At 39.1% G+C, this 144179-nt stretch overlaps 1 protein-coding gene across 1 annotated transcript; it reads left to right on the top strand.

The window, feature by feature from the left end:
- The first annotated feature begins 41805 nt into the window (after positions 1 to 41805).
- COL4A1 (collagen type IV alpha 1 chain) lies at positions 41806 to 126823 on the top strand. Its single transcript, XM_018083943.1, has 52 exons — positions 41806 to 41811; positions 50458 to 50508; positions 66985 to 67074; positions 67164 to 67208; positions 68748 to 68792; positions 68913 to 68975; positions 69076 to 69129; positions 69276 to 69302; positions 70574 to 70657; positions 70770 to 70832; positions 71440 to 71475; positions 72008 to 72049; positions 73589 to 73678; positions 74333 to 74368; positions 74515 to 74574; positions 76729 to 76773; positions 76998 to 77051; positions 77499 to 77540; positions 78726 to 78819; positions 79473 to 79508; positions 81008 to 81172; positions 83082 to 83177; positions 84110 to 84193; positions 84928 to 84998; positions 89319 to 89510; positions 90368 to 90536; positions 90883 to 90975; positions 91073 to 91177; positions 92674 to 92771; positions 93075 to 93225; positions 93551 to 93664; positions 94077 to 94244; positions 94793 to 94882; positions 95453 to 95605; positions 97949 to 98047; positions 98139 to 98228; positions 99055 to 99194; positions 100072 to 100198; positions 100303 to 100383; positions 101073 to 101171; positions 101693 to 101743; positions 103586 to 103771; positions 103957 to 104090; positions 107449 to 107521; positions 108224 to 108295; positions 110802 to 110930; positions 112343 to 112441; positions 112590 to 112802; positions 114590 to 114767; positions 121327 to 121441; positions 122082 to 122254; positions 123843 to 126823. The coding sequence occupies exons 1-52, from the start codon at positions 41806 to 41808 to the stop codon at positions 123922 to 123924; spliced, it is 4953 nt and encodes a 1650-aa protein (XP_017939432.1). The 3' UTR covers positions 123925 to 126823.
- The last annotated feature ends 17356 nt before the right edge of the window (positions 126824 to 144179 follow it).

Raw genomic sequence — 144179 nt, 5'->3', positions numbered from 1 at the left:
TTTTGCTAAGGGAGCTAATTTTATCACTGAGATAATAGCTATTTGCTGTCCTTAAATTTTAAGGACTCTCTTTCCTGGCGCTCCTGAAGTATTTTGGCAGTTTCTTCTATACCTCTAGGTAAAGGGCAGTTGACATAATAATTTGAAATAGGTCATCTTTTTCTGTCTCCTTGTTTTCTTGCATATGGTTAAGTTGATACTGTATCAGTGAAATTCAGGGGTGCAGAAAACTTGTTATTAGGCATAGGCACGTGGATTTTTGTCATGCTTCCTTCTATAAATGTAAGATCTTATATTAATATTTTAATAATTTTAATGGTTATGTTGCAACCTGCCCCTAAAGGCAAGGTAATTGAGGTTCTTGTTAATAATAGATCCTTTGGGACAGATTAGAGTGAAATGACACTAAATGAGCATTGATAATATATACGTGGCAGGCTTATTTCAGAACAATTTGGTTGCAATGGAAAGGAAGTATTTAGCCATTTTGGTTATGTGGTTATTATTATCTATAGTAGTATAACAATATAAAAGTATAAAGATATCGCTTACCAAAATATATAAGAACAAGAAATAAAGAAAGAGGGAGAAAGGATAAGAGTAGACAGTGGAGAGGAATGATATCACCACCCATGGATCTAGCAGTGAGACTCGATTGTTGCAGTTTTGATGTCTCTTGGTTGGAGTGATAGTTGCAGTCGTGGTCCTTTGGCTATGGGGAAAGCTGACAAAACGTAGAGTTCAATGGGTTCAATATGTTCAGGTTTACATGGGAATGCCCAGGTACACCCACGCCCAGGGTGTACTGGGGGTGTACTGTCTGATACAACACTGTAGATCATATGCAGTCCTCTGGTGGAAGACCTGAGAAATGAGTCTGGGGGCACTCTAGGGGTCTTTGATGGTTTATGACACCTAAGACATGGCAGCTGCCTCTCAGTTAAGTGTAGTTGAGCCAGTTATGCCCCATGAAAAAGGATAAATACCTTCAGGCCTACATGTGAATGTCCCAGTACTTCTGTGGAGGGGAGTTTTCACACCTGAGCCAGTTGTATGAGGAAGGACATTGGCATGATAAAAAGCATTATCCCACCTCACAGGATTCTGCTGCTTATTTGCCTGGTCCTTTACCTGGCTCAAAACCCAACTTGTAGCTCTGGTGGTGGGTGTGCCCTCTGCATCTGGATGGTTACATGGTGCATCATGAGCAAAGCACCCTCCTGTTTTTGCAAATGGCTGATTGTGTGAGTCATTAACCATGAACATTTCAATTTCTCACAGGTTATTTTAAGCTTTTCTGCAGTTTCAGATGAAATTTAAGTTCTATGATGAGTTTTCGTACCTTTTTGTGGCTATGGGGATGGTATGTATGCCTTGAATCAGCTGAAGTGAGTGATACACTGAACTTTTGATGTCTTATCTGTTGCTCCTAGGCTGATAATATCAAGCTTACTGTTGTTGCAGTAAATCACTCAGTGGTGAACCTCTTAGGAGATTCACCCGTCATCACTTGGCATTAAGCTGATTAAACTGTATTCCTTTCAGGTTATAATTAATTTCAATTAATTAGAATATTTTGAAGTAAGTGATTCACATTTGAGTTCTGAATTTGGTACTTCTAGAGGTATAAATACCTATTTATGAGATACGTTCCCATCTTATGCTGTAAAGTGAAATCATTGGGTAAACCGTGGTGTCAATCAAAGACAGAAAACTATAGGTAGGTAAGAGGTGCTTATTAAAAGAAGATACAAACTTTAATATGAATTATACAGTTTCAAGTCTTATGGAGCAACTCTGATTAGGCTCTGTTCTAGAAGTGTCCTGTATATGCTGGATAAATTATTTTATTAAAATCAAGTTTCCTTAAAATGTAACCTGGAACTGTTAATTATATTATGAAGCTATTCCCATAGTTGACTGTTCTTTATGTGTTGAGCTGACTGTGGATTTACAGTTCCTTAGCAGTGCCACTAGGAAACACAAGTATGCTGTGGAAGCTGACCTCCTTGCAGTTTTGTTGCCTTAGGTAAACTTTCAACTGTACAGGGGTGGCCCTTCAGTCAAAGTTATGGCATTTTCCCCAACTCCACATTGTTGCCTGTCACTAGCAACCACTCAAAAGGTGATGATGGAGGCTGCTGTTGGCCTGCACTATACCACATGTGGGTGGTGGTCAAGGGGCTTATCTTTGGAGATTCTTGAGCCGGGCTGATGCCTCTGCATGATTGTGGCTGGGTGGTGTGAAGCACTGTACACCTGGGCAGGACCTCTTCTGCTTTTGGAGAGCTCGCAGAGCTGACTGAGTGCTCACATTGTCCTCAGATGAACGTGTTCCCACTGTTTACGTTTAAAGAGTAGTTGTGTTAGCAGAGGACTGTGTGATAGGCAAGGTTGTATGCAGTACTCTTTGCAATAGGCTGAATAGAGCAACCACTTTTCCCCAGAAAAAAAGAATGGTGCTTGATTCTTCCTTCCTTCCTTCTTTCTCTAAAATAGCTTATATTAGCTAGATCTTTTTTTAATGGCACTTGTGCAGCCACAGTCTTCCAAATTTCCCTGTGACCTTCATCACAGAATTGCTGAGGCTGGTGGGTACCTTGAAGATCATCAAGTCGAACTCCCTGCTCAGAGCAGGGCCAGCTACAGCAGAATGCTCAAGGCTGTGTCCCACTGAGTTTTCAATATCTCCAAGGATGGAGACTGCTCAACCTCCCTAGGCACCTGTGCAGGGCTCAGTCACCCTCATAGTAAATGTTTCTTCATATGTGCACTATGATTGGGCAGGGTAACTAACTGAGACTTGAGACCATGCCTGTGAACGCAAGCAGACGTAGCAGAAGCAGCTCATGCGCTGTTGTTGGTGGTGATTCTGCAGTCTGTCAAGGCTGACAGAGTGAAAAATTGCTTTTATCTCTGACATATCTGTGATTAAATACATACAAGGAGATTTGGAAGGACTGCTCTCACAGAGGCATTTGACGTAGCAAAGCCAGCCTTGAGCCAGTTGCTCTCAGGATCACGTGCCTCAGTACAGAAAGAGGGAGCTTCTCTGTTGCAGCTCCCATTGGTTTTAATGGGACACTATAAAATGTATCCAGATGTGACAATGGAAGTTTAGTAATTTTTTTATGTTCACCAATTATAATTAAAATATTAGTTATAGCTAATCTGTTCTACATTATTCTCGGGAGATTTGTTTTCAAATTACAGTGAGGGCAGAGTGGAAGACAGGGCAATAGATTAAGATGTTTCCAGGTCAGGCTGAGAGACTGCTCCCACGAGACACTTACAGGAGAAGCTTGTTTTGATGGATCTCTGCAGGGGCTCTCATTTCTGACACTCTTCAGCCTGCTATTTCCTTTGGAGAACGTCTGTTTCCTAACATTAGTACTGCTTGGTTGAGAGATGACAATGCCATTGAAATCCTGGTATCAGGCTTCGGCACCTTGTTGATGCTGCTGCAGCGCCAGTCCCTGTGCTTTCTGCAGTGGAGAAAGATCTTCCAGCTGCGCTTGAGTTGCCTTCCACACAAGTGGGCTGGTGCCACGTAACACTAGTGGAATGGAGATGTCTTGGCCACCACTGCAGTGGGCTTAGCATTCTCTCCAAGTTCCCAGTCCATCTCCCTTTCCACTTTTAGTCTTGCCAAAATGCATGCTGGGACAGAGCTGAGAACAAGCTCTGTTGAGCTAATAGGGAGAGGTGCTTCATAACAGCGATAAAAGCATGCACAATTTTTTCCACAAGGGCAGTGCTGATTCCACCAGTGCTACTTGAGCTGAGTATGTGGTGGCAGCTGGGGATACACTGGTGGGAGGCCAGAAGGTTCCTATCCCTGGATAAACCCTGTCTGGGGAGCGGTGCCCTGTACACGACCAGGCAGAGGTAGCTCTGTTGTATTGTCCTCATGCCTTCCTTGTGTCACCTCTCCTGTTTTTACATCATATTTGGGGATTTACTCTGACATATGCAATTCTAGGTCAAAAGCAGAAAGAATATAATTGCTTCCAACTAATCTGAACAATTTTCAATTCTCTTTTCATTAAAAACATGATTTACTGAGATGAAGATGTACAGGGCACATAAACCAAGAACAAATAAAAAGAATGACCTGGGCTTTTAGCATGTGGCTGAAGAGAAGTAATAAGAATGAGTCTAAATAATTGGCAGCCCTTCATTAGTAAAAACACACTCAAGTGAAGTAAGGCAGAGTGGGGCAACTGCCTTCTGCAGCCGTTCATGTCTAGGGCTGCCACTGTCTTTGGTGCTGAGACATCTGTACCCTGAGGCCATTTGGCATCCTTGTCCCTGAATGTCCTCAAGGGTTTGTCAATACCAAGAGCACGTTTAACAAACCCTGGCAAGTCTTAATTCAGGAGAGACATGATCATTTCAATTCCATAAACATGGCCAGAAGGGGAGACCCAAATGATTGCCAGTAAGTCAAGCACCTGTCAGGCTAGAAGGGTTCAGAGAAAAATGAGAAATGGGTTTGGTGAAGAAGAGAAGTGCAGCACTCCCCTTTTCTCCAGTTAGAGCAACAGTAGTGGGTCATTCTGTTAGAGCACGTCAGTAAGGGGTATGAGATCTAGGGTAGCTGAGGGTGCACTAGAGAGAGTCATGAGAGCTTGGGCAGGAGTGTGGCCTTCCAGCCTGTGGTGAGGAGTGCTTGCTGGGGAAGTGGTGATCATGGGTTCACCTCTCCAATCCCAGCAGTGGGAGTCATTTACTCAATATATATACACAGCAAAATGCATGGGTGCTTCTGGGGATGAGGGGTCAGACCTGGTGACTCCTTGCTCTCAGAGGAACGTCTTTATCCCTGCTGTCCTTCCTAACATCTTCCTCTCTCCCTCTGGCCACCTTTTCTACAGCATCATGGCACAGGGTGCTGAAGACAGGAGAGAAGGACAGGCTGTTTTCTGTGTTCATGGACCATCACCCCAAGTAGCACAGTTTCTGCTTCTGTTTGTATCAAATGCCTGCAGGACTACTGCAGCGTTTCATTGCAGCTTGTCTGCTTGGTGTATTAATCCTGGGATATCCTTAGGTTACACAATGCCTGAGGTTATGCTGGATGTATATTCTGTCAGTTGCCTTGATTATATAGAGCAATGTAGGACGGCTCCTGCAGGCAACTAAGACGATTGTTCTAAAATGTCAGAAACCATCTTTAGGATAGGCTTATGAATATTGTTCTTTTTATAGAACTAGACTAAACAAAGGAAGATTCAACAACCTTAACAGGAGAATAAATTGACTTGCTTCATTCAGTGTTTAAAAGTTACATGGTGTGCCCTTCCCAGTATTTCCGTTGACATTCCCAGCACAAAGGCCCTTAACACCTTACAAGATTTGATCAAAGGGAAGAATTTGAGTATGGGCTATGACCTGAATGGAAGAGCAACCTGTGACTTTACAGAGTAGTTGAAGGTGTGAAGTACTGCTGCAATTTCATGATGCTTGTGGGAAGATAAATTTTTGACTTCTCTGGGTTGTGACTGGCTGTAATTACTCTTGTTGATTTAATACATCAGAAAAATATGTGGCATTAGCCCTCCAAGGGCCTTTATATAGCAGTGTCTTGGACAATGTGAAAGTAAGATATAGAACAAGTTAAAACATTGTCAGTATGTCAATTAATACCATAATGCCATTGTAATCTGAAGTGAGTTGCAGTAAAGAAAAAGACAGATATATTCTTCATAAAATATATAAGTAGACAGTGCAAAAAACCAGTCTGTTTGTACTCTCTGACATGTATAAACAGGTAAAGGATCAAGAAACTGTTTGTTAAATCTTCCTTTATCTCTGACATGTTCTCTTACAGAAGGAGGAGTTTGGATAAACTTTCTAAATTGAAAAAGAAAAGTATAGTGTATATATTTAAAAGCACTTCCGCTTCCAGTCCCTTGTACTTCTGCTATATTCTGTTCAGCTCAAGGTTCACTTATTACCATTTTGATTGGTTCAATATCTCAAATATGAATTTTTTTTGGAAACCTCTTACATTCCGCCTGTTTTCATTGTATTTCCGACACGGGCAAAAACATTGTAAGCCTTAATGTTATGTTAGCTCTTCTTATCTTAGGTGGTTGTGTGGTGGTGGTAGGAAATATCCCTTTTCACCTCTGATTTGCCGAGTTATCAAGCATTTGAAAACTTGTACTTATGAGTTTCAATAAGAATTGTAGTCCTGCTTTTATACCTGTGCTGGGGTGTTTCAGTAACATCACTGCAATTCTGGTGCAGGATGCTGAGGAATGGTTGCAGACAGCAGGTGCTGTGGGAGCTGGCAGCTTGCGAATCTGCTCAGGTGGAGATGAGTCAGCCTAGCCTCACAGCCCACAAAAAAGCTCCTTCTTTTTTTACTTGGCTTGCCTTACAGTCACAAAATTTAAAAAAAAAAAAATGAAATGAGGGAAGCCAGAGAAGACTGGAAAAGAATGGGTGTCCTTTTTTTTTCCGTTACCTTCATGTCAAAGGGGTGCTGTTCTCACAGGTGTTCTGAAATAAATGGCAGAAGATTTTTCATCAATGTGCCAACTTAATTCATACAAACTGTTACTGTGTTTTTAGCAAAGTTATTCAGCTACTTTTATGGAATTTCATGTAGGCTGAAGGGTTTCTTTGGGTGGATCCAAGAGAATTACTAAACATCCTCTGTTCCCTTCCTTTCCTCTGCCTTTTCTCTCTGTGTGCTCCTGCTGCCTTCACCTTTACTGCTGCTGGCAGACAGCCTCTTGCAGGGTCTGAGGAAGGGTGTGCTTCTTCAACAGAACAATGTGAAGGACAAAATACAAAGTGCTGTCAAGTGCATAGAGTAAACAAATTGCAAAGTAATAATTAATTTTCTTTCATCTTTTTGTTTCTTTCATCTGCTAGTAGCAGTGACAAAGACAGCATTTTGATATGAAAGTTTTCAAGACAGCTGAGAGAGAACCAGTGGAAGAAATTATCAAAGTTATAAAATAAATATAAGAATTAGTGTAATACACTGGGTTTGGTAGGAAATACTAGACTGTTTTAATTAAAAATCTGTTGAGTTAGGCCACAATGCTTTTTTGCATTCAAAAGAGATGTAGTCTTTATAGATTAAGTGTGGTACATAGTATCCATTGTCCTGTCTGTAGATAACAATGTATACCTTAAAGAACATTTCAAATGCTACAACTGGGAAGCAGAAATAAATTTTTAGATAAAGTCTGTTACCCCAGGGGAGAACCCTGCTCAGCTGTTCAAGTGGGAGCAGAAGAGATGTGCTGAACAGCTTGAGTTTGCAAACTGTGCTTCAGCTCCGAATTGAGATAAGATGAAAGCCACAGATCAGGTCTAGATGTTGAACTTTCTTGAAAGGTGCTAGAAGCCTGGTAGTGTTCCCTAGCATTTGCTAGAGGAAAATTATTTGAGGCAACTAACATTTTTCTCCTCTACCACCTTTAAACACCAGTGTCCAGCCTTTTCTCTGCCTATGTTTGTCTCAGCTGCTGTCAGATTTATAATCTCTCTGGCTACATGTGGTTTCACCAAAATGGTCAACCTTTCTTCTAGTCATGGTGCCCTCTCATACATTTTCTGTTCATGAGGATGTTTTCTTAACACTAGGGCATGAACCTGGTAGAGCATTTCTAATTGGTTTAGTGGATGAAATTGTTCTAATTCATCAAAATAATCAATGCCATTTTTACATGAGGATTATTGCTATAGATATTCTTGTCGGGAATTCACAGTGAAGTATGTCATCTTTCATACAAATAATCACTAACTTAGGGGAAAATATATTGTTTTATTAGCTGGTTCTATTTTAATAGGTGATTTATAGGCTACTTAGTCTAGTATACAGAAATCAGAATGAGAAAGTTGTTGCTTTTTTCCTTTATCGTGACAAATGTTTCAATTGTAGTTAAGGGATAAAATAAATTAGCCCATTTTCACTGGATAGCTATGTGTTGACTGGATATTGTAAGTCTTTTGGTCTCATTAGTCTAGTTGTTTATCTAGTTGAAGAAAACGTTTTCTAGTCTGCTGAAGACTTCTGTTGAAATATTTCTTAATCTAAAAGCATTGAAACAAATCCTAAGATTGTAATGAAAGCCAAATAAGGCTGAAAAATTATGCTGGTATGAACTTATGGGGCTGTAAAGAATTAGAACAAAAGTTTGAAGAAAAATTAGTACATTAATTGTTTGTATTCTTAGTGCACATATTAAGAGAAAAATCAGCTAAGTGAGGGTAGATTCAAGCATTCCAGGAATTTTCGTATTGTACTTGAAGCTCTGTCCCTTTTATGGCAATGGTAAGTCAGTTATCTACTAGCAGAATAAAAAAGGATAAATCCTGGCTGCTGTAAAACCAAGATACATGTGAAAGCACTAATTGTGGCCAAAACTCAAAAGATTTTTTAACTGTAAATACATATGTTTTCACAGTTTGTAAGAATAGGCAAGGAAGACTAAAACTACATAAATGCTTGTAATATAACAGCTTCACTTGAGAAAAGTATGAGTAATTTTTTTTTTAAACTCTTTTTTTTTTTTTTATTTAGCTGAAGTGTATTGACTGGGGCTGTATCTTTGTTAAGAACAGCTGCAGTTTTTGGAATCAATGTGGAAATATTTAGAGAAAAGCAGGGAACAGCAAGCAGTGTAAATGAAAGTGAGAAGCAAGGAGAAAGTTTAACATTATCCTAGGAAGTCTGTGTTCTCATCCTTCTTTTTTCAAATGGCACAGTGATTCTGAGGATTCAAGGCTGCATGACACATCCCAAGGGGTCAGAGTAGAAACCAGGGTAAGAAACCAGGGCAAGAAGCATCCCAGAAGCCGGGGGTTATAAGAGATTGTAAAAATCTGATATTACAAACAGAAAAAGTTGGGAAAGGACTTAGTGCTAGAGCCCTACACTTACAGTTATGCTTAGCTGGACAACAACTGTGGGAGCTGGCTCTGGCCCCTGCCACCAGTTGCGAGGACCCTCCAGCTGGCAGTCTCAGCCTGGAAGGGGTTGTTCCTGTGATCATTGCTGGTAAATCCCAGCTGGGAGAAGACTTGGACATGGCTTCTGGTGCCGTTAATTCTTATGCAATGTAATCCTACTGTCTGTGACTTTCTATTGCTATTTTAAAACTTACTTCCCAGTTTGGACTGTGGTGATCCAGCAAATGTTGCACCAGTGCCTAAAGTCATTGGGTTAAATAATGTCTCGGCTCATGTCCTTGTGAATGCCAAAATAATAGCTCAAATCATGCAGAAAAATAGATCCATCTTGCTGGGGACATGCCTTTGAAAATGTGCTCTGATTCACACGGGTCAGACAAACAGTGGATGCTGATTTCTGATGCATTTTCCAGGAATTATGTGCTTGGTTGGGACAGAGCTTGTAATCATAAATGGACTGGATGCGTCATGAGTATAGAAAAGCTTTGAATGGTAGCCCCTGAGATGTGCAGGCAGGCAACTGCTGACCTAGCAGTGATTCTAGCTCAGTGCTCTCTGTCCTGTCAGGTGCAGAGTCATTTCCTCAAAGTTGCTAATAATTTAAGCTTACATTTAATTGAGTTTTAGAGTAGTCAAAGGTGCTAGGGATGTGGAAGACTTTTTTCCAGTGTATCATGAAATGGAGACCCAAGAAGATAATGGTGACAGGGCAAAGCCAGAAAACTGCATGGGTCAAAAATGAGGAAGATTGTTTTGTGAGGATCCTTCTGTGTGCCATCATTATAAGAATCACGCTTTCTTCTTAGTGTCTTCAAATAAAATCTTTTAAGGAACAAGCCTAGGAAGCAATTGCCTTATACCCATTTGTGTTGCCACAACCTTTGGGAAGGTAACATACAGACCTACTAAAAGGTGTTTGTTCTAAATGCCTTCCTTGCATTCAAAAGCACTTTCTCACTGTTACCACAAGAGCTGCTGGTACTGGAATGGACTTGGCAGTGTGAAAGCCAGAGGAGAAGGTCTCTTCAATCTTCTAGTCACACTACTCCTGGATGCTGCCAGGTCTGCAGAAAGTACAACTGTGCAAAATGCTTGTAGGATATTATCAAGACTAACTGACCCTATGTTAAGACCTGAGATGGCATATGCATGGTCCTGGTGTAGCTGGCATATTATGGTTTTGGTCTAGAGTTCGCAAATTACAAATTCTGTGCACAACTTTAGTCACTCATACAGTATAAGACACATCTGTGCATTGACAGACATATAAGTCTGAACTCTATTTCAGCAGAAGACTTTTTATATTTGTTCAATGTCAATACATCAATATCCTTTATTTTAATAAATAGTGTCCTCTTGATTATAATTAAATGGAATCAATTTAACTTGCAAAAGAGAACCACATGCAGAACTTAATGCAATGCCAAAACAGTCTGTGTACTGAGTATCTTTTGTTGAGCTCAGATTTATTTTAGCTGGGCTGTTACCCTGTACCACAGGGCCCATAAGCAATTCTTTGTTTTTTGTAAATCCCCATTCATCATCATAGAATAAAGTCTGAACTTTTCATGACCAAAATGTGGAAAGTTCCGCATTTCCCACTCTGGACTCGCTCAGATGCGTGCCATAATTGCAATGTGTAATGTGCAATTACATGGGATGGGTTTGCACATGGTGCAGTGTATATCTGTACTGTCCAAGAGAAATTATGAAATTGATTGATATGGGAAGCTGCACATGTGATTGTGTCATGTCATGTATTGTTTAGGATAATAACCCTACATTTCTGATAAATGTGGTTCAGCTGTCTAGAAAAATATTTCATAGTTCTGAATCCAAGGACATATAAATCATATCAAATCAGTAATGAAAGTGGAGAATGATTTCTCTGTGAAGTTGCACATATTATTGGTTGAAGTACTGCTGAAAATAATTGAATGTTGTGATGTACTTAAAACTGAGACTCTTATGTGTTTTTCTCCAGCTGAGGACAACTGATGAATTTCTAGAATGTTAGGTAAAATGTAAAGCTTTTGTACACCACCACCAGTGAAAACAAAATTTGTAAGTTTGTATGTAAAGTGATCTGTTTCTTGTAACTATTGTTTGTCATGTTAGAAAGTATAAAGTGCAGAATTCTTGTGCTTAGATTTATAGTATTAGATGAAAGCTGCCAAGAAAGCATTTTTTAAATCTGAAGCACACCATGCTAAAGGCAAAATTATGATGTACTTTCATACCATCTCATAATTGTCATTGGTGGTGGGCAGTGATTTGTGCATTTCCCTCAGTACTAACAGTTAACCTGATAGCCCAATATCAAGTGATATAACCAATAGGAGTTCGTCATTTGACTGAATTTTGGTGCTGATGCTTCAATATCTGACTGGCTGCAGAAATTTAGTGTAAATCTGGGTCTGTTTTTGGAGAAGCCATCAGCTTCTTCAGACTGGTTACTTACCTGCCTCTGTTTGGGAAGGTGGAAGAGATGGGACTGTAAAAGAGCCAAGGCACTTTGAATGTTGTGATAGTACTGGGGTAGTAGCTGGGCAAAGAAATAACTTCAAGTATGCAGGCTGGGTAAGACCAATGGCCACACTTAGTCATCCTGCTTTGCCTTCCTACGTGTGCTGTGCTCCCAGTGGGACAGATGGTGTTTCAACCTGTGCCTTACACCTGCTTTACTGTGGCATATGAAAAAGGCATGCCGGCTTTTTCTTTCCTGGCTGGTGCCTCCGACACATTTAGCCTTGCAGGTGAATCAACACCATTTGCCTTTTGCTGGCTGTCAGCACCTGCATTTGAAGCTGCTGAGGCTTGGACTGGCCAGCAGCAAGGATGAGCTCCAGCAGGAGAGCAGCAGCACCCGCTGCCCATTATCCCAGGAGAGAAGCAGAGGAGCACATATCAGCTGGCAGGCTGTACATTCCAAGTCAGACACTTGGCAGGTTGCATCTGCTTCGTATGAGCTCAAGGATGTCCAGCAATCATCCATCATCCTTTGCCTGTCTTGCTGGGACTGGAGAGGTTTATTCTCCAGTAGAGTCTGAAGTGGTAGTGTCGCTGCATCCCTGCGTGGAGCTGCCTTTGGAGCTGAACTCTCCGGCTGACTGCAGTAGGGAGCCAGAGCAGTGGCAGTTACATCCCCTTCAAAACCTGCAGGCGATGCAAAAGGAGAGGGAACAAGCTGTAGAAAAGCCAGAAAATGTCAGTAAGATCTATGTGTCTTTTTTTACTCCTAGGGTGTTTCAGTGATTTGTTTATGGCAGAAGAAATTACTTCTGTCACTGAAGAATTATTACATTTGGGGAAGTAGGTGAGTGGTCTCGATCAGCAGAGTAAAAATGACTTTCATCAGCTTGGTTGTTGGAAGGTTGTTTCGTATTAACAATATTACTGAGGAAAAAAACAGGCTGGTCAGATATTCTGTGCCTGTTTTCCTCTCTTATAACCAGCCTTGCCCTGTTCCCTAGACTGAAAGTCCGATGGCATTTCTGTAATCTCTTTATTTTTCATGTTTGTTTCATTGATGAACCCATCATTGCTTCCTAAAAACTTAGTCAATTAAAATATAACACATGAAAATATATGCTATTATCTAATGTCAGGAAGCCATTAAAAGCTTCTGGATGTGCTGAGAAGTGAGAAACTACTTAGGTGTAGTGATCAAGGTAAATAAGCAAGGGAAAGTATCTCCTCAGACTTTTGGGTGAGTCATCAAAGAGATTTTTTTTAAAATAAACATTAACAAAGAAAGATTTTCTAGAATGTTATAAGTAGAGTACAAGGCAGTCTTTTTTATAGAGTTTGACCTAATATTTCCCGCTTCAGACTAGTTTCAAAGATGGTGGATGTACTTAGTTTTTCTCTTGGATGGGATCTCCTGGTAGTCTCTTAGTCCAGAGGTGTTTTCAGGGAAGATGGACTAAGAATGTAAGAGTGACTGAAACCCAAAAAATTTTCTGGCTGTGCCCAGCTGGTATATTGTTTCTGTTTCTAAGGACCACTCGCAGTTGGTGCAGATCACAGCATTTAGAATCCCTGTGAAATCCAGGAATACATGTGGGGGTTTTTTGAAAAAAAAATGAATCCAAAATGTTTAGGAATGAATATGGGAATAGAAGGTGACTTTTGGGTGGGTTTTTTTTTTTGTTTTGTTTCTTCTTCTGGGCCTTATCAAGAAATACTGTAAAGAAAAATGTTGGAGGAAAATGCAGAAGAAATGTGCATTGTGTATTTTCGTCTCAAAATAGGCAGTAAAATAATTGCTAGAGTAATGAAAAAAATTGCTGCTTCACTTTTATTTATCAGAATTCTTTCTAAAATTATAAATAGTTGAATAAACAACTTCTTTTTGGAACCTACGGTATCAGCCAAGCACAATTCCTGTACACTGCAATTTGTACTGCTCTCAGTCCTATGCGAAGTACACGGTTGTGTATTGGCATATTATGTTTCTTGAGTAAGATTTTTTTTTCACCATTTTTTTCTTTTAGAGTGAAGTACTTGTGCATATACTTGTTTCTGAAATCTTCATTTTTGTTTACAAGTTACTGACACTGACACTTTATCTTTTTCAGCTTTTTTTCTCTCTGTTCTAGACATATGCCACTCGTCCTACTCACAGAAGTATGTGCTAATAGAACTCCATCAGAATTACATGTAATATTCAAAAGTATTTTATCATTCATTTCATGCAAACATATCTCGCACTGCTCACTCATTTTAAGACTAGGAGATACGTTATGTGTAATGTAGATAAAACCTCATTTTGATAAGCAGTTGTCTGTTGCACATATTCTTTTTTCCCTCTCCCCTCATTCTATTTTATTTTTCTTCAGGAAAAGTATGATACTCCCTGCCCTCTCTCCCAACACCTTTAAAACCTGTGGAGACTTCTCACATCTAATTCAGGACCATGGGTCTAGACAGATAATAGATAAAGGAATAATAACAGTTCCAATGAATGTCTTTGCCAATGAAACTGGCATAACCTATATTCTGGTTCAGTGGTAAAAATGGTGGGTTTTTTTCTCCTCGTCTTTCAAGTTAAATTATGAAGTTTCTCACTGTTCAGTGTTAGGTTTTATTTTCCAGTTAGTTTGGTTCGCTGAGGTGTTCCATCAGACCTTTTTAGATATGAAGCCATGGACATTGCATCATATCCAAAGGAGTGTCTGTTTCAGAAATAAACCTCTGGACAAACCCCTCTAGGGCTGTCATTTCTTGTCTGAAGTTTCCAGTGCAATTGTTGCCTCTCCAGTGGTTCCCCTCCCATTGCACATCCACTTGCTCCCTCAGCTACAAGCAGAAATGCAAACAGGTTCAGGTACTGCAGCCTGAAGGGACGAATCTGGCATGTTTGTAAGGAGCTTGGCATAGTACCAGCTTGGTACTGTTCTTTCCCTTTCCCCTTTCCCATTTAGTACATGGAAGGAACTCTTCTCCCTGAGCATCTCCAGCTGACTGCTTAGGTACTCTGAGGAAATAGCATGATCTCTAGCTCCATAATACTATTCAACTGCTTATCTCTTTCCTCTCCAAGGATAAGGTCAGCTTGGATCTGATCTGGTGGACTGAGGGAAATGTTGCAGGCAGTATCCAGTCCAGCAGCAGATGAGTGTGGCTGACTGCACACGTAGGAGCAGAAATCCAGTCCTTATTTTGCCACAGGCTGATTTGGCAGCTATAATGCATATTTTTAGTTTCCCCGTGTCTCCCTTTCCCAAAACTGAAGTAAGGATAACAACATTTCCTGATCTTCAAAGTAAGATATAAATAAATTGTATGATATTCTGTGATAGGGATTATACAAAACCTGAAAGCATGTAGTAAAAATGAATTTGATGGAGATTGAAGATTAATTTCTCAGTATCACCAGCTTCAGGAATAAAAGGAGTTCACACGTTCCAAAAGTTGGCAGCATACTGGCCCCCATGACCTAACATGTAACTCTGGGTTGCCAAGCTTTTTCCTGTATTGGCCCTTGCTGCTCTCATTTCTAGGTGTTTCTGCAGTAACCACAGAGGCAAAAACTTTAAATACGGAGGCTAAATATCAGAATGGGAAAAAAGATGAATGATCAAGGGGATTTTTATCATGACTTCAGGATAGTGCACCTGATTAACTGGGGATTTCCATATGAAGCTTTAATTTTGGCTACATCTTTGTGACTCTCTTGGAGAACAAAATTACAAACTTTATTACAGTGTATTTAAAAGCATAGCTTCTGCTTAGGACCCTAAAACAGAAAAATCTTGTCTTTTTTTCTAGAAGAAAAGGCAAGCATTCACAGAATTATTTGAACAAGTAAAGGTGGAGGAGGAAAATAAAAGTAATCTGGCAGACTAGCTTTAAACCTACATACCTTATGATGCTTTCCAGTTTTTATGAGGTAAAAACAGCCAAAATCTCCATATAAATTTATTTTAGTGATTAAAAATAGTCTTTTGGAAATGGAAATCTTAACTTTTTAATTTTTTTTTTCTGGTTTAATATGAAATTCCTTTCCAGTGAAAGAAGGGGAAATGAAGTAAATTAATGAAGGAAAGGCTTGCCAACAAATGATAAGCTTTGGGTTGTTGTAAATAATTATAAAAAGTTCAGTGTCATTATAGGAGAGTATGTTACCTGTTCTTCTCTTCCTCCACTGCTAATTGAAAATAGAGGGGAATGATTTTATTCTTTATGTTTAATTTTACAGCATTGAAAAAGACAGGGAATCCAGGCTGTTCTCAGCTGGATAACAAACAGTAGAGCTATTCTTTTGGTCTGAAAACCCTGACCTCGTAGGGAAAAGTGATCCAACTGCTTCCAAAACAGGCACATCTGTATACTGTAGTACTTTGTCTCTTGGGGATACTTGATGCATGCTCCACCAGTTGAAAAATGGGTGAGATAAATGTAGAGTTCCAGAATAAAAGGCATGAAACTACCCCTGATTCCAAAAATTTTAGGCACCCCTATGTGGTTTTTATTTAGAAAAGATAATATCAATCTATTTTAGGTAGTACAGCAGACAGCTTCTGTTCTTCATTCTCCCCACCTCTTGTAGTTTTTTGTGGGCACTTAAAAACTTTACCTGTCTTAAATACACTTGCAAATACTAAATAATTTTTTGTGCCATTATGAAAATAAATTTTTCTGTATTCAGGTGCTGAAATACAGAAATCGAGATGGAAATGCAAAGCAAGTGTCAAATCATCTGGCTTTATTCTCGTTTTCTCTTGAAAATGCAATGTGTTTGAGATACTCAGAAGAAACATGAAATTTAAATATGACTATAAAGTGAGAGATAGATGTGATTTTACTTTTGTAAGCAGTATTTTTTGCTTGTAGACAGTTTTCCATGTGAGTTGAATAGGACAGCTCCCAGCCACTCGCAGCTCCTTGCCCCAGTAATATCAGGTAGCAGTGAAGTAACAGTAGCTGAACCCACTGGTGGGGCAAAAGATCTGCTGCCTTTACCAAAAGAGTAGTAAGAAGAGACAGCCTTCTGAGCAAGCCTTCATGCTGCCATTGTAGTAGGAGTAGGAGAATAGTTAGCCATACCATCTTAGGTATTGGCAGTCAAGGTGTTTGGTCTCTGTTGTAATTGCTTTGGGTATAATTTAACAGGCTTGGACAGGATAGGAAAGCAGGCTGGACTGACCTGCTGGCTGTTGCTAAAGTGACTTTGTCCCACAGGGCTGCCAAAAGAGATATTTCCACTCCTTTTTCTCATGTATGTCAGTGTTCATTTTACAACAAGCTGTAGTCCATTTCAGCCCAGCTGGTTCCCAGTGTTGGCTCCTGGTAGGGCTGGCTGCATGACAGTCAGTGTTGGCACACAAGAGGGAGAGGGACTGGGGCCAGACCACAGTTGTTAACAGCAGCAGGGATTTGGACTGTGCTGCAGAAACTGTATTAGCCACAGCTTCAAGGTATGGTTTCACATTAGAGCTGGACTGACCTAGAGGAGGGGTGGAGGATGAGTAGGGCTGACCTTCTGGTCACAGCCAGCTTTTAGCTGGCTTCTCAAAACTGCAGCCTTGCTCCCTCTCGTCTGTTTGCATATAGAGCGGCAGTGGCCAGTCATGATGTGTGGTCAAATACACTTCCCTCTCACTGCTGTCTATATGCTGACATGATGTTAACACTGACATGATGTCTTCGTACAGAGGAAATACTTAAAGAATATTTTGTTCTCATAGTCAAGCTTTGTGCAACCTAAACATGGGCCCCTTTTGCATCATTCTAGCCTTTAATTGCTTGATGGATTTCACAGGATCTCATCTCATTCAATACATAGAACAGAATGTTCTTGCTGAGCAAGGGAGGATGCAGGAGTTTTTGCCTTACTCTTAACTTTCTGGACTTGTTTCTTATTTAAGATCTCATAGTCAAGTTGTGCTTTGAAGGCAGAATAAGTGCCTTCAGCTTCTTATGAGCTACCTATGGCTTTTTTGACAGTAATACCTAAATGTTTTGAAAAAACACACACTGACTTTTATAAGCATACTTCTGTCTATGTGAACCAGAGTGGTGCTTTAGCCTTTCCTAAAGGTTTCATAGCTATTTGCCGACTCTTTGGGAGAGGAAGCCTAGAGAAGGTAATGTCAAAAGTATCTCCTAATTAGCATTCAGTACCATTTCATGGTTTACTTTTAACACAGTAACTTTGGCTGAAGCCAGGTCTTTGAGATCTTTGATCTGAGAAAAGTTCCAACACTAAATACATAGAAAATGGGGAATGTGTAATTAGTGATTGCCTGTGAAAAGTGTGGAAATGATTTGTTGCAGCACCTTCAGTTGGTTTCATGTTAGAGACAGGGACTGGATCCCATTCTCCAGGGCACCACTCAAGAGCATTAACTGGGAAATAACTTTCCAATTTTGCATCTCAGCTTTGTGTGCATAGAATCACAGAATCGCAGAATATGCCAAGTTGGAAGGGACCCATCAGGTTCATCGAGCCCAGGTCCTGGGCTTGCTCAGGACCATCCCCAAGACTCACATCAGGTGCCTAAGAGAATTATCCAGATGCTTCTTGAACTCTGTCAGACTTGGTGCTGTGACCACTTCCCTGGGGAGCCTGTTCCAGTGCCCAACCACCCTCTGGGTGAAGAACCTGCAGCCACCAAGCAGCAGTCATGCAGGCAGTCTGCTTTAAGGTTGCAGAACCTAATGCTGAAATTTCATATTCTCTTTAAATGGATCTGAGAGAGGCTGCTGCTGGCCAGGGACAGCCATGCTGTCTCACAGCTCATACCTGTTTTTAGAAAGGATAAGTGTTTCTCACTGGACAGTTCTTTGCTGTGACTTGCCGGGCAGCAAAAATGCAAGGCAGATGGGTTGATGTGAGCCATCAACCAGGCCAGACCAGGCTGGTGTGGAGGGCTTGGGTTGCCTCAGAGCAATAGTGGTTCAATGACTTCATCCTGTCAGGAAAGCAGAGAGCTGCTTGACGAGAAAGAAGCTCCCTGCTCAGGGCAGGATTGTATGGAGTTTATATTTCCTAACTTGCTTTAGCTTGGAAGGAGAAGACTGCAAATCTAAAACCTTCAAAAATAATTCAAATGACAAAGTGAGTTGATTTAAAAAAAAAAAACAAAAAGGTAATAATTTTTCCATTTTGATTCTTTCAAGAAAGATTTTTTTTTTTGATCCTAAAGTTGTGAAGTGTAGCTCCATCACAGACATTGTGAGGGGAAATACCAGTTCCCGGATCCTTTCAGTTATCCCGTCGCTTTTTAGGGTAGGAGGAAGGTTTTGTTTTTAAAATCCTTTCTGAAAGGTTTCATAGTTACTTCCTGAAAGCAGTGGTGAAATGGAAATTAATTTTTCTATGTCTCATCCAGGGTACCATTTGATCCACCAAAGAGACTGCACTTTTTGCTTCTTCATTCTCGTTTTGTCAGCCCAGTGTCTTTCCTCTGTCTGTATTGGTTATTTTTTTTAAACGTTGTCTATTTATCTTACCTATCATCCTTTTTCTCCTCATTCTTTTGTCCTAATAGTCCAGTCCAACTATGTTTGACTGATAATTCAGTCTTACCCATCTCTCTTCATATGAAACCAGTTGACCTTACATATATTGGCAGGGCTACAAGCTTTGCCTGTACTAAGGAAGAAAAGTATATGCAGCAAACTACAGGTTTTGATGTTAGCATTGTATATGTTTGAGTATTTTGCCTTTTTAACTGCTGATGAGCAGCAGTTCCCAGTTTACAGCTGCTTAATCTGTTTGATTACAAATGCTTAGTCTGTGCTTCTCTTTTGGTGTTCCTTTCTTTCTGTTGAACTATTGCCAAATATAAGTCATATGTCTGAAAACATGGAAGAGTTGATGGAACAACTGTCTTTTTCCCTGGAAATAGTTTGGTGGGTTTTTGCCTTGGCGGAGTTCTGTGTTGTGTTTATCTCTGTCCCGTCTGATGCTTAAAATTGCCATGAGAAAATGGAAAGTTCAGATGCTGCAGGACTTGCTTGCAAACCTGCTTTCTATGCCACGAATACGAAGCTTTCAAAACTAGCTAAAAGCTTGGTTGGAACAACTGGAGAATGATAAAATCTATGAATTCAGATGAAGCAATTATGAAACACCAATATGGTTATTTTTAGGCCTTATGTAGACAGATGCAGGTTTTTGCAACCTGTTTTGAATTATCTATGGTAATAGAAAATTGTATATTGCTATTAACTGTGTAAAACTCGAGGTTCTCCCAGGCATGTCTCTCTTTAGAGTACTATCCTGCAGATCAGCGTTGGCACTGTGACAAGACACGTCCTCCTGTGCTTGGTGCCTTCTATGCCTTGGTGGCAGGTAGCCCCAGCTGTCTACTGATGGCAGTGAGCACTTTGGAACTGATCGTAACCTGGTGTGCATTACACCTGTGTTAAACATGCAGTGTATTGTGACATTTCTTTAATTAGCTGTTTAAAGTAGTAATTAATTAAAAAAAAAAGTCATAGTTGTCCAAAAAGGACAACTGAATAAAGTAATTGGATGCTGTGAATCTGTATAAGCAGTGTGATGTAATTTTATATAGCCCTTAAGACTATAAAAGAACTGTGTAGTTTTCAATCTGCTGATAAGCTGAGTGGAAATGCAGTAGAAGGGAAAAATTAGGAGGGTTGAATGTAATATTACAGCAGGTGTTTTATAGCTTGCATATTCAATAATTTCAAAGCTTATGAGATTAGAAAGCTCCCCGTAGTTTCATTAAGCTTTAGTTTAGATCTTGAACATTGGACCTAGGGTTGTACTAAGACTTAGAAATTAAGAAGGAAACTAGAAGAAACCTGACAGCCAGAAGTTCCTCCTCCATTGGAGTTCTGTATTCTGATTTTGCTAAATGGGATCAGCAAATATTGATGAATACTTGCAGGTAGATATCATGGCATAAACATAGCTTAGCAAGAATCACTAAAAAGTTTGAGGAATGATGGAGTTGGCTCCTTTGGCTATTGTTGATATTTGAGTAAGAACTGGGGTTTTTTATTAAGTGAACAAATACTAGGATTACATCACGTCTTTTAAATGTTTATGGGAGTAATGGCTTCTGTAATGTATAAAACTGTAAGGAAAATAAGTTGTGCTTTTTGAACAGCAAGATTTAAAATTTCACTGTTGGTATTTCATTGGTTTTTAGGACCAGATCTTTTAAAGAGTTTTGCTTTTAATATAAATGAGTAATTGTTTTACATTTTCAAAGGAATAATAATGACATTGTGTTGCATTCTAGATAGTTCGGAGTTTAGGAATGCGACTTTTATTTTAAGGTTGCATGGGATCTCCCAAAGGCATTTCACTTTTGACCTTTAGATGAAATAAATGGATGTTCCCTTTTTGTAGAACAGACAGAGCCTGCTGGTGAAGTGTAAAGGCATTTCTTATTTAGCACAAAGTCAAGCTTTATGTGGGGAATTAGATATACAGATTAAGCAACAGTACTAAAATGAAGTAATGCCAATATAATACCAATATTGTTTTCACCCTAAATAAGTTTACATTCTTAGACTCAGACTGCTAATGTACATCTGTGTTACTAGCTCTGCCTTTAGCTCCTTTGCTTCTATTTATCCATTCATAATTTCATAGCAAGAGATGCCTCTGTGTGTGTGCTGAGGGTCAGGCTTTATTTCTACCGAAGTTCAAGGTGTCTGTCTTGTGAGGTAGTACATATATTTGTTAGCAGGTATGTCTGAATTTCACAGTTGAACAGTTTTGATTCTAGGTAATGGGAAATAGATGCCTAGATTGCGTCTTCTGCGGTGCATATACCTTAAACTGTATCTTCCTTTTATTATGGTGGTTGTAACACATTAATACTTTCAGCTGTTCTTCAGGGGACCGTATGTGCAATGGTTTTGTGAGGCATTAATTTTTTAAATAAAAGTACATCGGCTGTAAATGGATTTTATATTTTAGAGAAGGCAATCTTAAAAAAATGTCATATGCTGGAAGCAAAAGATGAAAAAGTTTATTGTGATACTCAGTAATCTGTAGAAATCCATTCATGGCTATGAACCAACTTTTTTGAAGTGTAGAACCAATCAGAAGAAGCAGGCTCTGAACTGACCAGGTGAGTTGTCCAACTTTCCAGCTGTGAGATATGGCCCTGAGGGGTGATCAAGGTTTCACTTGTCAGTCCTGCCTACCCCAGAAGAACTGTACACAGATGAGCAGTACCAGCAGTTGCTTGTACTCACTGGGGATGTGGTCAGGCCTGTTCAGTTTTGCTTGGACAATGCCACAAGGAGGAAGCATGAGTGTTGTTTCCAGTTATTTGCTGTACATACAAAGTAGGCCAAAGTGGCACTGAAATGTCTACTTCCATTTTCAGGCACTTTGTTAAGATGTACCAACAAGGACGAGAAAACTCACCAACACCCTTCCTCTCCATCAGCTCACCTGTGCTGGACCTGCATAGTTTGAGGGAAAAAATAAAGAAAAAATATTGTACAGATAAAGTATTCACTCTCCTGTATACTGTTACTTTGAATCCCAAGCGGTATTGTATGGAGTAAAGGATATCCCGAGGGCAGAGTGTGGCACCTCAGTACTACAGTGCTGTGCTTTTGCTTTTTTTCAGGAAAGTTATAAATGAGTTTTACCAGCGCGCTTGTAGCAAATGTGGGTAGAGTCCTTCCCAAATCTTTGTTCACGAAGCCTAACTATAATGATATAAATGTACTTAAATTGATTATTGCTCAGTTAATTTTTTTTTTTTTTTACAAATTTAGATCAAAATCTGAATCTTACACAGGCCTCATTTCACTGAGAAGCAGGACATTTGGGCCTGAAAGGGATTTCACAGAAGCAAGGTCTTTTGAAGAGCAGGTTCTTCTAAAACTGTTTGAGAGGCCTGAGCTCTAAATAACCTGAGTTAAGTGCAATGATTTCTTTGTTTTGCTGAACCACCTCACCCCTGTAGTTTGAGCCCCATTTCGTAGTTAGATGAAAGAACTGCAGAGAAAGTTAAAACTTCCAGGCGCAGTGGTGCCTGCAGATTTGCTTTTGTAGGTGAGAGATGGCTCCAGCAGATGAGGAGAGAAAAGATGCCTTTGTGTAGGCTCCTGCTTTGCCGCTTTCTTCTGACTATTTGTTTTGTGGATGCACTCGAGCTTTAATGAGCTTTCTATACTGCTTGCTCCCAGTGCTGGGCTCTGGTGTTGTGAAGAGACTGGATTCTCAGCTCTCTGCCTGCTTTTGATTTTATCAAAGGTAGAAACAAGGGAGGGAGAGACATTTCACTTCCCAGTATCCTTCTCAGGAGCTAAAGTAATAGATGGAGAAAGCATCTAGCCTGGCCACTGTTTAAGCCAAGCAAGTTGGACTAGGCACTGGTTCTACGTTGTGCTGATAAGGAATACAGAAAGACATGTTTGTCCCGTTGGTTTGATTTGTCCTATGGGCTTGAACTAACACACCTGTTTCTGTCTGATGGTCAGGGATATTTTGATTTTGAAAAGCTGTGGAAATACTTCCATAACTGTGCAGCTTTTCATTCTGGCTTTGCTTATGAGAAAGTGGAAGGGTGAGTATAATTAATAACTAAAAATTCTGAGTAACCTGTTTTGAACTATAGGCATAGAAATTTGGGGAAGATTCTGTACTTTTAAGAAGTGTGCCAGTGTTAGAATTAGCAGGTGTAAAATTGGAAGCAAAAGCATTGGTAGAGCTTCTTGTTCCCTCCATGGCAGGGGGACAATGGGACCAAACCATGTCTGTGTAAGGGTGATGGTGGGAAGCAGTGTGAATCAGATGCACCCAAAATACAGTTTCCTGTTTCATAGAAACAGTGAGTTCAGCAATTCCCCTCTACGTGTTGGCTGCAGAAAAAACCCATTCTTGCGTTCTTCCGAGTATTTAACCCGTCATCCAGTTACAGTTGTGAAAAATACAAAAAGATTGGTGTCCATAAAAGGAGATAATTTGAAGTTAATGGGGGCAGCTCTGTGTCACACAGAAATGGAATGCAAGCCATCGTGCCTTTCACTCTTGTGTTCTGCTCTATTAAATTAATCTGCCAATTTAATTCATGTCTGTACTAAACAAAACTTTACATGACATAACAGAAAATTAGCTTGTGTATCTGCCTTGTTGCCTTGGCTCTTTCATAATACTGTAACTTTCTGCCTGCCTGAAGACAGCAGAGTGAGCCTCGGTGTGGGCTGAAAAGCAGGGGATTGAATAGCTGAAGCTCAGGAGTTGTTTAAAAGGTTGGCCAAAATGTCCACCCTGCCTCTGCTGTGCTCCCTGATACATATTAACCTAAAGTGGTTAAATATACAGCTTGATTTATGAAGCACAAAATTGCTTCAGCAAATGAAAGCTGCCTAAATCTGTAGTTGTAGCCTATTTCATTGCCCTACTTTATTTTTTTCTTATGTTAATAAGTTAGTACATTAGTTACTGAAATTACTATAGGGTGCAATAAATGAAATTCTGAATGTCTGAGTGTGTTCGATGAGCTTGGAGCATTGAAAACAGGTGAGCCTGATGATGACTGCCCCTAAAGTTTAAGGCAGATGGATTTTACACCAGAGAACTGCATGTGGGAAAGACTGTATCTTAAAACACTGGAAATGGAGATTAGAGAGGAAGCAGCTTTGCCCAGGTGGCTGCTGGCCATGGCAGTGGAGCTCACTTAGAAGTCTGGATGCCCTTGGTGCTGGGTGCTGTGCTCTCCCTCCCCTATGTAGCTTTAGCTATAGGCAGGTGTGAGGCATGGGGCCCCTGGCTGCCCAGGATAAAACCTGTTTCTGTTCAGAGGGGCTGCCGTGTTTCTGACCTCAGACAAAGTAGAGGACAGAAGTAAGCCTCTGTTTTGTCCCTTTCTTCCCAGAGAGAGGACCCTGTAGCTGTCGAGAGGATGAGGGTGACAGCAGGGACTCAATGAAGGGAGGGAAAGGTGACTGTGACAGTGGTGGTCAAGTGAAGATGTAACATATGGGAGCCCTAATATTTGCAGCCTTGTTATGCTGCCCCAAGTGTGACTAATGCTTGGAAGACTAATGGTCAGTTGCCACCATTGATCTGTTAATTGAAGATGGCTTTTTCTTAATCTCCTGTATTGCAACATGTTGGAGATGTGCGTCACTAGATGTTTACTGTTGAAGATTACTGATGTTCTTCCAGACTGCCCTGTGTATGCTCAGTTTTGAAAACTTTAATACAATTGTTCCACTGTGGATTTTAGAAACATATGTTCAAGGGTATATATCTTTCATATTCCATTTCTGCAGCTGCAAACAAAAACTTGGTACTATCTCTTACTTGAGGGAAAAAGTAAAGAACGTGCTGTACCCGTGGATGAGTCATGATTCATTTATTTTCTATGAGAAATTTTAAATGCTGTATTGCATGACCTTTGTCATCTTTGTGTACAGTGGAAAAAATATACCAAGCCAGGAATATCAATGAAAGTCTTCCCAATAACCAAAAACAGGCAAGTGAGTTCCCATTGGGTGTTTTCTTTTTTTGTTCTTCACTAAATGGGTCTTTACTGTGGAACAAATGATGATGACTGCCTGAGAATTTACAAGCTAAATAAGCTTTGAGATCATACAGCTGCCTAGACTAACCAGCATTATCTGATCTTACATCAAAGGAATGGGGCTTTTTTGGTAGGCAAACTGAGTCTGGAGCAAACATGTCTGTTTCTACGTTTTGAATTGAGTTATTTATATGATTAATTACTGGGTAATATGGATAATGCATTTATTGAAAGTGTGTGTGTAGCTATGCCCTGTTCATTTGGTGCTGTACTGAAATGGATAAAAGATGGTAGGGGGAAAATCAAACCTTCACACCTAGACCTGAAATAAAGCTAGAACATTTAAGACAAGGTGCATCTCCCAGATTCGTTCCCTGTCGTGCTTCGAGTAATGTCATTACACAGTGCACTGTGTAACGCAGCAAGCATTTCTCATCCACCCCTTTTCCCCCAAGCATGTGGGATTCTTTTTCATAGAGATTTAATGTTTGGCTTGTAACTAAGCTAACAGCTTTCTACAGCTTGCTCTGTGGACCCAAGCATGCCCTGTAATGGATTAGATACACGTCTTTAGAATAGGAGGGATAATGTGTCTGCTGTCCAGGGATATTTGTGGGGGTGGCAGAGAAATCAGAATGGACAGACAATAAAATGCTCTTTCATTCATGCCACAATTTTCATGAAGTTTCATAATGCTGGTTTTTGTGAGTGCATATTTTCTTAGCCTGTGTTCTTGTCTTACAGTTTTTGTTACTTAATATCCTGTTTATTTACATACATCCTACAAAAATGAGTCTTAACATAAGGATACATTAATTGCCTGGTGTAGCATTTTTCATAGGAAAATGGGAAATTGAGAGTAACTTTTTAAGCCGAATAGGGATATTTTAGGAGTATTGGTCTGTTAAAGACCAATAAGTTGAAGTAGAGTCTATTTGATAGACTTGAGGATGCTTTGGTAGGATCTTGCTGGAAGCAAGACTAAACAGTTAGTGTTGTACTTTTACGCAGCATAAACTATACAACCACAATGAGAAAAACAGAAAGCATAACTGGAAACTAATTGAGAGGTTCACTAAAGCGATTGAGGGAGATGGAGCACATTACACAGAAAATGGCAGTGAGGCCAAATTATTAGAAACCTTTGAAGTACCATGGGCACGTAGGAACAAATTTGAAAAGGGATGAATGAGATAAAAGGAGCTTGGGGTACATAAAGGAGTATATAAAGATATACTCCTTGTGCTTGCACATGGTAAGAGGAAACCAAATGCAAGAAGTTGCACCTTAGTAATTGGAGATGAAAACCTCACGATGAGTGAGGCTTATATGTTCAGGTGGTTAACGCATGCATCGTCAGGAATCTGAGCTATCTTGGGAGGGGAGCAAGCTAGAACCTACTTAAATTAGATGGTTATGTTAAAAATATTTGACCTTCATGACTCAGACTCATGGCAGCACTCACAGTCTAGGTTTTTTTTAAGCTAGAGAGCCATCAGACGAAGCAGTCTCTCTCTCTTGCCCCTGCCCACTCCCAGGAGCTTACTCCCACTCCTGAACTCTGCCCCTTCTTGTGCTGCCACAGGAATTCATCTAGTTTTGTGGTAAAGAAGGGCAAGGAGTTGATTTGGCTCAAATGTTTTGATGTTTCAAGAACCCTTTGCTATGTTAGTTTTTGAAAAATGGCTTTCACCAACCCGGTCCACTGCATACTTGTGCTGCTAGTAAGGAAGCATCAGGGAGAGGTCTACTTTTGATGACTGTGCTTACAGGTGATGTTAGTGGACCTACAGCATGGCCTTATGAACTTAAGCCTGAAGTTCCAGCATATAAGAACTACCAAGGTGTAGTTGTATGTTATGCCTGACGCGATCGACTCTATCTTCTTACTCTTACCACTGTACTCTTATTACTGCTCTTGTTGCTGTAACTGTCTCAGTTCAAGTTCAGTAACCTGTGGAAAACAGAATTATTCTTTTTAAAATAGCCTTTTTGGGGGGGCGGGGGGGGGGATGAACAGGATGATTCCTTATGGTGGCAATGAGTTGACTGAGATGGACTCAACTCTACCTTCTGCAAGTAGGGTGTGACAATCTTACAGTTGTTAGCAGCTACCTTTGAGAAGTGATGCAAGGTAGGAGTTGTGGCAGAGCAGCTGTAATAACCCACTCTAAAAGCTGGGAAAAGAATATCTGTGAACTAATCCAGGCTACTCTGTTTTTCTCAAGTTCCCAAAAAGGTCCCTGGCTGACTAAACAGAGTGGAAGCACACGTGTAAATAAACACCCACATGGCTCATGCTGGCACCAGCTGTATTAAATCAGTTCAGTGGCTCTGTAACACAGTAGCAACTGGAGAGTGGCAAAGCAGCAGATAACAGTGAGTTCAGTAATGATTTTAGCATATCTGATCTACTTCGTGATGCAAGTGTCATGTGCAAATGTTGGGTCAAATGATGGAGGGAGACAGTACCATACTGTCCATCATGGGAGGCTTGTGTACCCTGTCTGGGAAAAAGGAGGGACATCACTCCTCTAAAATGCGAGAAAAGAGAAAAAGCAAGGGTCTTGAGATATATAAAAAGTTGTTCATAAATGGGTAAGAATAAATTCTCTCTGTTCTTCATTACATGTCTAGGAGAACAATTTGGGTTAGTCATTAAATTGCGAAGTTTTAAGAAAGACCAGACAAGCACTACATGAAGCAGGTGTAGTTGATCCTCCCTTGGGACAGTAGGCTTAGTAGCTTCTTGGGTTTTCTTTTTCAGATACTATTTTCTAGTTTTTCAACTTAAAAAGGAAACATGGTGTTTGAGTGCTAGTGTACACCAGCAGAAATTTAGCGTGATAAAGCTAAATGAAGATATCTTCAGAGAAATTTATTTTGCTTCAGAGGAGCTGAAGGACTGTTAGGCATTATGTGATGTCCTATAGTTGTCTCAAACATTGGTAATTAAACTCAGTTTAGGTGTGCAGCAGTGAACACTTGGAAAACTAATCAAGTCTATTCACAAGCTATATTCATATATTTCTTTGCTCCCCATCTCCCCCTTTGTAGGATGCAAAAAGGAAGTCCTTTAAATTTTATTTTTTTTCCCAAAGGAGGCTATGGGTGATTGTTACAAGAAAAATGGCTTTGCTTGAGTGCACCTCAAACTGCATGAAAAATAAATGTACAAAAGGTTTAGAGAATCTCTAGCTCTTTCTTTAGGATTTTGCACCAGGTGTAGAGCCTAGCTGCCTGTTCCTCCTGACCCTTGGTTTACATTTTTTTCAGATCTCAATGAAGAAAAGTGCAAAAAAATCTTTTTAATTAAGGAAGAAACATTAATGAAGATTTTCTTTCATCAGAGAAATAGGAATTTTAGAAATGCACTTCACAAAAAAGGTCTTTACCTCTGTCTGATGCTGTTCTTTCATGGTAGCTAAATTTATTATTCTCCCAGACTCTTCATATTGCCCATAACTGTGAATTTTTAATCATCTTTGAGACTGAATGCTCATGGGACTTATGAGGCTGTTTTGAAAATCTTCAGTGAATGTGGCTGAACTGAGTGAAGACCTGTTTGGAAGCAGAAAGGAGTTTTGATGTTTCTCAGGGCAAGGGATGTGTGTTGCCAACATGCCCGTCAGTGTCGAAGAAAACTGGTGTCTTTTGAAAGGCTTTTTCCTTACCCCTCTTGCTTGCCCTCTCATGTAGCACAACTTCCTGGCACTGCCTACATTTTGCAGAAAACATATGTATTGGGGCAGTTAAGCAAGAAGACAGAGCCAATATATTGTTCTCTGAATTTACTTAGCATATGACCTTGCACGTATCTGTGGCTTACATTAAATTTCATGAGACACGGATTTAGTATTTCAGGGCAGTTTTTTTAAGCAATGTATTTGTTGTGAAGATAATGCTTCCCCTAGTGGGAAAAGGAAGACTGTATTGTTTCGGTGATGTGTCTTTGTAATTTGAGATGACATTTCAGAGCTCAGACTTTGTGTGTGTAATTATGATAAAAACCCCAGATCTTTGGTATTCTAAACTGCAGGCAAACATAATTCAATAGAGGAGCGCAAACAATTATTTTACTTTTTTAGTAGTTTTCATCATTACTTAGAAGCCAAAAAAAAAGATGAAAACTTAGCTCATGTTCCCCCTGTACTTAAGATTTACAGACATTTTAAATGCTGATTCATGAAAGTCAGTCAAGCTGAGAAGGATTTTTGACAGCAAAACAAAAAATTTACTGTGGGTTAGAGTTGGGTGGCAACCTTACGTGTGTGTCAACATACCCAGGCTGGAAGAGCCAGGGATGGACAGATATACCTCCCTATGGCATCCTCTTTTCTTTTAGTCCACAGTCTTGACCCAGTCTCAATTTTCTGCTCATCTGTGGCCCATCTAGGGGACTCCTCTTTTGTCCCAGCTTGTCTTTTCTCCTGACATCTACTCACCAGTCTTCTATGAATCAAACTCCTTCATATTCTCCAGTTCTCTGTACCTGTGCTGCCTCATCAATAGGAGGCTCTCATGGTTCCCTTGCTAAGGCCACTCTTGCTCTATCTGCCCTGGGTTGCAGCTAATGACATCTTCACCTTTCTCTAGGTACCATGTTGCTCTTCTCCATTAGTCCTGCAAGGTTCTGAAACTGCCTGCGAGTGTATCCCCTGTCCTGCTGGTCCCGAGGCTCCTTTGCCATGCTGCCCAATGTATGCTACTTCTGGGAGGTTGCTTCATTTTATCTGCTGACCTTGTTAATCATAGTTCAAGGGCTGTCTTTGTTCTGTTTTTCCCCCCTGCTGATTTGCATGTAATTTAATTATGTTGGTACTTGCAATGTATGTGTATTTAAAATAATATTTTATTTTTTTAATTAGTTCTCTGGTTAAAGCCTGGATACATGACGCTAGGCCAAGAGAGAGTAGTAAATGGGTGACAATTTCAGTACTATTTCAGTAAATGGGTGACAATACAACCAGATAGTCCATTTGTCTAATGAATGCTGGTAGTGGGAGCTTATCTGATTTTTGTCTTTGGGGGAATTCATTAAAATGAAATACATGTATTAGGAAGATCTACACAGTAACCACAGTTTTTGCCTCCATTGGCATGAATATCCAGCTGGCCAACTGAACTTCCAACATTGTCAACAAAGGAAGTATAATGGAGGATTATTTTTATATGTTTTATTTCTAGATCTGTTACTGTAATTCCTTCAGTAATGAAATAAAAGTGTGCCATGGTTTGGAAGTATCTTCATTACCCCTACTTGAATCATATGGCCTGTTGATGACCTCGGTCTAAAAGGAAGCTGTTTCTCATGCAACTCTCCTGGAAGTCAAGGGTTAAAAAACTATGTAGACAAATGGTGACTGATCACGTTTAAGAAAATTTCACAGTGTCATTTGAACCAGTATAGTTAATACTGGGTCAGAGTTTACAACATTTCCTGTTTTCGGGGCTTTGTAATTGTAATCTAATCTCTTTTGGTTTGGAGGGGAGATTAAATCATTGCCAGGGACTAATTTTCTAAAACTGAAACTACATGAAAAGTCAGCTGGTCTTGCTTGAAAGTGAAAACAAAGTGAAGTAGAGTAGGCTTCTATTTTGAAGTGAAAATAGGAGGACAAATATTACAGTAATTGCTGAAAAGCAGTTCAACACATACCTCTCAAATGTTATTTTCTCTAGGTAAGGGCAAAGACTTTGTAAAAATCCATTTCTGTAATAATCCATTTCTATAATCCACTTCTCTAATATCTTAAGTATCACTTTTCTAAATCCTGAAAGTACCTTTCAAGAATTCTTAAGCTAGTGCACATAAACTGAATTTATTTTTATAGCAAATTTATTATGGGATGTGCGTTTCTAGGAGTTATTACAAATGAAATAAGATATTTGATGCCCAAATGGCTAACGTGCTGCCACCATTAATTTAGAATAAAGACATAACATTAAAAATTGAATCTGATAATAGTTTATTAGTCCTACATATGACTCTCCTTAAACACGTGTGAAGCTTCTATTCTAACATTCCTACTCTCCTCTTTATACTTCATCATATTTCTGCCAAAGGGTACCGTACTTGCTAGGCTAATCTTGAGAATGTGCTGTGATTTGAAATGCTGCTCCTGCAAAAACCTGCCTGGAGGAGGAACTGTTGGGACAGTCTCCTGGCTCCTTCTGCTCTTCCTTGCCTCTTGGGCTCAAACAATTCAGGAGGTTATTGAAAATAGGGCACAACTGGAGAGGGATGAAATGGAGCATATATACAACACACAGAATGTGCAGACACAAGACTAAATTATTAATTTCTCCCTATTTCCTCATTTCCCTGTTGCTAAAACATCGTACACTTGTTGTTATGAACCTAATCTGACAGAAGGGTAGAGGTCTTAAGGTATTTTTGTATTGTGAAAATGAGCAAGACTCTGTAATGACTTAACTGAGGAAAAAAGTGATATCACTTACATATGAGAAAGATTACAAAAGTTTTAACTGCAGGAAAAGCTTCAGTGAGAATTGGAGCTATATTGAGGCAATTGAAAAAGATGAGTTTCTGATCCTTTTATTGTTTGTTTTTTTTTTTTAAATCATGGGAATCCCTTAGTGCCTGGAAGTTTTGTTAGTCTCCAGAAAACTGATGTAGTCTAAAAATGATACACTTCCCCACTCTTTCACTCTAGTTTTCGTACTCCAAGGAGTTATAGAGATTATATTACATGTACAGTCTCTTCCAGCTAACTTCTTCCACCTCTCAATTATCACATTTCTTTTCATAATTAAGCATCCTCAGGCTGGATCTAACCTGTGTCCTAATCTCAGCAAGACCCTGCTTAACATCTATTTGCATCACCCAACATAGATACAGCTGTGGCTTCCATGTGAGTGTCACTTATGTATGAAGGACTCAGAATTGTCAGACCTGGTTATTAATGCCCTTAGTGTTATCATAGGCAGTGACAAAGCAAAGCTGTTAGTGACTCTTAGGACAGACCACGTCAGAGAGAGAAGATGAATAGCTGTTGATAAGAGGAAACAATTGTATGCAGTATATTTCAGACACTGAGGAGTGGGGTGCTGTGGTCACAGTTTGTCTTTTTAGGTGGGTTTTGGACAGCAAAAGATGACATTATCTGTTCCAGAATTGGATTTAAAGAAGTCCCTGTTACTGGAAGGAGGAGCAGTAACTGCCTGATTGCTGCTGTAGAACCAAACTGAAAAGAAGGGTCTTTCCTACAGCTGATCCTGCTGGAGGAAATAGGGATTCCCTTTCTGGAAGTATGCTGAATACAAAGTATGTATTTCTGTTCTGTGTAGTTGTGAGTGATTATCACTTCTGGCAGTCATCTCAGAAAATTATAGTAATTTTTCTGAAAGATACAGATGAAACTTTTTTTTCTTGTCAGGAATAGTTTCCACACAAGGATTTTCCTCAACTTCTTTTGAAAGGCAGATTTTGAAACTGGGATTTATGATATGGCAACTCTGCTTTCTGAAAACTTACGATTGTACAATTGATTCATTGACTTACGAATCACATCTGGGAGGTGCATTTATACACTACAGTTCATATTGCAAGTTACTTTGCTTTAAGAAAGGTCATGTAAACTAGCTAATAGGCTCATGAATTTCCCATGCATTATCCAGGTTACTGGCACTGCATTTGCATTGCTAGAACAGCTCTTGCCCCTTGGTGGTTATCCAAGTCCAAATCTTGTTGCAGTATGCAGTTAAAGAATGTGACTTGGTAGAGTAGACCAACAACTAAATATTAATAGTGCTGCATGCCTTCTCAAGGTGTAACAAATCTGTTGCATTACCATACAAGTAAACTATGAAATAAAATTAAGTCTCCAGGGACTTGTCACTGGTGTGAAAGTCTCCACATAGGATGTGGCCAAGGCACACCACAAATTGCCAAGAGCAGGATTAGGATGTGAGCTGGCAATGTGTCCGTTGTCCCAGGTGTGTGCTTCTCCCTCATTGTGTGCGTACAAAAGAAGCCAGTCTAAGGATTCTTCAGAATAGAACAACTTGAACATTTGGAGACCAGTTTAGTTTGAGCTTTTCGTTGCCAACAGCACTCTTAGGACAACATTTTACTGCCTGTGGTATCTTCTGGTCAGAAATTATCAAAAGCTTTCTGTGCTTTTACACGTGTTTGTTAGAGCCTATTTGAAGTTTGCTTGTGATTCAAGTATTTAAGAGGTTTCAGGGCATGTTGTACATATATTACAAGTAGCACTTGAAAGAGAAAAGACCAAAGAGTTTGCAAGGAAGGAATAAATTATAAAAGTCAAGGATCCTTCTGTCCTGTACATTAGAATGAACATTTTCATGAGGTATTTGAAATTAATAACCATTGTTAAGAGAAAGCAAAGAATTTTTAATGTGTTTTTGTGATTTTTTTTTTTAAACAGCATATTTTTTTTAAATTTTCTGTTACTCCTCCACAATTATCTAAAAATTCTGGAAATAAACATTTGAGGTTTTGCAAAGATAAAATTCAGATGCTTACTTCTTTACAAAATGGTGACACATGGCCATCTGAAAGGAAGGAAGGATGTGAAAAATAAGACCAAAGGAAGAAGGATGCTGTCTTAATGAGTATAGCAGAATCTTCTGTGGTACTAATTGCTTGATGTTTCCATTTTCCTCCAAAGGCTATTTTTGTATAGATTTTTTTCCAAGGGATGAAATGGTCATTCTGTGATCTAAAGCGTGATACAAGATACTGTTACATTAGGCCTTAATTTGAGTGGAGTAAAAGCATTCATATTTTTGATGTGTACACTTCAAGACAACTATTCAATACATCCTGTGATGACCTGCTTCTGAGATAAAAACAGATTTGTATTTTTGTTTTGCTGTTAAGCTGTCTTTACCGAAGCAACACTTAACTTTGGTTGTGATATTTTGGATTATTTTAGAAAATCTGTCAAGTGAAGAGACACGAGATAACTTCATAACATGCTGTTTTTAATAGGGGATGTAAACTTCTTATGATGTGAGAAATAAAAATGTTGAATGCATATACTTCAGGAATAAATAGTGATAAATTCAGGATCGTACACTGAAGGTAAGGGAATTTGTGGTGGTCTTGTTTTATTTTGGTCAGTTGGAGTGCCTCTTAAATTTATAAAGCTCTTTGACTTGGAAAGTTGGACAAAGTGTAGTCATATTTACTAAACAAATGTGTGCCCAAAGTTGTGCTCTTATAGCCAAATCTAAATGAGTAACAAGATTTTTCAAAGTTTTCGAGTACTCCAAAGTTTCTGATTGTATTGTTAGGTGATGTGATACATGCAACACACATTGAAACAACAGGTTTGGATCTGCTTAGTGCCCAGCAAATTTGAAAATTGTGAAGCTTATTTTGACTTGTACAGAGGAAATACTAGTACTAATGTTAATGCTAGTGCTAAACTAAACTTGGCAGGCGTTTTGTTCAGTGGTTTCTCATGATTTTATTTTTTAAAATTGGATGCTTTAAGTAGTGTCCCCATCCTGAAATATGTTGATTTAGTTGCTCATAACTTGTTGGATGTTCAGAACCTCTTGAAGGTGTTTTGACTCACGTGGCCTATTTGCCATCACTTCTGTCTCTTTTTTGAAGTTGTGGCAAGGAGTCAGATACTATGGGTGCTTATCAAAGAAAAAAAAACAGATGCATCTTCTTTCAGTCTGGGTCCATTGGTTTGTTTTGGCAAATGGTATCCATCTTCCTAGCCATTCTGCTGCTATATAAGTTTCTAAATCATTGTGGGATATGTTCCTTCTGGGAGATGCTGTGTCACAAGTACGTTTGTGATGACAGATGCTTGGAATCTCATTTCTGTTGAAGTCTGTGAATTGCAGATAAGTTTTGCTTTTCTTTTTTTTTTCCCCCTCCATTTTTTCTTTTTTTTTTTTTTTTTTATTTGGAGTTGGAACCAATGACAGATAGAATAAAATTGCAATGCATGACCTTAACTGTGTCCTTGTGCAGATGCCTACAGGTTCTGCAATCTCAATATCCTTCTCCTCCACCTTCCCCAATTCGGGACAACCTGGCTCTGTTCTTTGTGTCGCTTTTATTTGTCAACCAGAACTCCTAATTGTAGAATCATAGTGTATCCTGAGCTAAAAGGGACCCACGAGGATCATCAGAGTCCAAATCCTGGCCCTGCACAGGACAGCCGTAAGAATCCCACTGCATACCTGAGAGCATTGTCCAGATGCTTCTTGAACTCTGGCAGGCTTGGTGCTGTGACCACTTCCCTGGGGAGCCTGTTCCAGTGCCCAACCACCCTCTGGGTGAAGAACCTCATTCTAATATGCAACTTAAACCTCCCTGACACAACTTCAGCCCATTTCCTTAGGTCCTGTCACTGGTCACCACAGAGAAGAGATCAGTGCCTGCCCCTCTTCTTCCCCTCATGAGGAAGTTGTAGACTGCAATGAGGTCTCCCCTCAGCCTCTTTTTCTCCAGGCTGAACTAATTAAGTGCCTCAGCCACTCCTCATATGGCTTCCCCTCAAGGCCCTTCACCATCTTCGTTGCCCTCCTTTGGAAGCTCTCTAATGGCTTAATACCTTTCTTATGTTGCGGTGCCCAAAACTGCCACAAAATTCAAGGTGAGGCTGCACCAGTGCAGAGCAGAGCAGGACAATCCCCTCCCTCGACTGGCTGCCGATGCTTTGCCTGATGCCCCCCCGAACAGGTTTGGTCCTCCTGGCTGCCAGGGCACTGCTGACTCAGTCAATTTGCCATTGACCAGGATCTCCAGCTCCCTTTCCGCAGTGCTGCTGTCCAGCCTCTTGTTCCCCAGTCTGTATGTACATCCAGAGTTGTCCTGTCCGACATCCAGGGTTGCCCTATCATGCACTGCAGTGCTTTTTCTTGCTTTTCTTTCTCCACTTTAAGTGCTCCAAATAGTGCCAGCCTAGGGTGATGCTCACAGAAGTCATGTCAGGTGATGACAGTGGTGTAAACTCTTCTATTTCTGATTACTCTGGGAGCTACTGGAAGTTGCTCAGTTTAATTATTAAAATGCTTTTATATAAAGTAACTTCTGTTTCTTTCTAGTACTTTATATGACTTCAATTAAATGTTTTATCTTTATCTTAATAGGGTACTTCTCAAGCCCAAATTATTTTACTTGAAGATCAAATAAACTATTAGACACAGAGAACAATAAATATTATAAAAACTTAATATAAATAAATATCTCCTTTAAAGCAAGCAGCAGTGAAATTAAGGGAATAATTCCCTTGTAAAACTGTTGCTTACATTAAGTCTAGTTAAAATATGCTAATGGTAACTTTATCAAGCAGATTTAATCTGCCCTAAAACCTTGAATTATTTAGTAACGGAATTTTTTTCTGTTTTAACTTCTGAATTACACAAGATATAAAAATGATACATGAACAAATTCAAATCAAGTTACCATTATCCCTGTGCAAGAAACATGAGCTGAGCCCAAAGCAAATGTGATTTTAGTTTAAAAGAATATTTTTAATAATTACTCTTCAGTTTTTATGACATTTATACACGCTTTTTGCTCTTTGGTTTGCAGATTTCTGATCTATGAGACAGTCAAACAGATGACACTTTTTAAATAAAAAAAAAAAGCTAGAGGATATGCATAAACTCATTTAACTCCAGTCTGAAGAGCAGTGCCAAGAGTGAAAGGACCCCTGATAGTCATGAGCGCTTGCAACACATCTGTAAGGCAGCACTAACAAGTTTAAGGTTACATATGGGCAGCATTGATGCCTTTTTGGTTAATGAGACCCTTTTATTAAGTAGAGGTAGTGATTTTAATGACTTCAGTTTTCTTTAATTTTTCACGCACTGTAAATATGAGATTTTCTTTAGTGTTGTTTGGATGTGTGGTTAAAAGTGTGGTCTGTTCTAGAGAGCAATTTGGGAATACATCTGGCGTGTTAAGGATGTTGCCATAAGAATGACATGTTCTGAACTCTGAGTTTTAATGTGACTTTTGCAGATGTGCTGGCATTGAAAGGCAGTCCCGTGATGTGACTTTGAGTGGTTTTACTTACATTTATCACTTTTATTTCTGTTTTTTTGAGGGCACTTGTTACTCAAAATGGTCAATATTTGCAGTTTTTGTAGTGAAATTATTAGGCTGAACATTTTTTCATTCATGAATCTACTCGGCACGTTCTGAAACAGCTAGACATTTGTCATTTGCAACCAGCTTTAATTCTAGCAAAATGCTGGTCAGTTAGGACTGTGAGTGTTCACGTTTCTTTTGTACATGACTTGAAGACATTCATTACCTGAGGATAATTTTTTTGAGTTTTATGCTTGTATGTTAGTGCTGGGAACATACTGCGGATAGCAGGGATATATGCTTAAGGATGATGGATAATTAGAAATTTTAATTTTTTTTTAGATATATCTGGATGACACATCTTTCAGAGGTGTTCACAGGCTGGGAAGGTTTTAGAAAAGAGCATTGGAAAGCTCCTTTTCAACATCTACCTGAGTCCCCTGAAATTTGGAAATTATGGTATAAAGCCACGTTGGTAGTGCCACAATGTATGATCATCTTTGTAAAGTCAAGAAGCCTGGCTAAGCTTGTATCACATTACAAGTAACTGGTATTGTGAACTCAACAGTATCTGTAATGACACAAAGTTGGTCAGCCTATATTGGAAAAAAAGAAAGGACATAATATCTTACAAACCAATATCAAATGGGATTATTAAACAGAAATCATACAGGTATAGAAAATGGAAAGATGATTACTTTTTTCCAAGAATAATTTAGATAAGCATAACTTTAGAGATACTTTGAACCTTCTTTCACTAATGCTAATAAAAATTGAAGTATCTGTTTTAGTAAGTGGAAGTTAGAATACTGGAGAAGGGCATATGATCAATAATACTTCATTTTACAGGTAAACTCCTTGGATCTCCATCTTTTTTTGTCACAATAGCATGCAATAGCTCATAAATTTATCAGTTTGCCAATTTATTTCAGGGTCCAATAAAATGGTAAGTGCCTTTGATAATTAAAGTACTTGTGACACCTATGTCAGTCTTAAATCCCTGACATCAGACTGTTCCTAGAAAGTTCAGCCTGTGGTCCTGCTTGCATTGTTGCCCCTCCACTGTGGCAGCATTTATTTAATTGACCTCCTCATGAAGGTAATTCAGTAAGCTAAACCATACCATTAAAAAAAAACTGGGAAAAAAAGTAGTTTAATTCCAGGATGAGTTTGATGTGTGGGAGGACAAGAGTAGGGCTAGGACTGCAGAAGGGAGAGAACAAATCTGTGGCAGGTCTCAGCAGCTCTGGTCTCCGTGGCTCTACCTGTTATGACCCAACCTCTCATGGAGTCACAGGAGGAATGGCCTTTGTGTGTGTCCTTCATCCTTCCATTTGAGTGTTTCATGCCTCTTATTAGCGGGATCTTTTTTGGAAGAACTCTGAAATGGATACTCAGCCCTCTTCTATAATAGTCCATGTTTATTAATTTCAGAAAATTTTGATTGATTTTTTGACAAAGGATGAGATCTTTAGTATTGACCTTTTACTGGATGAATGAGCTTATTGGTTCTAATTCTAAATAACAAGCATGGATTTTGAAGACTATTTGTGTCTGCTTAATCAGTGGAAGAAATCTTGTTGCTGAAACATTATCTGTCTACTTCTTACTGGTTTTAAGTGAAGTGCTCGCAAAATATTTACATCTCCATGTTCATCAATATTTTCACTTCTGCTGACTTCTACGTGCAGGAATACAGGTTAAGCATGTTTAATTTTTTTCAACTATAACTTTTCCATCACTCAGGAAGTTGCCATAGAAAAGAATGGATTTTCAGCTTCTCTTCTAAATCACATTATTTCCGTTTCTGCAATGAAAGCTACTGACTTTTCTTTTTGTACCTAATTAGTATGGCATTTTTGTAAACTGTCAGATATCAACCACTTCCCTGGATGCTCGTGAAGTATGTTTTTATTTACAAAATTCAGTCAGCAACTGAAGTGGTACAGTAAAAATTGCGCTGTATGCTTTACGAGAGGAAAAAAGTCAATTTTTGTCAGCTTCCTGTCTAGTCAACAAAGAAACATAAAAGAAAAAGAGGACTGACAAATTTGTTTCCTTTTGCATCTGGCAACTGTTGCACACTAAAATAATATTTCCTGTAGCTATTTTGCTCCGATGTTCCAACATTTAAATTTTACTAAAACTGAATTTTCAAATGACAATTTGGAAAAAATATGGGTTGGAGAAAATTTTGTCTGTTTTTCATTTGCACCAGACAAGTAAATTAGAGTACATGTGGATAGTACTGGTTTTTCCTTGTGACTATGTTTTAAAAATGTCAAAAGCATCCAGTTGACCAGCCACATTACTAAAAGTGAGTTCCACAGATGAAAAATAATAATAAAAGAAAGCTGTTTGACAGTCAATCTAGATTGTTCTTCCGTTACTGACTTTGAGACAAATTGCGCTTTAATAGATATACTTATTTGCTATGCCACGTGCATTTAGAATGTCCCAATCCAAGTGCAAGTGAAAATGGTTTTGGACTAAGGAGCTATATTGTAAAGGAAAAGCTGACACTATAGTTTCTACAAGTATGAATATTCTGCTGTATTTATGTAACAGTTGAATTCAGAGCAAAGTAGAGGGCTCGGCCTGCAAGATATCAGGGCAATAAAAGCCACACTGATGATTTGCGTTGCATTTCTCTGAACTCCTTTATGCCATAAAGCTCTTAACTAAGAACTGAATCCAATAGGAGGTGTAACTATGACAAATGTGGATTTAATGGGACAAAATGTGGAATTAAACCATCTAATTTGCACCTAAGCCCCCTTTCCATGTAATTTTGATGTTCATCAGATGAATGGGGAAGACAGCAACATCCTGAAAGGGATCTGATCCATCCACTTCCTATGAGCCTAATGCACGAGTGCTCTCAGTTCTTTCAAGTCATGCAAGTCATTGTTAGCTTTCACATCCCAGTGTGGTGATACTGCTGCTCATCAGCTAGCAGACGATGTGGACTCTTCTCCATACCTCCTAATTCTCAGAGAAGTTGTGCAATCCATAGATAAGGCTGTGGTAAAGCTCATCTTCATTTTTTTTTTTGTGAAGTCAGGTAGAAGGGAGTAATAAACCATCACAGGCTATGGGTGCCCGAGTGTGTTTGTTAAAGACAGAGGCTGTTGCTGATTGAGGGAAGTACTTCCCTGCTTCTGGCATTGTTTGTGCAGGATCTAGAGCCAGGGCCTTCCTCCAGATGTGAGGTAGTGCCTCAGCCATGGGGCAAAGTTCTTGCACAAAAAACTTGTGAACTGAAACAGTGATTTGGGGGTTGTTTTTCAGTTATCTGCCCAGTTACTTAACTTCACATGTGATTTGAGGGTTGAGGTTTGTTCTGGGGTCTTTTTCTTCTCCTTTTTCCTCATCCTGTTTTCTTCTCTCTAGACCCTTTCTTAAAGGACACCACCTTTTGGACAAGCCCCTGAGTCTTACCACTTAACTGGTGCTTCTCAGAGAGGAATAAAGTGACCTTTGGATCATTTGTCTGCAATAGCAAAGGAAGGAAAAAACACTTTTTTGATTTTTGTTTAATCATCTTTGTGCTTCTGAGCAGGAGTTGAGTCTTCTCTTCTGAGCAAGGGCTTTTGTAAAGCTGTGAGCTTAGCATTTAAGAGAAGTACCTCTTGCAACTTGTGGCTCTTCAACAGTCATGACCATATCCGTCTGGAGTCTTTAAATATACAGTAATGTCCTTTGAAAGATAACTTGAAATGAGTGGAGTATTTCTGAGGTGTGCAGAGTCTTTAGGAGAAAAGATGCTCTTGTGTCCTGAAGAGAAAGCAGCTTGTAATCAATGACATCCTGGACAGGAGCAAAAGACAAAATTCAGTGGTCTTTCAGGAAGCCGAGCAATGCTTTCCCTTATGGCTTTTTAGGAGTCTAAACAGATAAATTATTAACAATGTCATTGCAAAAAATATTAGTTTAACTGAACTAAAGGTGTAAGTCAGAGCTTAAGAGAAGATGTCCAGGTGTTTTGTTGACTGGCAATTTGTTAAAATATTTGAAAACAAGTGCATAGTAGAGACTTCTGGTACTGCTTCCAGTGCAGAAATTATGGTAGGGTTATAATGCAAATACTCTGAAAACAGTTTTCATTTTAGGAAATACTTTTCCAATTTTAGATCTTCCCTGTGACACTGCAGTTTTTAGAACTGGCTGTCTTCAACAAGTGGCTGAAATTTTTCACCAAAGCAGTTAAATGCAGCTTTTTTTTACTGTAGCAGTGGTATTGCCATAGGGTGAACCTGTTTGGAAGTACTTTGAGATCTGTGAGGAAGAAAAGTGGGTTTATAGAATGAATTTTTGTGTATTTTGGCTGGCTGCTAAGTAGACTAAACATGCTACATGCTTTTTAAATCCTGTGTTTGACAAGGATGTTGAACTGCTTTGGTTACTACTGCTGTTTCCAGAATACCATAAGGTTCTTAAAATGTACCAATTAGTTGCTCGTTAACAATCTTGTGACTCTTTGTTGAATCTGCTGGTCAAAGTGAGGCCATCACTACCTTACCTGTTTCCTCCTCCCAATGTTACTGAGGGGCTGAGTGAGCTAGTGTTGTGAAGTATGAGCAATGTATTTAAAATTGTTTATATTAGTTATTACTATTTTGTTGTCAGAATTTTTGAAAAGGTTGAGACTCCTTTTACAAGAAAAGACAACTTCACACGTTTTACTCAACAAATCGTTTGGACAGTTCTGATAAATTTATGCAATAAAAATTGCATACATTCTGGTAGAACTTGCTACTCCTTAAGCACTCTATCTTACAGAAAGCTCCAGGAAGGGTTTTAATGACAAGTTGTATATACCTGCAATACGCTATGGAGGTCAGTGGGGTCTTCCGTTAAGGTTTTCCTTGTAGAAGCTGCAAAATTTGCCAAATCTTCTTGGTGATGTCAGGCTGGGCTGCGTATTGTGGATGTTCATGCTGTGCAGGTACAGCCACAGCTTTAGGGGGTGATTGCGGCACTGATCTGTCTGCGCTGAGCAACTGGTGCCAGTGTGTGGTTTGTGCAGAGCCCTTGTTGCAGGTGCTGTGTAACCACATAAAGCTGCATCGTTTCCTAAGTTGTGCAAATTCAGACTTGGAGAAAACCAAAGAGTAAGGAACTGGTGATGGGGAGTAGAGGACTAAGAAGGAGAAAGTGGACACCATTCCTGCAGCGTATGTGACATGGAGGCAGGAGGCCTCCCGGGCAAGGCCTTGCCTGGAGTGGTTGTGTTACCTGCAAGTGCACACAGCCTCCTCCGCTGGTGATGGGTCACACTGTCAGAGGGTGTTGTAAGGAAATTAGCAGCTGCATCAGTGAAGATGCTCAGAGCCACCCAGACAAAAGTCATGCTCAGGTGGTATGAATTCAGGACACAGCAGTCTGTGCCTGTACTAGAATATGTGTCACCTGGGTTTCTTATCTGAGCTCAAAGCTAGAAGTCCAGTTAATCTTCTTGTGCTTTTCTCACATTCTTTGGTGTGCATCCCCACTAAGAGGACTTTGCTTCTCCGTTTATTTAGTCTACTCAAGAATGGCAGAGGCCAAAGCCTCCAGCTTCCCAGCACTGTGTTGTTTTAAAGCTGTTACTTTTAAATGTATTTGTTTATGTTGATGTTTATGTTTGTCAGCTAACGGAAGGGAAAGCACTACTCATGGATATGCTGTAAACATTTGCAAAACAGCTTCACCGATTTCCTGTGTATCTCTCTTGAGGCATCTCCTTTGCTTTCAGGTTTATGAAAATGCCTTGAGGGGGGGGCTGAGGCACAGGAGGGCTGTGTCTCCCCTGCAGACTCGCTCTTTCACTGCACTCCCTGATATAACCGTGGCTTGCTGGGGCCAGGCAAGTGCTGGTTATTAAAGGAAAGACTTAGTGATGGCTGTGGACAGTGTGGCAAAGAGATGGCCACTTCATGAGGACCCAGAACCATCCCCACAGCCACAGGGACAGTCCTGGGCCCTTCGCGGCCCATGGTGGCCCAGCTCTGGAAGTGGTTGCCACCATGGCAGCCATCTCTTCCCGCATTGCCCAATGCTGCTTAGAGAGGGCCACTGCCTGTGAGAGGAAGGAAAGAGGGAGTCCACCTGGGCAGTTCCCTCTCATCCCGGTCATGCCTTTGGGTTGGCGAAACATTGGGAGATGGAGGGTGGCTAGGGAGTGCTGCATTGTCTGCTGGGCTGGTGGCCACCGCTGCCTCTTCCTCAACCTCTGCCTAGTTTTGGTGGTATTGCATTTTGCCTGCCTGCTGGTGCTGTTTTGGAACAGGCTTTCAACAACACTGAGCACCCATACTCAAACTTATTATATATACCACCTGTGCTTGTGAAAATGGGGTTGTGCACTGAGCAGTAAAGGCACAGGGACCAGAGAAGCTCCAAGACATTTCTAGAAAGCAGTGAAGCCCTGCGCATGTGGGCTTACTGCAGGGATGGCAAGGAGACTGTCATCTGTCCCCCTGGTGCCACCAGAGTCAGAGGCAGCAGTTACAGGACAGCATTGTAATGACACTCTTTCCATCTTGCCAGGTTATGGCTGGATCCCGTCTTGTACCTCTAGAAGGTCCTGAAAGTGGTTGCGTGGATCCATCCCATAAGTCAGCAAGAAAAACAAAGTTGTATGATTTGTTACAGAGTCCACAGTCTCTCTGTTTCATAAATAAGACAGAAGTTTGATGTTTGGTTAGCCTTCCACTTGTATGCCCCTAGTGATTGCTAATGCCAGTTTTGCAAAACAGCCAAGTTTAGGGCATTTGGGTCTGTGCCATGTGGGACAAGGAGCACTTTCCTTTGTGCACTCCAGAGTAGTTGTATATGAGGCAAGTGGTTAAGCTCTAAAATGGCCATGGGGGTTCTGCAACAGGATTTTCTGTCCTCCCTGCAGATTTTTCAAATTAACAAGATGAGGAATGGGAGCTTCTTGCTTGTATCACCTGGCTCCAGTTTGCCCATCACAAAGTGGAAGAGCACAGGGTGGATTGTTAGCAATGATTACCATAATCAAATTTAGAAAGGGTCATGCCCTTTGAAATGTATTCCTGAAAGTGCTTGTCACTGGATGTTAGAAAGCCCTGGAATATGCTCTAGTCCTCAGCTGTCAGTGAAGTAACACCAATGACTGCAACACCAGAGGATCCTAGTGGAACCTGGAATTTTTTTCACTTCTTTGAAGATAAAACTGAAAGTGGAGTTCTTAAATAGGAAAACAGTACAAAACCTACTGGATCAATACTGACTTGGTAAATACAGTCATCTCTGTTTGCTGGAAGCTAAACGGTGTCTGACAGTCTGTGGAAATAAACCTGCTAGTAGATAATGGTCATGGGAGGCTTTATATTTTTATGATAATGCTATGAGTTTGTATTCACAAACTAGTTATTTGCTTTGAGCTGTGCAGAACTGAGTGCTATAATGTGATATTCTGAAAATTTCTCTAAGTAAGCAAATACCTTGATTGTTTCCAGAGCTTCCTGTAAAAGAATGTAGTTAGAGGAAACAGTTGCTTTAAATGTCATTTTTGTCCAAATATGGAACAACAGAAATAACTATATTTCCTGTGAACTAACTGGAAGCCCCCTGGATTTGCATTACTTTGTGAAAATGATGTTCACATCACCAACGGGAAAGTCATGTTCACAGAGCAGCTTTCAGGGAATTCCCATGACCCTACCTCCAGGATAGACCCTTGGGGAATTTGGAAAAGAATGTAAAAAATGAGATCCCAACAACAAAACATTTCAGCTGCAACAGTTTGATATTCTTTTGACTCAGAAGACATGACTCTTTTTTAACATATTTTAAGTGAAGTACTTCCAACTGATGCTAATTTGCAAAGTAAATATTTCCTGAAATAATTAATATTAAACATTTAAAAATTTACTAATATTCCCTTGAGTGACTAAAGTACACTGGAGATTTCAGATAAGAATCTGTGGTCTGTCTGCAATTTTTGTATGAACATCCTGCATGATTCTGATAATACAAAAACCAACAACAAAACAGCCCTCCCCCCAGCCAAACAAAGAAACCCTGCCAAAAATATATAAACAGCCCACTCATGTTCCAGTAGCCATAATGATTTTTTTTCCAATTGCATTTTAGAGTTTTTCTTAAAATCAGCTGGTATTCTGAAAATTGTGCAAGGCTTTTAAATAAAACCAGAGTTGAATTGTTGTGATTCGTTCAAAATTCATCCGGCATAGTGATACTTCAGACAATGACTTTTAATTCCTTTCAGATATTAATGAATATGTTAATTTGGGAATCTAAACTTAAAAGTTTTCCTGAAACTAATAGGGATACTTAATTCATGCACTGTCATACAAATAATCATGAAGTTCCACAGTTTTCCACTGTGTAGGGTTTTCCAGGAGATTTTTCATCTGGTCTAAAGCAATCCCTAGAAGACATATTAGAAGAGTGGCTCTGCATTGACAGAGAAATGAGTGGGGACTACTGCTTCCTTCTGTCCTACTCATGTACATCAACCTACAAGCAAAGAAGGAAGGTCTTCAGGAAAATGAGTATTTTAATTCTTCTTATCCATTCAAGGTTTACTGAGCCTTTGGAGATTTTTGGGTTGCACTTACTTCCATTACTTAAATATAGGCGTCTGGTGCCTTTTGAAATATTTACATAGACTGAGCAGATATGACCAGGGACTCAGGGGAGAACGGTGCTGTTCCACAGGACATCTGGAATGGCACTGTTTGCTGTCCTCTGTGAAGACTAGATCTACAGAAAATTGAAAAGACGCGACCAGGAACTTTAAATAGCTACTGCATGACAGAAACTTCCAGTCATTGCTGATGAGAGCTGAACTTCAATTGGTGACGTAGAGGGTGAAAGCTGTAAAACCAATAAACCTTCCCTTGGTTTGGGGAATTCCCTTAATAGTCATAACTGAAGTCTCCCCATGATTTGCTGGGAAAAAAAGGAAAAAAGGGACATGAAGATAGGCTGCCAACTGTTTTGTTTTGCTTTTTTTTTCTAATGGGGAGAAAAAGAACTTAGGAGAGGAGTAAAGACTGGAGCTTGCTGACATTATAAAATAATAAAATGTTCCCTTTTGTTCGTTATTTATCTGTCTGTAGAGATCTGAAATTAATGGGTTTACAAATGAAATGAGAACTGTGCTCAATTTCTGGTCTTTGCTTTAAGTCCTGAAAATATAGCAATGGCAGATGTTTCTTTTCCTGAGCCATTTTAAGAGTTGAAGTTCAAATCATCAGTCCAGGAAAACTGGCTTTGTGTCAAGTCCTACAAGGGAGTATAACTAAATTTTGCTAATTTGCTAGTACAATCTGTATTTTTTGTTATCCTCTTTGTCCTAAGTAAGTAAATCAGAAGTTTTAGCAACATGATTTTTTTTCAAAGGTATTAATGGACTGCAAAATCAATTAACAAAAATATTAAGGTTTACTGGAATATAGCAGTGATTTCCTCTAGTGGTACTCTGCACACAAAAGAGCAGTTCAGCTCATTCAATAGTTCATCTAAAGGATGAAGACAAGAATAGTAATACAGCCAGGGAGCTATTTTGACATTCAGTAAAGAGAAGAAAATATGAGGGGAATGCAAGATAAGTGTCTTGCAGTTGGCATCACCTCCCTATTTCTGTATTTGGTGGGATGTGAAACGTGAAGATGTTATTGATCCAACTCTCGTGTCAGCTACATGAGTTGTATGTACATGTACTTAGGAAGAAGTGTGGTGTCTGCTACATAGGGATAAATCTCCCTTGGCCTTCCTGCTTTCCCCGTTAAGACTAGGTTAGCATAAGACCAGAAAGGAGTTGATGTTGTGGAGGTTCAGACACTGTCAAACAGCCATCCTATTGGCATTGCCATTCTTGTGTTTCAGCTTGAAACTGGTATTGGAATTCAGCTCAAATTGGGATTTGAACTAAAGCAATGTAGAGTGGGAAATCTACACTGTTTAATTACAAAGCATAATCAGTTAAGCATTACATCTAACCAGAAAATGTAATTTTAAAATTAATGAATCATGAGATGAAATAATTATGATTATTTTTACCTTTTTAAGCATTTTAGCTATGAATTAGGAAAATCAGAGAATTTTGATATCTCTGCTAATTTCGCCATTCACCTGTTCACAGGATTTTCTGTTTTGAAAGACAATGTATTTTGGGTAGGAGAAGTGACTACCTTCCCTGGAATGAGATTTTTAACATGAACAGGGTTAAGTAAACAGTGAGAATTTAATTAAATTTCTACCTTCCGTGAGTGCTTTGCAGGGTACAGTGTGAACTCAGTTGATACCTATGCAATTAGCCTACGCTGGTGGCTAGCTTAGCAACTGAAACTCAGTAAGCAGAGTCTGAGGTGATGTTGTGGGAAAGGGAATTACATTTTGTCTTGAGAAATGCACTTCTGTAAGAGAGTGGAACATCCAAGAACTGACTTGGCCTTTGTATTTTTTTGGACATGTCTGTAGCCTCCAGAAATGGTGCATTTCCAAATATGGCAGTCGTCTCCCTCCTAGGCTGCTCATCTGGCTGTTTGCATCGTTCCTGTGCAAGTTCCAAGCACTACTCCTCAAATGCCAGGAAAGTAGCTGGACGTGGAAAAACAGTGCAAAACGCAACAAGTCTGTAGTTAAGATCTGACAGATGTCTTACAGGCTGCATTGCAGACCAGAGTTTGTTCCATCTGCTGCATAGAATTTTAGCAGCCTTCTCAGTTCTGTCACTAACAGGGCTTAAGGCTTCTAAGGCTCTGTAGGTGGTCATAGAAGTTAGAGGTCTGGACTGGGATGCCCCTTCATTAGCAGAAATTTTTTTGAACTATACATTAATATGATAGTAAATAAATTGCTGTCTTTTATGTATACAGTTTGCATGTAGCACATCTGTATGTGTGGTGTTGAAGGAACATAATCTTTTTATGGTTTAATACTGATTTGCTATGATGATTCACTAAGCTTATCAGTTGCAGACAGTCTGGGAGAATGAAATGAAACGGAAATGCTTGTCAAAAAATGAAGCAATCTGTATCACTAAAATGAGCTTCTGTTTCTGGGCGGACTGATATTTTGTGGGAGGAGTAAGATAAAATTAATGTCTTCAAATGTTATATGAGAAGCTGGCCTGTGGTGCCAGGAAGCTGTGGCTATTTGAAAACTGTGAGCATACCATGCAAAATAGGTGAGGTACCTGCTGCAGTGCACTGGGCCAAAATCTTTGGATTAGCCTGTAACTGGCTCCTAGACAAGGGGTAAAGAATTTGCCTTTTCATCCACCACTCCCCCCCAGCAGATTATTGCCCAGTACTGTTCCATGTCTGTTTTTGCACTTGGAGGACAGCAGTGATTGTTTCAAGCTCCATGCAGTTTCTGGGGAAGGTATTGTTTTGCAAATGATGTCTGGGAGATATGGCAAAGTTATTTCTCTCTATTTGTCTCATTATCTCTAGTCATGTATAGTGAGAAATTATTAACTGGATTGTTCATGCCATGAGACTGATTTAAAACCATAAAAGTTTAGGAATAAGCAATAATTTGCATGGTTTCAGTTTAATTGTCTTGTGATGATTCCTGTACTTGCTTTAACCATCTTCCTTTCTCCCAGTGTCTCATTACTTAAGTGCCCTTTTGACCTCCTCAGATTGACCTTTGATCCATAAGCTTTTTCCAGTCTGGCCCTCTCATCTTCTCAGAGGACCAGGAGGAAAAAGCTCATACTTCTTCCTAGTATAGGCAGAATGTTATCACATCCCTCAGATTCTAAATACATTTTAGTAGTTGAGGATAATGCTATCCAGTAGTGACTGTCATCGTTGGCCAACCTCCCATCCATCTGCAAATGTTTCAGTCAGTGATAGTAAGAGATGATGCTATTGTAAAATAAAGGCAGCGTTTTGTAGAGGAGATGTCCTGCTCTGGCAAATTAGACTGCAGCACTTGCTCCTTCTTACCTTCCTCGCCCATGGTTATTCTAATCTTAAGCTTAAGAAACAGGAAAAATTGAATATAATGCAGTCATTTTTATGAGGATAAAAAGAGACTCAAAAACACAAGCCCATTCTTCTGGCCATGCTAAATTTAAGAACAAAACCCTGCTTAAATAACAACATACTTTTTTCCTAAAACAGTGCATGTTAAATAACAGGCTGAAGGAAATATGCGGGGATTAACTTCAAAACAGATGTTTACAATGAGTCAGTGATGTATTTTAATTACATTCCCAGATGCAATTAAAACAGACTTCTTCTGAATATAGGGGATGTGTTGATAAAACTGATAACATTCTGCATGATGCTGGAGGAGGAAGTATGAGCTGCAAGCATGCGTCCTCCAGCTGTGATCTCATCAGGTCTGAAAAACTAAGAAGGGTCACACCAGGTCACTTCTTGTAATGGGAGACCCAATGTTTTTCCAGGCATAACCATGTACTGCAAGGAGTAGCCGATTATTCTGTGGGTGGCACTTTTCCCTCCTGATCCTTACTGAAGCTGCACTGCAGCATGTGTTGATGTTGTTTTCAGGTCCAATTCTCTTTTTGCATAGTATGATAAATATTCATTCTAATCAGTGTTAATTCTCATCTTTCTGTGAATTTATAATATAATATGGTAAAATGCTATAATAATGTAAGAAAAAGTTGTTATTATATTTTCTTTATGTTGATATAGAGAAAGTTTGACTTCAAAAAACAAATTCAGTGGATCTGCATATACAAAAAAAAGGATATCAATAAAAGCAACAAATTTTTCAGGAGCTGATACTTTAATAGTATCAATAATTTATTGATAGATACATTAATATATATAAGCCTTTAATAATTTTATTTCTCTTTAATGCTTTACTTTAAAATAAAAGGTATTTACCAAGTAAAAATGTTATTGTATTATTTAACTTTCTTGAGGAATACTTACTAATCTTATGGGGGGCTTTCCAAATTCAAAATGGATTAGGTATATTTTCTCTTGGTTGCCCAGAAGTACTGAGATCATAGTAGACTGTGGAGCCCCCAGGTGTAAAGGGACAGGTGCCCAGTATCTGTGCTGAGATATGGCTCTGGGGAGGTGCCATCCTTGACTGCTTGCGAATAATGGCTTAAAGAGGCTGTCGAAGGATCTCCTGTGCACTGGTGGAATATTCACTGATACAAACATTTTGCTTCTTTTCCTCTTTGTTTCTGAGGGGCATGATAACAGTAAAATCAATAGACTGCTAAGTTGCTTACTACTTGCTTCAAGACTATGAGGGGGAAAAGTAGGGAGTAGTCTAGATGCACTTAAGTGCACAGAAGTACTTTGGTAGCACAAATCTGCTGTTGGATTTTACTTGTGCATCAGTTAATCTGACTTCTCTCATGTTACCATATGTGCTTAAGCAAACATTCCCCATGCTGACCAACCTTGCAAGTCAGTGTGGTACTTCTGACATCGCTGGCTCGTTGCGATATGTTCTGCCTGTCACCCAGTTCAGACATTTAATTCTCAATTTCTCTTTTATTTTCAGGGTTGTTCCGGTTGTGGAAAATGTGACTGCAGTGGAGTAAAAGGGCAAAAGGTAAGTGAGCTGTCTCCATTTTTCTTGCTTATTTCAACCACAGGGTGTGTAACCTACCTGGAGTCAGGTGAACCATTGCTTTTGGTGAAGACTTGCACTCCAGGCAGTGTTGCCAAGGCCAGGCCACGTGCTCTTCAATGGGGTTCCCAAAAAGCAGGCAGCTCGATGTCTGCAGAGAGCAGGAGAGGCCAGGGGTGGGAAGCAGTCAGTTGCCTTCACTGCAGGTTGAAGTCCCTAGCCCAGTGCTTGGCTATGCCTTCCCTCCTCCCCCATCGAGTGGGATGCTAACCCATCACTCTCACCTTTCCTAAGCCTCATCTCCAGTCTTTTCAGTTGGTAGCAGGCTTCACATCCTGAGCGCCTCTGGAATTGAGGCAAGCAGCTCAGTTCAGAAATGCTCCTCTCAGCATGCTGTGCTGGGACCTGGTGGTCCAGCAGACTGTCTTTCTTCTAGACAGGCATTAAATGTAAAAAATCAGGATGAAAAACTACTCTAAGTTGAAACAAGAGTGAGGGCAGATGATTGCTCTCCAGGAAGGCTGTGATGCATCATAATCAACATAGCCTGACCAGGGTTAGCCCTGGGAGGCAATGACTTATAATAGGAAGAAGTAGAGTAATAATAAACTTAAATACAGAAGAGTGTTGCAGGTCAAGGAAAAAAAAAAAGGTCAAGAAAAAAAATAGTATTTAAAACTTTTTGAAAGAATCTTGCAAATGAGTTTTAAAGTTCCCATTCAGTTATCCAAACATTTTGTGTATGAAACATAAAAGGCTCTTCAAAGCCTTCTTTTAAAGCAGTAACAGTGAAAAAAAATTATAGTGTATTTAAGCATTCCATGAATTCCCCCTCTAAATTACTTACTTTTGTAAATATTGCAGACATTCAATCACTCTCCTTATCTCTTCCAATTTTGTTGTAGAGATTTTAATCTACAGTGTGTTCTGTTGTGCATGCACATATGCTGTGTATCTACCATTATAAATGAGTGTAAACCAAAGTTTTGTCATCCTGTGATTGCTGTGGGTACATTTTTGAGGTAAGTTGTTTAGGTCACCAAAGGAATGCTTAGAAAAGGTGGGGGGTTTGTTTGTTTTTTGTTCTGGAGGGTTGTTTTGTTCTTTGAAATAAATAGGCAGCTGGTGTTCTACATTGTCTCAGATGCAATAGCTGCATGTTTATGGATGAGAGGTTTAGAAATGTTTGTTGGTGGCTTTTCTTTGGTGTTTTCCAGACCTAAGAATGTAAATTGCTTAATTGGAGACCCAAGCAAGATCATTTTCTTTGTAACAGAACATAGATTAATTTGTGACACAGATGAAAAGTGTTGACGTTCAAAACATCTTTTAGATGGAGTCTCCTTTTTTTTTAATAACCTAATAACTGTTTAATAGAAGTCAACTATATATTAAAAACAAATACAAGAAAGACTTGGGAAAGCTTCAAAACTCTGAATTTATTCCTTGATATCTTGATCTTATTTTTCAGTAACAAGTACAAATGAGTCATTGTAGAATGAAAGAGACATGTTATAACTCTCTTGTTGAAAGACGTTAGTTTTCAGTTCATAGAGTATGCCAGCATCTTGTAACAAGATCATTTTAAAAAGTGATAGCTTGGGGAAATAAATAGCATTAAACCTTATGCTTCATTTATTTCCAGCTGCAGTTCTGTCTCTTTGCTAGAGTTCTTGCTGGCATTTTTCATTTCCATAGTCCAGAGTCTTAAAATGTTCTCTTTTAAAAGAAATAGATGCTTGTCTGATATGCTAGAATCCCAAACTACCTCACATTAATGTAGACTATTTAAAAATGTAGAAGAGATAAAAATATCCATAGGAACCGAAATCATAGTAAATTCCAAATCCCATGCAAAGTTGTCCAGCATGTCAGTGTACTCTACTCTTCCTAATGAGTTCCTCACAAACTTCCTTGACTTTAAGCAGGAATGCAGTGAAGTATTTACATCATTTTAGACTGTGTAGGAAATGCAGTTGTTGACATTAGAGACATCAAGACAGGTGAATGAATAGTTACACCTGTAAAACAGTAGTCAAGAAAGGCATTTTAAGGTATTTTGGAATGCATTTAACATGGAACTTGATTCAGATCAATACTTGCTCATTATGTGAACACCTTGAGGCTTTCAAATGTGTACTCAGGATTTTGAAGAGAAAATCTTTTAGTTAAAAACATCTTCCCGCTGCCCTTGTTTCAGCCTAGAGTAGTTTCTCATCCTGATTCTTCACATTTAATGCCTGTCTAGAATAAGGACAGCCTACCACCATGTCCCAAGCCTGAAGACAGAAGGAGATGGTGAGGGAAAGTAAGAGGAGCATCCTTCCTGCTTGCCTCTGTAATATTTCTAGAATTGGTCTTTCCAACCATTCTGTTTGGATTTGAAACATGTCTCTGCTAAACATGGTTCCCATTAACACACACATCAGTAGCAGTACCTGTTACCTCAGAAATCTTCGTGAATGTTGCTTATTCAGAGAACAGATTAGAGAGACTGACCCTCGCCAAGATCCAGGCTAGGAGAAGGCTGCCAAGCCCAGCTCTTGTGGTACCCCAGGAGACCACATTAGAGAACATCTGCTCTCCATTTCTCACGTAGCCACTTGTGTGGGAAGCACATATCCACTCTGCCCTGCACCATCCACAGCCAACATGTTGCCTATACTGGAAACCCTTTTGATCTGGCTTCCATGTCATGCAAAAGTGCACAGACACTGAAGGGCCTTTTCCAATCCACCCACACCAATTTACTGCCATGGGAGCTTCGGGAGCTGCGGAAGTGGGTGCTGAGTTTACCCTTTAATGCCTTAAGTATTAACATCTGGAGAGATATTTCCTACCGTAGTGTGGGAAGAAGTTCCAGACCCTATAGTTTAGTGGGGTTTCATTAAAATTCGTTTGGCCAAATAATCATATTAATGATCTCACCAGAAAAATCGCTGAAAATGGTCTTTGACTTAAAAGCTGTAAAGTGCCCAAGAAATATTACCCAACAGCATTTCAGACATGGAAGAGTAAATTACATTGGCATATTTTTTCTCTCACTTGAAAATATTTTCATCAATATGATGGCCATATTTAGAGTACATTTAATATATTCTCTCATCAGACTGTTTCCATGAAAATTGCATCTCTGTGGTAAACTCCTTTAACATGACTCATACTTTATCAAAGGCTTATAATTGACAAAGTCTAAGGGTTTTCATCCCTTTCAGAAAATTTCAGAAAGTGAGCATAATTGCAACAGATGGCCCTTATCCCATAAAGCCTTTATTATTGCACTAAACATCAGGCTGTTGTTTTAAGCTATATAATGTCAAGTATCACATAATTGCCAAACAGAAGGTGCAGAAATATTAGAAAAGCATAATATTGCTAAAATAATAAATAATACCTTACTGTTTTCTATTAGATTAGCCTAAAACATCTTCATTTGTTGCCTCTTATGCTTTTTATTTGATTTTCTGCATAATAACTTGACTGTTCTCTTGAGCCTCGCTGAAGTGAGATCTGTTTAAACTGATTAGAGTTTTGAATGCTTGCCTACATTTTATTGAGCTACTCTGAAGTAGACTGAAGCTGTGTTTTCTCTTTTATGCCTACCTAGATTTTGAGAACAATTTCAAGCAGCTGTGGAGATAAGAACTGCCTAGCCATTAGTGTGTGTAGAAAAAGCATCTTAAGCATTTCATTACCATTTAGAACAAAGACTGTACAGAGATGAGTGAAATTCTCCATGAACTGACTTTTTCCAAGAATGTTCATTCTCTCATTCATGACCATTTGCACTCCTTTTACTCTGTATCAGAAACATGTATAAGTGGAACCTTGCTGTAGTAATACAGAATGATTAATCTTCTCAGACTTATTAGTTAGAATGCATTGAAGTATAAATCATCACTCTTTAGTATAAATATTTTATGATGATTTCACTGTCTCAGCATTACCCATTGAAAGTCGAAGTCACAAGAATATCAAACATGCTTTCATAATTGAGCATGAAGTATTGCAAATTAAAAAAAAATCTTTGCTAGGATGCTCTGAAAGAAAATAGAAAAGAAGAATAGAATTAGCTCTAAATGAAACTGCTGCTTTTGACCTTTTGTTTGTTTGTTAGTTTGAGAGGTAAAAAACTTGAGCAAGTAATTTTATCTTGGCTTATTTTTGCTTGCCTAATTCTGAGACTGTATTATATGTACATAAAAATTACTTCTCCATTTCCCTGATGAGTGCATCATTCCTGTGTGGATTGACCATGCCACACAAGTACACAAACTGGCTTTGCTTGAGGTATTTTGGGTCTGGAAGCCAGGTAGCTCTGACTTGGACTGACAGTCAGTGGGACATCTCTGGAGTTCCCTGTCAACAGGACCAGTGACCAGTATTTTCTCTCCTGCACACTACAGTCTTAAAAATCACTCATCGTTTTGTTGTCTGCAGGGGATTGTGCTTCTCCTGTGTAATGAAAAGTTGACTGTTGCAGTGGACTGTGTCCACTTTTTTTTAAGGTTTACCAGATTGGGAGGACCTTTAAGAGTCTTCCTGTCATTTTAGGTATCAAAAGGTAGAGCAAAAATATTTGTGATATTGATGATTTAACACAATATAAAACCTCTTGTTGGAGAGAAGCCCCGGCAGTCAGTGGGAAGATCACTATTAAGTACTTCTGAGTTTTCTTGAAGATATAGCAGAGGGCAACAAATCAATTCCTTTAGTGGAGCAAATCAATAATCACCAGATCTATGGTTTTCATAGTCAACTTTTATTAGACTTTTTTTTAAATCAAAATTTTTTTGTTAACGCTTTTCATCGACTCTACTTGGTTTTAGTAAATACAGCTCAGTGTTTCTATTCTGTTGGAACTTACTTGGGGTACAGCACCTATTTATACCTGAGTTGTAAAGAGTTTGAGCTGAGGACCCTAAGGAAACCACAACTAAATAATATACCCTGGAGACAGCCATAACGTTGGCAAGAGAGGTGACAGGCAATATAGGAGATAAGAATGGGTTTGCAGTTCTGAAAGGGGTAATAGATAACATTAAATCATCTATGGAAAAGGCTAATAGATAACATGAAGTCATCTAACCATTCCTGAAAGGGCAGAATCAGAAGACAGTAATAAAATAAGCGAAGATATTGATCAGCTGCAGATCTGATGTTCTGCAGGGAAACTTGTGATTCATAAATATTTTTGAAAATCAGGACATTGTCACAATGTTTTTGTCAATTCTGCAGTGACAGTAGTATATTTTTATTGATTTGCCCTTCACTCAGAGAAAAACAATCCTTTTAATTCAAATCAGGGAAAAAGAACACCCATGTTTCATAAAGAGAGCTGCTTGAAAAGAACAAAATGTCAAATGACTAAATAATATTGAGTTCTACTGTTTCCCAACTGTCAGACTATACTGCTAAGTGTCATCTGAAACCATCAGCTTTTCTTAGTTTAAAATAGTCATAGGAACCATTTGTCCCATTTATCTCTGGCAAAATTTTCTATGATATTTTTTTGTACTCAAGTACAGTGGGTATCTTTGATTAACACAAACTAGTAGATTACACTGATAAGTTTTTCTTTAGGGAAAGAGGGCTATAAAAGCAGATATCGCAGTAGTACTGTGTGATGGGGCATACTCATATTTGGTTTTCAGAGCTGACTTTTGAAGGTTTTCACAAAGTAGTATTTCAGTTGGCATAATGTGACCTTTTAAGCAGCTCTTGCTAGATGCATATCTTTGCTTGCAAAGGTGTTGGCGTAATGAGCTCAGACATTTCTTCATGAAATAAAACAAGCTCACATGGCTTGATTTTACATTTATACAACTGCTGTTAGTGTATGTTTTCATTATGGTTTCTCAAAGAATTAGAGGACCTTAGTTTGATCTGAAGTATGTGAGCCTCCAATGAAGTCAGTAAAGTTTCCCAAATGAGAGATCACAGTAAGATAAGAAAAGACATGTATAAGATCTCTACTTCTCTGAAATCTTCATGATCGGGAATTGGAGCCACCCAGTGCCTGTGCAATACCCATGCATAGCTTGGAATCTTCCCAAATTTAAAATTATGTCCATGCAAGCAGAGTCACACCTGCAGTATCTACCAACTACATAATGATTACCTTTCAGGTAAGTACAACACCTGAAAAAGGGCTACAGAACAGTAAGTTAATTGAATTATAGATAACACACCAAAGAAAGTTGAATTAGATTATGAAAAAAAATATTAATATTCACTAATAGATAAAATACTTTCCTATACAGTCTATAACAACAGACATAAAGCAAAATTAACATAGCACCAAGGGAAAAGAAACTTAGACTTCTGCCTCGAAAATCATATTTCTCTCCCTTAGAATATTTAAGAGTGACTAGAATGGCAAAACCTACCCATAAACTTTGTGGCTCTTAAAGAAAGCATGTGACAGCCTCCACTGAAGTTCAGCTGGAACATTTTAAATGTATTGATATGCCAACAAAAATAATTCTCACCAAGGCTTGTGTCAAAGGTCAGTGTGCACAGTGTACTGAGTTGAGTGAGTGAGTGAGCACAGTCACCAACATCAAATGGGATGTCCTCTCACTCTTTTCTCACTGACTGTAAACAACTGCAACAAAGGCGTTTCATGGCTAGTTAGCAGAATACTAAAAGCCTTGAGGGAGTTTGGTAGGTTTGCTCATCTGCCAAGCAAAGAGCGAAAGGTGATGCAGAACTGTAAAAGAAATGGGTTTAAATGATGGTGATGGAGGGGAGAGACTCTAGTACAGAGGGGCAGTCTAAAATGCCCTCTGGCTCCAGTGTCAGGAGATAGGTGAGAGAAAGGGAGGAATATCAAAGGCTTGCATAGCGGAGCAGTGAACAGAGAAGCCAGTGCTGCCTCCATCTGTATGCAGCATTTTTAACAGGATTTGTGAGTTAAGGATGTGACTGCAAAACCTCAACTCAATCTTCATTTCTGTCTGAAAGTGTGGAGAGAGAAGCTGGAAATCCAGTTAGGACACATTCAGCCTCATGAAACTCCTCCAAAGGGATCTCTTCAGGAAGTTCTGGGTATTAAATGCAGTGAATTTATATCAGTGCCAAGGCAAGAGAACTGAGTGACAGTTTCCCTCAGCAAAACAAAGGAAAAGATAGTGTTTATGAAAGGGCAACTCTAGAGTATAAATTTTAGATAGCAAAACTGCCTTTGCCCCCCACCTCTCACTGGGCTCCATCAGCTTTCAAGAAGAGCAGGGGAGATTGGGGCCCGAGGGAAGGGCTGTGCCATGGGGCTGGCACTGTCCTATGACCCTGGCTGTGTCACTTCCCCTCAGGGTCCTCTGGGTGGCAGTCATACATCACGGATTTAATTTATTCTTTATTCTGACAAGCTGACAAGCCCCTTTCACCTGACCTTGTCCTTTTTTTCTTTTCTTTCTTTCTTTTTTTTTTTTTTTTGGTCAGAAAGAGAACCTTAAAGTCACTAGCTAAGCAACAGACCAAATTCCGGTTGGCATTCCCTGACAATGATACTGATATCCTGTACAATGTCAAAATAAGGAAGATACTTGTTTTCATTATTATTAATGATTATTACATCTTTGTTAACTTTAATGATTTAGGCTGAGCAACCCTGGAGGTACTGCAAAAGTATATATTGTAGTGTCTGTTTTACAGTGGATCTGGTTGAGACGAGGCATTAGAGATTAAAGTAAAGAAGTGGTGACTTACACTTTTGAGGCACAATGTTATCTGCCTTGTGGTATTTACATGATTAAAAGTCAGAAGCCAGAATATTTCTTCTAACTTTTGTGGAAATGTATTTTACTCCTATGGAACTTTCAAAATGTTTAAAACTTCAGAACTGCCATTTCCAACTAACCCAAAAAAGCATCTAGACTAGCACTGTCTCAAATAGTACTGTCTGTCATGTACCCTCCAAGATATGAGCTACTTCATTATGAGAACTTTATTGCAGTCTGTACTGTCTAGGTCCAGCTGCCCATGTTTTTACTATTTATGGAAGAGATTATTTTCTGTAAATATGTCTATGACAAACCTTTGGCAAGAGAATAAAACTTGCATGTAACGTCACATTTCATTCCAGGTCTAGGATCTGAACAAAAATAAATTAAAAACCCCTGAAAAGTTTAAGACTCTTTTTTTTTCCTTCTGTTTCATCTTTATATGTGAACCTTTAAACAATGCCAAATGCAAACAAATGCTAAATAATTTTCATTAATGAAGAAGGAAGGGTGTGGAGCATTTTTACCCCTTATATTATTGGACCTTCAGCCCTGGAAGTGATTTAACACAATGTGCAATAAAACAAAGGAAGAGTTACTCAGACCTAATGTGTTCAACAGATGATTAGAAGGGGTGGGAAATATAGCACCCTTTTGATTCAACCTGTCTCCAGGTGATAGAATTTCCTTTTTTTTTTTTTTTTTACAGTTCAAACACATTTGTCCTTCAGATGTCCTCTTCCCTCATAGTTCTTTGAGGTTCTTCTAACTGAAGGGAAGAGGCTCCTTGACCCATGTCTGATAAAAGATAAAAAAACTAAAAAAAAAGAAATAAAATTGGAGAACCTCATATGTACTTTTATAAAAATATTTGTGTGACTTCTTCCTGAAATATCATGAGCTCTGTGTTGTTCTGTTGGGTTTTTTTTTTTCAAAAATCAGGAAAAATTTAAAATAAAGACAATTAACCACATACTTTGGTGTTAAACTACCAAGCTTTGAGCAGGCAGACTTCCGTAGTTGAAAATGAAGTTTCCTTGCTGTCTATTGACTTCTCTCTGGTTTTGCATTCCTGTCCTTCATATATCAACCCCACAATCATGCTATGAACAAATACGTTCCCCTGAGCATCCTAGCTACTTATGGATCTCTAACATTTATCTGCACTGCATGGAAATATCACACAAAACATATATCAACCAAAGACACATGAATGTAAGGAAATATTGAGAGCCTAAAGTAAGAGTGTACATGGCTCAAGAAGTCCAAAAAAGTGAAATTTGGGCAACTGCACTGAAAAAACTGATGACCACATTTAGAAATTGAGGAATAACTATGGGGTGAGCAAGAAGAGGAATTACATGAAGAAGACTTGTTAAATTATGTAGGGAGGGGCTGTTATTTACAGCTGGTTTTACTGAAATTGTATGACGATAGGCAACCAATTTCTTGACACCAATTAAATGGAGCCATGATTGGCTTTTGAATGTTAATTTTACTTCACTCAGCTTATTTTACCTCTTATTCAGCTTCTTAATGTCTTTTAGACACACTATATATCCACCCACTTGAACACCAAATAAGCACATAGATGCTGATATGTAGGGAAAAGGATAATCAAAGATTGTTATTTCTATTTTTATATTCCTGGGAAGCACTTAGCAGCTTCCTGAGGAATGTTCTGTGCAGCCATGAGGTTCCACAGAAATATGCTTTCTGCCTAAGCATTCTTTTGTATTTAGGAGGCAGAGGCCCAGGCTCAGTCCCTGAACCTTAAACTTGAATAGCCTTCTAACTAAATGCTTATATCGATAGTGGAGGTTTATACCCCCACTACTGGAGGTTTGGGCTCCTCTTGTATCAAGCTCCACAGGCTCCCCAGTGTTGTAAATTCATGATGCTTGGGAAAGGGTACTTTCACAGTAGGAAGAGTAATTCTGTCAAGGAGTGAAAAACCAGAGATGAAAGAGGTGCTATCATTTGGTGGTCAGGGCACAGCCTTTGCCCCTTTGTATATGAACCTGTATGGCACTGGCTTTTGCACCATAAGTAGGTGCTTTTCAGTGTTCACCCCTCAAAATGCAGCCTGAGAGCTCATTTAACTGTGGGACTGAGGGAGTCCCATTGGTGGAACTCACTGGGGAGGGAGCAAAGTGAGAAGGAGATGGCAGAACAAGCAAAAGAGATCATGAGTAGAGAGTGCTCTTCCCCAGCAGCTGTTGGGGTGTCTTGTTGTCGTTGTACGTGTCTGTGTATAAAATAAAGCAGCCGTGGTAGTGCTTGAAGTTGTGCAGGGGACTCATCCAGCCCACAGCCAGCCTGACTGGGGAGCTGTGCAGGTGATGTGAAACTGTCATGGCCACTCCTTCTGTTGGTCCTGCCAAAAATGCTGAACTCATGTTTCCATGTGAGTGAGCTCTTTCAGATGCTTCCTGGCAGTGCAAGAATCCAGATTTTGCTGACTCTCCCCCCTCTCCCCCCTCTAGACCTCTCTTCCATTCTAAATAGTATCAGGGACTCAGCCTCAAAACTTTTGGGTGAGCCAAAATCTTTACAGAGCTCCTACACAGATTCTTTGCATGTCTTCGGAGTTATGTTTCTGTAATTAATTACTTGTTACTTGTGTGGCTCCAGAGTTGTATAGCTATAGTACAGATAGATTCTGCTGAAGAATGTGCAGTGGGAATTTTGTAATGTTAAACATCCTCAGTGCATTTGAGGACACATGTCCTGTGAGCATATAGTAATAATTCTGTTTGACTGATATCTACTTCACACATTCAATAAAATACTGAAAATGGTAAGTGCAGCTGAGGACAAACAGATGATATTTATTGTACATGTTTATTTTATTCCTGAAATATATTCAGGGCCGGTGCTCCCTCTGGTGGTTAAAAAGACTCTTTCGATAAAGAATTGGATAATCCTCATCTCTCTGTCTTCACTAATGCAGCACTGAGCCAATTACAATTCTCTAACACATGTTTAAAAGAGTGTGGAGAGAACACTGTGACTTGAGAGTATTAGCTTGCACAATAGTGTTTCCTACCATGCAGTATAATTACTAGTCTAACACCTTGGAGCCGATTCACTTAAGTTACATCAGCTGAAGGAACAAATACAGAGCCTGTATTTATTTCTCAGGTGGCTTGGGATAGTCTGGGTAGAAACCATGTAGTAGATTTCAAGGCTGTTGTCCATTGCTGTGGATTTTACGAGGTCACGCTGAAGCATCAAGGTGTGATGAACGTTTTGAATGGCAGGGTTTCCTGTTAGTAGTCAGGCACTATTTCTCTCTATTTGGAAACTGCATCCTCAGTTTTTGTCTTGAAACTGTTACATTTCTTTGCCAAACATATCCTTGGTGGAATTTCAGTTCAATGAACGTTAACTTTTAGGAACAGGAAAGCATATGTGTTTGTGATAGGAATTCTGAGCTTGTAACATATTGGAGTCAGCAGCAACACTGGTCAGAAGACAGCCCTCTGGCAAGGCCAAGTTTCCCTTGCAGTGAAGGCACAGCTGAGGAGCTGTGGTGGATGAACTCCAGCAAACCCCACTGTGCTCGTGTGAGAAACTGCTTTCACTGCCTTTCCACCCTGTGTCCTGCATTGCTGTGTCCTCCTCACCCTGGTTTTGGCAGCCGCCTGGCCACCTGATGAGCTCCTCAGCTCACAGAGGCCAGAGTAAGCTCACTCGCTAAAGCAAAGTGAGTAAATTTAGTGAGCTGAACTGGAGTGGTGGAGCCTGAGGGAATCATACCAGCTGGTGTAAAGAAGGATGAGGTGGCACCATCCCTTTAAAAGAAGGAGAAGAAAAGGCACCTTTGCTGGGTAAATCAGCTTAGTTGCCTTATGACATCTTTCCACAAGACTGAGTTTTATGCCTTTTCAGCTGAAGGGCAGACGTGTCTGTCCTGCTGTCTCAGCTGCAGGGTGATCACTGGCAGAAGCAAATGTTAAGGAATCAAGCATCATTCAAATGGCTTTGGGAAGATCCGCAATTGTTGTTCACCATGTGCCTGTGTCTCTGGAGAGGGTGAGAACATAGTTTTACAGACCTAGACACCCTGTGAGCCTGCACTTTTGGAAGCAGTTGATTTATATCCATGTTACCAGTCTCTCAAGTCTAAAATCTCCCAGTCCAGCAGTCCCTAGACAAAGTAATAGGGGAAATAATTTATAATGGGGTGGTGATTGTTTCCTCCCCCTCAGCACTTGATATATTACAGCTGAATCTTCTGAAACTACTTAATTCATGTGATTCTCTTGCTTAGCAATCTGCAACTATTCCATGTGTCAAACAGCATTAAATGGCTTATTTAGAAGAGTAGGTGCTAGAGAAAATACCAGCCCATGCAGTTAAGCTCTCAACAGGTTCCCATCTGTTTATAAGTCCATTTAATTTTAATTTTAACTACCTAGTGCAAAGGCATTTCACAAAAGCTGAACTAACACAGGCATCTTGCTTATTAAATGAGCGGAGTGGTGACTGAGCACTTGCTATCTTTTTACGTAGCACCTCCACATTTTCAGCAGCTGAGTGTCAGAATATTAATTTTTGTGAGCTGAGTAATGAATTCTCCTTTGTGCCTTCTGACAGTTTGCATTGAATCAGCAGAGGTACAGATGACTTGCTTACATCTGTTTTAGTTTTTGAGTCTCATGAATTGATTTGTAAGATGCAGAAGCTCTTTCAGTGTTACTTGCCAAGACTTTGCAGCTGTGAATGTTGGAACTTGAACAATACATAGCCCTTGCAGTTAGAGTCTCATGCTCTTCATGCATCACAGCTACAAATCTCAGTGCTGAGCAAAAAATAAGTGGGGTGGCAGTGGTGACCTAGTGCTTGCCAATTTATGTAGTGTGGGTGCAGCATAAATGTAGCTCAAACACTAGCTGTTGGGCTGTTTGGCTGGAACACTGAGTGAAGAAAGAAACCAGAAAGACAAGCTGGGAAAGGATGCTGCTCAAGTATTTCTGTGCAATGCAAGACATCTTCAGGACATGCTTATGTCTATATTGCACAGCATAATAAGTGACAGGTTCATCAGAGCCTGAAGTTCCAAATAAACCACTTTTGGTAGGAAAGCAGTAGTACAAATGTTGCTACCTCAGTGATCTCTGGGGTCTAATCTACTCAGTGACATTAGGACACTCTGCATTCACATGACTTTACAGCTTCTAGAGGGTAGTTTTTTCCTCTCTTCTTCAGTTTACATACTCTGAGATTGATGGAATTTTTCTGTCATTTAACGTAGTATCACTGATACCAAAAAATATCTTATGGTTGAAGTTTGTGCTAACTCAAGCAGGAGTATTGAAAAAAGACCTTTGTTCATTAGTGCTGCTTCTTTCCTTACAAGTTTTGCACCACTAGTTTTCTAAGGCTGTTGTACAAACAGGCAGACTGATATCTGGACTAAAGAAAGGGACTGGAACCCAGGAGACTTCCCTACGTGTGTTATTGGGTCTTGATGGAATAGTTTGTCCTAATTCTCTCAGTTTCCATGGAATAGAGGAGTTAAGTCTGATTAACTGTGTACCCTGAAACTGCAGAAGTTTGGGCTTCCTACTCAATACTTACTTTGTACTATTTATCCTGAACTTACTTTGGAGTAAAGTCAAATGGGAAGGCAGAGTAGAGGGAGAGGTGTTCACAGTGTGTAAGTCCATGAGTAAGCAGCCAAGGTGGCAGGTTGCATGCAGGGAGGGATCACACAGCTCTCACACATGCAGTTGCCTTTATGTTTCCTTACTTCCCTCTAGCAAATCATAGATGAACTCAGTTCCAGTATGAGAAACCGTGAATCTGCAGTATTTGGAATGGAACAGCCCTCCACATGCTCAAGAGCTACACTTTCCAGGCCTTGGAACATCCAGTAGCTTGACTGGATGTCCAGAAGTTCTTGACAAATAGCACATTTTTCTTGTTGGGCTAACAGTTCAAGTCAGGAAAATAAAATGTTTCTAGGGAAACCTGGATGTATCTTACCTTGAAGTGACGTGTTTATAGTCTCGACTCTGCTCCTCCAGCTATGTTTTACCTCTCAGGGCAACCTGGGAGACTGAAGAGAGTCTTGAGAGAATTGACCATAGATGCCCTGGAAGCCCAAGTTTTTATTTGTTTTAAGCCTTTAGTTAACCTCCTTGGCAAGCTGAAACATTCATTACCTTAGTGAGTGATTTACAGGCATGTTAAGGTCTTTTACAGTGCCAGAACGATCTTAAGGGAGCTTTAGACTAAGTGAAAATCTGATCTGTAAACCTCAGTATTATTTTTTCTTAAGACTGGAGGAAAAACTATTTCCCTGTGTTGCAGGGTGCAGTGGTTCGGTCTGTGGTGAAATCCTCAGATGGACAGAGCTTCTGAGTGCAGAAAGTATCAGTCATGTTACACGTGACTGATCTGAGTCACATATGTTACACATGACTCATATTTCTCTGTCAAAGTAATCTTGTTTTCTTCTCATCTGCACATGTTGTACCTTCCTTCAGCAACAGAAGACCCTGTTGTATGTACTTGAGCGTCTTCTCCCTCCCAACAGGTCGTGAGAGCAAGTGCTCAGAGTTCAATGTGAAATCCTGGTCTGAAGTGATTTTGTAGAAATAGCTTTGTGCTGGCAGCGCCAATTGGCTAGCCAAAGTATGGGTTTATGTACCTGACTAATTTGTTTAACTTTACAGATATCTTTCAGATTGTTAATTACTTCAACACATTTATTCAGAGACCTGGATCATGATACATTCTTCTTTAAAATACGTTTCAAAACGATTTTAGTTACTTTGAAACTTGGACTTTGTACCTCTTGCAGCTGACCTAGTAACATATTTTTCCAACTGTTCTGATGTTTGCTTCGTTTTGTTGTGTTTTCTGGTCTAACACACTGCTTCAGATTTGCAAACCTTATTCTCAAACCATGACAAAGAATACTGGGTAGTAAATAGAGGAGATCATGTCATTTCATCACTTAAAGGAAAAACTGATTGTTTGCCTCAGAAAGTACCTTTTTATTGAAAAGTTTATTTTTGTGGGAGGGAGGAGAGAAAAAGCAGCAGGATGCTTTATTCTGGCAGGATTTTTTCCTAAACAAGTGTTATTTTGAATTCACTTTTTCATGCTCTTATCATCTCAGTTATGGTTTTCTGCCCTCCTTCCTCCTTTGCCCTGCTCTTCTTACCCATCAGTAATGCCTCTTCTCCCTCATCTCTTCATTTTAATGAAATCCTGGACAAGGAACTAAAAAACAACATCAACCCAGTAACTCCACAAATCTTCCAATTCATCTCATCTTCCGACAGTGTAATAGCACTATGTCTGTTGGTCATCACTCAGTTTCCTCTGCCTGCATGTCATAACTTTTTCTTTGCAAGATGCCTGTTATACTTCCTTGACAAATGAGCTCTCCAAGACTCAGATGTTGTTCTTCTTGTGTGTGCTCAATCCTCAGCTGACCTCTCCAAGTAGCCATCATATTTCTGGCAATCTTTGTCCTGAACAAACAGGAGAAAAGTGTCTTGTTAATCACCATCATAAAATCAAATACTAAATTGTTTGTTAGTTACAAAGAGCAATCTCATCTCTCACTGTTTTGCTGAAAATCCTTAAATCTTTGCATAGCTTCCTTTTGTGTGTTTTGAACCTTGTTGCTATCCTTTGAAAATCGCTGTGTTTTGAGTTTCTAAAACAGATGCCATGCTTTTTAGTGTGTTTTCCAAACTTATAGAACTTTTCCTTTTTGCAGTTGCACACTAACATTTTATTCATCCAATATTCCCATAGTTTTTGACAATATAAATTGTTTCTCCCCATTTCACATCACACCTTTAAAAGACAACTCTGGTTACTTCCTATGAGGAACATGTGGCTTTTGATTTGCTTGATTTGCTGTTTCCAGGAGTTGACATGCGTATTTTTTCCCCCCTCTCTCTGTGTGCAGATTTTGCTGCCTTTATTCAGACAGTGTTCCTCCACTGGGAGTCCATATATAGTGAACATATTATAACTGCGATATTGATCTAGAGTGTGGATGAATTTTCTGCCTCTAAATTTATCTGATTTAAATACATTTGGAGTTGTAGGGAGCTGGAGAGCACAGGAAACACAGATGTCCCATACAACATTAAAGGAGAATCCAAAGGATGACACATACAATCTGGGCGTTCAGCTTCTTGGGAAGATTCTGTATCTCTGAGCATCCTGTCTCTGAACCACCCTGAAATTCAACTCTAAGTGACAAGCCTGGTCTCCAAAATCTACTGTTGTGAATGGTGTATAAGAAGATTGGTATTTGCCATTCATACAGTAGTGACTGAACAGTAATATTTGTGGCTTTCAGGAATTTTATTGCTGATTTGGAGTTTTACTGGGATTTAGCTATATCTCTGTAGGAATGCAGGTAGGTTTTATTAGAGGGAAAGTGACCTTCCTGATCCCAGGAGTATAAGTGTGCTATGAATACTGCTATCCAGAGTGACAAAAAAAAGCTTTCATTGGCATTCAAAGAGTGCTTTTCTGTTATGCCACGCTCAGCCCCTGCCAATCTATTATTGAACTAGAAATATTTCTTTATTTATAATAATCCTTCTTTCAAGTACAAACATGAACTGTTTGCTGTTACATGTATCTTCTTACCCTCTAACATGTTTCTTGAGCACAGAAATAGGGGATATGTGAGTGGCTTGAAGAAGCAACTTGTATTGTATAGTTACTAATAAGTTTTCTGCTTCCACAGGGAGAAAGAGGCTTGCCAGGACTACAGGGTGTGATTGGGTTTCCTGGAATGCAAGGACCTGAAGGTCCCCCTGGGCCACCAGGGCTTAAGGTATGAACTTAAGCTTTCATATTTGAAACATTCAGATTTCCCTAAATTGTTGTCCCAAAGAAAGACAAAGCTTTCTATTTCCTTTGCAGGGTGATACTGGAGAACCAGGACTACCAGGAACAAAGGGAACAAGAGTGAGTTCTAGCTTGCTTGTTTGCAATTCTGATGTCTTTGGGTTGTTTTATATTTTAACTCTCCATGGCTGCCTTCAAATGCAAGAGGGAGTTAGTCTCTTCTTTGAGTTAATCAATGACATCTCCTTGTTCTGCACAATAATTTCAAAATTCTCACTTTTACCTTTGAAGTTTTGCATTGGGCAGCCAATATCTTTATCCATTTGCATTTTTGCCTGATACTTACCACTGCATCAACAGCACTGATTTTAATATACCTTTGATACCTTTTTGACATACTGAAAGACTTTTTTTCCAGCTTCAGGATGAACCAACCTTATTTCCTCTTGCAAAATTCTCCTTTATGTTTGCCATCTAGTCTCCTTGCAGCACTCCAGCAGAGAAGCTGACACACTCATGAGTACATATGTGTTAAAAGTGTGCGCAAGATGCAGAGCCGAATTAAAGCCAGGAACAAAGATCTCTTGACTTCGCTAGAAGAGGCTCTGAATATTTCTATGGTCTTCCTGTTGTCGTTAATGTTTAATGGGGCATTTACATAGCACTTATTTTAGCATATGATAATATTAGCCAGGGCCATGACTTGGGGGTTTGTGAGGTGCCAAGCTCATTCTGAGCATTGTCTTGTCTCGTAATGTCATGACGAAAGAGGATTCAAATGACTTGGCCAGTAATGATACATTTTCAGCTATACCCTCTTGTTTAGAGATTTTCAAAATACCATCTCGGTTTTGTTCTCTGTCTGCCTACAGTTGCTGCAGCACACAGAATTTACTGAATCAACTGCAGTTTCTGAGCTATTAAAGGGAGGGTATTCTGCTAGCTCAAGAAATCCTTATTTCAGTCTGTGATGTTCGTGATATCCTGGGGTATCCTGAGTGTCAGTATAAACTGGCATCTTCTGGCAAAAGTGTTTGTGTGCTACAGTGCAAGTAACCTGTATAACAATTACAGAGTTTTGGAAGAAGCAAGTACACTATCTAAGCACAGGATTCCCATACATCTTTTCTGCTTCATAATACCCGTATTAGGAAATACTGCATGAATAAGTAAGATGATAGGATGAAAATAATTTGCCAACTTAAACTGCTGATGCATTGCACTGAAAAGCTGTTCAAGGAGAAAGAGCTATCTCAGCCTGCTAAGTTTTTTGATAATAAGGATAAATTGATACGCTGATGAGGAGTATGAAAGAGAACATCTTTACAGTGTGTTTACGTCATCTCCTGCTATGAAGAGATGTTTACAGTAAATTTCATTTTGGGAACAGTGGTTGTGAGAAAACAACACCTCTGCATTCCTTTTTACCTCTACATAAGGCTCTGATCCAGTTCCTACTGCCTAAAAAGTTAAAGAAATATAAAGAAATCAGTTACTGATTACTAAGGTGACATGTCTGAGAGGTGTTGAAGATTTTGTAAAGGACGTTTTAATAATACTTGTTTTTGACTGTTATCACTGGCAAAGCAACTTGGGCTGCAGCTTTTCCTTGCGGTTTTGTGGATTTGTCATTTCAGTTTATGTTTTTCTCAATTTCAGGGCCCCCCAGGAGTATCAGGCTTTCCAGGAAACCCAGGCCTTCCCGTATGTATGAAGTATAGGTATTTTTATAAAGAACTAATTGTATTCATCAAAGTACTAATCATGACATCTGACCTGGATTATTACAAATATTGTTAATTTCTTTGCTTTCTTTTCATTTAGGGCATTCCTGGACAAGATGGCCCTCCTGGTCCACCTGGCATTCCAGGATGTAATGGCACAAAGGTGAAATTTATATATGTTTTTAAGAGCATCTCTGTGTTGAAATAAAAACATCTCTCAAGCATATGTTCCCAAAAAACCCTGATTTCTCTGTTCCCCTTAGGGTGAAAGAGGTCCAGTAGGTCCCCCAGGTTTACCCGGACTGACTGGGAGTATAGTAAGTAGATTCTTTTCTGCTTGATTCACTTTTTTCAACCCTGATTCTAAAAATTCAAATATAACTATATGAAAAGATACAGAGTATAAGATGTAAAATATACAACACTGAGGAGCAATGACATCAAATATGTCTTTTTTTCACAGGGACCCCCAGGACCTCCTGGAATGAAGGTACGTTTTACTCTGTGTTTGTATCCTACTTCTAACAATAAGAATTTGGGTGAAGTCTACACTCTCTAAGACCAGCAGTTCCTTACTTAAGGACTGAAAAATTGTACTGCCGTGTTTCACTTTGTACTCTGTTCTGCAACCCCACTAAGTAAAGACAGTGGTGTGAACTCCAGTTGACAACAATTGAACATGAAGGTCTTAAAAGTGTATTACATGGATTACAACAGAAAAAAAGTAGTACATATCATTAATTATGTATAAACGATATGGTGGCCACCTAATTGTATATAAAGATTTAGATAGGTTTTATGATTCAAACATATGTTTTTATGTTAACATTTGCTTTATCTACATAGTTTCACGTAGATAATATTTGTGAATGAAGATCATATACCTCACAATACGAAAAGCTTCCAACACATACTAAACAGTTTTCATAAAGGAAAAAAAATCAGACTAACTAACTAGGTATTGAGTGCATTTTGTGAACTGGAAAATGAAGCATTGAATGACAACAGAGAGCTTTTGCTCTTTAAAATTAACAGATGTTATTTGGAACTGTAAGCTAAATATAAGTCTAAAAGTAATCTTGGATTTGTTATGACATGACAAAGTCATAACAAGTTATATCTTACTCTTACATGGAAAGAATTGACTTAGTCTACAAACACTAAATACTCGAATGTTTCTTTCCTAGGTGTGTATGCGTAGGTACACAACTGCTGAAATAAAACCACTTACAATACTCCAACTTTGTACAAAAATGCAGGAAAAATGGGATCTTTTACTATCAAAAAAGAGACAAAAAGTGAATAATGATCAGAATAATTTTCTGAAGTAGGACTAAGTAGATTCCTTTTTTTGAGAAAATGACTTTTATGTCAAAACTAAGTATAAGCATGAGGGTCTCAGCCCGGGAAAGAGATTGTGAGGTTACAACTTCTCCTAGCAGCCAGGTCAGATGCTCCAGTTGTGTGGTGACACTGTATTAGTGATAGATTTGACAGAAAAATCATTCTGCCTACCCATTATGATATAGGAAATGAAAGTAGGAAGGAAGATTTGGTACTGGAATTTCTTTAAGTGGCTTTAAAGCATGTTTGGCAATTAAGGCTTTAACTTGTAATATGTCTTAAGTAAGGTGATTTCTTTTAAAGTCAGCTTTCCAAATGATTCAAGACATAGCTCCAACTTTCCTCTCATCTCAATATTAGTGGTTTTGAATGTATTTGAATTGATGTTCAAGTATTCTTTTTCTTTTCTTATTATAGGGAGACCCGGGTGAAGTGATTGGTCTTTTACCCTCTGGTGTGCTAAAAGGTGATAAAGGGTTTCCTGGCCAACCTGGACTACCTGTAAGTCTAAAAGATGTTTGAATAGTAGTGAGTTTCAACTAGAATGAAATCAGTATCATGAAATTATGAAACAAATATCACTTTTTTATGATGCCATTTGAATTTTTCATAGGGTCCACCTGGAACTTCGGGTTTTCAGGGACCAATGGGGCCACAAGGTCCTCCAGGAGAGCCAGTAAGTTTCCTCTCATGGTGATTTGAACTTTACTTTTAGAGCTTTATTATAGGAATGTTCTAGAAGGTGTGTGTATCAGGTCTTGGTTGAGATTTGGGAAAGATAACCTGTGGTGTAGCCTCCGGAACTCTACCATGGCAGAAATTACTAGGCAACATAGGTTTTCATTAGCAGCTGCTCCTACAGTCATCCTCTATTCTTGCACTCTTGGAGAGTATTTTTGTGGGGGACAGACTAATTGTGATTCCTCCTGTCTTCTCTTCCCCAGCTTAATTTATAAAAAATAAACTACAAACCTAGCAGCCAGACCTAAACCCAAATGTTTTCTGAGATTGTTCTTATGGGTAGCTGCAGTAAGGAGTACCATGGAAGCAGGATATCAACCTCTGTTATTATGGTAATTAATGTGATATTGCAGACAGATTCTCTTTGTTGTTATTTTTTATTCTAAGTTGTTTTTATTCTAAGAATTATGCATGGTAACAGAAAAAGACTTTTTATCTTGGTTTAATTAAAAGATTTTCCTTTTTACTCTTTTCATAGAATAAGGCATTATTCCACCTACTGTACTGTATGTATGTGCATGCTAAAATATACTGTCTTGTAGGGTCCCCCAGGGCCACCAGGACTCCCAGGTGAGAAGGTAAGAGTCTTTATTATTATAAATATTAAGCCTATCTGTTTATTTATTTGGCATACCAAATTCCCCAAACTCTGGAAACTAGTGATCCTAAAGGAGTGTTTTGTTTTTTTTTGGAGATCTATTTCTATGTCTTAATGGACGTCATAAAGAGAGATTTTTAACACTTTTTTTCAAATTTTTCTAGCTCTGTTATCTCATTTGATGAAATCAGTAGTAATCACAACATTCTATGGTTATTTGAATTCATTTTAAAATGTAAAAATTTTCACTAAAGTGTTGGGAAAAAGAGTATATTGACAGTAAAATTATCTGATAAATTTCAATTTTTTGTCACAAGTTGCTGTGATGGCTAAAAAAAAAGGGAGGTTAGGACTTTACTTATTTGTTTCACACGTGCATTCTAAAGATATATTCTGTCTTTTATATTCTCTCTTAGTGTTTGACATGTATAAAATACTTTCATATGTGTATATATATGCATGTATGCACTGCTGATAGAATTTGACTAAGTGTGTATAATTTACATTTTCAGGGCTACATGGGCTTGGGCTTTCAGGGTCCCAAAGGTGAAAAGGTAGGTCTCTTGTAAACTTCTAGTGAACAACTGTAGAAATATTTTTGATACTATGTTTTAAATAAAGAAAACTGTTGGAATCAATCAACAGAGAAAATAAGCATTATAATTTTTGGAAGACTTGAGTAAATCTGTAACTTACACCTAAATGAATGAAAGTCATGAACAGTCACAGAATTTGTTAATGTTATACCTGATTTAGGTCACTATCCTGTTTTCCAGCTGTGACTGGAAAACTACTTCAATTTGAAATAGGCAGAAACATTTACTCTGTATATTAGGACTCACCATGAGATTTTTTTGAAGTCAATTTAATTCCAAGGGTTGAGATTTAATATGCTGTTCATAATGACCATAATTCATTGTCATAGGACTCTTGTGGGCCTGTCTGCCTTAGTTTGGTTTGGTAGTGTATACATTTGAAGCAGAATTTTCAGTTGTCCCCTTTTACTGTGTTTTGCCATAACCCAGAAGAGGTTTCAGAGCACACAGATGAGTTTACTTTTGAATGAATCTAAGCCAAAAGATGTGCTCCAGGATCCCATTTATTCTCTTACTCAGCATCAAATGGGAGGTAATACATGTGAGGTTTAATCTGTCACCTCTCACACTGAGAGGTCTGGGCCAAAGTGCCTTATGTTGTGTTTCCAGGAGCCAAGAACTGCAGTAAGTCAAGGGCTATTCAGTAAATTCATAATATGTTTGAGCACTTCTCCAGAAACTTCTCATGACTGTCGTTGACAGAGGGTTTTTGGAGTATAAGTAAATTATATTACTTAGGTAGGTTTGTTTTTTTAATCTACCACCTTATTTATGTATTTTGAGCCACAATATTCCCAATGGATAGAATTTTTTGTGACATGATGCATAGTGGAAATTAAGTTGTTATCATTAAATTTACTGAAAAATGTTGGTCATAGAAGTGTGTGGAGATTTTCTGTACTCCTCAGGTTTGTCTTTAGCAAAAGATTAATGGTATTGCTGTGCATTATTGCTTGACAGAAATGTATTTGAGCCTTTTGGGAGGTGTTTTACTGTAAAAGATAGTGCTTTTGCTTTATATAAGGAGATGAGATTCTGACCCTGCAATGGACACATACATACTAAAAAAGTATGATCCACAGTTATCATCTCGAAGTTGACCTTTATGGGCAGTTGTAAAGCTGATGGAACACTATAAACTTTGACTAACATTTCTGTTTAGGCATTGACTTTCTATACCTGACCTCTTTCCTCCTAATCTCCTTCTTCCTAAAGTAATCACTAAAAAACTTTTGTACTATTGTTGTAATTAATTGTATATGTTCCTGATATTCAGTGTTGATCAAGCTATCCCTAAGAGTAGATTAAGAGATCTTTCTCTGTCTGTAACTATGTATGTAATCCTTTCACTAGTTTTGCTGAAATAAGAATTTTTTAAAAACACAGCTATGTTTTTAAAAGCAAGTGGCAGTTCTCTTTAATGTTATTGGTCTTCATAATGTTTGATCTCAGAGTCATGCTGTTTTCAATGGACTGTCCTGGATTTGCTGTTGACAGGGAGAACAAGGAGTAAGGGGCCCCCCAGGACCTCCAGGACCAGCACCACACATGAAAGAAAAAGGGAGTGAAATCATAAGGGGAGAAAAGGTGAGATGTTAAATGATTAAATGTTAAATGACTTCTTATACTCTTCATTAAAATATGATCAGTAGGAATTAGCAAACAAAAGTGAAACAGGAAAAAAAATATGAATCCACCTAGAGCAAATTTTTCAAAAATTTCTTCCTGTTTTTCATCATGCATGAATTTTGAAGGTCATTCTAGAAGTCTCTCTAAAAATATATGATAAATGGTAAATGCATCAGTAATTACATAAAAAAAGTAATTCATGCAGCAGATGACTTTCTGAGGAAGGAAGATTGATAAGCACAGGATATTATAAAAATATTCTAAAAGTTCGAATTAAGTAGTAAGTATTGGTTGAAGTAAGTAGTAAGTTTGAATTAAGTATATTCGACTTTTCATATACAGAATCACATTCATGAAATCTGAGTGCTAATGAATTTTTCAATTATTGAATTAAACAGTCTAAGCAATATATACTAGTAAAGTAAACTAGCTTAATGGATTCACATTTTGTGTTTGTCAAAATTCTTGCACATCCTACTATTAGACATAGTTCTTGAAATGGAGAACAGGATTAAATGTGCTTTTGCTGGTACGAAGAATTATTTACAACCTAAATGAATAATGGTTAAGGTTTTGTTTACTAATCCACCTTTTTTTTTATAATTTCATTAGGGTGATCCAGGTGAAAAGGGTGAACAGGGAATCCCAGTGAGTATTGTGTAGTTTTTTTTGCTACTATAAAAAATTGTAAAGAATCCGATAATGGCACTGAATATCTCTACAGCTATTAGATAGAAGTAAATTTACTTTGGAATTTGACAGTATTTTTAATCTGGTGAGTATTTGTTTTCCAGGGATTGCCAGGTTCAGGCTTCAAAGGAGAAAAGGGTGAACCCGGAAAGCCTGGTCCACGTGTAAGTATACTCAACTTTATCAATACCATAATTGCAGTTTTATTGTATTGTTTCCATGAGCTGATTAAACTTAGTAACCATTAGTTGAACAGCAAATTTGGTATATTTCAAAGAGGCAAGTTTTGCTGTAGGACAGGTGTAGAAATGAAGGTAGTAATAACATGCAGTAATATTAGTATGTAACGTTTCAGATTACTAAAGACACTCAACAGTAGCTTGTGGTGCTGAAGGCAAAGGCAAAACTCCCATGGATCCCAACTGAAGCAAAATTAAGTCATTCCAGAACAGAAGAAAAAGCAAAGCAAAACAGATCACTCTTTTGGAGTGACTTTAGCTAAATGGAACATGTTGAATTTATTTCAAACACTCTCACATGCAATCAACAAAGGTTGATGCTTAGCCTAAAGGTACAGTTCCTTACAAAAACAATGAATGGAGCAAAAAGTTTAGGTGACTAAAATACTTTTGCTTGCTGGTTTCTAGCCTGACTTTGGATACTTGAGGCCATAAAGTCTATTACATTTGCCTAATCTGACCTATATCATATAGTCTCATCCATACAGCTTCTGCATGAGTCATACAGTATCTTTCATAGCTGAGCTGGTAGCAAAATTGTACATTTTCTACGTTCAAATGCATCTAAAGTAGTATAAGTTTCTCAAATTGTGGGTTTTCCTAAACTGTTAGGCCCAGCACCTCTATAGGCATTGGATTGTACTTCAATCTGAAAAAGATAAAATCTCCCTTTCTACTATACTTCAAAGTCAGATGTTCTATTATCCTATCAGTAAAGATATATTGGTGGGATTATCTTTGCTATCACATGTATTTTTATTATTACTGTAAATGAGAACTTGAAGCTGGAAGAATGGAGAGATGTTGGCTTTGGAAACTAGAGCATCTGAACTTTTCAAAAGTTTATTTTTCAGTTTCTGTTTCCCTGAAGAAAGTTGCTAAGATATTTTATATATAATTCTTCAGGAAATTATAGCTACTTCTGAAATTAGGATAAGGCTTGAAAGATGAGCAGATGTTAAGATCTGATATTCTAGTTAAATAGAATTAAACCATATGATTAATTCCAATCACAGAGTACATTTGAAGATTCTCTTGGCTTTGCAGATCATAGTTTTAATTTGTCATTAAAACTTACTTGTAACCCTTCTTTATAAGGCACTATAATTGCACATTTCAATGGTGGCAGCCTTTTCATGTTTGTTGTATCGTTATCCTTCAGTTGCAATGTTTTAAACAGAATTTTTTTGACCTAAACTGATGAGATTACTTTTTAGACTGAATTATATGCACTGTTACTTTGTGTATTAAGTATATACATTTTCTTGAGTTTATGGGACAAATTCATACTGCTTATGCTACACATACAGTCTAAGCATTGAGACACCAAATAAAAGCCAGCTTCCAGTGGGTTAGGCCACAAGCCGACATACCAGTCCTTTTCTGGTGCAGAGGAAAGGAATGCTGAAAAGTAGGTTAGTCCATCTAGGTCATTTGTCACGTATCTGTTGATTACTTCAAGGGAATCTAATCCTCTCTGTAGGTTAACAGAGTGGTCTAATAATTAATAATTTTGTTCTGGAGGAGGGAGCTTTGGATTCTAGTTTGTCATCTGCCATGTGATTTGAAATTATAGCTTTCAATGTAAGGAAAGTGGTTTTTACCACTAGATTAACACATGATCTGATTACCACAAGACCTAATACTCTCCAAGCCTTCTGCTGAAACTGAACTACCTAATATCTATGAGTAAAGGTTTTGTGAAGCTGAAGAGTATATGTACATAGAAAGGGATTGCTGTGAAGGGAAAGATTTTGGGTCTGATTTCAGTTTCTTGTACTGTTGATACATTTTGTCTTGAAGTCTCCTTGACAGGGAAATCACTGTGTTATTCCTGGGTCTGGTAATAGATTTGCAGGATTTTATTGAATTTGGTGTCTCGTAGGGTGTTGGATAATATAAGAACTAGGCTTTCACAATTTGCCTGCTTTGTATCCTCTGGTCTGTTAGCTGCATTAGCACACTTGGATTAATGCACTGCAGTAGTGATTGTTTTGTTCTAGTATTTCATCCACAGTATTTAGAAATGTCGTCTATGTGGTTGTCTGTTTAAGCAGAGTGGAACTTCGTGTTTTACAGGGAAAGCCTGGAAAAGATGGTGAACCAGGACCAAAAGGAGAACCTGTATGTATTTTACTGAATTTCCAGTACTGTTTTTTGCATTCAAAACAAATGTATTTGTCTGTGTATTAAAACAGGTTGAAATTTTCTAGCCTTCTGAATTATTTACTTAAAGTTGTTGCTTTCAGTGAATTAGTGTCTGGTTTGAAACTTTAAAGCTTTGATGCTGCCGTGGCTAAGATCCATCTGTATTTTTATCTTCTGGTTTCACTGTCTTCTACACACAGGGTTTGCCTGGTGGGTTTGGGATTCCAGGACGACCTGGGGAACCTGGTACAAAGGTGTGTAGTAGCAGCTTTTGATTCCCTTCACACAGAGTGAGTTAAGATAGATGTGCAGTAAAGCAATGACTGCACATAAAGCAATATTAAATTGCTAAGCTGCATCATCACTAGGAGAAGTTAAAATTAAGTTAATGTAGGTATACCTGATTTAGATCTCTTATTTGAATTGATTAATGCAGGCTTTATTTTCACAAGCTCTTTGCCCAGCCAATATATGTACAAGTGTACTTCCCTAAAAACTCTAGTTTTTTTTTACATTGTGCAAACCAGTACAGGTCTGCAAACAAACCATTTACTAATACTGCTTGTTATAGTGATCCAGGTACTTATCATTTGGAAGTTGTATGATCCTATATTGAATTGTTCATTTGTTGAGGAAATCCAATTCTGTTGAAAAAAAAAAATCTGATCTGGATTTAAAATGTAAATTCTATTTTGATTTAGGGTGACAAAGGGGAGCGAGGTTTTCCAGGACCTCCGGGAAGAGTAAGTAAAATAAATTTGTGTTTTATTTGAAACCTAAAATAAAATTAAATTTTGTGAAAGTGCTCAAACAATGAGGGGAAAAAAGAGAGACTATGCATGTTCTCATCTCATTCTCATCAGTCACATCCTTATTTTTTCTCAATGGAAAAAACTGAATACAGTTTTTTAAAGTATATTTGAAATTTGGGAAAGGAGGTCTTGAACAATATGAATTTCAAACATTTTGGACTATGAAAATTATAAGCATTGTTAATCAATAAAATATCCAAAAGAGAGTTCAAAAGACTAAGTCTGTCAGCTTTGCAGTTGGTTGTGGTTTAACTGCAGCTGACAATTAAGTACCACACAGCCATTTGTTCACTCACCACCCCTACCCGAGGTGGGATGGGAAGGAGAATTGGAAAAAGGCAAACCCCATGCCTTAAGTATTAATTGAAATAAAGTTAATAATACTAATATTAGTAATATTAGTAATAATAATAATGAAAAGGGAGATAAAAAGAAGAGAGAGAGGAATAAAACCTGAGAAAGACAAGTGATGCACAATACAATTACTCACCATGTCCAGTGAGTCCCCGAGCGCAATCAGCCCCTAAGCACAAGAAGAAACCAGGAGAGCAGTTTGTAATTTTTTTTAACACTTCAAATAAAAAATGGGGTTAGTCAGCAACAAATAGATCATTGATGGTGCTGCTTCCCCAACATGGGGAAAAATTCCCAATATTTGCTAATTTGATTTGAAAAATTGTACATGCTTCATGAATATTTTATTGTAAATGTTAGTATCCTACATATCATACTCAGATCAATGGTAGCAGAAATTGCCAGAACATAGTATTTTAAAATTAAAGGTAATACAAACCAGTGCTTAGACCGTGTTGAGATTTTTTGGCATCATTCTTGTTGAGGAAGATGCTATAAAAGCTTTCCACTTAATCCTGTGACTCCTCCTATGAAGGAATTTTGGTAGAATGGGAAATATTTATTTTCTCTGGTAATTCCTCAGCAGCTACAACCCTCTCACAGCAGTTGTTGTATTATGACTGAAATTGCAAATATAACCACAGCTGCTCAAAATTGTTATAAAACCAAATGGCCTCTGTACCATCAGATCAAGATGGGAGAGATACAAATGAAGGCACAGTTGCACATTTCTAGTGTCCTAGTCTTTGTCCTGTGATTCAGATGATAGATGCTGGACCAGTAGATACCTTTGGTGAAAAAGGAGACCCTGGAGTTTCAGGCTTGCCTGGACTGAAAGGTCAAAAAGGTGAAAAAGGTATGTATTTTGTTTTGTCTTTTTGATTAAGTTATACTTTTAGTTTTCTTACTAAAGGAAATTAAATTTGTACTGTCTGTGAGCTCTATATGACAGTGTAATGTTCCAGTTATTTATTTAATTGCTTTCAGGTTTTTACCTTTTGTAGTAGCTTGTAGGACACTTCTGCTTCTCATCTTAACTAAAACTGCCTTTCAGTTATAGATAAAAAATGATAAACTAGAATCTGTTTTTAATGCAATTAAATAATCCAGTGAGATTATTTAAGAAATATGGAAATCAACACAAACTTAAAGAGGATAATAATGCAGAGAATCTTGAGACTCCTTTATGAAAGTCTGTAGCCAATTTTTAATCTTAAGATTGATTTGCATAATTTTTAAAAGTCTTCGGTAAACAGAAAATCAAGCATTCCCTTTCCCTTTTTCCCCATTACAGACTTTAGCCTATTTAAAAAAAATCACTAGAGAAGTTTGGACACAGCAGGGTTTTTTCCCTGAATATAGTGCTTGCAGATATGTATAGATTATTTAACTTCAAATTTCATTCAGAATATAATAGCTTGAATGTGAATTTAAATAATATGGGCTAAAAGCTCGCTCTCAATGGCATTGCTGAATTCATTGCCTAATTGAAAACTTCTCTTCCTAAAGGTTTCCCTGGTGCACAAGGAATCCCAGGACCTCCAGGTATGAAACTATGACCACTGATTTTTTCACATTTTTAATGTATTCTTCTTGGGTGAGGGGTCCTGAGAGATATTCTACTTAGCTGCTCCTCACCGAACACCCAAGCAATGACTTCTCCAGCAGTCTAATCATCCCTGTAGACCCTCAGTTTTTCTTGTGTCTTTGATGTGATCCAGTCTTGTTCTTTCTGTAGAGCCCTGATAACTTTCTGCTGAAATTGAAAAAGTAGGGTACACAGTCCATCAGAGATAGCCCAGAGAGCATAGCTCCATTGGGCAAGAAGAGTTGTTAAATGTGAATATGTATGTGTGTGTGTGTGTATATACCTGAGTATGTATACTCATATGTAGATCATTTGTTTTGCTCTCACTTCAGCTCTATATGTGTTTGCATAAATATAATAAAATAAGGTTTGCAGAGAGAAATAATAACAATATTTACTAGATCAAAATAATTCCTGAAGGCTTCCTTCTTTTTTTTGACTATGTCACTTGATCAGTAAAAGTTAATTCTTTTACCTGAAAAATTTGCCTTTTTCATAGTCTTAACATATTCCCATCCATGATGATACTGCTTTTATGTATATACGTATGAGTGTTTGAAGTAAACCATGACATTTGATTTTTAAAAATTAAGTAAATAATCCGTGGAAACCCAATTCTAGCACATTCTGCAGTGATACTATTACCTCCTTTACTCTCATTTTCTATCTTGACAGTGAGCTAAATAAGAAATTAATGTGAGCCAGGGTCAGATAGTTTCTAGGAAATTTTTCACAGTTTAGAGTGGAGATGCTATATACTGCAGGCTGTAATTATAGCTCTTAGTCTGTCATTACCCTACAGAAATGGAGATTTCTGTGACTTTCATATCATCCTGCAGTGTTGCAGAAGATTCAAAATGGTTTAGTGATCAAGTCTAGTGATGAGTTGTGAACTAAAATAAGTCAATATGAAGACCTGTGTGACTGTACAAATAGTTAAAAGGAGATCTTTAGGTTTTTTTCTCTCTGTTTAACTGCTTGTTTTTACTGGCTGTTGTTTGCTTATTATTCCTACAAACTATTTTGTTTGGTTATAATGTTCCTGAAATCTGCTTGCATTGTTGACTACTTATTTACTGGAGTTATTAGATGTGCTCTCCCTTTCTAGGTACGTTTAAGTTTTGGTTTATTATGAAGTAACAAAGTGTGTAATAGTTTCTAGGTGTAATAGCTAAGGTGACTCCTGTGCTGACACTATTTGCTATCCAGCAAAAGTGAATTCAGCTAAATCTCAGGAAGGCACTTGGTAGAGAGTAGATGTGTTTATCTAGAGACCTAACAGAAGTGAGTAACTCAGCTGTAGTGAGTATATAATCTCAATTTTGTATAAATCACCAGTAATTAAAATACAGTCCCTTTTTTCTTTTTCTCTGAAACCTCATGGAAGCTAACCTGTTGATAGTGTTGTTGTCTTTTCATTTTTCACTTTTTCATATACATTTTACTGTCTCCAAAGGTCGACCACTTCCAGACAGGGTAGGATCACCTGGTGTCCCTGGAGAGAGAGGTGAAAAAGGTGAAAAGGGTTCTCCCGGATTCCCTTCACCTGGAACGCCTGGAAGAGATGGTTTCCCAGGTCCCCCAGGGTTGCCTGGCCCACCAGGACCTCCAGGTGTAACAGGTGGGTAAAGCCCTTCCTTGCTTTTCACAATGAAGTCTCAATAATGCCCATAAAAAAAAATGAGACAAGATTATAAATGCTATAATCAGGATGCATGTCGTGGAAGAAACATACCTAAGTTGTTGATGGACCAAGTAAAAGCTGTTCCACAATGCAGGAGGCCACTTGTTTCCTTACTGGGACAAGGATTCTTTGCTAAATAAATGTTTTTAAAATTTCTTCAGAGTTCGCTGTGAACTGTTCCAATATAACCAAACAATTGACCTTAATACATATTGGTTTATTCCCAAATCTTCGTTCGTGAAGCCTAGCCATGATGATGATTATTCTATCCCATTGTGCCAACCTTGAAATATGTGTAGATTTCCAATTAAAAAAATAGCAGATGCTAATATTGTTCTTAGTATAGCTTTTCAATATCACAATTCACAAGTCTGCAGTATCAGTCGTTGTAACAAACTGAACAGGTGTGATAACTAGTCTGCCAGAAGTTTTTATTGTAAAATAAAACTATCTTAGGGGATAATGCAGTCATAGAAAAGCTTGGGTTGGAAGGAACCTTAAAGACCATCTAGTTCCAACCCTCCTGGTATAGGCAGGGATGCCACCCACCAGATCAGGATCAACACATGCTTTATAGAGGTAAATGAAAAGCTAGTAGAGATGTGACAAATATAATATTAGTAGTAATGATAACAACATTACACAGCTATGTTTTATGAAACTGTGATAAAGCAATTTGAAAGAGAAAAATGTTTTGTTTTTTTCTGCAATGAAGCAATAACAAAAGTACATGTGGAAGTGGTCCATGATAATTAGCTCCTTACAACTGATGTTTGTAACTCTTTTATGGAAATAAAACTTTTGCTATAGGTGATGCTGATATTGTGAGTTAAATTGCCATTTCAACATCAAGAATTATATCCCTATTACAATACTTTAGGTACCTTAAAGCTATTGAAAGAAATACTATTCTCTATGGAATTGCTAAACCAAAAATACTTTGTTTGAAAACCGTTGAAGATGCTACCTGGTTATTGCCGTGTTTGCCAATGAAGCAGTACAAAATCCAGTATGTAGAATATGGAATTAAATAGCTAAATCTTACCTCATCTGAAAAATAAGAGCAATTTCTGATTTTCATGCAGCATGTTTTAGTCATTGATTAATTCTTTTCCTTCCTGAGATACTTCTTTGGCTTTCTTCAAGTGCATAATGCGAAAGAATTTGTTTTCCTTCAGATATTGTTTTCCAAACTTCACATTAACATTTTGACTACTGGGTTTGGCCAAAGTGATGTCATATTATATTGGGCCAGAACCTGTGTCATATCCTCAAACAGAAGAAGCATAATTTATATTCTCATATCAAGCCTGAAAAATATTCTTATTTGTTACCCATTTCAGTTCCTAACATATGAGGTTTGTTGTTTTCAGGAAGCTGACATGATGAAGTTAAATGATGTTAACAAGCTGTTCTTGACCTAGAAAGTTTCCTAAAATGTTGAAAACAGAAGTTGGGGTACCAAAACCCTAGTTAATGAATTTCTTCAGAACATCAATACTCTCCATTCTCCTTAGGGTCAAAACAACAGTTTTTCACCTACAGTACTTTTCTTAGCCAAAGCTTACAATGAAAATGGATTTTGTGTGAAAGTTGTTTGTAACCTTATTATGGCAGAGCCTGTCTTTTCTCTCTAATTCTCAGGGTTTCTTAAACGTTATATATGGAATCAGAATACAGACTCCGAGTTAAATTTTTTAAAATAAATAAAATAACAGAGTAAAGTGCTATCCTTACTTATCACTCTTCATAGGTAACATATCAGCTATGACATTGCATAAATGCAACCCTGTAATGGAAACTTGCACTTGTCAAAACAATATTCTTTATTTTATTTCCATTGCAGATGGAATTGATCAGTGCCAGCAGGGAGAACCAGGTGCACCAGGTAGTCCTGGACTCCCAGGAAGAGATGGATTTCCAGGAGAAATGGGAGAGAAAGGTAATAATATTTTAATGTGATTGTTTTCTTATGATTAGTACCCTGGAGCTTGGGTATGTAAAGAGACTGGGCCAATTAGACTGGGTCCAGAGAAAGTATACTTAAAGTTAGTTAAATAAATAGTTCATGGACATGGAATACGTTTCTTGAGTCTACAAGAAGAATATTGTGTATTGAGTTGCGTGACACAAACTTCTATTACAGTTCACTTAACCTCCACATTACTAGGAAGAGATAAAGGATGACATGGGGCTGAAAGAGGAGCTGGAAAGAAGAAAAGGGTTGAGTATAGCCCCATGAAGTGTAAATTGAGCTGTTCATTGCAATTTAAGATGTGAATTCTGAGATGAAGAATTAGAGAGAGGCAGATGAGTTGGGAATGAAAATGGTTTATGAATCATTGCCATGAATATAATTGAAGATAAAATTATAACACCTATAAATAGGACTGTCGACCATGTATTTTAGCAGCATTGAATAAATGGACATTTAAAAAAATGAACTGCGCTCATTTACATGATGATTGATCCTTCCTAATCTCATTCTGCTTGCTGCTTTTCTAAAAGTGCAAAATTACACTGACTGTAGAAGTTCTCCTTTTGCTGCTTTAATCTTTTTATTTCCTCTCTTACTCACTGAATATTTCTTTTCTTATTTTTGATTCTTTTCAGCCTGGTCCCTTTTAACTGTTCTGTTAAATATTATCCCTAGGATAAGACTTATGTTGATTTTCATGCCACTCTAAAAAAATTAGAGGACATCGATTTGCCGAGAAATTATCTCTGAAGCACATAATTAGTAGTAGCACATTTATTTTTATTCTTTCCACATGAAGTGTCATAAATTGACATTTGCCCCTGAATCTGCCTGCTTGCTGTTGTCTTAAATCTTTTCGGTTTTATTCATTTGCTTTGTTGTTTTCTTTTTTTCAGGTGACAAAGGTGAAGCCTGTACCTTGTGTGATAAAGTGGGACCTCCTGGACTTCCAGGACCACAAGGGCCACCAGGTCCAGCAGGTAAAAAATTAGTAACTACCTGAAAATGAGGTACATAGGCTAAATTTTGGAAATGCAGCATACATGATAAATTTAACTACTTTCTGTCCCACTAATCAAATTGTTAGTGAAACTAATGAAAGGGGGGTCCTGTTTTTGACCTGACTCCAAATTTCCAAAACAATCAACAAGAATTACCAAGGAAGCAGAAACTGGCCATAGTGAAGAATCTTTGCAAGCTGTGGTCCAAATATTTTTACAGATGTTTGTGAAAGTGAAAAATAATGTGGGAACCATTTGCTTGTGTGCCCAGGCTTAACAGTGACTCATACATACGTTCCCAATTCCAGCATCAAATTCTGTGTCTTAAAAAAAAAAAATCATTTTTCTTGTACTGTGTGAGAGAAGTGCCACATGCAAAAAAATATATTATACCTCATGTTTGTTCTAATGTGGCTATTCTGAAACATTAATATGAGTTAGGTAGTTTGAAGACTGCATTGGTTACGATAGGTCTAAATAGTAAGGTGAATTCATTCCTAAGTCAAATGAAACATCAACTTCTGAGTTTATGAATGCTGATGTGCAACACATGAGCACATGAATCCAGAAAACTTCACTGACTTTAGCAGCATTATGTTGATATAACTGGGGATGGAATGAGACACTTTCAGGGTCACAAAGAATTCACATACAATGAGCTATTTGTAAAAGCATGTAGTAAATAAAACTATATTTTTTGTCTCTCTGATAAGGTTTTCCAGGTCAATCTGGTTTCAAGGGAGAAAGAGGCTTACCTGGACTTGATGGACTTCCAGGGGTACCTGTAAGTAATGCCTTGCCAAATACTATGTCTTACTAGGAATGTGATCAAAAAACACGTGATAGTCGATGTATCAGTAAACAGTTCTGTTTAAAAACAGACCAGTGCAAGAATATGATAAAATGAACTATGCCTAATAAAATTAAGCAGGAAGCAGTGGGGTTGAATTATGAGAGTAAAAAAAAGAGCTGTTTATTTCTGGTTTTGCTCATCATGGGAACTCAGCGGAACACATAACCTTCTGTCTGAGCAAGCTAAGCAGCGGAGTTGGGTTAAGAGTAGGATTTCACAGGAAACAGATGCAGATTCCCTGTCCTTCTTGTGGGTTGTTCCAATAACTCTTAGCTGTTTTACTACATATATATTGAGAGAGAGACAGTGCCATCTAGTGTAGTGTAAGCAATCTAATATTAGCATACAGCCTGCTGTGGCAGTTTTTCTGAATGTTGAGTAATAGAGTCATAGAATATGCAGAGTTGGAAGGGGCTCATCAGGACCACAGAGCCCAACTCCTGGCCCTGCAGAAGACACCCCAAGAATCACATGATGTGCCTGAGAGTGTTGTCCAAATACTTCTTGAACTGTGTCAGGCTTGGTGCTGTGGCCACTTCCTTGGGGAGCCTGTTCCAATGCTCAAAGACCATCTTGCTGAAAACCCTTTTCCTGATATCTAACCTAAACCTTCCCTGACTCAGCTTCATGCCATTTCCTTGGGTTCTTCACTGGTCAAGAGAGTGAAGAGATCGGTACCTGTCTTTCCACTTGCCCCTGTGAGGATGTTGAAGACCCCAGTGAGGTCTCCCCTTGGTCTCCTCTTCTTCAGGCTGAACAAACCAAGTGACCTCAGCTGCTCCTTATACAGCTTCCTTTCCAGACCCTTCACCATCCTCATGGCCCTCCTCTGGACACCCTCCAGTAGCTTAATGTCTTCTTTATATTGTGGCACCCAAAACTGCACGCAATGTTCAAGGTGAGGTCACACCAGTGCGGAGCAGAATGAGACAATCCCCTCCGTTGACTGGCTGGCGATGCTTTGGCTGATGCCCCCCAGGACATGGTTGGCCCTCCTGGCTGCCACGGCACTGCTGACTCATATCCAGCTTGCCATCCACTAGGACACCCAGGTCCCTTTCCACAGCGCTGCCCTCCAGCCTGTCATTCTCTTGTCTGTGCAGAAATTCAGGGTTGCTCCATCCCAGGTGCAGAATCCGGCACTTTCCGTTGTTAAACTTCATATGGTTGATGATTACTCATCTCTCTGATTTGTTGAGATCTCTCTGCAGGGCCTCTCTGCCCCTGAGGGAGTCAACAACTCCTCTCCATTTAGTGTCATAGGCAAACTTAGCATTCCTTCAAGTCCTCTGTCCAGGCTGTTCATGAAGATTTTGGGAAATGTCTGCAGTATTCTCTAAAACACAATTAGTTGGAGGAAAGCTAGGTACTTTTGAAGAAATGAAGGAAGTCAGTGAAAGCATCCTGATGTGATTACTTGTAAATTATGTTGACGCAGAGCAACATGACTCTCAGTAAGGCCAGATATCAGAAGCAGAACAGCCAGAAGCATAAGACTTGTCTAAAATGTAACACAAATTAATCCTACATGAGCACTGTACTGCCATAACTACATTTGATCTTGTCAGAGTCCACTTGAGTGTCCCTAAGTACACTGTGGTTTCCTGTTCAAACCTACCTCAGCATATACATTCCTGTAGTATAACATGAGTTTTGACACTGTTCCTAGTGTGAGTAGACTGAGTCTTGCCAGACCTTTTCTCTCCAAAGCTATTTCTTTCCTTTCAGCTGATCCCTTTTGGCAACATAATTTTTCAGTGACATTCTTGCGCACTAGCTTTAAAACACACTGGAATTATGTAAGCTCCCTTCATCACCAGTTGTGAGAGAGAGGTCACCTTCAGAAGTTAAAAAACCCCACCTGTATGAGTTTGTTATTCAAGGAATCTATTTCCCTCCACTGAATATAAGTAAAGCCTAGATGCCTGAATGCAGCCAATGAAAGTTCACTAAGATGGAGTCCATTATCTATGTCCACCAAACAAATAACATTGTATTACCCAGTGACTGAATCTACTGTAACATCAGTGAAAGAAACTGAAAAAAAATGAAAGGCATCCTAATGTATTTAAGCTTTTTTGTTGTCTAGCATTAGTTCTCAGCACATGTTTTGCCACACCCTTATATTTTACTTTTATTGCCTCTTAAGTTCTGTTCGTGTCTTTAATCAGACAAGGACTGGCTGCTGTTCTGAATTCTTTTAAGCTTGCTTTGCTTCACAAAGTTCAGCCACGTGGTGATCCAGCATATAGTTTAGCTTGGAGAAATTGCAGAGAAGCCAGGCTTGCAAGCTAATACTGTTTAAAGCCATGCCAAAGCATCAGAGTCTGATCCAGAACACACCAATACTAATGAAAAGATTACCATTGACCATGTTCTGGTTCAGGTATAAGTGAAAAGCAGACAACTGTAAGGAGTGGACATTACCCGCGAAGTTTTTGCTTTACTACCTTAGTGAGTAGCTCTGATTCACTTGAAATTATAGAGGCTGTTCCAATGGCAGAAGTTCATATAAGCCCTAGAAAATATGTAGGGGAAAAATTGAAATTCTGAAAATCCTATAGGTTTATCAGTAGGTAGATAATTTCTTTCTAGGAGAGCTTACAAAACTATTTTCTGAGCATGTGCATAATATTCTGATAGTACCACCTTACTGGTTGTCAGTTGTACAAAATCAATGAATGTTAATAATGAAGAAAAGCATGTGTTTGCATCAGCTGAATGTCATGAATGAACTACCTGGGGAGAAGCTTTCAGCCTTCAATTAGCCTTAGCTCTTGTGTAAGTAATGTTTTAGTTTTGTATAAGATAATCAATTCAATTTTACATACAATCAATATATTTGATGAATATTATAGTTGATTTAAAAGGTTTTGAAAGAAATGAAATCATGGCTTGGCCTTGTATAAACCTGCAATTTTGACTAAGTTTGGTTTTTTCACACTGGAATAGTATTCTTTTCCTGTATTAGTACTGCTTCTGCTAGTGTACTGGTTTAAAGGTAAACTGGCAGGAGAAATGAACCCAACTCAAAAGAGATTATGAGTCAGAGTTACAATTTAATAACAATAATACAATAAATACAGTTATACAGACAAGTAATTGGTTTTAACCCACAAAACCCAGATGTATAACCCTGCACCCTGGGGCATGAACAGAATGGTGTTCATTGGCCCTCATGCTGAGCCCCACGTGGTCCCCCTGAGTCCAAAGCAAAAGGGAAGGAAGACTTGTTGGTGAGAGTGCTGGTTGCAGTCTGGTCGAGGGTGGTGATTGCAGTCTGGTCAAGGTTCTGGTCCTCCTCTGGATCCGACAAGTGGGCCCAGAAGTCCCAAGACCCTAAGATTATATACACACAGGTTGCAGTGGGAATGCCCAGTACCTCCCCCCATTCCATAATGGGTGATTGTGAGTCGTCAGATATTTTTTGAATTCTTGGTGGCCCATTAGCAGACATGACCCCTCAGGCTGGGTGTGGAGGTGTTAATGACTTCCCAGAGGGGAGTTATCACACCTGAGTCATTGGTGTGAGGATAGGAACATCCTCCTGTCTCACAGGCTTCTTAACACCCAGCTTTATAGCCTGAGGGGTCAGGTGTGCTCTGGGCAGCTGCTGCAAATGGTCTATTGTTAACAGTTCCTGGGAAGTGACATAGAGGGTGTAGAATACACAGTTTGAGTTACACCCACACAGCGATGAACTGGTCCCGACTGATCTAACTAGGACAGCTAGTATTAGAAATTCTCATAAAAATGCAGGGATACTTTTGTTGCGTTTGTATCAGGGAAAGGGGTTCCACAGTGTTAAAAGAATTCAGCATTTAAAGGTTGGGGCAGACACTTTAACTCTGAAAATGCTTTTTAAAAAAGTCTCATTTACCTTGATGTTGATACTGTATTAATATGCATGATCGAAATCCTGTGAGTAGTCTACAGAAAATTCAGAGTAGTTTTCTGATGTCATGGCCTGCAGTTCTTGTGTAAGTGGTGTAAGTTTATATGTACCATCTAAAATGATGTACCTGTGATATAAGAGATGACAAAGTGGTTAAGACAAGAAGATTGGCATTAATTCCTGATTCACACTGCTATGTCTTGGAAAATATTCTCTTTTGACTCCTCAGTCAAAAACTTAGTGGTTCCCTTGATTTGGGGATATATTTCCCTTTAATTTCTGGATATTTGTTTTCTTTTGTATCAGTTGAAGGGTTTGTAGAGCAACTAATGACATCTGAATTTATAAAATTTCAGGGGCCACCCGGCACTCCAGGACTTATGGGCAGCCCTGGGGCAAAAGGAGAACCTGGAGATTTTACTTATGATACTATCCTGAAAGGTGAAAAAGGAGATCCTGGTTTCCCAGGACAACCAGGTATTCCTGGAAGAGAAGGAAGACCAGGAAAAGATGGATTTCCAGGTCCACCGGGTCCAAAAGGAGCACCGGTATGTTTGTTTCTTGATGTTTACATATTGTCCTACTGTGTGTTTATTTATGTTTACATACTGTCCTATACATTCCGTCTTTCAGATCAGAATTCACATGCTTTTGTGCCCTATAATGCTTTATGTTTATTGGCCTCATTCATTTTTCCACATCTTGTCCTTACCTTGAGTAGTACATTCTTCCTCAGAGAGAGATTTCTTTTTCACTGGAAATAGTGAGGAAGACAGTCCTTCAACAACAGACTATTTCGGAGTTAGATTTTGACCATTTCTTTTTACATGTCATGCAAATAAGTGATCTGACTCAAATGCATTCAGCATGGCTTGTTACTTCAGGACTATAGAGTGAATTTGTAGATGTGGACAACAGTTTTATTCCTTTCGCCCTTTCTCACAGCTTGATAGTGAGTACTAGTGTGAATGATCTGGCTGACTCTTGGAGATGATTGAACAAATGCAGTTATCCAAGTAGAGATTGTTAAGACAAGATTCAAGTCTGTTCTAGCGTATTTTTCTCCTGGTAGAAACTAATGCTTCAAAATCCTGCACTAATAGAGTTCAGCTGATATGGATGTGGATGTGGATGTGAGTGTGGAGCTCACATCTGCTCCCAGATCCACCACTGAGAGCATGTTGCACATGGTCCAGTTAGCTGCATTACACACTAGGTGTGATTTCCATGTGCTATTCCACGTGGAAACTAGTTCTGTTTCCATTGAGCTCAGCAGTAAAAAAATCTGCTTTCTTCAACATTACAGACACCCATGCTAAATCCAAGTTACAAAATATTCAGAGAGGATGATGTGTTCTGTCTTGCCAGTCAGGCAAGAAGTACACTTACACTTTCCAAAAATTAGGGTACAGCTGGCTTGAAAGGAGAACGTGGTCCCCCTGGCCAGCCTGGATTCCCTGGAGTACGTGGTGAAAGAGGTTTTCCTGGCCCTCCTGGGATAGGTGCTGCAGGGTTACCTGGTGACAAAGGAGACAGAGGCTTTGCTGGAACCCCAGGTTTACCAGGCCTTCCAGGTAATGCTATAGTGTGCTTAAAAGATATATAAAAAAATTTTTAAAAAATTGTACCCTTTAAGTGGTACAGCTTAGAGGATCACCAGAATTTAAGACTTTCTAATTTAAATCTGTGTTTGCTTTCAACAGTATAATTGCAAATCTTTGAGGGCAAGTTTTCTTGAAGAATTTTCTAGGTCAAATGGAATGGTTTAGGTTCATCCTAGTTTTCTGGTGAATCTTACACAAAAAATCCTTCATAACAAGTCACTTGTAATGGTATGGGTGAACTGATATTGCTGGCTAGGTGAAACTCCATTGTTTAATTTCATCAGTTCCTATACTTAATACAACTTTACATTAACAGGAGCAAAGGGTGAAGCAGGACGAACTGTATCACTCCCTGGACCTCCTGGGGCAGATGGCCTTCCTGGGCCACCTGGTTTCCCTGGACCCCAAGGTACAACAGTCTGTTAATCTTTGAGTGATATCAGAATGATTCTATTCCTGAAAAGTTAGCCTTTGCATTTACATTTGTCTTGTTTTCATTTGCAAAGGTGACAAAGGGAATCCTGGGCTTCCAGGTAGACCCGGCCTACCAGGAGAAAAAGGTGCTGTTGGGCAGCCAGGTATAGGATTTCCTGGACCTCCAGGTCCCAAAGGTAAGATAAAATTATCCATCTAACAAAGCTGGTGTAACTGGAGTATGGATGGAGGCCTACGCTGTCATCCAGCCATGGCTGCATCAAACTGGGAGGTGCAGCTGAAGAACCTCCCTTGTGAAAGCCAACAAGCACCACAATGAGCATTCGTTCGATGTACACTTGCTTTGTGCGGTGAGGTGGTGCAGATACAGTCATAGCTGGTGCCAGAATAGAAAATGATGTAGTATAGCATCTTACATTGCAGCAACAGAGGTTGTTGAGAGATGGCCCTTCTGAGAGATGGAAAACACTGTGTGTGGTTGGTCAAAATAATATACTGACATAAAACAGCTCTGCTGTGTCCCAAACAGCTGAGAGTGGTTTGACTAGGATTCCAGCTGACTCAATATTAAGTTTAGTCTTCCTTCCATGGCCATTGACAGGGTATGCATGTAACTTAGAGGGAGTCTAAATGTTCATATTCTAGTTTTGGATTTTTCTAAGATGTATTTCATGGTGGTGCTGCTCATTTAGGACTAAATGAACTGTCAGCAACCACCTCAAACACCAAAATTCTTGTGTGTCTTCATTATTTGCTATGATTCCACACACCAATGAGCTGGGAGGATTGGAAACTTAATAAGGAGAAATGGCATATTTTTCCCTGTAACCACCTCTAGTTCCTCTGAGACTGCATTGGAACAATGCAGAACAAAAAAACCCCATTGTATCTGGAAAAGAATTGCTGTATGCACTTTGATTCCAGCAAGAGAGGAATTGCACATCAAATACATTTGTTTCAAAAACCCTTTCATGAGCTCAGCTCTGTCCAATGACTTTACTGGGGCTTAGCCTTAAAGTTGTATTTCCCACTCCCTGAGATGTTTGCCTGTGCAAGAAGCTTCATCTGAACTTACTGAATGTGTGCTGGTGTTGAGTGAGTGCTATCTTTAAGTGATTTGCAAAATGTTGTAAGTATTCCATCCTGCATTCCCAAGGTGCAGTTCATGGGCCAACTACAGCACAGAAACCTTCTGCATGCAACCCACAGTGGGATGTGTAGGAGATGTCACCAGATATCTACTGAAAAAAAGGTGTTGATTCACAGGCGGATTTTCTTGTGCATCCCTCAGTCTCATGGCCGACACATTAAATCATCTTTTCTGATGAAGACTTTGGGAACCCAGTTTTGCAAACTGGATATTTTTCCTAAGGAAGATGGGAGATGAACCCACAAGGCTATTCATTTAAGAGGAGACACTCAGCATTTATTTCTTCTGGGTGGTGGTTTCTCATCAGAAACCAAATGCTGCACAAAGCTCAGTGTTTGAATCTTTGTTGGTACATTTGAGTCCTGGCTTCCCTAGAAGTTTGACATAAAAGGCTACACAGGTCTTTTTTAACACCTCCCTGTGAGGATGTGAATAGTTCAGTTAGAAGCTTGAAGAAACAGCAGAGGTCACTTACAGGCAGAGACAGTAATGATGTGTGTATTGTTTTGTTTTGTTTTATAGGTTTCCAAGGTCAGCCTGGCTCACCTGGTCTGCCGGGAACTCCAGGAACCCCTGGCCTGGATGGTTTGCCAGGTGTTCCAGGTTTACAAGGTCAAAAGGTAGATGCCAGCTGCTCATACTGTTATCTGTGACTGGCCATGTTAACAGGAATGTGTGCAAAGATCCTTCTCTTTAAAAACTGGCCAAACCATCTTTCATCTTATGTTTCCCACTGTACACGCAGAGGAACAGAGTAGATGGATGAATGCTTGACATTAACGCTATAAGGATAACAGCTCTTCCCTAAAGTCACATATAGAGCTTTATACAAAAACTCTACACTGCATGATTTAAACACATTTAGTTAATGATATACTGGTTTTGATGTATTGATTCCTAATCTATTGTGTTTCTTTGGCTAGGGTGAACCTGGTATAGGTCTCCCTGGCCCTAAGGGATTGCCAGGGCCTCCTGGCCCAGCTGGCATCCCTGGGGAAAAGGGAAGTCCAGGACTACCTGGCTTACGTGGCGAGCAAGGCTTTCCGGGAATACCTGGACAGCAAGGATTCAGAGGTAACATTGCCAGAAAAATACAGCTCTGTATTTCTATTTCTTTTTAAAATCACTCCCCTGTAGATGCAGCAAAAAGTCTATTCATCACTGAAATATCCTACTGATATCTTGAGGAATTGCCCATTTTCCTATCCTTGTTTTCTCCTACCATCCACCAGTAGCAAATGATAGCAGCAAAGAGAGGCCCTTTCTCCAAGCCCAGACTGGAGGTGTTAGAAGCTGTTGGCCACATGCTTCCAAGGCATCTTGTCTGGCATCTTCAGCAAACAAGATGTCAAACAGCATTGGAGGAGGCTCAGTCTATGTCTCTCATGTCTTCCCACAGGTGACCCCGGCCTCCCAGGTCTCCAAGGCTTGCAGGGACCTCCAGGAGCACCAGGGCTGGGCCCTCCAGGATTGCCAGGACCTGCCGGGCAACCGGGACCCCAGGGACCACCAGGTGAGAGAAAAATACTGCCACGATGATGCTTAGGAGTAGAATTTTGGCATAAGTGGATATTGACACTAGTAAAAGTGTTGCTCATGAACTGTTTTGTCACATGAAGTTGGTGAGGGTGGATGAGGTCACATGCCAGTGGGTGTCCTCCATCTGGTCTGAAACGCGGGGCGAGGCCTCCTGAGAGGATGCCTGCCATTTGGTTTGGTCTCCTTGAGTCATTGGTGGGTGATAGATGTGAGTTCAAAGCCTCTCTTAGAAAATGGATGGGTACTGGTTCTGCTGTCTGCCTTTGAATCTTCATTTTCCATGCCATGTAATTTGTGATCCACAGGTGTACATGCTCAGATATACTTGTTAATGGTGTTCCTTGTTCTCTGTTAAGGACTAATTCTGTATCTTCTGTTTTTCCTAGGATTTCCTGGAGTAAAAGGAGAAAGGGGCTTCCCTGGTATCCCAGGTCTAGACATGCCAGGACCAAAAGGGGACAAAGGTAGCCAGGGCCAACCAGGGGTACCAGGCTCTGTGGGGTTACCTGGCCTGCCAGGTCCACAAGGGGCTGTTGGACTGAAAGGATCGGCAGGTAAACATCTTTTCCTTCAGAAACCTGCATCTTTGACAACTGTTTTATTTTATTAAGTTGTGGTAGCATAACTTTTCACTTGGTGAGGAATTGATCCATCAAAGAGCCCAAGCTTGGGAAAACACACTGACCTCAGCAAAGCAACTCTGTGCACATGTGACTGAACTGCTACTGAAGTTCTTCAGTGGATCAAATCCAGCAGCTTGTATGAACTAGCCTTTAGCCTGTAATAATAAAAGGGGATTATTCTGCACAGTTTTAGTGACAGAGTATGGTTCTAATAATGCCTTTGTTAATGACAGCATTGTTTGCTGTAATAGGAAGTTTTAAGAATTTGTCATTACAAACTGTGCTTTTTCTGGTTTTCATAACACTATTTTTACTGTTGTTTTCTCTGTCAGGCTGTTTTAGATTAATCATCTTCTTTGTCCCATTTTTCCTTTAGTAGTGCAAATCTTAATATGATAGACAGTAAATAATTCTGTTTCTAACACTTCTTTGCACTGCTTGCTTTGTTTCTGTTATTCACTCTTTCACTTTGGCTTCAGGACCCAAAGGAGAAATGGGAGTTATGGGAACTCCTGGATTGCCAGGAACTCCTGGACCAGTTGGAGATCGAGGATTACCTGGTGAAAAAGGTAAGAGAGCGATTTTCTCAAAATCAAAATTGTAAAATCCACCTTTTTCAGAACAGAAGGTAAGTCTAGAAGTAAGCAAATATAAGAAGTATGTTTGGGCTAAGCTTTCCTGTAAGTTAGAAACACTATAAAAAGCCATATTCTAGGAGCAGTTGTGTTTGAGCACCAAGACATGATTTTTGATACAGTCTTAAACAGTGAAAGGGTTTACTAGGTGTGGGGATGCTATAGATATTACTCCAAGAAAAATGCAGTCTTTGAAATTATAAAAAGCCAGCACGAAGATCTTAATTAAACGCTTCACATAATGCTCTGTATTACTGCCAATTTTTTGTCCTTATTGTTTCAAGAGTCTAAAATTAATGGCTGTGAAGTGGGAAAAATATGTCAACTTTCTGATAGAGCTGTTGTAAAGTCCTGGTATAAGAAAAACTTCATAGAAGATGTTCCAGAGCATGGTATTTGGTGCTCAAAATTTGAATAAATAGCTAATTTAATTTGTTGTTGTCTACTAAGTATTTTTGCAGAGTTTTATATGCCTTTATAATATTCAGTGCTGTCCCTTTATAGGTAGCCCAGGTTTCAAAGGTGTAGTCGGACCTCAGGGTGATCCTGGTGTCAAAGGAGATAAAGGTGAAGCTGGTCTCCCAGGAAAACCTGGAACGATAGACAACATGGACATGGTTAGTCTCAAAGGCCAGAAGGGAGAACAAGGAGAAAAAGGTAACTTTAGTCTTTAACTGTGGATAAGTGAAATTAACATATATCGTCGAGCCCAGCAGCACTTTGAGTTCAGTTTTGTCTTAGTTTTAGACAACAGTTTTTAAAATAAGATTGAAGAATTTCACACAGCAAATGCAGATATTTTTCTGGTATTTTTCAATTCCATAGAAACAAAGAATAATCACAGAACAAAGGGATTTTGGTTGAATGGAAAAAGTTGGGTTTGCTCTTATAAAATCAATTTTACCTCTTTTATAAGAAGACTCTCAAAAGAAAATATATTTTAGAAGTGAAAACTAGAGCTTTCCAGAAAAGAAAAGCTGTCTTTCACGTAAAACATGTAGTGGAAGCCCTGTTGTGGCCATGAAAATTAACTAATAAGTGTAAGAAAAAAAGTGAGCAGTCTTGTTTGACAAACGTATTTCTTTGTGACCAGAAGAAAATTCAGGAAAGAAACACATGTATGCCACTCATACCAAGAGATTAACTTATGTCAGTTCAGAAAGATCTGGAAATAAGCAGGACAAAGGCAATCAGTTGTCTCTTCAGAAACTTTATCGTAGTAGAGCTATTAGCTTTTTTAGACAACACATTCTTCTTGGATTTTTATTTTTACTGCTACATGAAAAATCAGTTGTTTAGGATCATTCTCTTTCCTGCTTTTCTTTTCAAAGAAAAATAGTGTATATTTTATATATTTCTAGTATTTGTCCTTATTAAAATTATTTTTAATTAAAAAATACCGTGTTTTTAATAAATGTTAACTTTCTTAGTTAAAATAGAAGTGTAGAGTAGGAAGAGAGCTAATTCTGTCCTCTTTTCAAGACTTTCCAGTTCAGAGTCATCTGTACATTTTATCAGTGTATGTTCTCTGTTGGGCCCAGGACAGAGCACTTGAGACTCCTTTCCAGTTTGGCCGTGAATCACCAATAAATGTACTACGTTGTGTTTGAACTGTGGAAACAGGAGAGTTTCCCAGTCTAACTACCTCCTATCTCCATGTCCTGACTCCTTGTCAGAATGAGACCTGAGCTCATGTGTTCCAGTTGGGTCTCAGAGAAACCTGGGCATGTGGGTAAACAGTACCTCATGCAATGGCATGAGCAACTGTGGAGTACATCTGCCTTTAAGCTCAGATGCAGCTTCTAAGAGCATTTTGTGTTTAAAGAGGCTCCCAGCCTATAAAGATTTCACCTAGATTATTTTGTCTCACTTGTTTCTGATCTTGATATATATATTGGTATGTAAAGTTTTATAGCAAATCCACACAGGTTGTTTTTCAATATTTTCTTGTCTACTATTGGTGTGTAGGATAATTAATTTTATTTCCAGAATTGTAAATTTGGCACATTGGTTACATGTATAAAGAAACCTTTGCTGAGAAATTCAAATGGTTGATTTCTTTGGTTTCTAACTTAATCTCTCCTGCTCTAATAATGCATGCTTGCAAACTTGTATGCCCTACCTTTTTCTGACCGCATACGATCTACATGTTGGCCTGGCTCACACAGCCTGGGAGGGTAGATTCCAGCCTGCAAATTTCTGCTCTTATATCGTCCTCTTCAGCCCAAAGATACTTAGTACCGGCAGAGAAAAGTAAGCTAGTTATACTCCATAACTTTTCTGATATTTTAGCTGCCTTCATTTCTCTAGACAGGAATATCACAGTAATGTTTTTAAAAGCTTCCAAAATACAAACTGTGTGGAGAAGACACAACATTTTTGTGGCATATTGTCAGTGATGTTTAATGAAAAAATTTGGATTTGGACATCTTGAAATGTTTTTAATAAAAGCCACTTATTTAAAAACATTCAGTGAGCTATCTTCAGTAACCTGTTTTCCTGCAGCTATATGCAACACTAACAGGAATGTTTATGACCAAAAAGTGTGGACCTAAAGCTGGAGAAGAGACTCAGCACAGAATAAGAGGTCAAACCTTCTGGAATGGTGAAGGTGCTTTAACATTAAATGGAACAGGGAAAACAGCAAATTTCTGGCTACAAACTAGCTGTTCTCATGTGCCTTTTTAGAGAGCTGAACAGTCAAATCAGTAATTTCTGTTAACACCTGATATAGTGTGCCACTTCTCAAATAACTCATTAATCTGGGTCAAACAGACAGTAACTTGCTTTGTAATTGCACAGACACCTGTAAAATGGTGATAGTTTGCAGCCTTTCCTCAGTATTGGTTTAGTGATTGGAGAGTTGTGTTTTTCTCAGCCATTTCCTTGTTCATCAGCGAGAAGCAGCCGTGATCAAAAATCAACTGGAAGAATTATTATATGTCATTACAGTAAATTTTGATAAAATTATCTCACTATGTTTGTCTTCTTGATGTCCAGGGGACCATGGAGCAACAGGAGAAAAAGGGCTACGTGGGGATTATGGAGAACCAGGAATTCCAGGGAAGGATGGTGAACCTGGTACTCCAGGACAACCAGGTATGTCTGAAGATAACAGCAGAGAGACTAATTGTCAGGTATTTTAAACCTTACTAACTAATGGGACTCTTAATTTCTCTGTTGTCCATAGGACCAAAAGGTGATCAGGGCCCCCCAGGGTACCCAGGGGATCCAGGAGTTCCAGGACAAAAAGGATCGGTTGGTGAAATGGGTTTGCCAGGTACTGATTGCTGGAAGTTTCTTATTATTGTTTTCCTCAAGTTAATGTAGGACATTACGGGAGACCTGTATGGAATATTTGTTGTTGATCTACTAAACTGTTGCACTATTTGCAGGGACTGAATTTTAGGCTTTTGGAACATTACATTTCAATCCTATTGTGATATACAAATAATAGGATGGTCTCCTAAGTTTCTATATGCAAATACCTTAGCTTGATATTTAGGATTTGTATATTTGTTTCAGGCACACAATTTTTCAAGTGATGCCTGTTTGTCTGTCTCTGTCTCTGCTATTGTGTGAACTGCATTAAGTTGCTTGTGTATTTCCTTCCTTCTAAAAAGTTTGGTGAATCGCTGCATACTGCATGTTAATTATGAACTGTAGTGATCTGGGAAGAGTGTTGTTGTGGAGGGGATTGGTGAAGAATAAAATAGAGAAGAACTTATATCTCGGCATGGAAATTTTGTCTCCTTTCAGATGGCCTTGAGTCTAGCATATTTAGGAAATCAAAGGTAAAAGGCTGAGATGGTGAAAGAGGACAAAAGAACATGCTACAGAAGAGTCTGTTGCTGTAGTCCTGTAAGAGATTATTCAAATAAAGTTTTATTCAGATCATATTTTTCACAAGAGCTCTGTTTACTCTGAATCCAAGATTATGACCTTTTCTTATGAGGAGAGCTTATCATCCCATAAACAGTCCCATTTAGAGAGTGAATCTCAGAAGTTGATTTACTTGCTTTTGTAGCTCTGAATAGCTAAGGCAACACTGAAAAATCATTGTCAACTCTGCTTCTGATGCACCCATTTTCCTTTTCTCTTCCTAGGAACACCTGGAGAAAAGGGTCTTCCTGGAGTACCAGGTTCACCAGGCACACCAGGGTTCCCCGGGCAAAAAGGTGAAAAAGGAGACAAGGGTGCACCAGGGTTTCCTGGGATTGGATTTCCGGGGTCTCCTGGTGAGAAGGTATTTATACCCCTAAGGATTTAATTGTCTCTACCAAGCGCTTCATTTGAAAAGATGCAGTTGTCCTTCAAGTTGTTTTATTATATTTTCTATTATCCTAATTTAAGTATCTTATGAGAAACTTGAAAGGTGTGCATATGCCCAGGTTTAGATGCATTCTGTTTGATGGGACCATTATCTTCAGGGTTCTTATTTGTTCTCTCTCTTCAGAGTGCTAGAAGTGGGGGGAAGGGGAAAAACTTTTAAAAACACTAATCAAATAATGTGAAAAGGGCATCTTACAAACAGAACAAATAATCATACAAAAATAACATTGCTGTACTTTTGCAGAAATACTGGGAAACCGAAAAAAACTATACAATGCTCAGATATTAATGAAAAGTGAACTGTATTAATACTGTCTATAAAGTTTAATTTAATAGTATCTGAAAGGATTCTCATGTGTTTCATATTCCTTTTTCTAGCTGTATAATGACAGTTATTGTGAATTTATAAGTAAAAATTGTAATATTAATACTAATTAATATGGTGGCAAACTTGCTGAAGACTTCAAAAAAAGATTATTTTTTTTTAAGATGATGAAGTGTAATAAGTAAGTTAAGAGGCTGATTTGGAAAAGACTTTGTATAACAGTCATAAAAATGCATAGAAAACTGCTCATTTTCATATGTAGGTATTAAGCAATTGCTAGAAGAGTTAAAAACTCTCATAGTGGAATTTAATGCCATATTAAATCCTAAATTACTTTGTTTCCAAATGGAAAAAGAATGGAATTCCTTAAAAGTCAGATGGATAAGAGGGGTGACATCTACTATTACAAAAAGGAAAAACTGTTTCGGAATTAATGTGTGGATTTTATATGTGCTACTTCTTCTAGGGAGAACCAGGAAGAACGGGTAGTCCAGGTTTATCTGGAGATAAGGGTGAAAAGGGTAGTTCAGGAATTCCTGGAATGCCGGGTGCCCCAGGTCCCAAAGGATCCCCTGGCATGGCAGGATTTCCAGGCAAGTGTTTATACTTTTATAAAACAGAAATTGCAGTGAAAAATTAAAGTGAAACTTATACAGAATATCCCACATGTAAACCCATGTCTTCTTCCTTTCTTTAGGAAGTCCCGGCCGCCATGGAGAAAAGGGTGAAAAAGGACTTCCTGGCTTAAGTGGCATTCCAGGTTTAAAAGGAGAACCAGGTAAAAAAGAAATATAAAACACCAAATGCTATTTAAAGTATTGTTCACCTCCAGACAGTGGCTGAAACAAATTCTGTAGCATTCAACATTCATTTTGGTTCAGATATTTCATGGTACATTTATTAATTTCATAAACAAAATAAGACTGCCATTCCCAAGGTAAATCTGAGTCAGTGTAGTGGGGGGGCTAATACTTCTTTTACACTGTTTGAGGAAAAGATTTTACCAGCTTCCATAAGACTGGTTGTTGCTATAGCCATTAGCTCTGTTGTTTCTGAATTAATTTAAAAACAATACAACTGATCTATATGTCCAAAACTGAATCACCACATTAGCATTGTCACACATATGTTAAAGAGGAAATAGAGTATGGAGGAGAGTAAGTCCATTGCTGTTAAGAATATAATAACATTTTTGATCTTGGAGTCTTCTCAGTTTTCTGGCTGCAGGACACATCATCTTATTGGACAATGGAAACTGTGCTATTTACAAGTCTTTGCTGGAGTTCCTTCATTCTAAGCTCACTGAGATTTGTGATAATTAGCTATGTCAAAATCTTTAATACTCGAGCCATGTCTCAGTCATCATGCAGTGTGTGCTAGGTCTCTCAGAGCAAAAGGAAAAGTTAAGTTTTTCTTTAGAGGAAACAAAAACTCATAGGTGAAATGAAAATGTCAATGATTTTTCAGGTGAACCTGGTGCTCCGGGTCCTGCTGGTTCCATTGGTCAGAAGGGTGAACCAGGTTATGATGGAATTCCAGGTGCAGCTGGTGCAAAGGGTGAACAAGGTACTGTGACTGTCATCTTAAGTTTATGTGGCATGAAAAAGCACAGAGACAGGCTACACAAGAGTAGTTGGTAGAGGTATGTGCTGGGTTAGAAGTACTTTGGATGAAACCTTAGAAAATAAAGTTAGTATGGTGTCTTGCAAACTACTTACTGTCATCCATCATTGTAAAGCTGATCATTTAGATGAGCAAATGTGTTTAATCAATGTAGTCTTGGAAGAATTTCTTTCAAAAAGCTGGCAGTACTTTAAAGAATTGTGTTTTGGCATTAATTTCAGCCTGCAACTTAGCTGTGAAATAGTGGAGCAGTCTTGCCTTTATTTAGGGTAGGGTTTTCAGTCATACAGGACCCATTGTGCTGAATACAATACCAACACATAACAAAAACAGCCTCTGCCCTGAAGAACTTTTGCATAAGCCATTTATTTGAAGTTTTTATTTGCTTAATAGACTTTTATTCATTACAGGTTAAATTTAAGTACTTTCCCATCTTCTAATTTCTCGCTGTTTCTGTACTGCAGGTCTTCCAGGTAGAGGACTTCCCGGATTTCCTGGTGCAAAGGGAGATAAAGGTAAAACACTTATTTAAACAAGAGGCAAACCTCCCTCCCAACATACTGTAGCCATAACTCTGTAATGCAGACATACTTTCTACTTCATTCTTTTACATGCTATACCTTCTCAGAGCAAGCAGAAGCTCTGAGAGGCTCAAATACTAATTTCTATTACAGTGGCAACATCTTGGAACATGAGTTAGATATGCCCTAAAATAGGTAATTATTCATAGTGTGGAATTTACTGCAAGCTGTGCTGTGATGAGGTAATATAAATAACACCTGTATTTGTGTGCTGTGCTTTTGACCCCAAGTATTTCTGTTTTGCTACTAATTCTGCAAGAATCAGAATCTAGTGAGGCTCTGTGCACCAGACAGCTATAGATAGTAGTTTAGTGGCCAGGATACTGTAGTAATTTTTTTCCTGAATCTGTTTTGCAGCCCAGATTTATTAATTGCCAAAATAGTTATTTTCTATAGCTCAGTAGAGCATGTCTAAGCTATGCACAGGAGCATGGTGCAGAGATGCAAAAGATAGCAAAGACCTGATGAGATCTTACTGGAAATTGTTATTACTTGGACTCAGGACTTATTAGCTTATTAGGTACAGGCACAAAGCTATCACAGTTTCAGGTCACTACACTGTGCTGTGACAACAGCTTGATTGACTTGAGTCAGTGCTTGTTCAAGGTGTCTGTAATGCACCATGCTCCATTTTATGAAATAAGTATCTCTGAGGCACTAGACTGCAATAGATACAGTAGTGAAGAAATATGAAGCTGTACCTGTTAAAGGAAATTGTTACAGGATTTTCAATTTTAGCCATCCAGAAAACACAAATGATTCAACTACTCCGTCTATGCAATTAACATGACATGGCAGATTTTGAAGAACTTATATAGCTTTAAATATCAATGCCCTACCTTACTCATTCATTCTATAAATACAGGAAACTTGTCTGGGCAATCAAAAGTGATAAATCAGAATTTTAGAATATATTTCATTTACTGTATTAGACTAATTAGCATTCATGAATTGCTGAGAAAGCCCTAATGTTAGAGAACTTAATAAAATAAACAAATTTTCTAATCATAACTCAGTAGGGCATGTAGAATGCTAGATTATGACAACAGTTTTCTCATCCTACCTATATCTCTCATTATGTTACCTCATTTAAAAAGATCTGGGTTTAGAGTAAATATATATTCAGCTGACATAATTTGTGTTCCAAATGCATTATAGTTCCAAAGAAACAAGTCCAGTATTTAAAAACTTTGTTCTGCTCAGGAAAAGGGCTAGGGATAGTGTTCTTTATAAATTTTATTTCTCTTATTATTGTACTTACACCAGCTATTCTATACTCTTTTTGCTCAATCATGATCTAAAATTAGATTGAATTGCAATTGTTAAGTATTTGCACAAGCCTGAAAGTAAGTGCTAAATGTCTAAATCTAGATCTTAAAGAAAAAAGTATTCCATTTTTCTCCATGAGCAAGTCTTTTTGTGCTTAGTCCCTTACTTGACTATGACAATAATAATTGTAATGCAGTAAGGGTTTGGGGGCTTTATAATCCTTGTGTAAGGAGTGATAGAGAAATGCTGAGAGACAATGTTGACTTAAAATAACCTAGTGGTTATTTTAGATAAGGAAAGGTACGTCAGTCAAACTACTTTCCTCATACTTTATATCATAATGTGGAGAATAATACAGTTTTTCTAAAGTTTTGCATTTTTATTGAAATGTATAAAATCAATGTTTTGATTAGGAATAAAACTTACTATGAGTGGATAGTAAAGCAGAAGATTTCAGTCATTGTGGTCTTTTTTCTAATCACATTCTGTGGCTGTTTCAAATCTTAGGTGCAAAAGGTGAAGTGGGTTTTCCAGGATCCCCAGGAAGTCCGGGGATTCCAGGACTGAAAGGAGAACCAGGATATGTAGGTCCACCAGGCCCTAAGGGCAGCCAAGGTCTCCCTGGACTACCAGGAAGTGCAATTGAGGGCCCTAAAGGAGACAGAGGACCCCAAGGCCAACCAGGTCTTCCAGGTAATTCTTTATCTTTAGTATTAATGTACTGATGTTCATCAAAGCTCACCTAATTAATTAATAATTTAATCAATATTGCATATCCTTGTTTTTCTTCTTCTCACAGGTCAGAGAAAAGCTCCTCTTTATAGGCAGTTTGTGCTCTGCACAAATTTTGCTGCTAAATACTCTCTTCTGGTTTGTAGGTTTACCAGGTCCATCAGGGCCACCTGGACCTCCAGGTCAGAAAGGGGCCAAAGGAGAGCAGGGAAGCAATGGCTGGCCAGGGACTCCTGGGGGGCCAGGAATCAAAGGTGATCCAGGTTTCCAGGGACTGCCAGTAAGTACACTCCAGATTTGCTGAAAGTTGGTTCTTGTAATTAATGGATATATTAATTATATAGTTTCTTGTTCAAAGTAATGATACTTTATGTTCAGTGTGCCTTTGGACTTACTGCTGACAATGTAAAGTCAGTTTGAAAACATTTCATTTCTCTCCTTAGAAAGGCTGCCTACTGATAAGTTCCAGTAAGCTAATGAACGTATTAGAAATTTATAGATAGTGAGTGGTAACATACAGCACCCAAAATAAAATTTACAGTGTTTTAAGAGTACAGGATGGCTGCAACACATCCATAAATTCTGAAAATATGTTAGTAGTTAATTTTAAAGGTTGCATATTTCGTGATAAATTGCCTTCTGAAAATACCTGAACTGTTTGCTTTTGTTATGAAAGCTTTCAATAAAGTGCACATTCACTACTGTGAATGATGAAATATCGCCTCTGATTTAGAAATACAAACAGGCAATGCTATTAATACATTGTTGTCATATATTATTCATTTCCCCTGACCTAAAATAGTCCCTTTTCTGGATATTAGGGAGAATGAAATAGAACAGGACAGTCACCTAGAATAATTGGTCTTCTATGCTCTTTCTCTTGGAGTGTCTGATGCCTTTCACCACATTGAAAAATATACTCTATTTTTCAACTTTTTATTTTCTCTTTTCTACTACACTGGGAACTGGGATTGTTTAGCTTGAAGAAAAGGAGGCTCAGGGGAGACCTTATCACTCTCTACAACTACCTACCTGAAAGGAGGTTGTAGACAGGTGTGGGTCGTCCTCTTCTTCCTTGTAACATGTGACAGGACAAGAGGAAATAGTCTCAAGTTGTGCCAGGGGAGATTTAGGTTGGATATTAGGAAAAATTTCTTCACTGAAAGGCTGATTAAGCACTGAGACAAGGAACCCAGGGAAGTAGTGGAATCACCATCCCTGGAATCACCATCCCTGGAAGTGTTCAAAAAAATGTGTGGATATAGCACTGAAGTTTTTGGTTTAGTGGTAAACATAGCAGTGTTGGGTTAAAAAAGATTGGGCTTGATGATCTTTGAAGTCTTTTCCAACCTTAATGATTATACTTTAAAAAAAAGACAATAATAACAATAATAATAATATTTATGGAAAAAGAGTTAAGAAAGTAGGTAGGTATGACTCAACAATTCCTAGTGTACAAAAGGAAGAAAGACTCAGGAATTAGGTCCTGATATGAAAATCAAGTCTTTAAAGGTCCACATTATCCTTGATAATGCAAAGATCTACTGCATCTTTTTCTGCATCCAGGAGTCACTTCACAGAGACATTTGCATCAGTGTCCAGACCTTTTTATATTTCATACCATATTGTAGCATACAATACCAGCTTTGAAGGTAGTAAATTCCAAAATAACATTCCAGTGTATTTTCTCTTGTTTAAGAATTTGCAGTACTTCTGCAGAAAGCTAACATTTTATGCCCTAGGAAATTGTAAAGCTTTTCACAGGTTGATATTCAGTCCAAGACTGTTGGTTTATCAGGAATGGGAAGTGCCTAAGGATTTTGATTCCATGCCTTCAGTCAGAAGAAAATGTTTTACTATACTTGAGCCACAATGCATAATAGCAGGTTGTTAACTCGGTGTGAAATGCTGCAGTGAGAATGATATTAAATATTTAACTTCCTCTGGTGATACATACTAAGATGAGTTTCTAATGTCTTCATCTTCCCCAGTGTGACAGGCTCCTGCACTGATTACAGCTCAATTGCTCACACAGGTCTCCAGTAGCCTGTATCAGAAGAGAGATTTTGTTACTATATGGGTGACACAGCCTGTCCAAAAATCCTATTCAAAAGAAGTGACTGCAGAAGTTAGACTGTGAAATGCAAATCCCACGACTTTTTTCTCTTTGTTTTAATGTTGAAATGAGAGAAGAAACATTTTCATCATTTTCACAAACTGAAATAGTTTTGTTCTGTTTGGAACACATCCAAAAATTTTGTTTGCCAAGCTATATCTGATGAGGAAAAAAAAAATTTAAGAAATGCATACTATTGTGGAAAAAGTATTTTGATGGAAAATTTCCAATAAATTCCTCTTATAAATCCATTTTATAATTATAAGGTAAAACAATTTTTTTAAAAACCCCTCTTTTAGTATGATTGACTCATGACTGAGTGAATGTTAACTCTCCTGTTGATACAAAGAGATGGCCATTTCTTTAAACAATCCTGCATACTGTGACTGAAGGAAACCAGGGAATCTTTCTTCATTCGTGCAACCCTTAGCACTCTATTGAGGGTAGCATTTCTTTTATTTAACTTTGGGAGCGTTGACACCCATTTTTGAACTAGTCATCTCTTCTCCCTTTATAGTCAGTGGAAAGAATCAGACATTTGTAGGGAACCATTCTTCTCACCTTAATATCAGCATCTAACCTGCATTAAATGAAAAGTCGCTCCTGTGTGCCTATTCTATTGCTCTGCAAGTATGATAAGATGCATCCTGGTATTGGTATTATTTTTCACTAAACATTCAATTCACATCTCCAGTCTCTGATTGGTAGATTACTTAGCAAAGGGATTTTATTTTTTCCTCTGCCCGTGTTCCACATTTTATTATATAGTAGACTATCACTACCATATTACTTCAGCCAGGGAGAAACTCTAAGCTGTATTTACAAGGTTTTTGCAGATGATCTGCAACGGACAAAAAAAGAGAAGGAAATTAGCAGTCATTTGAATAACTATTTACAGTGTCTTTTGAAATATGGGCTTGATTTTCCCTGAAGTGAGGCTACAGGGAAGTTGTTACCGTTAATTTCAGGGGAACAGCTTAGGATGGAGGAGTTCACATTGTGTTTGAAGTGTTTTAAGTTCTTGAATATTTTAGGCCTGTTGAAAAGTAAAAATCTTCAGAGGATTGTAAGTTGTTGAGCACATTTAATTTCACTCCATGTGTGAATGTAGAAGTTTTCAAGTCTGCTGTGGTCTAGAATTACCCCATTTAATTATCTAAATAGCAGCTGTCTGCTGGGACTGCACTGAAATTAGTGTTTGCTGAGATTTGTGTTTACTGATATCTTTCATAAGAATATGGTCTATGGTTGAGAACCTTTTTATTAGCTATGCTGCTAGTGGGACCTTATTCTGATCTGGTATCTTTGTAAGACAAAAGGTAGTTTAGTAAGAACAAGGTGTCACACTTGTTCCTTTAGGAGAGGCATCTCATCTAAACATGGGAGAGAATAACCATTCCTTAAACTTAACATTTTCTTCATGTTATGGTTTTTTTCATAGGTTTCCAAAAATAGACAGCCTATTTGAGAGTCATATCATAATAGTGTAGGATAACTATGCTTCACATTTTCTTTTATGCAGGGTAGTCCTGGTTTACCAGGAGATATTGGTCCAAAGGGTGATCTTGGACCTCCAGGAGTTCCAGGTGTTCCAGGTGAGAAGAAAACTTACCATACTCCTAAAAAGTATGCAAAAATGTTTCTTTCATATACTTCCTCTCTCAAAAGAGATGCTCAAAGAATGTTGACTCTCTGTTACAAAGTACTGAAACAGGACATTGAAAACTGCATCAGAAAGCATACAAGAACTTTGAGATTTTTCTCAAGGTTTTTTGCCTTTTGCTTGTTCTTGCTTTGCAAATTTTAAATGTGCACTTCCTTTAAAAGCAGATGTAAAATCAATTGTTAGATATTACTAGTCAAGAATCTTCAGGATTTTCTTGAGAATTGAATAGGCAAATGTTATAGCTATATATGAGGAAACATGGGCTCAGAATGTCTCATTTGTTGATTATATTGCTGCTACTGTCACCATCATATGCATGATTACACCATGTGTATAAAAAATAATTAATAGAAAAAACATAATGCTTATAATTTATAGAAGTTTATTATTAAAATAAGAGAATTTTGAAGAAAAGTAAGAGAAAAAGTAAGAGAAATTTGGTTTCAGTCATAATTTCATTGGTGACTTACTGCAGTTGTTTTTACTGTGTTCCCGCAAACAGTTAAAAAGTACTAGTGCAAATAAGGTCACATCCTTTACAGGATCATGGGACCATACATGATTATTTTGCACATATCCTTCCAAATCAAGAAATTACTGAATTTTCATGTAAATATTACTTTTACTTCAGGTCCAAAAGGATCTCCTGGCTTCCCAGGCCTTAAGGGTGAGAGAGGTGACCAAGGTCTTCCTGGATCTAAAGGTATAATATAAAAACTTGCTCTTTATTCCCAGATGTTGTTGGCAAAATTGTTATTTGTGATGATTCAGTTGATATCTCCTTCATCCTTTTATTCTGTGTAAAAAGATAGAATATGAAAACAGATATCATGGTATCAGCATCTGAATAATCAGATTAGATTTAAATATTGGTTAGAGAGTGAATGTATTTATCTCCTGCTCTGAAAAATGAATACTGATGTATTGTCATTATTAGAATCTTTAAATAATATCCTAGAACCATAGATTCTTAGAATGATTTGTGTTAGAGGGGGCTTTAAAGATCATCTAATTCCAATCCATCTGCCTTGGGAGGGGACATCTTTCACTAGACCAACTTGCTCAGAGCCCCATCCAACCTGGCCTTAAATGCTTCCAGGGATAGAACATCTGTAGCTTCTCTGGGCAACCTGTTCCAGTGCCTCACCACCCTCAAAATAAAAAAATGTCCTCCTTAAGTCCAATCTAAATTTACACTCTTTCTGTTTTAAACTGTTGCCTCTTGTGCTGTCACTCCTGACCCTGGTAAAAAAACTCTCTCAGTCTTTCTTATAAGCCCCTTTTAGATACTGAAAGGCCACAGTGAGGTCTTCCTGGGGCCTTCTCTTCTCCAGGCTGAACAAGCCCAACTCTTTCAACCTGTCTTCGTAGATCTGTTCCACCCCTCTGATCATTTTCATGGCCTTCCTCTGGACCTACTCTAAGAGGTAAATGCCTTTCTTGTACAGGGGACCCCAGAGCTACATATAGTACTTCAGGTGGGGTCTTACAAGAACAGAGCAGAGGGGTAGAATTACCTCCCTGGACTGGCTAGCTACACTTCTTTTCATGTAGCCCAGAACCGAATTGGCTTTCTGGGCTGCAAGTGAACATTGCCGGCTCGTGTCCAATTTTTCATCTACCTCTGTTCTCAACTCCTTCTCTGCAGCGCTGCTTTCCATCCATTCATTCCTCAGTCTGTACTGATATTGGGGATTGCCCCAACCCATGTGTAGGACCTTGCACTTGACCTTGTTGAACTTCATGAGGTTCCCATTGGCCCACTTGTCAATACTGTCAAGGTCCCTCTGGATGGCATCCCTTCCCTCCAGCATATTGACAGGAGCACTCTCTGCTGGGTTAGAAACTGGCTGGAGGGCCGGGCCCAGAGGGTGGTAGTGAATGGTGTTGCATCCAGTTGGCCATTGATCACTAGTGGTGTCCCCCAGGGATCAGTGTTGGGCCTGGTTCTATTTAATATCTTTATTGATGATTTAGATGAGAGGATTGAGTATACCATTAGCAAATTTTCAGATGACACTAAGTTGGGGGGGACTGTCAATCAGCTGGAAGGCAGGAGGGCTCTGCAGAGGGACCTGGATAGGCTGGAGAGTAGGGCTGATTCCAATGGGATGAAGTTCAACAAGGCCAGGTACCGGGTCCTGCACTTTGGCCACAACAACCCCCTGCAGCACTACAGGCTGGGGACAGAGTGGCTGGAGAGCAGCCAGACAGAGAGGGACCTGGGAGTTTGGATTGACAGGAAGCTGAACATGAGCCAGCAGTGTGCCCAGGTGGCCAAGAAGGCCAATGGCATCCTGGCCTGGATCAGGAACAGTGTGGCCAGCAGGACCAGGGAAGTGATTCTTCCCCTGTACTCAGTACTCAGTGCTGGTGAGGCCACACCTGGAGTAGTGTTCGGTTCTGGTCCCCTCAGTTCAGGAAGGATATTGAGGTGCTGGAGCAGGTCCAGAGAAGAGCAACAAGGCTGGTGAAGGGACAGGAGCACAAGTCCTATGAGGAGAGGCTGAGGGAGCTGGGGTTGTTCAGCCTGGAGAAGAGAAGGCTCAGGGGAGACCTCATCACTCTACAACTCCTTGACTGGATGTTGTAGCCAGGTGGGGGTTGGTCTCTTCTCCCAGGTCTTAAGCTGTGCCAGGGGAAGTTTAGGTTAGATATTAGAAAGAAGTTCTTTACAGGAGGGTAATCAGGCATTGGAATGGACTGCCCAGGGAGATGGTGGATTCTCTGTCCCTGGAGGTTTTTAAGATAAGACTGGATGTGGCACTTAGTGCTATGGTCTAGTAACCATGGTGGTGTTGAATCAAGGGTTGGGCTTAATGATCTCGGAGGTCCCTTCCAACCCAACTGATTGTATGATTCTATAATTCTATGGCTACATGGCTCAGTTTCATGCCATTTACAAACTGCTGGGAAAACTCCATGCAACCTAAGGTCTGGAAAGCTATTTCAGTCCGTGGGAGGTCTATTTGGCTGGAGATACCAGCATAGATAGGCTTCTGTTTGGGAAGCCTTGCAGTTTAATTCACAAACAAAGTCTAGAACAGACTGATATCTTGTAGCTATAGGTTCTAGTCTTTGACTACATAAATGGCAATACAAGGTAACATTGTTTTGAGGTGTTGTTGTTTTGTTGTTGTTGTTTTGGTTTGGTTTGGTTTATTGTACAATATTTAATACATGCTGATTTCCTCTGTTAACTTCCACAGGTTTACAAGGCCCACCAGGCCCACCTGGTCCTTTTCAGCTTGTTAAAGGGGATCCTGGTTTGCCTGGCCCTGTAGGACCAGTTGGTCTCAAAGGATTCCCAGGACTTCCAGGTCCCAAAGGACAGCAAGGTGAGAGTTTCTAACTTGCCAGTAGATATACATTTTAAGTAATGTAAAAATAGACCAGTGATAGGCTAGACATTAGAAGATTTTTTGTATAATATTGTCCAGCTTTTTGTAAGCCCCTTAAATTGCGTCAGTGATGAGGAAGAGTGTCCTTTTTGAAGCTCATCCAGAACAGATGCCTTCCTAGTTATTTTTTTATAGGCTCTCACTCTGCAGCCATCACATCAGTATCTGGGATTAGCAGTGAGCAGACGGACTTGCAATGCTCTGTTCAGCTTTTCCCCAGAATGTATTTGTTAGGCTATCTTCTGTCTTTAGTGTTGAATTCAAACTTAATTACTGTGTGTCTCTGAGAGAAGACAAGTGTGAGGAAACACACTTGATTCTGGAGTGGAAAGTGCTTCCTGAGGAAACTTGTTCCATGGTCCTAGATTTCTTATTTTAGTGCAGACATTGCAATTTTTATAAAGAGTAGGTGAAATGCAAAGATTAAACACATTAGAAAATAAGAGAATGGAGCAAAGGGTAAGACAAATGAAATGCTGGCACAAGGGCACATATCCTCCAGAATGACAGGTCATAAAGAGTGGGAGCTCAGAAGTGTTAAAATTCTAAGGGAAAGCTTTTTTCCTGATTGATTTATGATAAGATGATGGGGAATTACAGTGGAATATAATAAATATCTTCTTTCTAATTAATATAGTAGATATGAAAGTTTGCTTTTGAAGGTGGGGTTACAACTCTGCAACTACTGTCCTTTAGGAGACAGCTATAGAATAATATCAGTGATTGAACACAGCAGGGGTTTGCTTGTATGGGATCTGTCGGTATTTGCTAGTAGTCAATTCAATACATAAACACAATATTATTTTTTGAGTGATCAGGTAGAGGACAGCTGTGAGTATCTAAAGCTTCTGATGGGTTGCAGAAATGTTGCTGTGGTGATGATAGTGAAGCCAGAATTTTTCCTGAAGTCAGAATTACTGAGTTAATGTAGGACTCAAAGCATCCCTAAAAATCGATAGAGGGCAAGTATATGTGTCTGAAAACCTGTTTGGAAAAAACTAAGAGGATACCAATTTTCCCATTCTTCATGACCCTACTTTCTTATGGCCTGTTTTTGATTGAGTCATATGATAAGCAGAAAGAGAAGAGATTGTTGCCATTCCTTTTCATATTCCAGGTAAATACCAGTCATTTTAGAAGCACACCTTCTCCTTACTTCTCTGTTCTTCTCCACTATAATCACTTTGCCTGCAGTAACCCTCTTATGTGATCTAGATATTGAACCAAATGTACTTGAATCTTCAAGTTTATGCTGACATGTACCTGTGCTGTACTGTATTAAAAGGAAAAACATCAGAACTAACATGAAATCGTATCCAGTAATAATTATTCCTTTTTTTCTTCAACAGGAGTGACAGGACCTTCAGGTGTACCTGGACCACCTGGTAGTCCAGGGTTTGATGGTCAGCCTGGGCAAAAAGGAGAAATTGGTCCTTACGGTCCCCCAGGTAAGCCCAGGAGTTCTTCGAAGACTTGATTTCTTAATAGAAAAATAATATATGGTATTAGATGTGAATATATCTAACTTCACTTCTTTAGTTATGTAGGAAGAGTGCTGCTGTCTGTAGAAATATAAGGAGACTCTCTGTATTGTAGGGCCCAGAGGATTTCCTGGTCCACCAGGCCCCGATGGCTTGCCTGGGGCTATGGGCCCACCAGGTGCACCATCTGTTGCTCATGGTTTCCTTGTTACCAGACACAGTCAAACCACTGAAGAACCATCATGTCCATTTGGAACAAGGCTGATTTATCATGGCTACTCCTTGCTTTATGTGCAAGGCAATGAAAGAGCACATGGCCAAGATCTGGGTAAGTAGAGACCAAATTAGAATTCAATTAGAATTCATTACAAACCAAATGTTTCTTTCATTTGTAGAACTGTCTTGAGCAAATCTATGTAATTACTCTTGGCTAGATGGTGCTTTATTATGCCTTCTAGTTTGGTACAAGAAATGGTTTGGTGTATATTGGAAACAGTGTCAGTTTATTTAAGAAAGTCTTTATCAAAGTCTTTGACGTGGTCATCCCTGGTATCTTTTGAAGTCAAATTAGTGAGATATGGGCTACCTAAGTAGATAAGGTGAGTGGAAAATCAGTGGGTCCATCATGTTCAGGTGAGCAGATGTACAAAGTCCGAGTAGTGGTTGTTAATTAGTGATGTCCCTCAGGAACTAGTACTGGGCCAATGTCTAATGAATTTGTTAATAACTTGGGTGGTGGGATAGAACACACTCTCTTACCTGTTTGTTGGTAATGCCAGATTGGGAGGAATGGTTGATCCCCCATTGGGCACAGATGCCTTTCAGAGAGATCTGGCCAAAGTAGAGAAAAGGGCTGAGCCTCAAGTTGTTCAATAAAGGCAAATGCAAAGTGGTGCACCTAGAATGAAATAACCTAGTGCAACAGAACAGACTGGGGACTGTCTGCTACTTCCAGTAGTAGCAGTACAGATTTCTGAAGAGCCGCTTTGCAGAAAAAGACCTGGGAGCCCTGGTGAGCACTGAACATGATTTAGCAGTGTGCCCTTGCCCTTTCCCCACTGCTCAACCTACTGGACTACACTGGCAAAAAATGCAGATGGAGAGAAGTGATTCTTTTCCTCTCTTTGGCTGTTGTGAGGCACAGCCAGCCCAGACTTGGGCATTGCAGAACAAGGAAGATATTGATATACCACAGTGAATACAACAGCTAGCTACTGAAATGGCTGGTTGGATCTGGTCAATCTGATGGAACTGGGTTTGCTCAGCCTTAACAGGTGTTTGGGGGAAGGCCTTTATTGCAATTTACAATTGTCTACAGGGCCCCCCAGAGGGGCCCAGTGACAAAAGAAGCAATGGACACAGGTATGAGATACATTCCAGTGAAACATAAATAAAAGCTTTTTTGGCATGCTGATGGTCAGCCATTGGAACAGGACCTCAGAGAAGTTGTTGAATCTCTGTCTTTGGACATACTCAAAACTCAGCTGACTCTGGACCCAATGAACCTGATGTAGGTATGGCCAGTCTTCGTGAGCGAAGATTTGGAAAAGGTCATTACCCTTCGAGCCTGCGCAGTGGATTTTTTAGGTGAGACACAGTGTGCGCTGAACTGAGCCCACCCTTTAATCCTAAGGTTCATCTACTGGGGCCAAGCAAGCTTGGATAGTGGCAGCGAGGTCCTCAGGACGCAGGTTTGTTTAGAGTGACCTTCTCTTAGATGGATGGCCTTACAGGGCTGACGAGCTCCATCTGCCCGGGGGAGTTTCCCTGACCAGGAATCGAACCCAGGCCGCCATGGCGAGAGTGCTGCATCCTAACCACTAGACCACCACGGGTCCCCGAACCTGATGTAAATGGTAGGGGATTAGGATAGGCTTCTAGAGATCTATTCCAACCTAATGTATTCCGTAATTCTACAGGCAAGACTGGACTACTCTTTGCCTTGCCCTATTCCTTCCTCATGGAGCTAAGAGAAGTCACTTCCTCTGAGAGAACTGGGCCCTCCAGAGCAAGTGTCCTCTGCTTTTTTTAGCTGCTCCTGGAATTAATTGTTTGGCAGTTGGCAATGGTTTGACAAAACTGTGTTAACAAGTAACCTTTCACTTAACATTGCAGGCACAGCAGGAAGCTGTCTTCGTAAATTCAGTACCATGCCTTTCTTATTCTGCAATATCAACAACGTTTGTAATTTTGCATCAAGAAATGACTATTCCTACTGGCTGTCCACTCCTGAACCCATGCCAATGAATATGGCTCCTATCACTGGTGATAATATCAGACCATTCATCAGCAGGTAAGATTTCAATTTACTGTATTTATAAAGTGAAGAGGCCTGTGAAAATAGCATAGGGTACTTTATTTTTCTGGAAAAGGCTTTTAATCTGTATATTTTTATTTACTGCCTTTAAATTTAAAATTTGAGTTCCTTTGATGAAATGTTTCAAAATGTGCATGTTTTCAGTTTAGACTTTGATCAAAAATAAATCCATTTCAGGTGAAACCTAAATAAATAGAGTAGTCGATTTTGAGTATAATTGATATGAAAAGATTTACTTAGAAATGTTGTCTTTCAAAAGCTATGATGTACTTTGAAGGAGGACCGGCCCTGGAATGTGGGCACGTGGTGGCATGGCCCCGGCCGGCCCCAGGTGCAGGCGCATGGCGCAGCCCGGCCCCGGGCACTGGGGCCCGGCCTTGGGCATGGAAAGGAGCGAGAGAAGGGGAGCTTCGCCGGCACGGACTGTGCCCTCATGGGAGATGAGAGGGGGAGCTCCGGAACACACAGAGGAGACGGACAACTCTAAACCTGGGCAGATGGAGCTCAATTAGCTCTGTAAAGCCATCCATCTAAGAGAAGGTCACTCTAATTAAACCTACATCCTGAGGACCTCACTGCCACCATCCAAGTTCGCTCGGCCCTGGCAGATGAACCTTAGGATTAAAGGGTGGGTTCAGTTCTATGCATGCTGCGTCTCACCTAAAAAATCCACTGCGCAGGCTCGAAAGCCTTACCCACATCTGCAAAGCCCTGTAGCGTCATCTTCTACAAATGCAGTCACACAGAGATCAAAAGACAAAGGCATATACAGCTGCCTCCAAAGGTGTACCCAAATTAACTCTAGCATGCTGGAACATCAGAACCATGCTCAATTCTGCAGATAGCGGACGTCCTGAGCGTCGTTCTGCCCTAATTGCCCATGAACTGTCACATCTCAACGTCAACATTGCTGCTTTCAGCGAAGTTCACCTTCACGAGAAAGGCAGCCTCAGAGAACATGGTGCCGATTACACACTCTTTTGGTCAGGTAAGCCCAGAACCGAAAAGCATCTCTCAGGATTCGACTTCATGATCAAAAACTCTGTTGTTCCTAAACTCGAAAATCTGCCAACAGGTCACTCTGACCGCATTATCTCCCTATGCCTTCCACTTCACAACAACCAACACGTCGTCCTCTTTAGTATATATGCCCCAACTCTCCAAGCTGACCCTGCTGAAAAAGATAAATTTTACGCTGACCTGCACCGCCTTATCCAAAAGGTTCCTGCAGATGATAAGATCATTATCCTTGGTGATTTCAACGCCAGAGTAGGAAAGAATTTTGAAGCCTGGAAAGGAATATTAGGCAAGCATGGTGTTGGAAGCTACAATGATAACGGTTGACTTCTGCTAGAATTCTGTGCGGAGCAACAGCTCACCATCACTAATACTATCTTCCAGCAGAAAAATAGTCTGAAGACAACATGGATGCACCCCAGATCTAAGCATTGGCACCTCACTGATTATGTCTTGGTGCGACGGAGAGATGTCCGCGATGTCCTCCATACCCGCGTGATGCCCAGTGCAGAGTGTCAAACAGACTATCGTCTGGTGCGCTGTAAACTTAACCTCAATCTTAAATTCAAACCTAAAGGGGGCAGTATCCCAAGGAGGAGACTCCAAGTTAACAATCTCCAGTCAGCCACAGTGAGAGACAGATTCCAGGCCAATCTTCAAACCAGGCTCGATAACCATTCCACAGAATCTACAGATACCTCTCCTGTAACACTTTGGCACCACATTAAAAACACCATCCTCCAGTCCTCTTAAGAATCCTTAGGGTTCTCCCTCAATAAGAACAAGGACTGGTTTGATGAAAACAATCAAGAGATCCAGGAACTGTTGAGGAAGAAGAGAACTGCTCACCAAGCACACCTTGCACTGCCATCCTGTCACGTAAGAAAAACAGCCTTTCACCTTACATGCAGCAAGCTCCAACAGAAACTCCATGACATCCAGAACAAGTGGCGGATCAGTCTAGCTGAAAAAACACAATTATGCGCAGACACAGGTGATCACAGAGGATTCTATGAAACCTTGAAAACAGCATACAGGCCTACATACCAAACCCAAAGTCCTCTACTCAGCGCTGATGGTCAAACACTTCTGACAGATTAAAACCTCCATTCTGAATCAATGGTCTGAACACTTTCAGACTCTTTTCAGTACCAGCTGTGTAGTCCAAGACTCAGCTATTCAATCCATCACACAACAACAGGTGAAGTACGAATTAGATACTGCCCCCACTTTAGGAGAAACCCTCAAGGCCATACAGCAGGTGAAAATCGGCAAGGCAGCTGGGGTTGATGGAATTCCACCCGAAGCCTGGAAACGTGGGGGCCTTGCACTCCATACCAAATTTCATGAGTTTGTGGTGCACTGTTGGGAACTAGGTGAACTACCATCAGACCTTCGTGATGCAGTCATCATCACCCTATATAAGAAGAAAGGAGTTAAATCAGACTGTTCAAATTACCGTGGTATTACTCTGCTCTCCATTGCTGGCAAAATCCTGGCAAGAATACTTCTGAACAGACTAATACCTGCCACAGCAGAAGGAGTTCTACCTGAAAGTCAGTGTGGTTTCAGAGCCAACAGGAGTACCACAGACATGGTATTTGTTCTCAGACAACTGCAAGAGAAGTGTAGGGAACAGAACAAAGGTCTCTATGTAACCTTTGTCGACCTCACCAAGGCTTTCGATACTGTGAGCAGAAAAGGTCTGTGGCAGATTTTGAAACGCTTAGGTTGTCCCCCTAAGTTCCTTAAAATGATCATCTCACTCCATGAGGATCAACACGGCCAAGTCAGATATGGCAATGCACTTTCTGAGCCCTTTCTAATTACCAGTGGTGTGAAACAAGGCTGCGTTCTCGCACCAAGCCTATTCACAGTCTTTTTTAGCATGATACTCCAAAGGGCCACGGCAGACCTTGATGATCAGGACAGTATCTACATTTGATACCACACTGATGGAAGCCTTTTCAACCTAAGGCGACTGAAGGTCCACACCAAGACCATAAACCATCTTGTCCGGGAGCTGCTCTATGCTGATGGTGCCGCCCTTGTCACCCACATAGAAGCAGCTCTGCAGCGTTTAACATCCTGCTTCACAGACGCTGCTGAGCTCTTTGGGCTGGAAGTCAGCTTAAAGAAGGCAGAAGTTCTCTATCAACCTGCACCTCAGGAAGTCTCTCATCACCCCCATATCACCATTAGTGAATCAGTGCTCAAATCAGTCCAACAGTTTAATTACCTAGGTAGCCTCATCTTCTTGGATGGTAAGATTGACAGAGAGATAGACAACAGGTTAGCAAAGGCATACAGTGCCTTTGGAAAGCTTCATAAAAGAGTTTGGCGAAATAAACACCTGAAGAAAAGCACAAAGATCAGTGTTTACAGAGCCATTGTGCTGTCTACTCTCTTATATGGATCTGAATCATGGGTCATCTACCGCCACCACCTGCGACTCCTAGAACGCTTCCATCAACGCTGCCTCCGTACAATCCTAAACATCCACTGGTCAGGTTATGTGACCAATATATCTGTTCTAGAACAAGCAGCAGTCACAAGTATAGAGGCCATGTTGCTGAGAACACAGCTGCATTGGGCAGGGCACGTCTCCAGGATGAAGGACCACCACCTCCCTAAGATCTTGCTTTATGGTGAACTTGCCACCGGCTGCCGCAAGAGAGGAACCCCAAAGAAAAGATACAAGGACTCCCTGAAACAACATCTCAGCCTTGGCCATATTGACTGCCATAACTGGTCTACTCTGGCCTCCAATTGGGAGGTCTGGAGACACACTATAATGCTGCTGATGCGTTTGAGAAAGCATACAGGATCACCCTTGAGGAGAAAAGACAACGCAGAAAGACTTGTGCCTTGCAGATATTCCACCTAAGGAGTCTTTCTGCTATGCCTTTTGCAACCGGATGTGCCTGTCTCGTATTGGCCTTTTTAATCACCAGCGTGCTTGTAACAGATGTGGGTAGAGCCCTCCTCAAATCTTCGTTCACGAAGCCTGGCCATGATGACTTTGAAGGAGAAAAATTTTTGCATTTATTCACAATTCTTGTCCAAAGCGCTTCTGTTTTTTTGACTAGCCATAGCTAGAAGCTTTTTAGGGCTCAGTTTCCTTTTGTTTGAAAATGGTAGCATTATTTATCATACAGTAGACTGCCAGGCTTCTTCCATTGTTTTGGACATTCTACTTGAACACAGCCATTATTGTCTGAATTAGAGGAAACAATTGCAAAATCAGTCATCTATTTTTTAATAATTCCAGATTCTCAACTAGCATAAAGAGTGGCACTCATATCGGGCATATCTGTTCTGCATCAATCCAACATGTTGAACTTCTGGTCCATTTTAAATTTTAAGGCTACTAGTAAAAACTCTCTTGGCCTCATATGTCCAATGCTGAAGGCAGAGTTGTAAGCAAAAGTGTAGTAAACTGTACTACTGTTGTTAGATGTGGATCTGACAATGGAATCTCCAACGTACAGCTTAAGTGATAATCATTAGATATAGGCATTACTATAATTCCTATCATTGCTTCTAATCTGTAGCAGCTCTTGCTGATCCCTCTTCCAGTCATGTATAGTGAATGGGAGTGGAGATTCCTGGTAATGTTTTCTCAGGTCTGTATATACCATCCAAGAGAAAAGACAATCTAAATCCTCAGTGGGTTGTAGTCTTGATATCTTGGTATGTTCAAAAAACTATATGGCTCTACTGCAAAACACTTGATAGTTATTTTGCACAGTGGAATTCATCTTGTGTCTGCAGTTGTACTCTGCACTCTTATTTTCGGTTTAGTGCAAAAGAATTTAGTGTGTCTTGAAAATGAGTGGCAGATTGAGGACAAGATTCTCAAGAGAGCCTATAGCTTTTGTTGGTACATTTTCAGTTGTTAATTTTTTATGAATGGAAGGGGCTTGAATTTTAAAAAAAATTAAGTGACCAACTTCTTAAATTCATGTGCCTTTTAATGCCATGCCATATTACGCACCCAAAATAGCCTTTAACAATCACTTTTGAAACTCTTGCTCAAGGAGGTACCCACCAATGTTTTGTCTTATCTTATGCCTGTAGAGTAGCTTTTGTACCTTAAAAATGTGTATGTGTGTATATATGTGTATGTGTGTGTATATTTGTTTTTCTCCTTTTAGCCATAGCAGCGAGTGGGATATTGTAATACACCTTTTGAAAAAAAACCAGCAAAGAACTCGAAAGACTCTTCTTTCAATTAATTTTATTAGTTGAGGCTTTGTAAGCAACAAGTTTCCCACTCCTGAATTTGAAAATGTATAGAAGTGTCACTTGCTGCCTTGGGTCATGGGACTTCTTTTCATGTAAGGCCTTCTACTGAAATACCAGAAATCTCTTGAAGCAAAGCAGAGCTCCAAGAATAGAGGCAGCTTTACATTCCTTCTTTAAAGTTACTCTTTCATTGATGTGTTTCTTAAAATAACTGTCTTGCTTCTGCACTAAAGATGAAGGCAGTAGGTATGAAAGCAGTTATCATAAGGCAGAAATAGAAGGCTTTCATTCTGAATTCTCTGAACTTTCCAGAACCCGACTTAATCCATTTTGCACTTGATTTCATTGCTCTGATAACAGGAATTAGACTGTTTAGTTTTGAATGATTTTCATAGTTGCTACTACAATAGCCAGCTGAGGAGTTGTACAAGAAAAAAATGGATTATATCTACCAAATTCCTTGTTACTAGCCTGCATATTAAAATTTCTAGTCCAACTCATATTTTTTTATGATTCTCCTGTGACGGCATGATTGATGACTGGATTATTCACTAACCTAGCAGTTCTGAGACACAGTGAATTTATCTAAAGTAAGAGAAATGGTGCTGCATGGCTTTCTGAAGAGCTGCTTTGAAGTTTGTTGTTCAAGTTACTTTGCTAGAAATCTCTTACTGAAGCTAAAGAGCACAAATGTAAATAAAAACTACTTCCAAGGAAAATGCATGGGGAAGAGTCTGCATTAGATTAGATTAGCAGTGGTTACCTTTGGAAGACATCTTCCAGAGAGACGGCTTTTTCTATGGAAGTCACTCAGAGCTGTGTGTAGGATGATGAATTGCTGTTACTCATTTCTGATTACAGTAGACCACTTTTAAGTGATACTTGCTGAGTTACAATGTTTGGCTATTTGCCTCCCGTGTTCATAACATTGACCACTCTTAGAAACTACAGTACAAATGGGACAAGGAAAGGACAAAGACATGTAAATATTTAGGTAAGAGGTCTCTTGTTCTTTGCTTGTAGGAAGGCTAATAGGAATAAGACTTAATAGTTAAACTGTCCCTAAGTAAGGGAGAAATTACAAATTAACAAAAAAAGAAAAAAAAAAAGAACCAGTTGGCTGTTTTTCTAAATGAAACCTTGTGATTTTCCTTTGGTTTTGATCATGACAACATTTTCTATTTCAAGATTGCTTAAAGAAAGTAACTTCTGAATAAAGAAGTATTAATCCTTAAGTGCATGCAGCTTATTCATATCTTGGTCTTTCTAGATGCTCTGTGTGTGAAGCTCCTGCCATGGTAATAGCCGTCCACAGTCAAACAATTCAAATACCACCGTGTCCTGAAGGCTGGAGTTCACTTTGGATTGGTTACTCCTTTGTCATGGTAAGTGCACTGGGGCATACTCTGAGCTGAGGAAAGCATTTTCCTCAGGCATTTGATCTACACTCCTGCTCTGGGAAAATTAATATCTGGCTATATCACTTCAGGCCTTACGAGGGCATTACTCCTCCACCCTTTCTGGTGATTTTAAAAAGAATTGGACCATTTTCCCAGGCAAGGCCTAGGCAAGGTCTGAGAAACAGCATGGATTCAGAGCTGTTAGCACTTTGCAGTGGGAGAGAGGCCACTGTGATGTGGGGTGGGGATTGGGTTAAGCTATTCAGATATAAGCTGTACCAGTCCTTATGCCTTTTGGGCCAAGAGCTGGCCTTGGTCTGTTGCTTACATAGAGATAGCTTGGATCCTACTGTCAGTTCTGAAGAATTTCTGTTCTTATGGCTGCCCTGAAGCTGATGTTGCTGATGTGTTGTGCTGCTGTTAAGTGAGACAACCCAGTGCCACCTCTGGAGCCCTTCAGCTCCACCTTCTTGCTTCTCCTTGAGCTGAGGAACAAAACAGCAGTTAGACACAAGAGAGGACAAGGAGAGAAGTATGAAGAAATATTTGTGCAAGAGAGTTCATAGATGTTGTAGCAGAAGAGGTGAAGTGTCCTTCTCTGATCAATGCCTTTGCATTTTTCTAGCACACCAGTGCTGGTGCAGAGGGCTCTGGCCAGGCCCTGGCGTCTCCTGGTTCCTGCCTAGAGGAGTTCCGAAGTGCTCCCTTCATTGAATGCCACGGCCGGGGCACCTGCAATTATTATGCAAATGCTTACAGCTTCTGGCTTGCCACTATAGAGAGGAATGAGATGTTCAAGTAAGTTCATGATTTATTTATCGATCTTTGAGACTCAGTCAAGCCTTGTCACTGAATAAAAGAAGTATTGTTTGAATGTAATACAGGTTCAAGTATTGGCTGTCCACTAGTCCAGTTAGTATATGTAGTTAATTATTTTCATAACAGTAAATAAAAATTAGTAGCTTTTGGGATAATGTATCATCAGTTAGTGTTCATAATGTGTCATTCGTATTTTACTTTTTGGAATAATCTAATAATGTTTGCAATTCCACTATGCTTGATTGTATTCACTAGGCAGTAACTAGGATAGGCTGACATATTGATTGAAATGAAACATTTTCCCATAGTGGATGTTAACATGTAATAGAACCACTTGAATTTAGTACAGGTATTGAACTGAGTGGAACAATTATTTACCTTTCTCTAATGTGAGAGGAAGTAGGTTTGAATAAAATACAGCTGGTGGTAGTAGGCTTTGTTCTGGTCTCCTGCACATATGTATTTTTTAACACAGTCTAATTTGCTCTATATGAATTTTATTAATATTTTAGCATAGCTTAATTGATCAGCAGACATTTCTCTGGAGTGCAGGCAAGCACTCTCTTCCACCACAGTCCTGACTGCTGCTCCTGGTACCCTTTATCTCTTTGTATCTTCTAGATCTGTGAACACTGCTTAGCCTGTCTCTGTCAGAATGAAGCAGGTTGTTTAGCCAGTTTTCACTGTTTATCAGATAATTGTCAACTCAGTAGGTAGAAAAATTGAACACCGGGACTGATTATCACTGGGATTGTGATAATCTCCTCAACCAGAAAAGCTACTGAAAACACCCATCACTGGGGTCAGCGCTGGCTCCCTAGGAAAGAGGAAAGTTGGTCAGAAGAAAATTTAGAGTCAGCACTACAGTTGTTTGTATTCATTGAGTGCTTCCCAGAGACCTCTAAACTTTTCTGGCTACAAACTATACCTTAGATTCTATAAAATAACCTCAGATCATGGAACCTACCCTACTATCATAATTCATCAATTCTCCTGAATTTCCAGTAAACTCGTAATCATTTTTAATGAAAAGCATTAGATGTAAGCACACTTTTGTCTGAAATGTTTTATTTCCAGTTGCTGGGAAATATCTTATGATAGGCTGAAGACTAAAGGCTTTGGTTTCTCTTTCTATATGACATCAAATAATTTCCTTTGCTGGTTTTTCATTTTTCTATAAAGTCCCAAGAGTTAGCAGAAACTCATGAACAGTCAAATGTCTTCAGCTTCTTTGCCCAATTTTATTTTACTACACAAATTCTACCATGTTTTCAAACTGCTGCTTTAACAGATAGTGTTTTCTGGTTAAGAAAATGTTTTGCCTCGTGACAGAACTGAATTCGAAAGTAACTGAGTGATATTTAAGACTAATCTTATGATAGATAGTTTGTGACCAAACTTGGAAGTGATTACACATTGGAGAATTTAGGAACACCTTCTTGACTCAGCACATCTTGAAGAGACACTTGGCTGCATTCAAAGTTTGTGTTGTCAGTTATACTATTGAAAACTGTCTCTTTGTATCAACAATTGTTAACGGGTGTTTTAATTTGTTTCTTTTTAATAGGAAACCGACTCCCTCAACTTTGAAAGCAGGAGATCTACGCTCAAACGTTAGCCGTTGTCAAGTCTGTATGAGAAAAACATAATGACTTTTGAATTTCAACTAATTTCACACAATATGGTGCTATTCGTTTAACAGCAATGAAGCCTAGACATATATCATATGTACCTCATTGTTGTCCAATATGAAAACAGTAAAGTGCCTTTTAGGAACTTGCATAACTAACACACACTGCTTTACTGGCCCTGTCCTTGCTAAAGAAGAAAAGAGACAACAAAGATAAGCTTCAAATGTTGACATGCCAAATGGCACTTTTGATCAAAGTATATGTATTTTTTATATAAATGCAATGCACTGATAGAATAAAAAGTCAGCATTTATCCAGAAAAAAATGCAAAGGTGCTAGGAGGTATGCAGTTCTGCCTTATACTGTTTGACCCCCCTTTCTCATTCTTGTATTATATATTTAGATTCATTTTTCTTCCCCAGATAAGTTTGTTGTTACCGTTATTTAGGTGTCTTAAAATTCCAAACTCTCGGGTATGTACTTATTGTTCCTGTACAAAGCAATACTAATGTAAAAAAGAGGTTTGGGATTACAGACTGTGGTTAAGTAGCACGTAACCATCTTTTCACAACATAGAGTGCCATCCTGCAAACCTTTGCTTCTGTTTGTAGTCTTTAGTGCTGTCAGTTTTAATGGGACTACATCTGGAAGAGATTGCCAAATTGGCTTCCCAGATAGGCAAGTGTTTCTGCTATGTTGGTACTATGCAGCTTCTTTATGCAGTAGAACAAACTTTCCTGTGGAATAAAGAATGATACAGCAATGGTCAAGAAAAAATTATATATAAATATTTTAGTAATTTATATAGATACGAACCATTAGGCAAATCAAGCTCTGAGTTTATAATTTCAAAAAAAAGCTTACAAAAGTTTTCTTCTTTTTAGTATCATGAATTAGGTGTTAAATGCCAAAATATGATGTGAAATGTTCATTTTACATAGGCCATTTCAATGCTGAAGTTGCAGAGACTGAACCCAGGTTAATAGCTATTTGTGTTTATTATAGTAAATCCTGCTTTGAGCTTATAGTCTTTATTCTGTATTTAATATTTTTCAGGGTTTTAAACACTACTCACACACTGAATGACTTGATTTTGAAAAGTATAAGGCCTTAATTTTGTTAATACTGTGCCAAAAAAATTCTTCAAAGTGGCCTCAGAAATATTTCTAAAGAATTTCTATGCAAAGATACCATTGTTTGAGCACGTTTGTGTCCAAAGATGTTTTATAGACTATTACCATGCGAATACCAAAAAATTTTTACAAATGCCAAGGCCTTTGTGTAATTTCTTACATGTGTATTTCTTAAGAAAACAAGTTTGTAATAAAACTATTTGTGTAAAAAAAAAGAAGAAAAGAAGACGTTTTTACTAATTTGTTATTATCATTAATTTACAACAATGAATTAATTTTTAATAAGCCACAAATAAATGCACAAGCTTGATGCAATCCTAGATGATTTTTGTTTTGCACATCTTTCAGATGTACAAAGCATCTTCTAAAGGGGGAAACAGGACACCGTACTGACATCTCTATTGTTACCTTGTAAGAACATATACTGTTGGATGAACCATGAGTTATGCATCTATTACTGAAATATGTTTGATGTGAAGATGTTACAAAAAATCTGCTAACTTCATCTTAGCTGATGGGTGTTAATCAAGTTATACATGTTTTTCACTCTTCCCTTGAATTTTTCATGCACAAATCAGAAATTATTTATACAGGATAAAAATTAAAATATCTCATATAATTTTTCTTGTAAGTGGGCAATGTAAATCTTGGCTCTAGTTGAAGAGGAAGTGGGCCATGCTGTCATCTTCCTTGGCAAAACAATACAATTTGTTAATATTTTGTGTTGTTTTCCAAAATTTGCGAAGAGACTGCAGCTGCTGCTGCTGTTCTGAACTCGCTTTCACTTAAAATCCTTAAAGACATTCTCTGACCAAATGGCTGAAGGCCTTTGTATAGAAATTGGCCATTTTCCTTTAGCAATAATTCTTAACTCTCATGGAAGTTTTAGCAGTTGATCATTTTATTTATGAATGACCATTCCTTATAAAAGTCCCTTACCAGCCTATAAAATACAAGAATCTGATTATGTCTGATCATCCAAAGTGCCACTTAATATTCAGAAGAAGAGAAGACTGTAAGGTGATTCCTTGTGGCATCTAGGAAAAATTAAGCAGACATTCTGTCTTTGCTAACTCAGAGGATCCAAACTGCTACTCTGACTTTGTAATCACACTCTAGAGCTTATCTCTTGGTCAGCTAGGGATTTAATTTGCTATGGTCAAATTGTCTCAGAACTGCCAGACAGCTGAGTTTATGAAGTCCTTCATGCATGTTTAAATAAGATCTGTGCATAAGAATACAATTCGTGTTGCTAATGAAGGGACTACTGTACTGTAGCTGGGTGTGTATGAATCCTCGTCTTCTCAACTGGGAAAATTTGGAAACCAGGTCCTTTCAAAATTTTCAAAAACTGGTTGAACTGTAGTTTGATGTCTTGCAGTAGTAATTAGTTATTCCATAACTTCCAGCTCATAAAATGACCTAAACCATTGTCATGATAAAGATGCTATTTCTACCGATCAGATCTTCTGAAAAAGTGTGACTGCTAAATTTTGATGCCCTGGATGAGGAAGAGCCCATGTACTACAGCAGAAGAGAAGTGTGAAATACTTCCTTTCTTTTGAAAATCTCTGAGTATTCCCATATTCAGTCATCTCTGACCAGCGTTGTGGCTACAATACAGTTCATTGTGTGAACAGGCAACTGAAAACACATTAAATCGTCTTGCATAAGCTTCATTTCAGGAGGAAGCTTTCCTAAAGAAGTACAGCTTACTTAGTTTTTGAGTGCAGTACTTGAAGAGTTACTGTCATGACCCAAATAAATAAATTTCTGAAACAGCAGGTGGTGCCCTCACTCTTTGTAGTAACATTGGGACTGACAACTTTACACTAACAAAACCACCTTGGTCTCTAATCCACTAACAGTTGGCTATATGATTATTTTCCCAAGTCTCCATCTCTATTCTGACATGTTCTTGTCACCACCAGTTTTCCTTTTGAAATAGAGATGAAGCAGTTTTCAGTTAAAAAATAATTCAGTACATACTGCAAAATAAAAATGGAATATAATGAAATTATCCAGTATATATTTTGAAACAAATTATCTCTTAGCCTGTGTGTCTTTTCTGATACATGTACATCCAATTTATAATTACATGTTTTTTCTATTTCATAGTGATAACGTCCTTGATGAAATACACTTTTTTCTATGAAACAGGACTCCTGAGAACAATATCCCCATACTAGGCTCCCAGAAAAGCGATAGTATTAAAGCCATATCTTTTCATGACTGAAATTGTAAAGCTACATGACTTTGAGAATTCCTTTCCTACCCTTCATGTTTTACAAATCTTGAATAATCTGCACTAACTACACAAGGTGGAACATAAATATGTAAAACACAGGGCTGGAGAAAAGTCCTTCCAAAAAAATGCAAAGAGGGGTGTGTGGGGTTTGACTATTTCTTACTGGCAAACAATAAGCTTGAGGTGTTAATACCTGTGGGAGGATAAATCACTACTACTTCTCATGAACTCAGGAATGCATCCTATTGTAAAGATATTTCACCCAGCCAGGCTTCCTGACACCACATTCTCTCTTCAGCTCCCACTATAAGAGGATGATACTCTGAGCTGATATTCTTACTTACATTTTGATGTTGATTTGTGAAGATGCATTCCTTTCCAGCTTTTTATTGTCTTCAAACCAAAGAGAACAGAGTGTAAACATTCAAAAGATTTAAAAATCTCTGAATCTTTTACATATGTTAGAGATCTGCCTTTATTTTCCTCTGGCTATATGCAGTCAGCTCTATTTATTATAATTGGTGTGCAGAGGACAGAAGACTTGACAGAGTGAAAGTTATAGATGGAACATGATCATTTGATGCTCTGTCAACTCCTGTCTTGCCTAAGAAAACATGTTAGATTCATGCAGAACTGTGGCAGGCTTCATTTGTCCTCTCAACTTCCTGAAGTGTGATTTATAGTGTAGTAAATAAACATGTAAAATGGCCTGGGCAGGGGAGAAAGTCCTTGTAAAAGAGTTTAAAGAGCATTGATCAGGCCTTTTTTTTCTTCCTAGTGCACGCCTTTTAGACCAGTGTAACTCATGGTGTGTTTTCTCTAGAACGTGCCTCTCAGTCTTGCACCACAGTGCTTATTTCTTGCCATCAGTTCCTGGAAGAGGTTCAAAGTGGAGAGTGCTAGAACATGCCTGTTGTTATCTTCTACCAAAGCTTTTGTTATCTTTGTGGGCATAGTAGCTGGCAGTGGAAGATGTTCTCCTCTTCCTATTTCCTCTAAATAATTATAGCAGCATTTTTTCCAGCCTAATTTTGGACATGAACTTGTTTGTGAGATGTGATCAAAGTGGCAGCAAAATCATAGGGACTAGAAATGCAGTCACATGAATCCCATGTCAAGAATTGTTTGTGTATCACTTTCAAAAATGTATCTGGGAATCCTCACATGAGCTGTGATGCTCAAACACTGATTCCCAGTGCAGTCTCAGTGTGCATTTTTTCGCAGTTCTATTGAGGTCCACCACCTATTTCCCCAGCATAGATGTGTTGCTGTGTCTATGGGAACTCTGACCAGTAAGAAGGTGAGTACCAGACAGAAGTGAATGAAGACTTTTGGTAGCTCAACAGTCACATCTACAAACAAAATTACTGTTTGCTCTTATTTCCACATAGACTGACTACAACTTTTTCACAGATTTTTTGACCACCCTTGATCAGTTGGGAATTGTCAGCTGTTTCTGTTCAAAGCCTATCCAGGCCTTTTAACATTGTCCCTGAACTGAAGAAAGGACCTAGCCCAGGGCAATGACAGACACACCCTGTCTTATTCTCAGCCTTCACATTTCCAATAAAAGAACACATAGAAAAGAAAAGAAAAGAAGTGGTAGTGTTCCCCCCAAAAATTTACCTCTGTTCAAAGGCAAATTTTACTTCAGGGGAAGATGACTTCTTTAGAACGGGAAGAAAAAATTGGAAATGGAAATTTGAGAAAATATTCTCTAGATTATATATTCACATTATAAGAAGAGTTAGAGTAAGAAGGGCAATATATGCTATATATTTTTTCTATATATCTTTGTATTAAAAAATGCTGTAATCACCTATAGTTATGTGGGAATTTGAGGGATTCCCTATAGAGATGGGGATTTCTTAACAAGAAAGCTACAGAAGTTGTGAAGGCTGAATTGAAAAAACCACAGAAATTTCACTGAGTAGAGTCTCCTGAACACAACCTTGCACATTTGAAATAAAAATTGTATTCAGATTACAAAGATTACTGTGATTGCTAGTGGTGCAAACCAGAAGCACTTTTCCTAAAGGGAGGCACTGTACCCTGGGAATCATGGGTACAAACAATAGGGAGATGAGTTAGGATTCTGTTCAGATGAGGTGCTTTGGAGTTCCTGCAAGGTGACAGTAAGAACCACTATCTTTTTCAGAGAACTGACCTAAAAAATTGAGTAGATCCTACTAGTCAAAGGGAAAAGTTCTCTTGAGAGGACAATTGTGAAGAGGATCTGAAAGCAATGGCCAAGTGTGTGAACCACCAGTGAAAAATATGAACTATTCCGTGTAGCTTTAGTACCAAACCAATTTTTTTGTATTCTCTGTTGTGATCTGTTGTAATCAGAGAAATCTAGCCACACAGGTATATAAATAACTATTTGCAAGAAGTAATTTTCTTTCCAGAAACACAGCGCACAGTGGAAATTTTTAAACTTTTTCTTCTCTTTTTTAGGCAAATTGCACAGAATCAGAGAGAGATTAAGAGAGAGAGAATTTATAGTTGTTTGTTTGCTCTTGCAAAGTACTGAACATGACCCCTCAGGAATGTGTAGGAGAGGAAATGAAAAGCAGACGTGGGAAGCTGAAAAAGCAGCACTTCTCCTCTATCATTAAGTATATAATAAGGTAGATTACATCAGTTGTTGGCCTAGCCTCCCTGGTGAACAGGTGTCATAGATACAGCACTGTCTAATCAAATATTAACTCATCATGTGGCAGCAAGTACTAGGAGAGGGAATGTGTAAGATCATCTACCTCCTTTCACATGCAGCCAGCTCTTCCATGAGGCACCAAGGTTCAGCAAAGGACATTCTTGTCATTCCTATGGGTTCTTTTGAATCTAATTTTACACAGTAGCATAGACTTCTGACAACCAATTTTTTCCTGCTTCCTTAACAAAAATACGTTAGATATTACCATATGAACAACGACAAGCTCAGATAAAGGTTATGTTTATGTACATTGTTGTGCAGTAAACCCATAAGAGCTTAGTACTAACTGTCTTCAACCTTTACTTAGGATAAACCAATATACAAGATTTTTGCTTCATATATTTCTAAGTTGCTTACAATTGCAAATAAATGCCATTGCTCTCATTTTACAAGCAGAAAAAGTGAAAGTAAGGTGGCTTGCAGTCAGTTAGAAAGGAAGTCAGCCCTAGACCGGTGCCTGATGAGAGTCACTTTCTGTCTTTTCAGTCACTTTGTTGAAGGAGGAAAAAATCACTAATATGGTATTCAAAGTAGAGCTTCAAAGCCAACTAATGATAGGTAAAATGAAGCAAGATACTTTTTTTCAGGAAATATAGCATGTCGCTTACTCTCTTTTTCTTTGGGCTCCAGGAAGAGTCACTATAAAAGGAGAAATGACAATTAGGAGAGGTTATTCTCCATAACCTCCATATGTCCTGCCATATGGACTTTTACAAGTGTCCGCTTTGATCCATTCTAGCTGTGCTTTTTTCCGAGATGAGAAGCCTAAAACTCCTTTACACAGTTTCAAGGAGGGAATTGAAAGCTCTTGCTGTTTAATAGAGAAAGATCTTAGTAAATTGGATGTAAATTGACCTTTAAAATAATCGACCATGAGAGTTCTTTATAACCATCAGAAAAGGGAGATTTGGAGCTGTATTTTCAATAAAAATATAGATGTTCAGTGTTAAGGCCTGACAAATATGCATAGCTATTTGATGGGATTGGCTGGTCTGGCAGGACTGAAGTACTAGAATGGTTTCCATCCCAAATTGTTTTATCACTTACTGAAAAGAAATGCACAGCTCTTGGCCATATCTGTAGTTTCCTGTTATTAGATAGTACCCTTCCATGTTCAAGTGGGATTCTTACTATGGATTATATATCCACATATATATATTAAAGTAATAGATATAATGCCTACACCTAAAATCAACAGTTATTTTATATATATTTTGCATCTAAGAACTATTATTCCATCATCGGTACTACCAGTTGCAAACATTTTTAAAAGTCACCTGGCAGAAGGGTGAACCTAATCTGTGATAACTAAGAAGTCTTCCTGGGTAGTTTTTAATTCCTCGAGGAAGGTGGGAGATGTGCCAAGAGCTGGAGAGTTCTGGGTGCAAATTTGAGCTCTGACTCAGCTCCACCTTGAAAGGAGGTACCGGTGCAGACTGTTCCCTCTCCGCCCCACTTCCTTTTGGGAAGAAGCCCAGCACAGGGGAAAAAAAAGTACGAACAAGCTGGTTGTGACCTCCAGCCCGTTCATGCTGTGGGCAGTCAGTGAGTTAAGACTGACGATATGTTGTGTGGTAAATTTGCTCTGGGGCTGGGATATGACCAAGGTCCTTGACTGAAAAACACAACTCCTGCCCCACCCTACAAATACAGCTGGCGTCATCCCACTCTGCTTCTGCTCATTAACATTAGTCCATAGGAGCAGAGCTGGTGAGGCTTGAGCACCTCAAAATATGTGATATTTTTTAAAAGAAGGGTTCAAAACAAGCACTGCTGAGCCACCTGTTGATGATAAAGCCTTGTCAATTTATTTGAGATTAATTGAGGATGTCTCTGTGGGTTCTGTGTTGTATTACCTTCAACAGCTTTCAGATACCTTGATGTGACAGAGGCAGTGAAAGGAGGCAATCTTTTTGAACTCTCACTTCTGGAAAGGAGACCAGTAAGAGCTTGTCATACGTTTCTATTAACACTAAATATTTTAGCAAGCGCTTGCCATTTTAAGTGTTGTGGGGAAAACAAAGCAGTCATCTGCCTCCTCTAGCAATTTTCATAGCTCATGAGACTAATACTTCCTGTCAGGTAACTGGAGCGATTTTTCATTCTGTACAGCTGACAGCCTTTTTGCATTTGGTATTGAAATCGTAGGCTTCAGCCTTATGCCACAAAGAACATCCTACATATTTTAATCAATTCCTAGAATCACTCACCTTTTGAAAGAGGCACAGCACTGTGCTGCAGAGCACAGAAAGGACAGCAGTGAGACTACAGGATTCAAATCTCTGGAGGATTTGCTGGCAGAAGTGAAAGGCATTGATAACAGGCTCTGATGTGATCTTGGTGAACTTGTGGTCCTTATTTTTATGTCATCCTCAGCATGTGCTGTGAGTTGATCTAGATTTTAATTCTTTTAAATAGCTATATTATTGGTGGGTCCTGGAGGGCTTGTTACAGGAGAAAAGAAACACAGAATAGGAATATTCTCTTGTTTTTGTAAGAAGTAAAGACTCATTACTGACAGAGAGATTCTACTGCAATAAATTTGTGCTGATGGGACAGGTTTAAGCACTTAATCCTTTTTCTGCTCCTGTTATAACAATTCCTAGAATATGGCAATGCTAACAGGATGTTTTTCATAGAGATTAAAAAGGATTATTCATTTTAGTGACTCATCTCTAGCCAGTCCATTGTTGAAAGCTGTGGTTGATTGTATAAACACTGATGAAAGGAAAGCAAACTGAAGAGACCTGTTCCTTTTCAGCTACCATCTATTCTGACCTTTGCTGTCTGTTACCAGCATAATGGTTAAAAACCCCAATAAAATTCTAGTTCTCTTCAGTGTGTCCCATGTGTTAGTGGAAGCATCTGTCTCTCCCTGTGCTTTACCTCTACAGACTGTTCAGAGACAAACACCACCACACCTTGTGGTATCTACTCTGTTTTGTTTCAAAGTGGTGTAACCTCTTTGTGTCAGTATTAGGGACACATGTTCATTTGGTCCTGCTTAGAAATTAATTCTGGGAAAAATAGGCCCGAGAAAATTTTGTGCAACAAAATAAGTTCTCTTTTGACAAGGTAAAAGGTACAGCTGGGTGGAAGCACAAGAGCAAGTAAAATGCTCCGCAAAAAAGATGCAAAAATATCCTGATTTCTTATAGACAGGCAGAAATGGTGCTGCTGAGTAAGGCTTCTACTCTTGTCTTTCTCTACTGGTTATAAACAACGTCTGTCCCTTTTGTAAGAGCAAACTATAAAATTCTGGTTGAATTAATTTTTGTCCTCTTAGTCTGCTAGAAAAAGGTTTAAATAGTGAGAACAAACAACAAAAGCCTTTTCTTTAGAAAATACAGCCTAGCTTGGAATGTTTCTTTTAATATTAACTTTCCTGATGCAATTGAGGAGCTTCTTACCTTTTGCTTATCTCCTTTTGCTTATCTGTTCTCTGCAAAAAGCCTACCTCTGAAATTTTTTTCGTATGTAGGCAAGTTGATTTTCTTTCTTAAGAACTACTTTTAATCTTTCAATTTTTTAGGTCTTCTTCTGGTTTATTACCTACTATTTTATGGTCAAGAACTGCCAGAAGTCTTTTGAAGTATAACAAATGCATGCATTCAAGATAATTTTTTTGGTTATGTTCTCTAAATAACTAATTTTACCCAGTAACAAAAGTAATTTTCTTACATTGTAAACAAAATGGACTTCAATTAAACATCATGTAGCAAAAATTGCTTGGATGAATGATTTTCTCGTGAAGCAGGAAATATACGTTCTCTTACCATCATTGACATGGCACATATTGCCCTCTGGGTGTCCTGAGAAAGCAGCTGGCTTGCTTCCTTACTTGCTGCTTTCGTCTTTTCTCAGTGGACACATCAAAGTGCACTACAAATACAAAAATATCATCAGAACAGGCTTTCAACCTTACCTAGTGCCATTTGCTCCAGGCTTTTGTAATGTAATTGATCATCCCTGTTTCCTGAAGGTGGAGCTGAGGCAAAGTGGCCCTCAGGCCATGGGCTGGGCATAGAGCTGGAGTCCAACTTCTTCATGCACTCAGTGAGTACTCTGAGACCATGTCCACATGTGCTGCTGTCTTTGTGTCCACAGTTACTGCCAACTACTGCCAGTACTTTACATCTGTATAAAAATACTCATTCTGAAAGGTTCACAGCATCACAGAATGGTTGGGGTTGGAAGGGACCTCTGGAGATCATCCAGTCCAACTCCATGCTAAAGCAGGCTCACCTAGAGCAAGTTGTCCAGGATCATGTCCAGGTGGGTTTTGAATATCTCCAGAGAGGAAGACTCCCTAAACTCTCTGAGCAGCCTGTTGAAGCATCTTAAGAGACCATATGATAATACTACATTTATATTTCATGCTGCTGTGCTAACCCAAAATCAATGACAGCTAACATTAAAGGCACTTTTTTGCTCCACTTTCTTCCTTTGTGCGTAGGTAGCTGCATACCGGTGAAGTGCCTGATCTGACACTTTATTAGATATGTGTCTATGTGTAGGTCACTAAGAGTACATTAGGAATGCAGTGACATTTTTCATTCAAACAGTCACATCGACCAGGCTTCTGCTTGGTTAATTATTTTACAAGTGACTGCACTCTGTTATGTCTGAACTTGGCATATTGCCAAAGAAGGGTGATTTTTTTTTTTTTTTTTAATAAGTCAAAATTTTCTTTCCACATTAGTACCCTCTGATATGGTATCATAGTACTTAGATACTTTCAGAGGAATGCGAAGACACATTGAGTAAGAAAAAAAAAAAGGTTAAATTGCAAACTGGTCACTGTCCTATGTTTTCTTTATTTGCGGCAGATGACTGAACTGCTACACTGTTCAGTCTTTCAGGAACTGGAAGTCAAGAAGCTATTTCACTGCCCTCAGGAATTCAGGGGGTTTTGTATTATAGTGAAGTAGTGAGGAGTTGTTTCAATTGGTGCAGTTACCAGGAAGCTCACAATATAGGTTAGATTTTTATCGTGAATCTGGTTTCTTCCTACCACAGACTGAAGCAAGAACAGTAAACTGTACTAAGAATCAGTATAATTTAGTCATGTATGACAGAGAGAACAAACAGGATTTTTCTAGAACTTAGGAACAAATTGTCCATAGACTACTGCTGGTGGTTTAATCTCCATTTCTTTCTGTGAACAATAGGACATATGATCAGCTGGGGTTTACTAGATACTTCCAAAGCATTGTTATTTCCAGTTAGAAATGCTATCTGCTGTGAAGTCAGATCCCCACAGTGGAAGGAGGCTGCTGAATCTTTGCACTCTGCCAGAGTACAGGCACTATGTTGATCAGATGTAGCCCAACTGGAGCCACAGCTATGACATGACACTGAGCAGAGACGTGGCAGCCTGGAAACTCTGTCCCTGGTCATTATGTTCATTGCTGCTATAAAAAGACTTCAGTCAATTATGAATTTTGTCAGAACATTCTAATACGGATGGAAGGAGAAGGTCACTTGGAAAATAGCTCTTATTTATTTGTCTGTCAATGCTCGTAAGAAATTATATACGTACACCAGATGCTAGACTTGCTGTGCCCTTTGTTCATAACACTGACAATTAAAACAAAAAGAAGAATGTTCAAGTGCTATAGTTTTAATAATCCCAAAGATTAGCGACTAATCCCAAACCATAATGAATTTTCCATCATCATGACTTGTAGGTCACTCTCACTGTAAATCTAGTCCAAAGAAGTCCATTACCCAAAGGAATGCTCATGGAGTGCAGAAAAAGAGAACAGAAGCCAGAGTCAGTGATGGATAAAGTAAAAATAATAAAACATTGCCTGGAAGGTATTATATTAACAACCAGCAGATAGCAAAGCACTCAACTCAACTGCTACTCATATACTCCACAGGGAAAATATCTTTAAGGAGATAAAACCCCATCATCTTTTCCATTTACATCACTTTCTGTTCCATTCCATCTTAATAATACAAAGTCTTTGTGCCACATGGCTACTGGAGTCCTTGCTTTTATCATGAATGTTCTTAGAGTGACTACTAATCATATTGGGTGAAGAGACTTGGACTTGTGCTCAGGTAACTGAACTCTGGACAAAATGTTTCCTCATCTGTGATGCTCTACAGAGAAATAGGTGTGCGAGGGGAGACACATCTTGGACAAAATGGGAAAAAACTACTCTGGTTACAGCATGCCTTTGCTGAGTATGCCATATGCATACTGACAGTATGGCATGAAGTTCCAAAAAGTCGGTCCTAAATTGCTCTTTGTGACCCACAGATACATGAGGCTATGGCCCATGGAAATATGAATTTCTAGAGCAGCTGAAGTATCTTTAAGACCAAAACTTTGAACTGGAAGCCTTGTGTTCAGAAGTCAGGTTATCTGGGAAGGAAGGGAAGTAGTTGGGATTACCTTAAACTATGTTGTAACTAAACATTGACATGAAACTATGACCTGAGTGAATTTCTGAAGTTATATCAAAAACATATCTAATGGATCTGAGTGTGAACTCTCCACTGAATTTCCCAGAGAAGAATTCAGTCACGCGGTCCCCCTTTTGCATGAGGAGAGAGTGACCAAGCTTCCACTCGGTGTTCCATGGTGAAAAGACCTTTATTCCAAAACTCCCGCGGTTTATATGATCGGTGGGAGGGCAAGAAGAAGGGCCATGATTGGGTCAAGGTATGGGGGGAAGGGAGTGGCTTGAGAGTTCCACTGACCAATGGGAGATACAGGAGGACCGTGTTCCAGTAACAGAAACAGGGACTGGGGAGAGGTGGGTGAGACAACCTCTCCTGCTTGTGCAGGGGAGGAGTCCGCGATCGGGGAGGGGAGACAACATGGTTCTGAGTAGGGGAGCCGCGTGGGTCAGGAAAAATGTGCAACTCAGGGGGCAACCCGTACAATAAATAACGCAAGTAGTCATTGTTTTGCTGCTTCGCTCAATCCCGGAAGTCGCCGCTGCAGCGAACCCGCGTCTAAAGCTGCTCTTTCCAAACCTCATAGTCCTGGTGTTCGCCTACACATATCCATCTGAACAAATGAACTTTTGACACTATCTCCTGCAACTTTACAGGCTGGGTGTGTGGACGATTAAATTAGTGAGAAACCACTTGGATGGTCAGGCTTAGAGTATCATTGTTAGGGGATCATTTTCTGCCTGCAATGTGCAACAGGTAGGTACCATAAGGTCTCTCCTGGGACCTGTTCTGCTCAATGTTTTTATCAGTGTCCTGGAAGAGGTCATGGAGCACACTCTCATCAGGTTTGCGGATAATGCCAGGTTGCAGATCCGCTGCCAATACTCTCAGTGGAAGGGCTGTCATTCAGAGGCTCCTGAATAGGTTGGAGGGATGGGCCAACAGGAACCTCACAAAATTCAAGAAATCAAATTTAAAGTTCTACAAGAGTGTCTTGCAGTCATACAGGCTGGGGACAGACTACCTGGGGAGCAGCTCTGGAGAAGGGGCTCTGGGGCAGTGAGCTGGGCAGCAGCTAGTATTAAACCCTGGCAGCAAAAGCAACCAGGAGTGTCTGGGACTGCAACAGCAGGAGCACAATGAGGACCTCAGGGTAGGAGTTTTCCCCTCTGCCCAGCACTCCTTGTTAGAGCACATCTGGATACCACTAGTTTGGTACCTCCCAACACAGAAAGATGCCAATAACCTGGAGTGAGTTTCACCCCTGCAATGCTCAGGATTGGAGCTTGGCCCCATTAGTAGAGACTGAGGCAGGGGTCTTGTACAGCCCTGGGGCAGAGACAGCTCCAGGTGCACCTCACAGACACCCCAATGCTTGTGAGGAGGGGATGGAGAGGAGGCAGCTGGGCCCTTCACAGCCGTGCATGGCAGGGCAGCAAGGTACAGCAGGCAGGAACTTAAATGAGAGGGGTTCAGTGTGGGTACTGAAACCTTTCCCATGAGGACAGGCTGGGCAGGGGCAGGCAGAGGGACAGGCTGCACAAAGAGGTTGGGCAGGTTCCATCTTGGGGATTATGAGACCTGGCTGGGCAAAGCCCTGAGCAACCTAGTCTGACCTCACAGCTGGACCTGCTTGAAGCAGTGGTGCATGAGGCGTCTCCTGAGGTCCCTTCCAACCCAAACTACTTTATGATTCCCTTAGTCTAACCAACAATATTAGATGTAGGAACATGAAGAATATTACTCCCATTGTGATGTTATTTCCATTTAATTATGCACTGACGATAAATCCTGGCTGGGGAGAGTAACCTACACCCTATATGTCTTGACCACTGGCATAAATCAGTGTACACTTTACTGACTCAAACCCATTTAAATATAACAGACGCTCTTGCTCACTTTTTACTGTGAGTGGCAAATTTGTCAACAGAATAATTCGAGCTTCTTCTCAAATATGGAAAAAAGTACCAATTTAAGAGCTTTTCTTTTTTTTTTCTGCAGTTCACCAGCAATATCCTGTAATGAACCTGAGACTTAGAGAGTGCATTTTGTTTCTAATATGTTCTTCTTTTTTTAAAGTTCTGTTGTAATTTTGAATTTAAGTGATCATTCACTGTGACCAGTGGCATTTTATACATTCCTTCAACTTCTGATATCTTCTGCCTTTTTAAAGTCAAAGCAGATCATCACTGACATTTTTTCCTTTATTTTGAGGGGTTTCTTTATCACTCTGCATCTTTTTCTTTTTAATCCACTGCATTTCTTATGGTTTCTCAATCACAGTGCTTTATTTGGCATCCAAGAACTAGTTCTTAAGAAATTCCTCATGTGCTTTTTTAAACCATTTCTCACCCTTTATATACGTTCCAGTCTATAATGGTGTCAATTACTTTAAACATTCAAAAATTGCTATTTAAAAATTTATAAAATATTATGTGGATTAGTATCAGTACTGTGGTCAACGATATTTGACTTAATCGTGATCATTAATATACAGACAATCCTAAATATTCTAAATCAGCAGTAACTATTTGCTTGTACAGCAAAATGAGCTCAAACATAACAACTCTCTCATTGTCACCTTCTATGAGTATTTTAAGGTCTTTGTGGTTACCTCAGCTAACTCTTCACCCAGACAAAACCATTAGCACTTTTCAGACTCCCATGAAAAACATCTACATTAATTTATTTGTTACTGCCACCTAAAAAAACTGAGGCCCTTTTTCTAAAAGTTCCAAAGTTATTTCCTACAATACAGCCAAAACTTGAAGAAAGTGAACTCCAGAGGTCCTTTCCAACCTCAGCATACTATTTGTACACATGATTTCTCCGGTTGTACCTTCGATATGTACTTCAGTGTTATCTGTGCTCACTGCTTCCAATTTTGTGTAACATCTACCCTGTAATTTATTAAATATTTCTCACTGAGTACATTATAAATAAAATACAAAAGCCTGTGTACTTCAGAGGCCATTGAATCTGGATGGCATCATGGTTCATAGAAATGGGTTTCAGGTACAGAAGCAATATGTGATGTCTTAGTCAGTGGGATTCCATAGACTTACGGCCTTAGATCATACCGCTGGTGCCACAGCCTTTCTGGACCCCTAATTACCAAGATACTTTTCCTTATTGGCTAATGAAGCTCTAGTTTCTAGTTAAATGTGGAGTGGGGCCACGGTAAGAAAGCAAATCAAACAGACCCAGGAATGGAGAATATAACACTCTGGAAAAAAAAATAAATCTGTGAAGACTCTCCCACATACATCTCATGCTTCTAACATGTCCTTGGTTTGATCAGTGATATTGCACAAGGTTGTCGTTACTTCCTCAGCCTAATCTTCTTTTGCTTGCAGAACTGGGGTCCAGATTGCAAAACTCAGGGCTTCTTTCCTCATCAGCTTTCTAGGAAAAAAATAGAGAGACTGTGGCTGCTGTTCCTGTAGGGAGACATGACAGGCTTTGATAGTCCATGATGTGTCTGCCACACACCTGAGCTGTACCTTTCCTATCAGGCTGTGATGCCTTCAGTGCTCCTTGTTCGGTCTACCGCTTCTCTGCACCCTCCCCAACAACTGCTTCAATCCACTGGTTGAGAAACTGCATTCTCAGCAATTTTAAATGCTCCAGTAAGTATAACCTAGCGTGTGTAGTTAATCATTGATCTTTATTTTTGTTAACTTAGCACTAGAGGTTCAGAATAAGAGACTTGTGTGTCTTCTGAGAAATAAAAAAAGCAGGGGAGACAGGGAAAGGTGTGCTTACTCCATTACTGATCATGTTCCAGCGACTGACGCATCTTTGGGTGTAACCCATAGCAGCTATAGGAACAGCTGTAATTTCAGGCTGTTTTTCTGGGATTTTCCATTGGCCTCAGATCCTCCAGATTTATAAGCTCTACAGTCATTCCCCCTCTATCTTGGAAACTTTTTTACCAGGCTTGTGAAAACAGCCATCTATTTTGGCTCTGACTTACATTTTTTGAGTAGAATCAGACCTCTGAGGCTCATGCAAATTCCTTAAATGCTACTGGATTATTTGGGGATATGTGAAAAGGATACTCTGTCCCTTCTATTTTCTTACTTGTGTATGATGTGTATGATGTGCATGGACACACGCATGTAGATTCATCTGCTCTCAGATGCAGGATGCATTTGCAACTCAGTGAGATAAGGCAAGTTCCCTTTATGAAACTGAGACAGTAGACCAGGCTTAACAGAAAATGATCTGTCTGCCCGTGAACCCTCCAAATGTGTGCATCAGAGTTTTGATGAACTTGTAACCCCAGTTGTGCAGATGCCTATGTTTTAAAGGAACTGGACAAAGTGTAGTGAGCAATGATACAATAGATGAGAAAAAGAAGAAGAGGAAAAAAATTTTGAACTCAGTGATGGTAGGTTAGAATGGTGTTACTTTTGGTGAAGTGTATGGGGTGAGCCCATACCTTTGAGAGAATCACTGAGAAGGGTTAACTTCCAAACACAAAGTGTTATGCTTTCAGTCAGATTTTGAAGTCAAATCTTGCTGGAAAGAGGTCACCCTTGTAGTGCAAAGATGCTAAAAGCTAAATGCTTGTGCACGAATGCAGTATCCAATGCAAAACGCACATGAACTGAAAGAGAACAAACCATCAAACAAAATACGTAAAATTAAAACACGAATACTGCCTGCCTCACTTCACTAGATAACTGAGTCTTACCTGGAGGACACATTTGTAATGAATGAGTGGATGCATTTTTAATGCACTTCTACCTCCTCTCATTCAGAAAGTGTACTCCTTTCCTTCTGCAGTCTCTGAGAGGAGGCAATTCCTCACTGAAGTTCTCATTCCCAGCTGAGCCCTCTATGCCTATGTTGTGTAGTCCTGTATACTTGTACAGCATCTCATTGTCATTAAAAAGAGATGAAACAGCAACACAGAGGAGATGCCTGGCAGTGCTGTTTTACTGTGTGTCAGTGCTGTAAATTGCAGGAGAGCTACGGAGTGGTTCTGACCCCTGGATCCAACTAGCTACCATAAAACAAATTATTTCATTGTCATTTTTGATACAGCACATTTACATTTATGATCTGTTCTGAAGACTTTCCCAGTATTGGTGTGATCTGAAGGCAAGTTCCTGCCACCCCTTTGGGCCTATTTGCTTCCATATCCTAAATGTGTGAGTTTCTCTGGAAAAGGAATAGTGGCAAAATTTTAAATGGCTTCTTACAGTAACTAATTCAAAAAGAGAGAATAAATGAACCAAAATCTGCACGTTAAGTCCTTACCAGTGTCCATGTTCACCCTGACAAAGACAGAACCTACAAAGCAGAGCCACCTGACTTGAATTACTTTGGACACTTGAGATGGTCCAGAGACATACTAAAAAAAAGGTTACTCCAAGAGACACATTTACATTGATATGTGAAATATGAAGTTATCACTGCATATTCACTAGAATTGTTTGGTAACTCAAAAGGTACTCTATAAAGTTACTCCTTTATTAGCTGTAGAAATCGAATTACTATTATATACAATAACATGGTGATTTAATCTCTAAAAGTGCAAGATCCGTATTGTTTGGGTCAGTCATGTTAATTCAGAGGTCTTAACAAGTGAATTTGGCTATACCTTTAAGAATCCTTAGCAAACACCACTGATCTCTGGATCTCCAGCACACTGAATAGCAAAAAACCTTGTGTCTCTGTTGTAAAATCTTATTCTCCCAGCAAGGATATTATCTTATTTAAAGTCACTATCGCTAAATCAGGTGATTGTACAATTGAAATCTGCTTTTACTTTGCATGTTATTTATTTAAGTTCTAACTGCAACTTTGTCCTGGATTTTGAATCTTTTTTCTGATACTGAAGAGCTAGGGGGTATGGAACTGGACAGTAGGGTACAGTCTAGTGGACATGAACTCAGCCAGATGGAAAAGATCATGTATTTAACCAAAGAAATCCAGCTTAGTAGAAAATGGTCCTAGGTAATAAAATGCTGATTAGAAAATGGTCAGGCCCAATACAAAAGCATGTTAAAATTATATTGATAAAGTCTGGGTTGTTCGCTTCAGATGCTTTAACAGACACAGAGATGGTTGCAGCATGAAAACCAGATCTCCCGGTCACAGTGAAACTGGAGTTATGTGTAGAAAGAACTGATTTAAGACCAAAAATTAGTTGATACTCCCATACTGTTGTTCAGACATGACTCTAACCATGTAGTGAGCCCAAAACTGCTTCACATCCACACTGTGGGTTGAAGGCAAGCTGGGGAAGGAGGAGGTGCTTGGTCTTGGATTAACTCTGAGTTTATGCATGAATTTACTCTTTACACCAAATCTGTTCTACTTGAATCAGGGTATTCACAGTCCCCGACTGTGAAGTGTGCAAGAACCACGTGAATGAGGCTGCTATTTAGATTAGTTAATAGGCTGGCTATAAATATCTCATTAACAACATGTAATCATTGTCACTTTGGTTATCCTTAGCTGGGAAAAGAAAGCAGTGGTAATGACTTTTTTCCAGGGACTTTTCTGCAGGCCAGCTGAAACCAGTTAAGTTACATGCAAGCTGGTGTAATGTGCTGCTGTCAGCTGGAGCCCAAGCGCGCAGTCTAAAAGCCTTTGTCAAGCCCTGAGCTCTGATGGGGGAGTGAGGAGCAAGCAGGTTATTTCTAAACTTGAGCATCTAGCCTACCTTAGTTAGATGCCTTCTACGTGCTATCTGGACACTCCTGAAATGTCTGTCACAGGACATAAGCATTAATGATTTCTTTAATGCCAAGTCCTTGGGCTCAGAACCAGTTAAGGTTAAATGAATACCTGCTATTCTTCTTCAGTATTTCAGCTTAAAGCAAACTCAGTATGCTTAGCTATTCAGCAGTTGGTTGCTTCATGTTTTTAGTGAGCTTGAGGACAGTCATGCCTGTCTTGCTGGTTCACAAAACCCTGCAGACAGTCTCAGTTTCTGTGTGAAAGAGCACACAAGGCCACCCACACTGGCAGAAGTGCCACTGTGTGACTTCTGCTAAAGTGGACCAAAAAACCCCTTTCACAAAGCAAAAGAAACACACTGAAATAAAAGAGGACTGGAGGAGACTCCTATGATCTGGATGTATCTCCCTGTTCCATACTCTCGTCTTTCTTGCTCAGTACTTTGTCCAGGCTTCACTCCTCTGCTTCACTTGCTTCTACAATGCACAATCATATGTCACACAGGTCCTCCACCACGCAAGTTAGTTGTATGCAGTTATATGACTGATGAAATCAATAAGCAGCAACCTTTTTTTTTAATAGAAATTGAGGGGATTGAGACATTGCTAAGGAAATAGCTTTGCTTAGCAGGAGAGTTTTGCAGCCAGTTTCAAATGACAGAAAAACTCTCAAGATAATTGCAACATCTTCATAAGCCCTGTTTCTCTTTCTGTTTGCATTGATATGTTCACACACACAGAATTATCAGTAAGGGGTGTTTTGGTTTAGGGTTAGTTGTTTGTTTTGGAGTTTATTTGTTTGGTTTTGTTGATTTTTTTTTTTTAAAATCTTTATGCCGGAAGTCTTATCTTCATTACTTCTTTGGTACTAAGCCAAACTCCAGTGGTATAGCATCAGGGAACATAACATCTATTTTTCTTTTCTGAGAGTTTTTAGACTAACCCAGCCCTTCAGGGCTGAGTTATGATCACACCATTCTCTCAAAGAGGACAAGTCTGGTTACAGCACTCTGTGCTGCTTTAAAGGTAAACTGGCAGGGGAAATAAACCCAACTCAAAAGAGAGAT

This window comes from Manacus vitellinus, unplaced genomic scaffold, assembly GCF_001715985.3.
Source record: "Manacus vitellinus isolate BGI_N305 unplaced genomic scaffold, ASM171598v3 scaffold_7_pilon, whole genome shotgun sequence".
Taxonomy (NCBI): domain Eukaryota; kingdom Metazoa; phylum Chordata; class Aves; order Passeriformes; family Pipridae; genus Manacus; species Manacus vitellinus.
Note: the sequence above shows the minus strand (reverse complement) of the source record. Positions and strands in the feature narration are given on the sequence as shown.

Excerpts from the sequence above, each read along its gene's own strand:
- COL4A1 (XM_018083943.1), top strand. Across the intron at positions 74,369-74,514 it reads AGGGTGAACAGGGAATCCCA|GGATTGCCAGGTTCAGGCTT; the intron begins GTGAGTATTGTG and ends TTTGTTTTCCAG. Across the intron at positions 104,091-107,448 it reads CAGGTTTCCAGGGACTGCCA|GGTAGTCCTGGTTTACCAGG; the intron begins GTAAGTACACTC and ends TCTTTTATGCAG.